The 144,179-nt window shown below is 41.1% G+C and overlaps 2 protein-coding genes across 2 annotated transcripts; one reads left to right on the top strand and one right to left on the bottom strand.

The window, feature by feature from the left end:
* Positions 1-27,757: 27,757 nt before the first annotated feature.
* adad1 (adenosine deaminase domain containing 1 (testis-specific)) lies at positions 27,758-120,742 on the top strand. The gene is made up of 12 exons (XM_087980101.1): positions 27,758-27,818; positions 35,297-35,472; positions 49,483-49,671; positions 49,762-49,914; positions 52,785-52,874; positions 58,353-58,478; positions 73,751-73,877; positions 89,890-90,057; positions 92,855-93,087; positions 99,600-99,837; positions 113,350-113,482; positions 117,257-120,742. Exons 2-12 carry the CDS (start codon positions 35,298-35,300, stop codon positions 117,371-117,373), a joined length of 1,749 nt encoding a protein of 582 aa, XP_087836227.1. The 5' UTR covers positions 27,758-27,818; position 35,297; the 3' UTR covers positions 117,374-120,742.
* A 17,080-nt stretch (positions 120,743-137,822) lies between these two features.
* LOC148139934 (uncharacterized) lies at positions 137,823-139,883 on the bottom strand. Its single transcript, XM_087979816.1, has 4 exons — positions 139,733-139,883; positions 139,594-139,632; positions 138,613-138,741; positions 137,823-138,380 (listed from the first exon to the last, which is right to left on the bottom strand). Exons 1-4 carry the CDS (start codon positions 139,865-139,867, stop codon positions 138,252-138,254), a joined length of 432 nt encoding a protein of 143 aa, XP_087835942.1. The 5' UTR covers positions 139,868-139,883; the 3' UTR covers positions 137,823-138,251.
* Between the last annotated feature and the right edge of the window lie 4,296 nt (positions 139,884-144,179).

The following is a 144,179-nucleotide window of genomic DNA, read 5'->3' as shown; positions in this document are numbered from 1 at the left end:
ACTCAAAGCATAATCCATTGTCCCACCTCATACTCTGCAGTATTAACTTTACCATCAAAATAAGCCTTGCTCTGTTCCCTTTTGCCTCCCATTTTAATAGCCGCTAACCTCTGAACTGTTTGAATATTGCCTGGTAATTGCTGTATAGTTCTGTCATGACTAAGAACAGCAATTTCAGGTTCAGAAAAAGTTCAACCTAAAAGAGATTCAATTCCTCTAAAGGGATGTCCTGTCATGAAAACATGGGGAGTATATATAATTGAACTACAGACTGTGTTTCAAACTATTATTAGAACAAACAGTAGTACTATATTCATGTAGAATTGCATTATTGAGCAGTAAAATAAGTGGCTTGATCTGATTGAGTACTACGTGGGAGTCCACAACTAGTAAATATTTGTTGTATGTACAGGCTTGTACATTATTAGCTGTTGCTTTTGCTGTGTTGCTTTCAGTAGGGAATGACTCAACCCATTTACTTCAAGTATCAATGACCACCAAGATATATTGATATCCTCCTTCACATGGTGGCAAAAGATCAACATGCTCTATCTGCAAATTAGTCCATGGGCCTTACTGGTCTTGTGTGCCTCAATTCCCCTTTACTTGCATACCCATCATGTCCACATAATGCTTCATATCCTTATTCAAATTAGGCCACCAACATGGCCGTTTAATTAAACTAGCAGTTCTTTTGCTAACTGATGCCCCTGAACATCATGACATTAATACGTGACTGGATTATAGTATTGGGTTGGCACCATCTACAATCTATTGTTGAGAACAAGCCCATCCTGTAGTTGTAAATTAACTTTCCATTTGTCATAGGAAACAGGATAGGATATGTTTTGTCTTGTAACTGTTTTAAATCATTGTCGCTGTGCTGATCCTATTTGAGATCTCCCACTTTAACCTGAATAATAGTAACAGCATCTGTCTTTTCACATAGTTCTTCCTCTCAAGTACCCTGTTTTGCCAACTCATCTGCTCAAGAATTCCAAATTGGTCAGGATCTATGATGTGATTTAATAATCCCATATTCCCTTGGGCAATTTGAAAAATATGTTTTAACAAAGACACAGACAATGGAGACTTTCCATTTTCTGAAACAAAAACTCTGGGTTTCCACAATGGCAGGAAGTCAGTTGCAGACATAAATCTGTCAGAATATACATTGTTAGTTTTGGGAATTTATAAGCCACTACATGAGCCACAGCTGCTAATTCAGCTGCTTGAGCACTCATTCCACTAGGTAATTTAAGAGCGGTGTATTTTTGTCATCCTCTTCATATATTCTACATCTCTAATGCCATCTTTCTAATACCATCTTCCACCACAGAGGATCCAGCAACAAAAATATTCAAAAGCCGTTTTATGGCTTCTCTCTGTTCAGTTATGTCAGATGTAAATTCAGATCTTGCAGACTTCATGAGTCCTCCCCACTTTTGTTTTGGAAAAAATGGCCCCTTGGGATCTCTTGTTGCCACAATTTGTTACTCGTGTGGTTCACCACTTTAATTTAAATTTTCAGCTAAAAATGCTGGCAATTTGATCCGTTTAACTGTGATATCTCAATCTTGAAATATTAACATCCAACACACAATGTGGATTTGACTGACTGAACCATCTTTAATGCGTCTATTTAAAAACAGTTGAATAGGAATCTGTTCTGTAAGGAAAGTCAAGGGATTAAGCCCAATTATGTAGGAAAAATAACATACTTCCCAGAAAGTTGCAAGAAGAAATTGCCTTTCACACATTGTAAACCCTTGCTGTACTGGGATTAAAAGTTTAGAAACATAAGACATTGGTTCCATTCTCCTTTGGTGTTCCTCCAAAAGCACTGCAACAAGTGTTTTAAGTGTGATTAATTCGTAGGAAAGATGGAGCAGATAGGCAACCACAATAACCCCCTAACTACATCAGGGACAAAGCAGCAGGTTAACATCTATAGGGATAGATTCAAATGCTTGGAAAAATAGGAAAGAAATGACAGAGAATGAGAATTCAGGGTAGGTTATTAAAGTTGAAAATGTGTTGCTGGTAAAGCACAGCATCCAAGGAACAGGAGAATCGACGTTTCGGGCATAAGCCCTTCATCAGGAGTGAAGGGCTTATGCCCGAAACGTCGATTCTCCTGTTCCTTGGATGCTGCCTGACTTGCTGTGCTTTACCAGCAACACATTTTCAGCTCTGATCTCCAGCATCTGCAGACCTCACTTTCTCCCCTAGGTTATTAAAGTCTCCAGCACAGATACAAATAGGACAGAGTGTTTGGAAAGGGTTAGCAATCAAACTTCAAACACATTGGGCAGATGAATTACAATGAAAAGAGGCAGGCTTAATACAGGACTGAAGGTGTTATATCTGAATGTACACAAGAAAAGGACAAATGAGCTTGTGGTGCAGATCAAAATTGACAGGTATGACGTGGTGGGCATCACGGAGACGTGGCTGAAGGGGATCAGGATTGGGAGCTGAATATTCAAGGATATATTGAAAAATAGGCAGGTGAGCAGAGAGGGTGGGGTTGCCTCATTAGTAAGAAATGAGATTAAATCGATAGTAAGAAACGAAGTAGGATCAGATGGTCTAGAATCTGTGTGGGTAGAATTGAGGAACTGCAAAGGTAACAAAAAAACCATAGCTAAAGTTATGTACAGGCTTCCAAACTGTAGTCAGGAGTTGGGACACAAGATACACCAGGAGATAGAAAAGATGTGTAAGAAAGGCAAAGTTACAGTGATCATGGGGGATTTCAATATGGAGGTGGATTGGGAAAATCAGGTTGGTAGTAGATTGGAAAAAAGGAATTTGTGGAATGTCTATGAAATGGCTTTTTGGAACAGCTTGTGGTGGAGCCCACTAGGGAACAGGCAATACTGGATTTAGTGTTGTGCAATGAGGCAGACTTGATAAGGGAGCTTAAGATGAAGGAATCCTAAGGAGGCAGTGGTCATAATATGATTGAATTTACTCTGCAATTTGAGAGGGGGAGAATAGAATCAGAGGTAACGGTATTACAGTTGAATAAAGGCAACTACAGAGGCATAAGGGAGGACCTGGGTGGAATTAACTGGGAGTGGAGCCCAGCAGGAAAGACAGTGGAACAGCAATGGCACGAGCTTCTGAGAGTAATTCGGGAGACACAGCAGAGACTCATCCCATGGAAAAAGAGGCAAAATACAGGGAGGATGAAGCACCCGTGGCTCACTAGGGGAGTCAGGGATAACATAAAAGCAAAAGAGAAAGTACGGAATGTGGCGAAGGGCAATGGGAAACCAGTGGATCGGGAAGCTTACAAAGACCAACAGAGGGCAATAAAAAAAGAAATATGGAGGGAGAAGATTAAATGAGATGGTAAGCTAGCAAGTAATATAAAGGAGGACAAAGAGTTTCTTATAAAGGGCAAAAATGGACATTGGACGACTGGGAAATGACGCTGGAAAGGCAGTAGTGGGGAACAAGGAAATAGCTGAGGAACTGAATAATTACTTCACATCAGTCTTCACAGTGGAAGACACAAGTAATATCCCAAAAATCCAAGATTGAGCGGGTAGAGCAGAGTATGGTGACCATCGCCAAGGAGAAGGTGCAAGAAAAACTGAATGGCTTGAAGGTGGATAAATAACCTGGACCAGATGGACTACACCCCTGACTTCTAAAGGAGATAGCTGAAGAGATAATGCTGTCGTTAGTAGTGATCTTTCGGGAATCACTAGAGTCAAGGAGGATGCTGGGTCCACTACTTTTCATCATTTATATAAATGATTTGGACATGAGCATAAGAGTAGTAAGTTTGTAAGTTTGCAGATGACACCAAAATTGGAGGTGTAGTGGACAGCGATGCAGGTTACCTTGGATTACAACGGGATCTTGATCAGATGAGCCAATGGGCTGAGGAGTGGCAGATGGAATTTAATTTAGATACAAGTGAGATGCTGCATTTTGGGAAAGCAAATCTTAGCAGGACTTATGCACTTAATGGTAAGGTCCTAGGGAGCACTGCTGAACAAAGAGACCTTGGAGTGCAGATTCATAGCTCCTTGAAAGTAGAGTCACAGGTAGATAGGATAGTGAAGGCAGCATTTAGTATACTTTCCTTTATTGATCAGAGAGAATTGAGTACAGGAGTTGGGAGGTCATGTTGCAGCTGTACAGGACATTGGTTAGGCCACTTTTGGAATATTGCGTGCAATTCTGGTTTTCTTCCTGTCGGAAGGACATTGTGAATCTTGAAAGGGTTCAGAAAAGATTTACAAGGATGTTGCCAGGGTTGGAGGATTTGAGCTATGGGGAGAGGTTGAATAGGCTAGGGCTGTTTTCTCTGCAGCGTCAAAGGCTGAGGGGTGACCTTATAGAGGTTTATAAAATCATGACAGGCATGGATAAGGTCTTTTCCCTGGGGTGGAGGACTCCTGAACTAGCGGGCATAGGTTTAGGGTGAGAGGGAAAAGATATAAAAGAGACCTAAGGGGCAACTTTTTCACGCAGAGGGTGGTGCATGCGTGGAATGAGCTGCCAGAGGAAGGGGTGGAGGCTGGTACAATTGCAACATTTAAAAGGCATTTGGATGGTTATATGAATAGGAAGGGTTTGGAGGGATATGGGCCAAGTGCTAGCAGGTGGGACTAGCTTGGATTGGGACATCTGGTTGGCATGGACGAGTTGGACCGAAAGGTCTGTTTCCGTACTGTATATCTCTAAGAATCTATGACTTCAAGAAGGCCTTTGACAAGGGGTCACACAGAAGGCTACTGAGTAAAATAAGGGCCCATGGTGTCAGAGGCAAGGCACTAGCATGGATGGAAGATTTGCTGTCTGGCAGAAAGCAGAGATTGGATAAAAGGGCCCTACTCAGATTGCAGTTGGTGAAGAGTGGTGCAAGGGTCAGTATTGGGACCGCAATTTTTCACTTTATACATTGATGATTCAGATGAAGGAACTGGCTAAGTTTGCAGACAATACAAAGATTAGGTAGAGGAACAGGTAGAATTGAGGAGGCTGCAGAACGGTTTGGACAGGTTAGGAGAGTGGGCAAAGATGTGTCAGATAGAGTACAACGTGGGAAAATGTAAGGTCATGCACTTTGTTAAGAAGAATTCGAACATGGACTATTTTCTAAATGGGGAGAAAATTCAGAATTGTGAAATAGAAAGAGACGGGAGTTCTAATCCAGGTAAACTTGCAGATTAAGTCAGTAGTTAAGAAGGCAAATGCAATATTGGCATTTATTTTGAGAGGACTTAAATATAAAAGCAGGGATGTACTTCTGAGGCTCTATAAGGCTCTGGTCAGACCACATTTGGAATATTGTGCACAGTTTTGCGTCCAATATGTCAGGAAGGGTGTACTGGCGCTGGACTGGAGTCAGAGGACGTTCACGAGATCCGCCCCAAGAATGAAAAGCTTGACATATGAGTAACATTTAAAGACTCTGGGTCTATACTCGATGGAGTTCAGAAGGATGAGGGGAGATCTAACTGAAATTTACAGAATTTCAGAATGGCCTAGACAGCGTGGATGTTGGAAAAATGTTTCCATTGGTAGAAGAGACTAGGACCTGAGGGCACAGACTTAAAGGGAAGACCTTTAGAATGGAGATAAGGAGAAACTTCTTCAGCCAGAAAGGTGAATCTATGGAATTCATTGCCACAGAAGGCTGTGGAGGCCAGGTCATTGAGTATATTTAAAATGGAGATAGACAGGTTCTTGAGTATCAAGGGGATCAAGGGTTATAGGGAGAAAGTGGGAGAATGGGGTTGAGAAACATATCAGCCATGATTGAACGGTGGAGCAGACTTGATGGGCTGAATGGCCTAAATTTTTGCTCCTATGTCTTATGGTCTTATTTTATGGCAAATGGATTGGGAGTTGTGGAACCTTTAGGCTAAACAAGTCCATGTATATTGCTGATCTTGAAACTTAAACGCAAATTAATGTTGACACTGCAATTTTAAGGGAATAAACTAAACTCTAATTTCAAGCATAGTAAAATATTTTGCTTCTGGAACTTGCTTCATTATTGTCCTAGGTATAGTTTCTACTGTTTGTGCTGTAAACAGAATCTTTTTATTTAACTCTCTATAACCAATCATCAGTCACCAAGAACCATCTGGTTTTCTAAGTGGCCAAATGGAAGAATTATTTGTAGAAGCTACAAGTTGTAAAGATCCCTATTACAGCAGGTTTGTAATGACCTCTGTTTGCTTCTCCTTCAGCTTGTTTAAGGAAATCATACCGTTTTTGAGGGTCAGAGCTTTTTGCAATACTTTCCCTGATATTTAGACACATTGCAAATTCATCTGTATGTTTAGCAATAAACTCTTGTATGATCAAAGTAATGGACATATCTGTAGGTTTGAGCTAGAATTCACCAACTGTACAGACCTTGTCTGCATAGGTTGCTGGGCATAACTGTATTGGTGCTTCATTTATATCAGCTATCAGCCAGATGTAACAAAATACAATTTACATCTATTCAGAAAATTGAAACCCAAAATACGCTCTACTGTTTGGGGAAGCTGTAGTAATATGCCTGGATGATAACAAACCACATTGCCCTACTTAAACTCAATCAGATCTATTTCATGGTAAATGTTTGGCAAATAATTGTCCCTTTCTTGCCCCAAAATAAACAAATATCTCTGGATATAAGGTCCTAGGGAGTGTTGCTGAACAAAGAGACCTTGGAGTGCAGGTTCATAGCTCCTTGAAAGTGGAGTTGCAGGTAGATAGGATAGTGAAGAAGGCGTTTGGTATGCTTTTGGTATTGAGTACAGGAGTTGGGAGGTCATGTTGTGGCTGTACAGGACATTGGTTAGGCCACTGTTGGAATATTGCATGCAATTCTGGTCTCCTTCCTATCGGAAAGATGTTGTGAAACTTGAAAGGGTTCAGAAAAGATTTACAAGGATGTTGCCAGGGTTGGAGGATTTGAGCTATAGGGAGAGGCTGAACAGGCTGGGGCTGTTTTCCCTGAAGCGTCGGAGGCTGAGGGGTGACCTTATAGAGGTTTACAAAATTATGAGGGGCATGGATAGGATGAATAGGCAAAGTCTTTTCCCTGGGGTCAGGGAGTCCAGAACTAGAGGGCATAGGTTTAAGGTGAGAGTGGAAAGATATAAAAGAGACCTGAGGGGCAACTTTTTCACACAAAGGGTGGTACGTGTATGGAATGAGCTGCCAGAGGATGTGGTGGAGGCTGGTACAATTGCAACATTTAAGAGGCATTTGGATGGTATATGAATAGGAAGAGTTTGGAGGGATATGGGCCGGGTGCTGACAGGTGGGACTAGATTGGGTTGGGATATCTGGTCGGCATGGACAGGTTAGACCGAAGGGTCAGTTTCCATGCTGTACATCTCTATGACTCTATGTGTTAAGGGTAGTGTGGGAACACCCTAAGTCTCATAGAGATTTAATGGAGTGGCTTTCTACCTTGCCTTCTACCATGGTTCTCTGACACTATCCCACCTAGCATTACACACCCACACCAGACAGGCCTGGTATTGTCAAGCCAAAGAGTGATAGAGTCATACAGCATGGAAATTGGACCCTTTGGTCCAATTTGTCCATGCTGGACAGGTTTCCAAGCTAAACTAGTCCCTAACTCTAACCCTATCATTTATCCCTCTACTCCCTTCTTATTCATAAAACTGTACAAATGTATTTTAAATCTTGCAACAATACCTGAATCTACCACTTCCTCTGGCAGTTCACTCCTCATATGAACCATGCTGTGTGTGAAAAAGTTGTTTCTCAGGTCCCTTGTAAATCTTTCTCATCTCAGCTTAATATTACACCCTCTAGTTTTGAACTTATGCCCTCTGATTGGCATCCCATAATGGTGGATAAAAAGAAGCAGCCTCCTCCACTTCCCTTACTGGAACACAATCCCCCTAATGGCAGATCTCTGTATCCCTGTCCTGACTCCTGCTCCTGTCCTGGTACTGGCAAGATTTTCTACAATCCTGAATGAAGTGAATCAGTTGGTTGCAATTATAACACTTCTCCGGAGGTCTAGCAGCTGGCCTCTATGTCCACCCACAGGCACTGTATATGGAGATGGAAAACCCCAAGGTTTAACACGACCACTTCTTCCTCTACCTCCTCCATTTCTCCACACCGGGCCAGCATTAGGACATTTTATGGGAAACATTTTCCCAAACTTACTCCTTTGCCTTTAGCTACTTCTTGAATTTCCTTTTCTCAAACTCTAACCATTTGTATCATCATGTACATCATCTGTAGGGTCAAAAATCTCACATGCCTTCTTTCTCCTGGTAAAATCTGCACTATAGAACATAGAACATAGAAGAATACAGCGCAGTACAGGCCCTTTGGCCCTCGATGTTGCGCCGATCCAAGCCCACCTAACCTATACTAACCCACTATCCTCCATATACCTATCCAATGCCCGCTTAAATGCCCATAATGAGGGAGAGTCCACCACTGCTACTGGCAGGGCATTCCATGAACTTACGACTCGCTGAGTGAAGAACCTACCCCTAACTTCAGTCCTATATCTACCCCCCCTTAATTTAAAGCTATGCCCCCTTGTAATACCCGACTCCATACGCGGGAAAAGGTTCACACTGTCAACCCTATCTAACCCCCTAATCATCTTGTACACCTCAATCAAGTCACCCCTAAACCTTCTTTTCTCCAATGAAAACAGCCCCAAGTGTCTCAGTCTTTCCTCATACGATCTTCCTTCCATACCAGGCAACATCCTGGTAAACCTCCTCTGCACCCGTTCCAGTGCCTCCACATCCTTCCTATAGTATGGCGACCAAAACTGCACACAATATTCCAGATGCGGCCGCACCAGAGTCTTATACAACTGCATCATGACCTCAGGACTCCGGAACTCAATTCCTCTACCAATAAAAGCCAGTACGCCATATGCTTTCCTCACCGCACTATTTACAAGGGTGGCAACTTTCAGCGATCTGTGTACATGGACACCAAGATCCCTCTGCTCATCCACACTACCAAGTATCCGACCATTAGCCCAGTACCCCATCTTTTTGTTATTCTTCCCAAAGTGAATCACCTCACACTTAGCTACATTGAATTCCATTTGCCACCTTTCTGCCCAGCTCTGCAGCTTCTCTATATCCTGCTGTAACCTGCCACATCCTTCCTCACTGTCAACAACTCCTCCGACTTTCGTATCATCCGCAAACTTGCTCACCCAACCTTCTAACCCCTCTTCCAGGTCATTTATAAAAATGACAAACAGCAATGGACCCAAAACAGATCCTTGCGGAACACCGCTAGTGACGGCACTCCATGAAGAAACTTTGCCATCAACTACTACCCTCTGTCTTCTTCCATCCAGCCAATTCCTAATCCAAACCTCCAACTCACCCTCAATGCCATATCTCCGTATTTTCTGCAGTAGCCTACCATGGGGAACCTTATCAAACGCCTTACTAAAATCCATATATACCACATCTACCGCTTTCCCCTCATCAACCTCCTTCGTCACCTTTTCAAAGAATTCAATAAGGTTTGTGAGGCACGACCTGCCCTTCACAAAACCATGCTGACTATCCTTGATCACATTATTCCTATCCAGATGTGCATAAATCCTATCCCTTACAATTCTCTCTAAGACTTTGCCCACAACAGAAGTGAAACTCACCGGCCTATAGTTACTAGGGTTATCCCTACTCCCCTTTTTGAACAAGGGAACCACATTTGCTATCCTCCAGTCTTCTGGCACTACTCCTGTAGACAAAGAGGACATAAAAATCAAGGCCAATGGCTCTGCAATCTCCTCCCTTGCTTCCCAGAGAATCCTAGGATAAATGCCATCAGGCCCAGGGGACTTATCTATTTTCACCTTTTCCAGGATTTCCAACACCTCTTCTCTACATACCTCAAAGCCATCCATTCTACTTATTTGTGACTCAGTATTCACATCGACGACAATGCCCTGTTCCTGAGTAAATACTGAAGAAAAGTATTCATTCAGTGTCTCCCCAATCTCTTCCGCCTCCACACGCAACTTCCCACTACTATCCTTGACTGGACCTATTCCTACCCTAGTCATTCTTTTATTCCTAACATACCTATAGAAAGCCTTAGGGTTTTCCCTAATCCTACCGACTAAGGACCTTTCATGTCCCCTCCTTGCTGCTCTTAGCTCTCTCTTCAGGTCCTTCCTGGCTACCCTATAACTCTCAATCGCCCCAATTGAACCTTCACGTCTCATCTTGAGATAGGCCGCCCTCTTCCATTTAACAAGGGATTCCAATTCCTTATTAAACCACGGCTCCCTCGCACGACCCTTTCCTCCCTGCCTGACAGGTACATAATTATCAAGGACACTCAATAGTTGCTCTTTGAACAAGCTCCACATATCATTTACACTCTTGCCTTGGAGTCTACTTTTCCAAGCCACACATCCTAAGTCATGCCTCACCGCATCATAATTTCCCTGACCCCAGCTATAACTCTTGCCCTGTAGTACACACTTATCCCTCTCCATCATGAGAGTAAAAATCACCGAATTATGGTCACTATCCCCAAAGTGCTCACCTACCTCTAATTCTAACACCTGGCCTGGTTCGTTACCCAGAACCAAATCCAGTATGGCCTCACCTCTTGTTGGCCTGTCTACATATTGTGTCAGGAAACTCTCCTGCACACATTGAACAAACACTGACCCATCTAACGAACTTGAGCTATAGCTTTCCCAATCAATATCAGGAAAGTTAAAGTCCCCCATAACAACCACCCTATTACTGTCACTCATCTCCTGAATCACCTTCCCTATCCTTTCTTCAATGATTCTAGGACTATTAGGAGGCCTGTAAAAGACTCCTAACAGGGTGACCTCACCTCTCCTATTCCTAACCTCAGCCCAAACTACCTCAGATGGCAAGTCCTCATCCATCGTCCTTTCCACCACTGTAATACTATCTTTGACAAGCAATGCCACACCTCCCCCTCTTTTACCCCCACCTCTGACCCTACTAAAACATTTAAATCCTGGAACCTGCAACAGCCAATCCTGTCCCTGTTCTAGCCATGTCTCCGTAATAGCCACAACATCGAAGTCCCAGGTACCAACCCACGCTGCAAGTTCACCTACCTTATTTCGTATACTTCTTGCATTGAAGTATACACACTTCAAGCCACTTTCCTGTTTACAGGCACCCTCCTTTGAAATTGATGCCATGTTCCTAACCTCCCTACACTCCAGGCCCTGCACCCTGAAGCTACAATCTGGGTTCCCATGCCCCTGCAGAGTTAGTTTAAACCCCCCCCAAGAGCACTAGCAAACCTCCCCCCAAGGATACTGGTGCCCCTCAGGTTCAGGTGTAGACCATCCTGTTTATAGAGGTCCCACCGTCCCCAGAAAGAACCCCAGTTATCCAAAAACCGGAATCCCTCCCTCCTGCACCATCCCCACTACTAAGATTCTTAACCAATTAGAAAGATCATGGCCAGTTAATCTGGTATGATCCCTAAAAAACTGGAGTAAAATGAATCCACAACTAACATGTATTGGCAATCGGATGCTCGCCCTTTGTTTGTATACACCTATTTCAACCTTCTATTGGATCCCCTCTGTTATAACATTTTTACATCTTCCAATTCCCCTTCCGCTTCATGCCGAGGAGTGGGTACAACAGACCAAATCACAGGTTCATACACATTAGTACTAATTTTACTTCTCTATCATCGAGCCCATGTAAAGATCTGCTATCAAATGCTTTCAAAATACACAAAGATCTGCAGTGAATTGAAAAGTGGAGATCCTTATAGTGATTTCCTCTAACTGCGCTACCATATACAAGATTGTATAGGTGACTGCCTGTGGGTTGTCACCTTCCATGCAACTAGTAGTCACAGGATTCACTGGGACTAGGTACAATCTGGGGGATTTGATGCCTTCAGAAAGGGAGGTGGGGAACCCAGTCATCACCATGTGCAGCATACTACCAAACATTCTCTTCTAGCCACCCCAGTCCACTCCGTAATCACCTCAGACTCAACTGTCCCAAATGCGCACATCATTACTCAGCTAGGAATGTAATTTATCAATCTCCCACAGAGCACTTTGAGTTATCAGCCATGGAAATTCTACTTTCTCTGCTTACTTTATACCGAACTTTAGTAACAGCTGGAAACTTGTACATTTTTCATTCAGTACAGTCCCAGCCTGTTGGGCCACATCACTTTTGCTTGCTCTACTTCTTGGTAAGCCTTCGCAAATTGAGTCTGAAACTGACCCTTGTGCAACACATTTATCTGACTCCTTTGCTCCTGTTCTACCACTTTTCAATGTAGCCTTTCCATCTCTTGAAGTAACTTCTCGTTTTCTAACTCTTTTCCCCTTAACTGCTCCAAACAACTGACTATTGCTGTAGACTTACTAAGCTAAGAAGCACACTTTCCTTGCTCTCTGTGAGCTTCTTCTCAACATTTCTGATCTACTTGTCCCAGACCTGGCATTAACTTACTGCAATGTTCAACCCACTGGGCCACTTCTAATTTAAATACTTTTTTAGTATCTCTTCCCATTCTTGGCGATCTGCCATTCTCTACTCTTAACTCTTTAGGTGCTGCCTAAAGGATATGGAAAACAACTGGGTTTAATATGCAGCTTTTGCTAATTTCCAACCCAGTCCCCTCTAAGGTGAAGATGTATCAGAAAGCACATTACACTAACTGATGCTCCAGGCAATAGATCTTAACCCTTCTCGTGGCTGGCTGTAGATTTTACCCTTTCCCCCTCGACTGACATAGATTCACTTCACAAATTCTGCTGTTTGTCACACTCAGAAAACACCCAATTTATTTTCAATTACTGGTTAATCTGCCTCTATCCTCAGACAGCCACTTGAATTCTGGTTGACAAGGGGCAGCTGCCCTCTTGATATCAGGCTCAGGTTGGATTTTTGAGAACATAAGCCTGGTGGGTTCGACTTAGGACCAACTTAAGATCACTGCTGATCGAAGTCCATCCAGAGACACTGAAAAAGTTACCGAAAGGAATACTTCAACCTTCTCCCAGATGTTCTTTCCTCGTGCTACAGAGGAGTCGATTCATAATTTAATTAAACAAAACCTTCTTTATTTAGCTTTATGGGAAAGTATATAGTTGGGGGAAGGAAACTACAATGCTATTAGGCAGGAACTGGGCGACCGAAATTGGGAACAGATGTTCTCAGAGAAATGCACAACAGAAAACGTGGAGGTTGTTTCAGGAGCGCTTGCTGGTAGTACTGGATGGGTTTGTCCCACTGAGACAAGGAAGGGATGGTAGGGTGAAGGAATCTTGGGTGACAAGGGTTGTGGAACATCTAGTCAAGAGGAAGAAGGAACATAGAAGAGTACAGCACAGCACCTGCCCTTCAGCCCTCGATGCTGTGCCGACCTTTAATCCTACTCTAAATCCAAACTAAGCTACATGCCCTTCACTGTACTATCTTCCATGTGCCTGTCCAAGAGTCGCTTAAATGGCCCTAATGTATCTAACTCTACTACCACCGCTGGTAGCGCATTCCACACACCCACCACTCTCTGTGTAAAGAACTGACCTCTGACATTGCCCCTCAACCTTCCTCCAATCACCTTAAAATTTCGCCCCCTCATGATAGTCATTTTCACCCTAGGAAAAGTCTCTGGCTATCCACTCTAACTATGCCTCTCATCATCTTGTACATCTCTATCAAGTCACCTCTCACCCTTCTTCACTCCAATGAGAAAAGCCCTAGCTCCCTCAACCTTTCTTCATAAGACATATCCTCCAGTCTAGGCAGCATCCTGGTAAGTCTCCTCTGCACCTTCTGTAAAGCTTCTATATCTTTCCTATAATTAGGCCACCAGAACTTAACACAATATTCCAAGTGTGGTCTAACCAGAGCTCCCCAGAGCTGCAGCATTACCTCACAGCTCTTAAACTCAATTCCCTCTGCGAATGAAGGCCAACACACCATGCACCTTCTTAGCAACCCTATCAACTTGGGTGGTAACTTTGAGAGATCTATGGACATGGATCCCAAGGTCCCTCTGTTCTTCCACACTGCTAATAATCTGTCTTTAACCCTTTATTCTGCTTTCAAATCTGACCTTACAAAGTGAATGACTTCACACTTTTCCAGGTTGAACTCCATCTGCCAATTACCAGCCCAGTTCTGCATCTTGTCAATGTCCCACTGCAACCTATAACAGTCCTCCACACTATCTACCACCCTTCGTATCATCAGCAAACTTACTAACCTACCCTTCCACTTCTTCATCTAAGTCATTTATAAAAATCACAAAGATTAGAGGTCCTAGAACCAATCCCTGTGGCACACCATTGGTCACTGAGCTCCAGCTAAATACTTTCCATCTACTACCACCCTCTGTCTTCTATGAGCCAGTGAATTCTGTATCCAAACAGCCAAGATTCCCTGTCTACCATGTCCCCTTACTTTCTGAATGAGCCTACCATGAGTAACCCTATCAAATCCTTGCTAAAATCCATGTACACCACATTCTCTGCCCTACCTTCAATGTGTTTTGTCACATCATCAAAGAATTCAATAAGACTTGTATGACATGACCATGGTGACTATCTCTAATCAAGCTATTGTTTTCCAAGAAATCATAAATCCTGTCTCTTAAAAGTTTCTCCAATAATTTGCTCACCAAAGATGTAAGACTGATTAGTCTATAGCTCCTAGGATTATCCCTATTCTCAACATTTGCCCCCCTCCAATCATCTGGCACTACTCCAGTGGACAGTGACGATACAAATATCCTTGCCAAAGGCACAGCAATCTCTTCCCTCATGTTCTATAATAACCTTGATTACATCCCATCTGGCCCAGGGGACTTATCTATCCTTATGTTTTTTAAAAGTTTCAGCACATCATCCATCCTCACATATCAATCTGTTTAACACTATCTTCACAAAAATCAAGGTTCCTCTCAGTAGTGAAAACCAAAACAAGGTAATCATTAAGGACCTCCCCTACCTCCTCTGACTCCAGGCACAAGTTCCCTCTACTATCCCTGAGTGGCCCTACCTTCACTTTGGCCATCCTCTTGTTTCTCACATAAGTATGAAATGCCTTAGAGTTTTCCTTAATCCTACCAGCCAGATCTTTTTCATGCCCCCTTATAGCTTTCATAAGTCCATTCTTCAGTTCCATCCTGGCTACCTTGTAACCCTCTAGAGCCCTGGCTGATCATTGCCTCCTCAACCTTGACTAGATGTTCTACATTCCTTGTCACATAGGTTCTTTCATCTTACCATCCGTTCCCTATCTCGGTGTGACAAATCTGTCCTGCACTATCAGCAAGTGCTCCCTAAACAACCTCCACATTTCTATTGTGCATTTCTTTGAGAACATCTGTTCCCAATTCAAGTGGCCCACTTACTGCCTGATAGCATTGTAAGTCCCCCTTCCCCAAGTAAATACTTTCCCATAACGTCGGCTCCTATCCCTCTCCATGACTATTGTAAAGGGCGATCACTGTCTCCAAAATGTTCTTCCATCAAGAGATCGGACACCTGGCCTGGTTCGTTGCTAAGCACCAAATCCAATATGACCTTCCCTCTAGTGAGCCTATCTACATATTGAGTCAGGAACCCTTCCTGGACACACCTGACAAAAATTGCTCCATCCAAACTATTTGAACTCAGGAGGTTCCAATCGATATTAGGAAAGTTGAAGTCATCATGACAACAACCCTGTTACTTCTGCACATTTCCAAAACCTTCCTCCCAATCTGCTCCTCTGTGTCTCTGTTGCTATTGGGGGTTCTGTAGAAAACTCCCAACAAAGTGACTGCACCTTTCCTGTTTCTGACTTCGACCCATACTGACTCTGTAGACAGACCCTCCTCGGTGACCTCCCTTTCTGCAGAGATACTATCAGTGATACTATTCCTGATTAGCAATGCCACTCCCCCACCCCCTTTGCCTCCACCCCCTATTCCTTTTGAAATATCTAAACCCTGGAAAATCCAACAACCATTCCCATTCTTGTGATATCTAAGTCTCCATAACGGCCTCAACATCATAGTTCCAAGGCAAAAGTGAGGATTACAGATATTGGAGATTAGAGTCGAGGTTTGGAAAAGCATAGCAGGTCAGGCAGCAGCTGAGGAGCAGGAAAGTCGACGTTTCAGGCAAAAGTCCTTAATTATCATAGTTCCAAGTACTGATCCATGCTCTAAGTTCATCACCCATATTCCTGACACTTCTTGCGTTAAAATAGACACACTTCAACCCATCACACTGACTGCACCTTTGCCCTGTCAATTGTCCATCCCTCCTCAGAGACTCTACATGCTGTATCTGGCTGTTCACTGATCCGTAGCTCCGGTTCTCAGCACCAACCTCCCCCCACCCCGCCAATCTAGTTTAAACCCTCCCAAAGAGCTCTAGCCAGGACATTGGTGTTCCTCCAGTGCAGGTGTACCTGGCTTTCTTGTACATGTCCCACCTTCCCCAGAAGGTATCCTTACTTTCTGAATGAGCCTACCAAGGGGAACATTATCAAAAGCCTTGCTAAAATCCATGTACAGCACATCCACTGCTCTACCTTCATCAATTTATTTTGTCACATCCTCAAAAGAATTTAATAAGGCTTGTGAGGCATTACCTGTCCCTCACCTTACTTAAGGTTGAGGAGGCAATGATCAGACAGGGCTCTAGAGAATTATAAGGTAGCCAGGAAGGAACTGAACAATGGATTTATGAGAGCTATAAGGGGGCATGAAAAAGCTTTAGCGGGTAGGATTAAGGAAAACACTAAGGCATTCTACACTTATGTGAGGAACAAAAAGATGGCCAGAGCGAGGGTAGAGCTAATAAGGGATAGTGGAGGGAATATGTTCCGCAAGTTGGAGGAGGTCCTTAATGATTACTTTGCTTCAGTATTCACTACTGAGAGGTACCTTGATATTTGTGAGGACAGTATGAAACAGGCTGATATGCTCGAACAGGTCGACGTGAGGATGGAGGATGTGCTGAAAATTTTGAAAAACATAAGGATAGGTAAGTCCCCAGACCAGATAGGATATACCCAAGATTATTACAAAAAGTGAAGAAAAGATTGCTGCGCCTTTGGCGATAATCTTTGCATCCTTACTGTCCATTGGAGTAGTGCCAGATGATTGAAGGGTTGCAAATGTTATTCCCTTACTCAAGAAAGGGAATAGGGATAATCCTAGGAATTATAGACCAGTCAGTCTTACATCTGTGGTGGACCAATTATTGGAGAGGATTCTGAGAGACACGATTTAAATCTACTTGAAAAAAAATAGCTTGATTAGAGATAGTCAACATGGCTTTGTGAGGGTCTCACAAGTCTTATTGAATTCTTTGAGGATGTGACAAAACACATTGATGAAGATACAGCAGTGGATGTGAGGATCTAAAAGATGTGGTGTACATGGATTTTAGCAAGGCGTTTGATAAAGTTACTCATGATAGGCTCATTCAGAAAGTAAGGAGACATGGTATACAGGGAAATCTGGCTGTCTGGGTACAGAATTCACTGGCTCATAGAAGACAGACGGTGGTAGTAGATGGAAAGTGTTCAGCTTGGAGCTTGGTGACCAGTGGTGTACCACAGGCACCTCTGCTCTTTGTGATTTTTCTAAATGACTTGGATGAGGAAGTGGAAGGGTAGGTTAGTAAATTTGCTAATGACTCAAAGTTTGGTGGAGTGGATAGCGTGGAGACTGTTTTAGGTTGAAACAGGACATTGACAAGATGCAGAACTGATAATTGGCAAATGGAGTTCAACCTGGAAAAGTGTCAAGTCATTCATTTTGGAAGGTCAAATTTGAATACAGAATAAATGGTTAAAGGCAGGATTATTTGCAGTGTGGAGGAACAGAGGGATCTTGGGGTCCATGTCCATAGATCCCTCAAAGTTGCCATCCAAATCGATAGGGTTGTTAAGAAGGCTTTTATTAGCAGGGGGTTTGATCTTAAGAGCCGCAAGGTTATGCTGTAGCTCTATACAACTCTGGTTAGACCACACTTGGAATATTGTGTTCAGTTTTGATTGCCTCATTATAGGAAGGATTGAAAGCTTTACAGCGAGTGCAGACGAGAGTTATCAGGATGCTGCCTAGACTGGAGGGCATGTCTTATGAAGAATGTTGAGGGAGGGACCTAGAGCTTTTATCATTGGAGCGAAGAAGGATGAGATGTGACTTGATAGAGGTGTACAAGATGATGAGAGGCATAGAGTGGATAGTTAGAGACTTTCTCCCAGGGCAGAAGTGGCTATCACAAGGGGGCATAATTTTAAGGTGGTTGGAGGAAGGCTTAGGAGAGACGTCAGAGATCGGTCCTTTACACAGAGAGTGGTGGGTACATGGAATGCACTGCCAGTGGTGGTAGTGATACATTAGGGACATTTAAGCGACTCTTGGATAGGCACATGGATGATAGTAAAATGAAGGGTATATGGGTTAGTTTGATTTTAGAGTCAGATGAAAGGTTGGTACAGCATCGAGGGCTGAAGGGTCTGTCCTGTGCTGTACTCTTCTACATTCTGTGTGTTATGTTCTATGTTTAACTCTTTAGGGATCAATATAAAACATATACTCATTGCAACATTTGCTTTATACTTCAACAAACAACTACAACTCTAACTCACATCATTTGACTTCACTTTAATTTAATTTGCATTTATCACTAACTCTATAAGTTTGGCTTGAAACAAATACCACTCTGATTCAAATGAAGCTACCAACTTTTGCTCTCAGTGTAGATCTTGCCTTGTGGTTCTTTGTCTCTCTGAAGTTAACCTCGTGGCTCATACATTGTGAATGTAATTCTCTAGAGCTCGGTCCAGAAAAATCCTGTGTTGCTGGTTGTATCCCAAAGCATGCTCATTCTTCCATAAACCTCTCTGGCGCTCAACCAATAAATTAATCAAAACCTGCTGCAAAATTATATGGGGCATGGATAGAATAAATAGACAAAGTCTTTTCCCTGGGGTCAGGGGAGTCCAGAACTAGAGGGCATAGGTTTAGGGTGAGAGGGAAAAGACATAAAAGAGACCTAAGGGGCAACTTTTTCATGCAGAGGGTGGTACGTGTATGGAATGAGCTGCCAGAGGATGTGGTGGAGGCTTGTACAATTGCAACATTTAAGAGGCATTTGGATGGGTACATGAATAGGAAGGGTTTGGAGGGATATGGGCCGGGTGCTGGCAGGTGGGACTAGATTGGATTGGGATATCTGGTCGGCATGGACAGGTTGGACCGAAGGGTCTGTTTCCATGCTGTACATCTCTATGACTCTATGATAACGATGCTTGAATCCATCAACCGGGTTTACTTGGTAAACAACTCCCACATGCTTATTCCAAATTACAAGCAGTCACATACAATGCTGCGTACAATTGTGGTGCCTGGATATCTAACAGACCACTATGACACCTCCCTTATCTAGCAACACAGGAAACTGCAGGTCACAGGTACACGACAGGTCACAACACGTTCTGACTGCAGTTTTAACATAGGTCAGAACTTAAACTTGCTTGACCAAAGTTCCCAGCATGTTTGTAGCTCTTAACCAGTTTCATCGCCATTTCTGCTGCTGACCACCTGACCACAGGTTTGATACCCACCATGGCAGTTGGTAAAATTTAAAGGGTTCTTATGGTGCAATGGCATTGACACTGCTGCTGGGCTGAAAGGTTCAGGTTCAAGTTCTACCTGTGCAGAAGATGTATCATAACATGTCCGAATAGATTGATCAAAATAACTACAAGATCCAACCACATATGGCTGCTTCATCATTGACATTCTTTCCATCATAAGATGGGAATGTTGTCTGATAAGTGCACAATGTTCAGCACTATTGCCACTCCCCAGATGCTGCAATTGGCCATAACCTTTTTCAGTAAGATCTGGACAGAATCAAGGATTGGGCTGACAAGTGGCAAGTAACATTCAAGGCACACAAGTGGCAGGTCTTGACTACCTCAACAGAATTCAACCATCTCTCTTTGACATTCAATTGTGTTACCATCTTGGAATTTCCCATGTCAACATTCTAGGGGTTACCATTCACCAGGAAGTGAACTGGATGAGACAAACAAATACTGTGGGTACCAGAGCAGGTCAGAGGCTACAATCAGTAAGTAGTTTGATATCATCTAATATAAAACAGCCCACTTAATTAGCACCTTACCCACTACTTCAACATTGACAGTGACAGCTGTGTGTACAATTCTTATTATGCATTGCAGCAATGCATGATTGTACCTTCAAATCCTCTGAGAAGACATGGGCAGCAAATGCATTCTTTTCTTTCAGGTCCATCATTTATTACCCATTCTTAATTACCCAGGAAATGAATGGCTTGATTGGCAATGTTGCCATTTGAAACACATTGCTGGAAGTCTGGAGGCACCTGTTTACCATGTGAGATGACGATATTCTTCTCCAAAGATTAGTAATGAAGCAGATGGAATTTTATGACATTCGATGATAGTTTCATGATCACTATGACTGAAATTAGTCTCCAATTTTAGATTTTACTAACTGATAAAATAGAATTTCTAGATTTTACTAATTCTGTTTTAAATTACATTAGCTGCAAAAGTGTGATGTGACTTTATATCCCCAGAAGCCTAACCTGGATCTCTAGATTGCCAGTCCTGCAACATTATCATCATCTTCAAAATAATGGGATTTACCCTCAAGGCAGTCAGTTTTCTGATTTGGAATTATAAAACAGTTCCTTCACTATTCCTAGGTAAAAGCCCCCGAACTCACTTCCTAAAAGTACTGTGGGTTATTTAACCCACAGTGAGCTGCAGTTGTTCAAAAAAACAGTTCACTGCCACTCTCTCGCAGGCTTTTAGGAATGGGCAATAAATACTGGCCGAGCCAGTGACACCTACATCCTTCGAACAAATAAAAAAACTTAGTATTTGTAGCATACTGTGTTATAACTTTACCCTCAATTTACAAAAAGAAAAGACAGGTCAAGACCAATTAGTCCAATTCACCATGGACCCAAATACCTCACCTGCACAATAATCCATCAGCCATACAACATCCTTGGAAAGATGGCAACACCAATAACAAATGTCAGAAAATAGCTCAGGAACATTTACTTCCAGTTCACAAAACTGATCAAACAAGTTCCAGAAAATGGTGACAAACAGGTCACAACAATTATATTTCTACACATAGTTAGTGACAGCTATGAACATGTTCTGTCCTCTTTGAATGCTTGCAGCAATTTATACTCAGTACATATGCTACCAACATCCATTCTTTTGCCTTCCATTGCACAATCATACATCTGCCCTAACCTCAGCTGTGAAAGTGTGGTTGATGGGAAGCTCCAAGTATGCAGACAACCATTTAATTCTTTGAGTAATAAGTACCCTCAGGAGTAGAGAGGACTACAAGGAGATGCTGTCCATAATAAATCAAAAAAATTAAGACAGGTCAGGTGAATTGGCCATGCTAAATTGCCCGTAGTGTTAGGTGCAGGGGTAAATGTAGGGGAATGCGTCTGGGTGGATTGCGCTTCGGCGGGTCGGTGTGGACTTGTTGGACCGAAGGGCCTAATTCCACACTGTAAGTAATCTAATCTAATCTAAAAAAACAACAGCATAATTGTTTGCACTTGAACTGCTAATAAATATGTACCTTTATGCTGCATTTTGATGGGATAAAATTGAGTCACTTACCTGAAAAATCATCCAATACTCTAAACATAAAACATAGTAAATAGCAGGAATAGGCCATTCAGCCTTTTGAGCATGCATCACTATTCAATATGATCACGCCTGATCAGCTATCTCAGTATCCTGTTTATGGTTTTGTCCCATACTCACTGACCCCTTTAGCTCAAAGAGCTATCCTCCTTGAAAACATTCAACGTTTTGGCCTTAAAAGCATTCTGTGGCTGAGAATTTCACATGCTCACCAGTCTCTGGGTGAAGGTATTTCTCCTCATTTCAGTTTTACACAGCCTAGCCTGTACCCTTAAACTGTGACCCCCTGATTCTGGACTCAACTGCCAATATGAATATTCTCCCTGCATTTAACCTATCTAATCCTGTCAGATTTTACAGGTTTCTATGAAATACCCCCTCATTCTTCCAAACCTCAATGAATATAGTCTTAACTGATCTAGTGTTCATTGTACAACAGTTCTATCATCCCAGGAATCAATTTGGTAAAATCTTTGCGCACTCATTCCACTGTGAGAACATCCTTCCTTAGAAGACCAAAATTGCAAACTTTGGACAAAGAAGAATACCTCCAACTGACAAAATGAATTTGAAAGCACTCACACTCCTGCAGACAGCTGATGTGTTGCTTTGCCAATCCTCCAGGCTTTTGCTTGCAGAAACCAGCAATTCCTAGCATCTTGTAGTCTGACACTTTTCAGGTACCTTTCCCTAAGAGGGTGTCAGCAACCATTGTGGTCTATGGTTATACTTGGCAAGATATTATCATGGCTTGGTATTGCCTTTGGCATGTGATGGGACGGGATCATGCTTTTCAATCATATGTCTGATCAAAATCTTTACCAATTAGCACTCTTCACGGGCATATGTTGGAAGAATTTCTAGTTGATACTCTAGAAATCCTTCCAACATATGCCAGTGGTGAGTGCTGAGTAGAAAAGATTCCAGTTTTGGCTGTTTAAGGAACATATATTCTTGGCAACAAAAACAGAAATTTCTGAAAACATTCAGCAGATATGGCAATATCTACAGACCAAAACCATAGTTAACATTTCAGTGACTTTTCCTCAGAACTGATGATAGGTAGGAAAAAGTTTTTTTTTATGCAGAAGATAAGGTGAGGGAAGGGGGTAAGGAGTGAATGATAGGTGGACGTAGAGCCCAATGAGAAAGAAGTATAGTTGGATAAAAGAGTGGGTGACAATCAGCCGAGGAGAATGAATAGCTACTAATGGGGACAGTTAGCAGCTAACAATGTGTTGTCATATGTAATAGGAGACCATGTGATAACAAGGTCTGGTGTGTGGGGGTTGGGATGAGGACTTGGGAGAAGGTGCCTCAAATCTTAAAACTGTTGAACGCGATACTGAGTCCAGAAGGCTGTACAGTTCTCAAGCAGAAAATGAGGGGCTGTTCTTCCAGCTTGCACCGAGCTTCAGTGGAGCACTGCAGCAAGCCAGAGACACAGACATCAGCCAGGGAACACAGTGGTGTGAAGTGGCCGGCAACTATAAGTTCAGGGTCTTTGTGGAAGATGTGTTTGTGCCCTTGTATACTGAGGAGGGAGGAAGTAAACAGACAGGTGTTACACCTGTGTTGGGGTTGTTGGGGTGGTGAAGTGGGTGTGAACCTGGGTGTATTGGAGGGAATGGTCCTTATGGAAGGCTGACAGGGGAGGAGAATGTATCTGGTGGTGGCATCACACTGAAGGCAGTGGAAATGGTGACTAATGATCCTCTGGATGTGGATACTGGTGGGATGATCGGTGAGGACAAAGGGGTCCATATTGCAGTTGTGGGAGTGAAGACAAGAGTGGGCTCCAATGCGGGAGATGGGTCAGACCTGACTAAGGGCCATGTCAACTATACTGCTGAGGAATCCTTGATTGAGAAAGAAGGTTGACATTTCAGAGGCCCCCTTGTCAAAGTTGGCATGATGTGGAACAGAGAATGGAGAAACTTAATGAATGGAATAGAATCTTTACAGGAAACAGGGTGTGAGAATGATGTTAACTCTGATTTCTCTACACAGATGCCATATCTGTTGAGCTTTTCCATCAATTTCTGTTTTGGTTTCTGATTTCCAGCATCTGCAGTGTTTTCGGTTTTTACATATCCCTTGGCAATTAGGTCCTGAACTGGAACTTTAACACAGAACATCTAACTTAGAGGCATAGCATCTACTCCACTGAGCCACAAAACCTTCCATCATGACAGATTAACACATTTTAAATGGCCTGAAAGTTTCCTGCCACTTCCCCTATTTAAAACAAGAGATTTGAGAGACATGGAGACTAAGAGAATTGGGAAAATAGGGGTGCTAAGTAATAAGGATCATAAGGTGGGAACTTAGTGAGAAAAGGAATTAAAAATGGGCAAACTGGAAGGAGAATGAGTTACTTAGAAAGGTTGTGTAAAACTGAGTTCAGGATCATGACTCCGTGAGAAGTACCTCAAACAGTAATCCATCTGTCTGATATCAAGGATGGAGTAACTGAACACCTCAAATTTTCAGTGTGGGGAGCCAACAAGGATTCATGAAAGGTAGGTTAAGACTGAAAAAACTAATCAAATTCTTTGAAGAGGTGACTAAGATAATGGATAAGGTATGTCTATGTTGAAGGAATTACAATGTAGATTTACAAAATTATACCTGCACTTCAAAGATATTGTATTCCTGTTTTCTCTTGAACTTAGAAGTTAAGGGGTGATCTGAGTGATTCTGGAAAAGACAAGGTACATAAATTATTTCCTCTGGGTTGGTGATTCTAGAACTAGGGTGCATTGTCTAAAAATTGGACTAGACCAATCAAGATAGATGTTAGAAAGTCCTTCTACACATAAAGGGCAGTCAGATGTTTGGAATTCTCTTCCATAAATGGCAGTGGATGCTAGATTACTTGTTAATTTTCAATCTGAGAGAAGTAAATCTTTGTTAAGCCAAGTATTAAGGGACTATAGTTAAAGACATGTATATGGTGTTAGGCCACTGACTTGCCATGACCTCACTGAATGGTGGATGTTATGGACAAGACTGAATTCCCTCAAAATATTCAGAAGGTAGGGTCTAGCCCATAACTTTTTCTTATTTTAAAGGTAAATGTAAGGTGTTGATTCCAGATATAATTTGATTAGTCAAACTACCAGTTGTAAAGCAAAACACACTTTATTCATCCACTGTAGTTAAAATACAACAAAATAAAGAAATTGGAATACCTTAACTATTGGAAAACTTAAAAGAATAATAGATACAATAACTATTACTAATTAAACTGTTCCATATAGTAATATCTCATAAACACACCCTTGGCAAAAGGCAAATTCAGAACACAAATTCTCACATTGGGAACTCCTGCAGCAGACAGAGTATGGGCAGCATGGTGGTTCAGTGGTTAGCACTGCTGCCTCACAGCACCAGGGATCCAAGTTTAGTTCCAACCTTGGGCGACTGTCTGCGTGGAGTTTGCACATTCTCCCCATTTCTGCATGGGTTTCTTCCCAGTGCTCTGATTTCCTCCCACATTCCAAAGATGTGCAGGTTAAGTGAACATGCCATGCTAAATTGCCCATACTATTCAGGGGTGTGTAGGTTAAGTGCATTAGTTAGAGAAATGTAGAGTAATTGGTCTGGGTGGGATACTCTTTGGACAGTCAATACAGACTTGTTGGGCCAAATGACCTGTTTCCACACTGTAGGGATTCTATGAACCCCTTTCTGGCTGGAACCAAGAGAAGGAAAATTAGCCTCTACTTCTTCAAGAGCCCAACAGCAACTGCTGAAAGCTAAACTTAAGATCTTGGTTGTGTGAGAACCACACCCATTCAGGCTGTTTCTATTATTCCAACATTTTTAAAAAAAACAGAGCTGTTTACTTGAGTGGCTCTGTAAAACTGCTCAGCGCCTCTGCCTTAAAACCTTTTCTAAAAAAAACTAGGACAGTACAACGTCTTAAAACCACAGCATTGACACAGTGTGGAGCTAAATGTTCCAATGGTCTTGGACAATTTCTTCTTTTTGTTCAGACTAATTTTGACATGAGGTTGTTCTGGACCAGGCCAGGCCCTAACTTTGTTAGCTGTTTTAAGCAGATGTAACACCAGGAGGGATGCAGCTGGTCTACCCACTTAGTTTTAAACAAAACAGAATTTATTTGCAAGATTACTGAATGAAACAAACAAAAGAGCACAGAATACAGAATAACCACACCTATCCAAAAACCGACAGATCATCCTAATTTAATTATGCTATTCCTAATACTTGCAACAATCCCCATAAATACACCTTGACACAAACACAGGGTCTTACAGGAGAGAAGCGAGAGAGAGGAGAATCAGCCTGGACCTGCTTCTTTGGGGTCCAGTAGCTTTTTCACCTCTCCTGTATTAAAACCTCACCAAACCACAGAAAACCTGAACTGGGAGAATTGGCCACTCCCCTTTCATGTGCAAGTTTTTTTTTAAACTTAAAATACTTTTGCCTGAGGCAGTATGTTAGCTATAATCACATTGGCTCCGAAAACCCTTCAACTTAGACTTTTCAGAGTCTGTGTCTTTTACGACCTCTTTGAAAAAAACCCGAGCACAACATAACCTTGTTAAAGGAGCAGCTCAGTAACAAAGTTCAATAACAGACCAATTCTAATTGGGAGATATTTCCATTTTGACATAAAATGTCAAAGTGCAAAGAAAGAGAAATAATGTAAATTAAATGTGGCATCTATTAGGGAGCTTGGCCAAACCTTAGCCACCGCAAGGGATTGGTTTCAGAATTAAGAGTGTACTACACATAACTTAGTGATAATGTTAAAAATCACACAACACCAGTTTATAATCCAACAGGTTTGTTTGAAAGCACTAGCTTTCAAAGTGCTGCTTCTTCATCAGGTGGTTGTGAAGAAGGATCATAAAACACAATTTATAGCAAAAGATTAGAGTCCTGCAGCTGAAATAATATTGAACAAACCTAGATTGTTAAGTCTTTCAGCTTTTAGAATGGGTTTGCTGGTTTCAGTTCTTTAATATGTAAGTTTCAGAACCTCTTTTAAGGCAATTCTCAAGATAACTTAAGGTTTTATAACAAAAAGTGACATCTTAACTCAGACAATGCCTTAAAGTGTGAGGTTCGCCTATCTGTATCCCAATCTTCCAAAGTTCTACTTCCAAAGTGAAATTTACAAAATATTACATGGATTGACTGCCTTCAGGTTCTGCATTTTTTTTGAGCAAAATAGAATGTATCTGCAAATACAAATTCACTCCACAAACTTATATGTGTGCACATGCAGGGGACAGAGACACAGGGTGAGTGTGCATGTGTGGGTGCACATGAGAGTTTGTTTGCATGTGTGCAAGTTTGGTAAAGTGTGTGGGTGTGTGTGTGTGATGGGGTATAAGCTTATGAGAGGGGGTGTGCATGGATGTGAGTGTTGTGTGTGTGTGTGAGAGAGAGAGGGAGAGAGCTTGTATACGAGAGGTCTGTGTGAGTGTGTATCTAAGTGTGTGTGAGTGTGAGAGAGTGTATAGTGCAGTGGGGGGTCATCTGTAGTGTGACATGAACCCAAGGCACCAGTTGCCTGTTTATAAGGGGGATGTAACTGAAACCTGCACTACTAACATCAGTTAATGTTAGTAAATTTCAACTCTTTCCTGATGACTTATGTTAGACTAACTGGTCTCTAACTATATCTCTCCCCATTTCTTCAATCAAAAATTCCACACCTCCAACCCGTTGGGACCTCGCCAGCATCTAGGAAATTTTGCAAAATCATACACAGAACCATCCACTAATCGTCGTTATCGCGTCTCAAACCATCATATTGAAGCGACAGATATTTGTTAGATTATAGTTCGTTGAATTTTTCCATACTTTGTCTTAAATTGCTCATTCTTATTAGAATCTGAATTACACTCCTTTTCCAGCATACAAATTCTCTCTTCTTTTCTGAAGTCAGACTAAAAATGTTCTCGTCACTCCAACAACACAGTCGCACTCCAGTTATCAGGGTTATGGAAGCGGCTACTGAAGGCGCTAGATATGAACAGAGCATGCGCGTCAATCCCTCGCGCCTTTGAGGATAACGGCCTTTTGTAACGGCGGGTGCGCGAGAGTAACGGCTAAGTGAGTGACTAATCAGCTTTTTGGAAATGATCATTGTAATGCAGCTGCTTGTGTGAGTGTGACATGTGCATTCTGAGCACGGTAGCCTTAATCGCATGTCAGGTACACTGCACCTTTGGTGCAAAACCTTTCTGTCTTTGAAACTTTGAAAGAATGTTTTGTGGAGGTACCGTTATGGTGTAGTCCAAGGTTAGGGCAGTAATTATGACCTTCTACCACGTTCTCAATCTGCAATTTACACCGCGAGGCTGGCAAGCTGTGTCTTAGGGTCGGAATCCAGGGGATCTCATGGTTAGAAATAAAATCAGTAAACTGGTCATCTAATGTCACGTTTAGAAACAGCTATGACGGACATCGCAAACCAGATTCTCGTTCTTTAAGGACATATGCTCTTCGTGAAAATAAAACATTTTTGGCACTAAATTTGGTACACTTTTGGGAAATTCGTTTGCACTCAAGTTTTCAGTATCCAAAGCAACTTATGAAGTATATAAAACCGTTTTTTCCCTAAGATGCACTACACAATTAAATCACTAAAATATGCCCTGACCAATTAAAAATATCTAATGGTTCCGACTCCTAGCTTTCTGTTCCTAAAAGTTTATTTTCACCGTCTCGCACTTTTAACTTTGTAACACGTTTTCCTTCTGGTATCAGCTTTTTGAAAATCTGCACTCTTAAAATGTTCCTCTTGAAAAGGCAAGAATTACGAATTCTTTATAAACAAATTTTGGTTGACCTAACCCACAATAGTTCTTTGTTTTAGTGGAAGAGAGAATGTACAAAATTGATGATTGAATTACATATTTATCTTTGTAGATAGCTTCAATGTTGTAAACAGTTTAGCATTCAAAGGGTCGCCATTTTGCGAATATTAATTAATTTATCAAGAAAGCTATGAAATTCCCAGCCTAACCAATGCCCCTTTAAATTCTAGTGCTTTCATTTGTAGAGTACACCTTTATTTACTGATTATGCTTTGAAAATATGTTGAAATCAGACCTGAACTTAACTTTTGTGGATTTGTATTCAAATGTAATACACTACTTACTTTTTCCACCTCTTAAATCAACTTTTGAAACATACAGGTTCTTTGAGGTTTTATTTGTTAGCTTTTGCCATTTTTTAAGGACCTGCACCTCATTAAGTCAAGAACTTTAGTTTAATCAAGTTATGTGTTTTACATTTTGACATGTTAAATTGTAATTATTTGGAGGAAAAAAATTAATTTTTCTTAATTATCTGAATGAATTACCATCTCTTTACCACCCTATTGTTAAAATATTGCGACAAAATTTAGGCCAGCATAAATTCAGCAAGTAATCATATGTAGGAATGACAGGAGCAGTCTTAATTGATTCTGCCTTTCCAGGACTTGAATGCCTTTTCTGTATCTTGATGACTAGTACTGATCTGACCAAATCACTCTGGAGATTAGGCATAGTTATGACTAGCTTGTTTTTATTGCTTTGGCTATACATTCGGCATTTGGTTTGTTTTATTTACTGACATTTAGCAATAATTGACGATCAAACTTTAGTAGCATTCATGGTGTTCTTGTTTCTGATGTTTCTTTAGCTTCTTGGTCAAGTTGCGTTGAACTCTGATTAAAAGTAAGTTCATGTAAATTGAAAGCTGTAGAGGTTCCAACCAATCTCAGGGACAAGAGTAACACACTCCAGCAGATATCAAACAAGTCTCCTTGCTTACAATAAATTATACATCAAGTATTTGTACTTCAGTGCCAACTCTTCTATACAGATTGTTGTCAAATGTTTGAATATCTGGGTATACCATACTAGCTTATTATAAAACACTTAGAATAGCTGGGGCAGCTTTTAATAAAAGGTTTGTTGAGGAAACTTTGAAATCCATGTTGAAGCTATTCATTAGCTTATTTAGTTTTGCACGTTGATTTGTCATGTTTCACTGGGTGACACTAACAAAATGTACTGAACCCATTGTAATGAGAACAATCTTAGATCTTTATCAATTTTCCTGAATTAATTGGGAGTAGTGTTATTCCTCCTTGAGGTTTTATTTGTTAGCTTTTGCCTTTTTTAGGACCTGCAGTTCATTAAGTCAAGAATTTTAGTTCTGTTTAGTTTAATCAAGTTATTGTATTTTACATTTGACGTTAAATCTTAATCACTAGGAGGAAAAAATTAATTTTTATTAATTATCTGAAAGAACCATCACCTCTTTGCCAACCTATTGTTAAAATATTGGAACAAAATTTAGGCAAGGATAAATTCAGCAAATACTTGTAAGTAGAAATACAGTCATAGAGATGTACAGCACGGAAACAGACCTTTCGGTCCAACCCGTCCATGTCAACCAAATATCCCAACCCAATCTAGTCACACCTGCCAGCGCCCGGCCCATATCCCTCCAAACCCTTCCTATTCATATACCCATCCAAATGCCTTTTAAATGTTACAATTGTACTAGCCTCCACCATTTTCTCTGGCAGCTCATTCCATACACATACCACCCTCTGTGTGAAAGAGCTGCCCCTTAGATATCTTTGATATCTTTCCCCTTTCACCCTAAGCCTATGCCCTCTAGTTCTGGACTCCCCCACCCCAGGGAAAATACTTTATTTATTTATCCTATCCATGCCCTTCATGATTTTGTAAACCTCTATAAGGTCACCCCTCAGCCTCCGACGCTCCAGGAAAATCAGCTGCAGCTTGTTCAGCGTCCCCCTATAGCTCAAATCCTCCAACACTGGCAACATGCTTGTATATCTTTTTTGAACCCTTTCAAGTCTCACAATATCTTTCCGATAGGAAGGAGACCAAAGTTGCATACAATATTCCAACAGTGGCCTAACTAATGTCCTGTACAGCTGCAACATGACCTCCCAACTCTTGTACTCAATACTCTGACCAATAAAGGAAAGCACACCAAACGCCGCCTTCACTATCCTATCTACCTGCAACTCCACTTTCAAGGAGCTATGAACCTGCACTCCAAGGTCTCTTTGTTCAGCAAAACTACCTAGGACCTTACCATTAAGTGTACAAAGTCCTGCTAAGATTTGCTTTCCCAAAATGCAGCATCTAGGAGAAAGTGAGGACTGCAAATGCTGGAGATCAGAGCTTAAAAATGTGTTGCTGGAAAAGCGCAGCAGGTCAGGCAGCATCAAAGGAGAAGGAGAGCTTCTTCAAGGAAGGCATCCTTGCAAGAGAATTCGCAGTAGGTTAAAATCAACTAGGAGAAAGTGAGGACTGCAGATGCTGGAGATCAGAGCTGGAGATCAGATCCTGAAGAAGGGCATATGCCCGAAACGTCGATTCTCCTTCTCCTTTGATGCTGCCTGTCCTGCTGCGCTTTTCCAGCAACACATTTTTAAGCCAAAATGCAGCACCTCCCATTTATCAGAATTAAACTCCATCTGCCACTTCTCAGACCATTTTCCCATCTGATCAAGATCCTGTTGTAATCTGAGGTAACCTTTTTCGCTGTCCACTACATCTCCAATTTTGGTGTCATCTGCAAACTTACTAACTATACCTGTTATGCTCACATCCAAATCTTTAATGTAAATGATGAAATGTAGTGGACCCAGCACCGATCCCTGTAGCACTCCACTGGTCACAGGCCTCCAGTCTGAAAAACAATCCCCCACCACCACCCTCTGTCTTCTACCTTTGAGCCAGTTCTGTATCCAAATGGCTAGTTCTCCCTGTATTCCATGAAATCTAACCTTGCTAACCAATCTGCCACAGGGAACCTTGTCAAACGCTTTACTGAAGTCCTTATAGATCACATCTACCACTCTGCCTTCATCAATCCTCTTTGTTACGTCTTCATAAAACTCAATGAAATTTGTGAGACATGATTACCCACACACAAAGCCATGTTGACTATCCCTAATCAGTCCTTGCCTTTCCAAATACATGTACATCCTGTCCCTCACGATTCCCTCCAACAACATGCCCACCACCGACATCAGGCTCACTGATCTATAGTTGTCTGGCTCGTCCTTACCACCTTTCTTTAACAGTGGCACCACGTTAGCCAACCTCCAGTCTTCTGACACCTCATCTGTGACTATTGATGATACAAATATTTCAGTAAGAGGGCCAACAATCACTTCCCTAGCTTCCCATAGAGTTCTAGGGTACACCTGATCAAGTCCTAGGGGTTTATCCACTTTTATGCGTTTCAAGACATCCAACACTTCCTCCTCTGTAATATGGACATTTTTCCATATGTCACTATCTATTTTCCTACATTCTCTATATCTTCCATTTCCTTTGCCACAGTAAATACTGATGCAAAATACTTGTTTAGTATCTCCCCCATTTTCTGCGGCTCCACACAAAGGCCGCCTTGCTAATCTTTGAGGGGCTGTATTCTCTCCCTGTTACCCTTTTGTCCTTAATGTATTTGTAAAAACCCTTTAGATTCTCCTTAACTCTATTTGCCAAAGCTACCTCATGTCCCCTTTTTGCCCTCCTGATTTCCCTCTTAAGTATACTCCTACTACCTTTATATTCTTCTAAGGATTCACTCAATCTATCCTACCTATACCTGACACATGCTTTCTTCTTTTTCTTAACCAAACACTCAATGTCTTTAATCATCCAGCATTGCCTGTACCTACCAGGCTCTCCTTTCCCCCTAATATACTTTCTCTGGACTCTTGTTGTCTCATTTCTTAGATTCAATGTTTGAGAAAATACGGGTGCAAATTATTACTCTTAATATACAAATATGCAGGTGCATGTATTTGTTTAACTGTAAATTTTTTAGACACTGCGTAAAAGTCAACGCTTACATGAATAATATTTTCAGTGGATTGACAAGGATGCTTAATTTGTGCCACATGGAGAAAAGTAAAGAGCAAAACAAAATCTTGAGTACAATTTTTGAAATATTTAGAAAATAAGTTATTTTAAAAACTTCAAAAAATCTCTTTTCTTCATCTATCATGCACACCAAGGATGTGGCCACAAAACTTAATGTCGTTGAAATACAGCACTGAAAATAGCTTTTAATTATCTAACAATAATTTGCAAAGACTTGATAGAAGTTGATATAATGCATCAATGCCAAATGCTACCCCAAACTGCAGATAGTGTGTTCTCTTCACAGACAGGAGAAGAATAATAACCACACATTAATTAATGTAACATAAGTGGTGGGAGAAAAATTGTTGATTATCAAGTTTAAAGTTAAGTGACATGGAGTTGCATAGGAAGTAAAAAATAGCCAAGATGTGCCTGTTATTGGTAAATGGTGATTAAACTAATTGAATTTTCTGAAGTAACTGACTTACAAAACTAATAAAGTATGGCATTTGTTATCACAAAAAAAAACTTATTTTTCTTTTTAAAATGGAAACACATGATATTAACAGTAAAGTTAGAACTGAGTTTAGTATCACATACTCACCCGGATGCAGTGATAACTTTGCAAAGTTATCATTTAAGACATCATCTTAGGTACAAAGGTACTAGGGTACAGGATCTTAGAAATAAATTAGAAAAATAAAGAAAATAAACAGCTCAGTATTATAATCCCTCAAGCAGACTGCAGTTGCACCGGGACATCAGTTCCTGGCACCAAGCTCCACCACAGCTGACAGCCCACCAAGTTCCTGAGTCCAGGCTCCGGGCCTACTGAAGTCAGGTGTCTTTGATCCCACTATTGCTGCTGCTGCTGGCAACTCTCTGACACTGTTCCAGCTGCCCCACAATGTCAGAAGATGAAATAAGCAAAAAGAGAGAAAACAATGAAAAAGTAGAGAGAAACAAGGTGTGCAGTCAGACTGGAGCATACAGGCTAAGGAGCCTCAACACTCTCTACGTTGCTGGCACCGTCATCTTCATATGATCTGTATGTGAGATTGGCTACTAGTTGATTTTATTGTTGTTACATGTACTGAGTTGCAGTGAAAAGTGTTGCTTTGCAGGCAAATTGCACTATACAAAATGCATCAGGGTAGACGAAAAGAATAATAACCAAAAGAATAGAAATGAACTTTTTTTTCCATCTGAAAAATGCAAGAATCAGTATTAGGACCATTCATTTTCCTGGAATATTTAAATAATGTAGGCCTGATTATATGAAGTACAATTTCAAAGTTTGTTGATTATGTAGAAAAGATAATGCACATGGTAAAGTGTAAAGTGATGTGCCTTAACTGATGACATATGTGAAGATGGTATAATCTACTGATGAAAGAGCAGTGCTCCAAAAGCTAGTGCTTCCAAATAAAACTGTTGGATTATAACCTGGTGTTGTGTGGTTTTTAACTTTGTACACCCTAGTCCAACACTGGCGACTCCAAATCAAAAATAAAGAAGACGTGCAAAATGTTTACACCTTAGGCTTTAACTGTCACCTGGTTTGGCCTTGACTGTTCAAAATTCTGGGAGCCACATTTCAATAAAGTTACCAAGACCCTGGAGTGGGTCAAAGGAGGTTTATAAGGATTACAGCCAGAAAAAAGCTGTTCAGTTATGAGCAGAATTGGACAAAGTGGCATTACAGTTGTTATGCAATAATACACATTTCTTCAAAGGGAATTGGCTGTTGTGGACGTTGTGTGGATAACGTGAACTTTCTACTGGATGAGTAAAGCGATTTTCTATTAGCTATCTTTTACAGCGCAATTTTCTATCGCACGAGGTTGCAGAGGAACAGAAATGTCGCTTTATAGCAGAACGACCTGAATTCTCCTTGGAGCAGAGATTAAAACAGGGTTTCTAATAACGTTATTCAAAATTGAGGGCTTTAGTAAAGAAACTACTTTCTCTGGCAAATGGTAAGATTAACAGAGGGCATTAATTTAAACCTATTGCCAAATGAATTTGAGGGGATATGAAACATTCTTCAAGATTTAGAGGCAGTACTTGAAAGCTTGGTAGAGTTAGGTGTCATCGTAACTTCCAGAAAACAGTCGAAACATGCACTTAAGAATTAATTTGCAAGGGTATTGGAAAAATCTGGGCTGCAGGATTAAATTGGACCTTACCTTGAAAGAGCAAGTACAAGAACAAAAGCTAAATTTCTTCCTCATTGCTGTAAAGTTGTGTTTTCATGATTGTACAGAATGCGCCTTCCAGCATGGAATGGGAGAGGAGCAATTTTTAAATTTTCCATTTTATCTGCTATGAAAATTGCCTGATTTCTCAACATATAATCTACTGTTACAAACCATTGCATTTGGACCTTAAAAAGTTGAGCTTATCTTTGAAATAACAGCATTCCCAATTTGGGGAATAAGCTTGCTGAGACATCGGAGAAGCTCTTGTTAAATTCTCAAACGTCGCTATTGTCAATATGCTTCCTTGGGCTAAATACACCCAGCATGCTTAAATGTTTCCAACACAGATGATAATATAAGCATGCACAAATGAAGAAAGGTTGTGTACTTTGGTTTCCTTTTCAGTAAGTTATGTGCAAACACTGTTCACAAATGTTGCTATTTATTTAATTCATGCTGTTTTCTTTTATTTCAGAATGTCCAGTGACAGCGCGTGGCGTAAGGGTTCAGGAGAACCTAGTTTTGCTCAAATTTTGAAAAAGAATATTCCTCCAAAACCATCACAGCAAACACTAAATGTAACTTTTACACCACAGGGCGGAACTGCAGAAGATTTAGACTCTGGTGTATCCAGAGTAATTCAAATTTCAGGTGTGGTAAAATAATTAGTTTTCATTTTCTTATGTTTTGAACAGTTTTGCCTTCAAATTAAAGAGAAATCATTAGCCTTTTTTGTATACCAGCATACCATCTAAAAGGTTTCTTGCTCTTGTGTTAAGGAAGTTTTGAAGGGTGTTTTTTAAAGTAACCAAAGTGAAGGTTCTAGGGCAATCCATGGGAAAGAATAGAAGAACTGTTATGCTTCAAGCCTGGAAAGTCATTCTTTATTTTCAGTGTATTGTTTTCAATTTATTTATTTTTGACTAAGCGAGGCATGGGGAATCATAATACTACATACAATTCACCTCAACACCAGCTCTTATTCTCTATCAATTAGATATTTCATCTAAGCATTTATTTTCTGGGAAAAAAAAATCATTCTTCACTATATCTGTAACCAGCAAGATTGTATTTATACCTATTCTTGCTGCCTTTAAAGGTCAGTCATCAGTTTTCCTCGAATAAGTACAGTAACCGTGGCAACGGGACACACAATGCTATTGGTTAGGGAATTCATGGATTTTATCTCGGTGATAGAATGGCAATTAAGCGTTCAAGTCATTGTGTTTGGAATGAGATCTTTCCATGTGTTTGTTGCTGTTGACCACCTATGTTGTGGAGATACTAGATTTGCAAGGTGCGGTCAATGGGTACTTGGTGACTTGTTGCAAAGAATCCTATAGATTTTTGCATCTGCGTGGGCTGACAATCCAGCCTGTCCTAGGTGGTTCAAATCTCTTGAATGTTGCAGCTGCAGGGAATTCCTAGAGGCATGGCACTCATCCACAGATTCAATCAATAAGCATGTCGACCTGGACCCAAAATACAGGCCACTGCAGCGGACAGCTGGAATTTACAACCGGAAGCGGCAGATACAAATCACTATAAATGCCGGAGGAAACATCACAGAAGCGCTTCACAGGAGGCTCCCAAGCACTGAGGATGTCACCTAGACAGGGGACGAAACGTCTGCAACACGAATTCCCAGCTCGGCGAACAGAACCACAACATTGGTGGGTGGCACGGTGGCACAGTGGTTAGCACTGCTGCCTCACAGCGCCTGAGACCCGGGTTCAATTCCCGCCTCAGGCGACTGACTGTGTGGAGTTTGCACGTTCTCCCCGTGTCTGCGTGGGTTTCCTCCGGGTGCTCCGGTTTCCTCCCACAGTCCAAAAGATGTGCAGGGTCAGGTGAATTGGCCATGCTAAATTGCCCGTAGTGTTAGGTAAGGGGTAAATGTAGGGGTATGGGTGGGTTTCGCTTCGGCGGGTCGGTGTGGACTTGTTGGGCCGAAGGGCCTGTTTCCACACTGTAATGTAATCTAATCTAATCTAATTGCTCATGCTGGAAAAGGCTTTCTAGAGTTGGAAAGAGTGCCACTCATGGTCAAATTGTGCACTCTGATCTCCTCTACCATTCATGTCATTTATATGGCTGGTCCACTTGGATTGATTGACATCAGTTATATTCAAGAATGACAGTTTGTAAAAGATTGATGGTTGGTCCAGGTTTTATTAAATATATAATCTGATTCAAGAAAAAGGAGAAAATTATGATTGGGAGATACTGTAATGCAGAAAAATTGAAATCTATTGCTATAAATTGTAATTTTTTTATAGTACAATTATGGACATTATCATCATTAAATCATAGAAATGTGCAGCATAAAAGGAGGCCAGTTGACCCATCATGCCCACATTAGCCAATAAGTTGTCATTTATCTTAATCCACTTTGAGTGTTTTGGTCTGTATCTTTGAGCATTTTTTTGTGAATATTTTACTAGATGTACAGCACAGAAACAGACCCTCGGTCCAACTCGTCCATGCCGACCAGATATCCTAACCTAATGTAGACCCATTTGCCAAAACTTGGCCCATATCCCTCTAACCTTTCCTATTCATAGACCCATTCAGATGCCTTTTAAATGCTGTGGTTGTACCAGCCACCACTACTTCCTCTGGCAGCTCATCCCACACACACACCACCCTCTGCATGAAAAAGTCGCTCTTTAGGTCCCTTTTATAGCTTTCCACTCTCACCCTAAACCTATGTCCTCTAGTTCTGGACTCCTCCACCCCAGGGAAAAGACCTTGTCTCTTTACACTATCCATGCCCTTCATGATTTTATAAACCTCTATAAGGTCACCCCTTAGCCTCCGAAGCTCCAGAGAAACCGACCCCAACCTATTCAGCCTTTCCTTACAGCTCAAATCCTCCAACCCTGGCAACATCATTGTAAACCTTTTCTGAACCCTTTCAAGTTTCACAACATCCTCCAGATAGGAATGAGACCAGAATTGCAATACTTTATTTCAAAAGTGACCTAACGAATGTCCTGTACAGCCACAATATGACCTCCCAACTCCTATACTCAATGCTCTGACCAATAATGGATAGCATATCAAACGTCGCCTTCACTATCCTGTCTACCTGCGACTGTACTTTCAAGGAACTATGAATCTGAACTCCAAGGTCTCTTTGTTCCGCAACACTCCCCAAGACCTTACCATTAAGTGTCAAATCTGCTCTGATTTGCTTTTCCAAAATGCAGTACCTTGCATTTATCTAAATTAAGCTCCATCTGTCACTCCTCAGTCCGTTGGCCTATCTGATCAAGATCCCATCGTACTCTGAGGTAACATTCTTCGCTGTCCACAATACCTCCAATTTTGGTGTCATCTGCAAACTTACTAGCTATATCTCCTATGTTCACATCTAAATCATTTTTTATAAATGACGAAAAGTAGTGGACCCAACACCGATCCATGGGGCACACCACTGGTCACAGGCCTCCAGTCTGAAAGGCAGCCCTCCACCACCACCTTTGTCTTCTACCCTCGAGCCAGTTCTGATTCTAAATGGCTAGTTCTCCCTTTGTTCCATGAGATCTGACCTTGTTAACCAGTCTCCCACAAGGACCTTTGTCAAACGCCATATTGAAGTCCATATAGATCAAGGTTGCACATTAAAACCTTATCTGTTCCTGTGCTGTGAGATCTCCTACACAGGTTCCTCCAAGGTCAGCTGTGAATTATGCTGTTTGTTAATTTTTCCTAGATGCACTCCGATGTCCAGTGATGCGTGAACTTGGACAGCAAAGGCAGTAACTGTGCAGATTCACTGCTGTGTCAGTTAGCAGTGTAGGTTTCTTTCTCTCTCTCCCTCACTGACCATATGCTCACTGCCTTTTATCTGTCTATCTTCTAGGCTAGCAGTGACTTGAACAAGAAGGACGGATTACACCTGAATTGGAAGGGGAGTAATATATTGGCAGGAAGACTTGCTAGAGCTGCTGAGGAGAATTTAAACTAGTAAAGTTGGGGGATGGGGGGGCACCAGGAAAATGGTGATGAAAGAGATCAATCTGAGACTGGTAAAGTCGGGAAAGGGAGCGAGTCAAACAGTCAGGGCAGGCAGGAATAAAGAAGAGAACAGGGTAGGACTGATAAATTAAACTGTATTGACTTCAATGCGAGGCCGAACATGGCAGGTAGATGTACTTGGTTAAGAACATGGGACTACGATATTCTAGCAATTACAAAAATGTGACTCAAGGATGGACAGGACTGGTAGCTTAATGTTCCAGGATATGGGAGGAATTGGGATGGGAGTGGGGGGAAGCGTTTTTGATAAGGGATAGCATTACTGCTGTACTTAGGGAATATATTCCTGGGAATACATCCAGGGAAATTATTTGGTGGAACTGAGAAGTAAGAAATGGATGATCACCTTATTGGCGTCGCATGCACATTCTCGATCTTCCTCTTCAGGTGCATCGCAAAACGCTAGCACAAAACTGCGCCACTCCGCGTTCCACTTCAACCTCCAGCTCATTTGCCCTGCTGACAAGAAACTTTTTTTTCTTTTCAGGAATCAAGGCCTGCAAGATGCAATAACTTGGGGATACCCATGGCCTTCTGGAACCTTCCTGTCCTCCCCTTCTGTCTGACTCTATTCTGTCTCCCAACCCCATCTCCTGTTGGGTATTCATCATTCCTCCTAACCTTCCGCTGTCAATGCAGAACTTTTTCTGTACACAATAAAGGTCTCTGCTTTATCCCCCTGCGTCCCCACCTGAATGAATTTTGGGCATGAAGTGATGTTGAACTCTTCTTCCACCATCTTTATTTCTTTGGACAAGAGTCCTGTCCCCCTCCCACAGACCCCTTCGTCCCGATCCAACACTCTCCCTCCACCTGGTCCCCTCCCTCTAGCATATTACCTGCACTCGATCTGTTCACTGAGAACTGTCAACATGACATTGGTTGCCTCAATTTCTCTGACCCCCCTCATCCAATCCAATCTGTCTCCCTCCAAACTGACTGCACTCTGGATGCTTAGATCCAACCCTGACTTTGTTATTAAGCCTGCCAATAAGGGTGGTGCTGTTTTTGTCTGGTACACTGACCTCGAATTTGCAGAGGCTGAGTGCCATATCAGATACCTCCTCCTATCTTCCCCTGGTCCATAACCCCACGATAGAATATCAGGGCATTGTATCAATAACAGTCATTGACCTCATTCATGTGGCCACCCCCAACACTCGCTTCTTCTCCCTTCCACAAATCCACAAACAGGACTGCCTGGGCAGACCCATTGTTTCTTGCCCCACAGAACTCTTCTCTTCCTACCTTGACTCAGACTTTTCTCCCCATTCCAGTCCCTGACCATGTACATCTGTGATTCCTCTGACGCTTTACCCTGGTTTCAGAATTTCCAGTTTGTAGGCTCGAACTGCCGCCTCTTTACCATGGACGTGCAATCCCTTTACATGTCCATCCCCCACCAAGATGGTCTGAGGGCCCTCTGTTTATTCCTGGAACAAGGGCCTGAACAGTCCTCACCCACCACTACCCTCCTCTGCTTGACCGAGCTTGTCCTCACTCTCAACAACTTCTTTTTCAACTCCTCTCATTTTCTTTAGGTCAGAGGGGGTGGCCATGGATATTTGCATGGGCCCGAGTTAATGATTGTCTCTTCATGTGGAACATTCCTTGTTCCAGTCCTATGCTGGCCCCCATCCACAACTCTTTCTCTGATGTATCGATGATATCATTGGTGCTGCTTCCCTCTTTCATCCGGAATTGGAAAAGTCAGTCGATTTTGCTTTGAATTTCCACCCCACTCCTCCCTTCCCTTCCTCAACATCTCTGTTACCATTTCTGGCCATTAATATATAGTGTAAACCCACCAACTCCCACAGATACCTGGACTATTACCCTTGTACCCTATTTCCTGTAAAGACTCCATTCCATTCTCCCAGTTCCTCTGTTTCTGTTGCATATGTTCCGATGAGGCCAACTTCGACAAGGGAGCCTCCAAAATGTGCACCTTCTTTCTCAACCTGAGATTCCCCAGTACCATTATCAACAGGGCCATCAACCGGGACCGGGCCATCAACCGAGTCCAAGCCATCTCCTGCGCTTCCGCCCTGACTCCCTTTCTTCCCTCCCGCAATAGTGATAGGGTTAACTTGTCCTAGGTAAAAACAATGACTGCAGATGCTGGAAACCAGATTCTGGATTAGTGATGCTGGAAGAGCACAGCAGTTCAGGCAGCATCCAAGGAGCAGCGAAATCGACGTTTCGGGCAAAAGCCCTTCATCAGGAATAAAGGCAGTGAGCCTGAAGCGTGGAGAGATAAGCTAGAGGAGGGTGGGGATGGGGAGAAAGTAGCATAGAGTACAATGGGTGAGTGGGGGAGGGGATGAAGGTGATAGGTCAGGGAGGATAGGGTGAAGTGGATAGGTGGAAAAGGAGATAGGCAGGTAGGACAAGTCCGGACAAGTCATGGGGACAGTGCTGAGCTGGAAGTTTGGAACTAAGGTGAGGTGGGGGAAGGGGAAATGAGGAAATTGTTGAAGTCCACATTGATGCCCTGGGGTTGAAGTGTTCCGAGGCGGAAGATCAGGCATTCTTCCTCCAGGCGTCTGGTGGTGAGGGAGCGGCGGTGAAGGAGGCCCAGGACCTCCATGTCCTCGGCAGAGTGGGAGGGGGAGTTGAAATGTTGGGCCACGGGGCGGTGTGGGTTGATTGGTGCGGGTGTCCCGGAGATATTCCCTAAAGCATTCTGCTAGGAGGCGCCCAGTCTCCCCAATGTAGAGGAGACCGCATCGGGAGCAACAGATACAATAAATGATATTAGTGGATGGGCAAGTAAAACTTTGACGGATGTGGAAGGCTCCTTTAGGGCCTTGGATAGAGGTGAGGGAGGAGGTGTGGGCGCAGGTTTTCCAGGCTAGGAATACAGAGGAACCTTGAAGATCCGACATTAGATTATCCAAACAAAATACTCCCCGCCCGTGTCATTCGGATAATTAAGGTTCCTCTGTTCTGCAGGAAATAATTCACCTCCAGACTCCATAAAGCCTGTCCAAGTAGCATAGAGTACAGTGGGGGAGGGGATGAAGGTCAGGGAGGAGAGGGTGGAGTGGATAGGTGGAAAAGGAGATAGGCAGGTAGGACAAGTCTTGGGGACAGTGCTGAGCTGGAAGTTCGGAACTAGGGTGAGGTGAGGGAAGGGGAAATGAGGAAACTGTTGAAGTCCACATTGATGCCCTGGGGTTGAATGATATTAGTGGATGTGCAGGTAAAATTTTGATGGATGTGGAAGGCTCCTTTAGGGCTTGGATAGAGGTGAGGGAGGAGGTGTGGGCGCAGGTTTTACAGTTCCTGCGGTGGCAGGGGAAAGTGCCAGGATGGGAGGGTGGGTTGTAGGGGGGCGTGGACCTGACCAGGTAGTCACGGAGGGAACGGTCTTTGCGGAAGGCAGAAAGGGGTGGGGAGGGAAATATATCCCTGGTAGGGTCTTTTTGGAGGTGGCGGAAATGTCGGCGGATGATTTGGTTTATGCGAAGATTGGTAGGGTGGAAGGTGAGCACCAGGGGCGTTCTGTCCTTGTTACGGTTGGAGGGGTGGGGTCTGAGGGCGGAGGTGCAAGATGTGGACGAGATACGTTGGAGGGCATCTTTAACCACGTGGGAAGGGAAATTGCGGTCTCTAAAGAAGGAGGCCATCTGGTATGTTCTGTGGTGGAACTGGTCCTCCTGGGAGTAGATACGGCGGAGGCAGAGGAATTGGGAATACGGGATGGCATTTTTGTAAGAGGTAGGGTGGGAAGAGGTGTAATCCAGGTAGCTGTGGGAGTCGGTGGGTTTGTAAAAAATGTCAGTGTCAAGTTGGTCGTCATTAATGGAGATGGAGAGGTCCAGGAAGGGGAGGGAAGTGTCAGAGATGGTCCAGGTAAATTTAAGGTCAGGGTGGTATGTGTCGGTGAAGTTGATGAATTGCTCAACCTCCTTGCGGGAGCACAAGGTGGCGCCAATGCAGTCATCAATGTAGCGGAGGAAGAGGTGGGGAGTGGTGCCGGTGCAATTACGGAAGATCAACTGTTCTACGTAGCCAACAAAGAGACAGGCATAGCTGGGGCCACTACGTGTGCCCATGGCTACCCCTTTGGTCTGGAGGAAGTGGGAGGATTCAAAGGAGAAATTGTTAAGGGTGAGGACCAGTTCGACCAAACGAATGAGAGTGTTGGTGGAAGGGTACTGTTGGGGACGTCTGGAGAGGAAAAAAACGGAGCGCTTGGAGGCCCTGGTCATGGCGGATGGAGGTGTAGAGGGATTGGATATCCATGGTGAAGATGAGACGTTGGGGGCCGGGGAAACGGAAGTCTTGGAGGAGGTGGAGGGCGTGGGTGGTGTCTCGAACGTATGTGGGGAGTTCCTGGTCTAGGGGGGATAGGACAGTGTCGAGGTAGGTAGAGATGAGTTCAGTGGGGCAGGAGCATGCTAAGAAAATGGGTCGGCCAGGGTGGTCAGGCTTGTGGATCTTGGGAAGGAGGTAGAACAGGGCAGTGCAGGGTTCCCGAACTATGAGGTTGGAAGCTGTGGGTGGGAGATCTCCTGAGGTGATGAGGTTCTGTATGGTCTGGGAGATGATGGTTTGGTGATGGGAGGTGGGGTCATGGTCGAGGGGGCAGTAGGAAGAGGTGTCCTCGAGTTGGCGTTTGGCTTCAGCACTGACTGCCACTGTGCCCCCATTATCCGTTGGCTTGATGGTGAGGTTGGGATTGGAGCAGAGGGATTGGAGGACTGCGCGTTGTGAGGGTGAGAGGTTGGAGTGGGGGAGGTAGACAGGTTGAGGCGGTTAATATCCCGGCAGCAGTTGGAAATGAAGAGGTCGAGGGCAGATAATAGACCAGCGCGGGGTGTCCAGGTGGATGCAGTGTGTTGGTGGTGGGCGAAGGGGTCCTTGGAAGGTGGGCGGGGACCCTGATTGTGAAAATAAGCTCGGAGGCAACGGAAAAATTGTTAACTTGTCCTGCCTACTATCTCTGAGCAGGAGTATCGACGGTTTGGGCATAAGCCCTTCTTCAGGAATGAGGAAGGTGTGCCAAGCAGGCTAAGGTAAAAGGTAGGGAGGAGGGACTTGGGGAGGGGCGTTGGGAATGCGATAGGTGGAAGGAGGTTAAGGTGAGGGTGATAGGCCGGAGAGGGGGTGGGGGCGGAGAGGTCGGAAAGAAGATTGCAGGTCAAGAAGGTGGTGCTGAGTCCGAGGGTTGGGACTGAGATGCGGTGGGGGGAGGGGAAATGAGGAAGCTGGAGAAATCTGCATTCATCCCTTGTGGTCGGAGGATTCCTAGGCGGAAGATGAGGGACTCTTCCTCCAGGCGTCATGTTGCCCATGGTCTGGTGATGGAGGAGGCCAAGGACCTGCATGTCCTTGGTGGAGTGGGAGGGGGGAGTTAAAGTGTTCAGCCACGGGGCGGTTGGGTTGGTTGGTGCGGGTCCCAGAAGTGTTCTCTGAAACGTTCCACAAGTAGGCGGCCTGTCTCCCCAATGTAGACGAGGCCACATTGGGTGCAGTGGATGCAGTAAATGATGTGTGTGGATGTGCAGGTGAATTTGTGACGGATATGAAAGGATCCCTTGGGGCCCTGGAGGGAAGTGAGGGGGGAGGTGTGGGCGCAAGTTTTGCATTTCTTGCGGTTGCAGGGGAAGGTGCCGGGAGTGGAGGTTGGGTTGGTGGGGGGTGTGGACCTGACGAGGGAGTCGCGAAGGGAGTGGTCTTTCCGGAACGCTGATAGGGGAGGGGAGGGAAATATATCCTTGGTGGTGGGATCTGTTTGGAGGTGGCGGAAATGACGAAGGATGATACGATGTATCTGGAGGTTGGTGGGGTGGTAGGTGAGGACCAGTGGGATTCTGTCCTGATGGCAATTGGAGGGGTGGGGTTCAAGAGCGGAGGAGCGGGAAGTGGAGAAGATGCGGTGGAGAGCATCGTCAACCACGTCTAAGAGGAAATTGTGGTCTTTGAAGAAGGAGGCCATCTGGGTTGTTCGGTATTGGAATTGGTCCTCTTGGGAGAGATGTGGCGGAGGCGATGGAATTGGGAATATGGGATGGTGTTTTTGCAGCGGACAGGATGGGAGGAGGTGTAATCTGGGTAGCTGTGGAAGTCGGTCGTTTTATAGTAAATGTCCGTGTTGAGTCAGTTGCCCGAGATAGAAATGGAGAGGTCTAGGAAGGTGAGGGAGGAGTCTGAGGCGGTCCAGGTAAATTTGAGGTCATGGTGGAAGGTGTTAGTAAAGTGGATGAACTGTTCAACCTCCTCGTGGGAGCACGAGGTAGCGACGATACAGTCATCGATGTAGCGGAGGAAAAGGTGGGGGGGGGGTGCCAGTGTAGCTGCTGAAGATGGACTGTTCCACATATCAGACGAAATGGCAGGCATAGCTGGGGCCCATGCGGGTGCCATGGCTACTCCTTTGGTTTGGAGAAAGTGGGAGAATTGGAAAGAGAAGTTGTTCAGAGTGAGGATCAGTTCAGTCAGTCGAAGGAGGGTGTCAGTGGAAGGGTACTGATTGGTTCGGCGGGAAATGAAGAAGCGGAGGGCTTTGAGGCCTTCGTGACGGGGGATGGAGGTGTATAGGGACTGGATGTCCATGGTGAAGATAAGGTGTTGGGGGCCGGGGAAGCGAAAATCATGGAGGAGGTGGAGGCATGGGTGGTGTCCCAAATGTAGGTGGGGAGTTCTTGGACTAAGGGAGACAGGACCGTGTCGAGGTATGCAGAGATGAGTTCGTTGGGGCAGGAGCAGGCTGAGACAATGGGTCGGCCGGGGCAGTCAGGTTAGTGGATTTTGGGCAGGAGGAAGAAACGGGCGGTGTGGGGTTGTGGGACTATGAGGTTGGAGGCGGTGGATGGGAGATCCCCTGAGGTGATGAGGTTATGGATGGTCTGGGAGATGATGGTTTGGTGGTGGGAGGTGGGGTCATGGTCAAGGGGGCAGTAGGAGGAGGTGTCCGCAAGTGTTAAAGTGTTCAGCCACGGGGCGATTGGGTTGGTTGGTGCGCCTAGGAACCCACAGATTTCTCCAGCTTCCTCATTTCCCCTCCCCCCACCTTATCTCAGTCCCAACCCTCGGACTCAGCACCGTCTTCTTGACCTGCAATCTTCTTCCTGACCTCTCTGCCCCCACCCCTTCTCTGGCGTATCACTCTCACCTTAACCTCCTTCCACCTATTGCATTCCCAATGCCCCTCCCCAAGTCCCTCCTCCCTACCTTTTATCTTAGCCTGCATGGCACACCTTCCTCATTCCTGAAGAAGGGCTTATGCCCGAAACGTCGATTCTCCTGCTCCTCGGATGCTGCCTGACCTGCTGCACTTTTCCAGCAACATATTTTTCAGCTCTGATCTTCAGCATCTGCAGTCCTCACTTTCTCCTGCCTACCATCCCACCAGCATCCACATCCAGAAGATCAGCAGCATCCATTTCCTCCAGTGAGATGCCATCACTAGACACATATTCCCCTCCTCTCCCTTGTCAGCTTTCCACAGGAACCATTCCCTCTGGGACACCCTGGTTCACTCTTCCTTCATTTCCAACACCCACCCGCAGCCCTATGGCACCTTTCCCTGCAACGGCCGAAGGTGTAACACCTGCCCAGTTACCTCCCTCCTCTGTATCTAAAAGCCCAAACGTACCTTCCAGGTGAAGCAGCACTTCTTTACTTCTCATGATCTAGTCTACTGCATTCGCTGTTCACAATGTGATCATCTCTACATTGGGAAAATGAAATGTAGATTGGTTGACCGCTTTGCAGAACATCTGCGTTCTGCCTGCAAAAAAGACCCTGAGCTCCCAGTTGCCAGCCACTTCAACACACCACCCAGTACCCTGGCCAACATCTCTGTCTCCGGGTTACTGCAGTGTTCCAGTAAAGCTCAGTACAAGCTAGAAGAACAACACCTCATTCTCCGCTTGGGTACCCTGCAGCCCTCTGGATTCAATATCGAGCTCAATGATTTTAGGTCCTGATCTCCCCCATGTCGCTTCCTCGCCCCCCCCCCCCCCACACACACACACAGTACACACTCCCTATTGTTAGCCACTAACGTCTCCATTAACAGCTATTCATTCTCCTAACCAGATCGTTTGCTCCTTACTCCCTTCCACCACCCTATCTTCTGCATATAAACCGATATTTTCTGAGGAAGGGTCACAGGACCCAAAACATTAACTTTGATTTCTGTTCAGAAATGCTGCAAGATGAACTAAGCTTTTCCAACAACTTCCGTTTGTGTTGTTAATCCCCTGGCTTGTTGGTAATGGTAGAGTAGGGAATGAGGTTGCAAATTGTCTTCAAGCATGATTCTTATTGGTGATGATGGCCCACGGGCACCTCAAAGATGCCCAGTCTTGAGTTGCTAAATCTGTTCAAAATCTGTCCCATTTTGCATGATAATGTAAAGCACGGTATTCTGAATGTGAGTGCAGAGTTTTGTTTCCTCAAGACTATGATGGTCACTTTTGCAAGTGCCATCATGAATAGATGCAAATGCAGATTGGTGAGGATGAGACCAAATATGATTTGCTCTCCTTTGATCCCTTGCCAACTGCTGCAGGAATGTCCTTTAGAATTCAACACTCTCAATCAGTAGTGCTGCTACCAGGCCATTTTTGGTAATTGAAATCCACCATGGAGTGTACGTTTTGCACCCTTAATACCCTCAGTGCTTGCTCCAAGTGGTATTCAACATGGAAGAATGCTGATTTATTAGTTTTGTGGAGAGAAAAATCACATGAAGTTTATTTAGCGATGTTTCACCTGATTCCATGAGATTTCAGGCGGTCTGGGCTCAGTGTTGAAGACAACTCCCTCCCAACTGTATATTACTGTGCTACAACCTCTTCTGAATCTGATCCTTGCCTTTGGACACGACATACACAAGGATGCTAATGGTGTTGGTTTCAGGGACATTGTAAGATATGTTTCTGAGAGTGTACTGACAGACTATTGTTTATTTAGTTGCAATCAATCTCTCCCAATTGTGGCAATAGCTTCCCTATGTTAGTGTGGAAGACATTGCAGAGTCAACAGGTCTGTATTTGTCGATTGTTGTCACCGATACTGCTGTCAATTCCAGGTGGTTGTTAGGTATCATTCCTTTATTGAGACTTTTTAACAATTGTTATTAGGGCATTTCAGAAAGCAGTTAGCAGTGAGTCAGTAGACCAGACCAGGGAAGGACAGCAGATTTTCCTCCCTAAATGCTATTAGTGAATGAGAGAGATTTTTCTGACAGTCAAAAATGGTTTCATGGCTATCATTCTGGATCATGATCCAGATCATTCCAGATTTTTATTGAATTCAAATTCCACTGTCTGAACTCACCATCGTTTCAAATCTGGGTTTTCAGAACATTACTTGAGTCACTGGACTAAAGGTGATAATTCCACTATGCCACTGCTCCCCATTACTCAGTGCCTTTGAATTGTGCCTTCTATTTCTTCAAGCATGCTATGCTTCACTTGTTATTCTTTTGCATGGCAAGCTCCCTACTGCAGTGGGATGAGTTCTTTACAATTAATTGGAATGGCAGGCTGGGACAACCATCCACAGGATTTTCCTTCACAGACCTCATTAGGGTGGAGGTTGGAAAATAGTAGGATGCCTATCTTCCACCAAATTAAATAACCCTGTTAATTATCTCTCCATGGGAAGGCGTAAGATCCCACCACTTGCCTGACATCTGCTGAAACCCTGAGGTACCCTGTTACCTCAGGACTTGACTATTCCCAATGCTCTCCTACCTTTTCACCCTGTATAACATGTGTTGATGCAGAACTTGCCTATATCCTAAACAAAAAACAAAGGCGGCACGGTGGCACAGTGGTTAGCACTGCTGCCTCGCAGCGCCAGAGACCCGGGTTCAATTCCCGACTTAGGCGACTGACTGTGTGGAGTTTGCACGTTCTCCCCGTGTCTGCGTGGGTTTCCTCCGGGGGCTCCGGTTTCCTCCCACAGTCCAAAGATGTGCAAGTCAGGTGAATTGGCCATGCTAAATTGCCCGTAGTGTTAGGTAAAGGGGTAAATGTAGGGGTATGGGTGGGTTACGCTTCGGCGGGTCGGTGTGGACTTGTTGGGCCGAAGGGCCTGTTTCCACACTGTAAGTAATCTAATCTAATCTAAAAACAACAGATCCTGGAAATCTTAAAAATCTTGATCCTTCTTCAGTGGCTTTGTCCCTCTCGATCTCTTTAACCTTTTCTGGCCCTATAAATGTTCAATGCTTTTGTCTTGGCTCAATTCTGGCATGCTGAGCATTTCCAATCTTATCTGATGTACCAGTGACAACAATTTCATATGCTGAGGCCCCAACCTATGGAATTTGTTCCATACTATCTGTACCAGTGTCTTCCTTTACTTCTTTAAGACACTCCATAAACCTAAACTCTTTGGGCAAGCTTTTGGGCATCCGCACTATTATATCATGATGTTGTTTGTTGTGAAAAATATTTTTGTCAATAATGTTTTTGTTGAAGCACTTTGGGATTTTTTTTCTATTTTAAATAAATGATACATAAATGCAAGTTTGTGTTTATTTACCATATTCTAGTGCACCATCTTCAATTGCCTCACCAAATGTACTCTGTTTTCACCAAGGCTTTTTTTTATAACTAATTGCATAGTATTTTGCACTTTCCTTTTTAGGTCAATACCCAAAGTCACAATTTGTTGAATATACTAAACCACTCTCAAACAGTGCACTACCACCAAAGAAAGTTTCCAGGGAATTTATTGATAAATACAGACGTGGTGAGATCAACCCAGTTTCAGCCTTGCATCAGTATGCACAAATGTTACGAATGCAACTAATTTTAAAAGAAACTGTAGCAACAGGTAAGTGGAATTTATTTTTCTACAGCAGATGCCCTATTAGCAATTATTTAGTATTCTTTTAGCTGAGAATGTTAAAATTTTGTTTTTTAGGTAATATTTTTGGACAATATTTTGCATTCTGTGCTGTGGTTGATGGGGTTGAATATAAAACAGGAATGGGTCAAAACAAGAAGGAAGCAAAAGCTAATGCTGCACAATTAGCTCTTGATGAACTTTTGGACACCGAACTGAGCAAAACTTCAAGTAAGTTTTTTTTTGAGAAAAAAATCTTTAAGCGATATCTTTTCTTGTTTTGGCCAGAAAATATGGTGATGAGAGATTTTTTATACAGAACTGAACTCTGGAGAGAGCCGATTAACTTACCTGGATAGTTACACAGGAAAGTTAACACTTTATAAAGCTCCAGTTAGGCCCCATTTAGAATTCTGTGTCCAATTTTGAGTCCCACACCTCAGGAAGGACATACTGGCACTGGAGCGAGTTCAGCGGAGATTCACACAGATGATCCCTGGAATGGTAGGCCTAACATACAATGAACGGCTGACGATCCTGGGATTGTATTCATTAGAGTTTAGAAGGTTGGGGGAGATCTAATAGAAACTTACAAGATAATGCATGGTTTAGAAAGGGTGGACGTTGGGAATTTGCTTCCGTTAGGCAAGGAGACTAGGACCCGTGGGCACAGCTTTAGAATTAGAGGGGGTCAATTTAGAACGGAAATGAGGAGACAATTCTTCAGAAAGAGAGTGATGGGCCTGTGGAATTCATTGCCACAGAGCACAGTGGAGGCCGGGGCGTTAAATGTCTTCAAGACAGAGATTGACAAATTCATGATTTCGCAAGGAATTAAGGGCTACAAGAAGAGGGCGGGTAAATGGAGTTGAAAATGCCCAGCAGCCATGATTAAATGGTGGAGTGGACTCAATGGGCTGAATAGCCTTACTTCCACTCCTATGTCTTATGGTCTTAAATGTTGGGTTAAAACAGTGTCTAATTTGTGTGCATCATATGATCACATTTGAACCCCAGACTCTTAAATTCCTCAGACATCTCTCGTCCAATTCCCGTTCCATTGGACTGCTACCTCCAACATGTTTCCCAACCCACCATCTCTTTCAAACCTGCTGAGAAGCAATTTGAAGATCCCAAAGCATTTCAGTCCATTGTTGAATAAATACATAAGATAACACAGTTACTAGTGCTGTTTGAAGAGGATATGGCTTCTACGCAGATACTCTTTACTATTACCACTGATTTGCATGCTATCACCCACCCCTTTGTTGAATAAAATAGCAAAGTATAGTGCAATGGGAGGCAATGGATGAGATTGCAGAGCCCCTGACATTAATTTTCAAAGACTCTATGGCTGCAAAAAGGTTGTCAGAGGACTGATGGAGAGCTACTATTCAAGAAAAGTGGTATATAAACCAGGAAATTACAGACAAGTGAATTTAACATCTGTGCTAGGAAAAAATTTGGAAAACCATTTTGAGGGACAGAATTAATCTGAAGAATCGAGAATTAATCAAGGATTGCCAATATGACTTTGAGAGTGGGAAATCAACCAAATTTGACAGAATTTTTTTGAGGAGGTGACTAAGTGTGTACTTGAGGGTATTGTGATTGATATAGTCTACATAGATTTCAGTAAGGCTTTTGCCAAGGTCTCACATGGCAGACTGTTAAGAAGCTAAGAGTAGAACAATTTGACAAATTGCAACTACAATTCATTTAGTGGCAGGAAGCAGATGGTGATGGTCAGCTGGTGTTTTCATACTGGAAACTCCTATCCAGTGGCATACCGCAGCATTTAGTGTTGTGTCTTTTTACTGTTGTGTATATTAATGACCAAGACATCTGGAGGTGTGATCCAGAAAATTGGTGTCATAACCATGAGGAAACCATGAGAATACAAGACAGTGTAGATGGTTTGGTCAGATGAGCTAAACAGTGGCAAATGGAATTTAATTCTGAAAAGTGCGAGGTGATGCATTTTGGGAAGAGTAACCAGGCAAGGGAGTACATGTTGAATGGTAGGACCCAAGGAAATACAGGGGATCAGCGGGACCTTTGTGTGCATTCCCATTGATCTTTGGAGACAGCAGGACAGGTAAATAACATAGTGTTTAAAAAAGCCTATGGAATACTTGCTCTTTTTAGTGAAGGGCAAGGATGTTATAATGGAGCTACATATTTTGTTAGAAAACATCTGGAGTGCTGTGTGCCATTCGAGTTGCTGCTCTATGTGAAAGTTGTGATTTCCTGTGTAGAAGAGATTAACCAGAGTATTACCTGGGCTGGAGCAAGTTAGCTATGAGGAGATGCTAGATAGGCTGGGCTGATTTCATTAGAGCAGATATTTGGTTGAGGTGTACAAAGTTATGAGAGGCATAGACAAGGTAGAGATGGAGAAACCTAACTCTTGAACAGAGGGATGAGTAACCAATGAGCACAGTTTTAAGGTAAGGAGCAAGCGGTTTAGAGAGGATTTGAAGAATTTGTTTCACCTAGAAGGCTGGGCTATTTTGAACTCACCACCAAGGGGGTCGTAGAGACAAGTACCTACAAAACAGTTGAAAAAGTATTGAAATGAGCACTTGAAATGCTATAGCATACAAGGCTATGGCCAAGTGCTAGGAAATGAGATTAGAATAGATAGAAGTTTAATGATTGGAACAGACACAATGGCCAGAAAAAAGCCTTTTTCTGTTTAAAAATATAATTCTTCAATATTTCAGAGTTTTAATATGTTACTGCACCATGGGTATTACGGCTATTGTATGAGTCTCCCACTGCACACTGTGACTATTCCTCATCTTTTGTAGTTTAATTTTAGCCACCATTACAAAACACATTTTTTGTTGCATAGAAATATATGCGGTTTGGTGGGTCAGGTCAGAATGAAAAACTTGAATAGTTTTGAGTAGAACCTTGGGGAAAAAACTAATGCCAACTTCTGTAGCATCTTCAAAGGAACACATCATTTAGGTTTGTGTTATAGCTGTACTAAGGACAAGTTGTATTTAAAAGGCCATGCTATTTTAGTTGTTATAATGCTGTTCATTCAAAGATAAATGTAATTGTTCACTCTAGTATCCTGTGTTTAATTTCAGCTACAGGTCCTGCACCAATACCTGCTGAACGAAGAGTAATATCTTCACCGTGTTTACCTTCAAGAAACCAACCATCAAAGTTAGGATATGGTGAGCAAAGATTCATTGTTTACGTTGAATATCATTTGAATAGATCTGTTTGCAAAAAAAAGGTTCTATGTTAATAACTATAGGTTTCATTTTGAAATTGAATTATGACATTTTTAAAATAAAATCCAGTAAATTTCACCCTCATGCAATCTACACTTAATACATCAGTCACTAATGAGGAACTGTTTTTCATTAAAAATTGCATTGCAAGTTGTTGCTAACATGTTTTTCACATTCTTTTTACCTCTGAAAGGGAAACTTTGATTAAATGTTCCTCTAAGAAAAATTATCACTTATTATTTGAAAATAATTTTTTATATTTTTATGCTGAAAGATCTATTGAAATAATTGTTAATATGTTAATGTATAGTATTATGGTCCATAGGTGTGCCTCCATTACATTCTGTGGAAGTAAAGATGAAGTAAAAATGCCAATTTTTGTTTTTCAGTGGTGCTACTTTTAGCAGCAGCTATTTTAACCCATTTTGGTACAAATGAGGGCAAGTTGCCAGTTTGCAGACCTGAGCTATGTCTACTGTCCATAAGCTGGCAAATAGTTCAGATTAAATAGGGGAGCTAGTTGTAAAAAAAAACTTGTGAACTAGAATTGGCAGCATTTCAAGAGAATGACGGGGAAATTATAAAAGGGCACTTTTATAATCAGGTTTGGGCCAGAATGCTAAATTGACCCAACCTATCTTGTTCAGAGAAAACCTTTTTGTCTTCTAGTGTAAGTGTAGTTACAACAACTGTGTTTACCCACAGTCAAAGAGAAACTCATCATATTTCTTAGAATGGAGCTGGGGCAAAAACCTTTTGAAAATCTTTTTATATAAATGGGATATGAATGTAGCAGACAAGACCAGCATTTATTATCATCCCACATTGCTCTTGAGAAGTTGGTTCAATGGAGTGGAGTTTCAGGATTTGACCTAATGCAAATGATTGAATGACAATATATTTCCAAGACGTGGTGATGTGTGACTGATCTTCGAGGTAATGGTATTTCCATACACTTTGTCCTTTCTAGGTGGTCAAAGTCACAGCGGTTTGGGAGATGAGCTGCTGATTTGCATCATGTGAATGGAAATTGCTGTAGTTACGCTGCAACAGCAGTAAACTGTATGATTGTTTAAGTGATGGATGAGATAGCATTCAACTGTCCTGGATGGTTTTGAGCTGCTTGAGTTATACTGGAGTTGCACTTTTCCAGGCAACCGAAGAGTATTCATAGAATCCCACAGCGCAGATAGACGCCCTTCTACCCAACAAGTTTGCATCAGCCCTCCAGAGAGCATCCACTCCACTCCCATATTTACCGTAGTTAACCCACCTAGCCTATGCACTGCAGTGAAATTTAGCATAGCCAATTCACCTACCGTGCACATCTTTGGACTGTGGGAGGAAACCAGACCACCTGGAGGAAACACATGCAGACACAGGGAAGAACTCCACAAATAGTTGCCCAAGACGGAAATCGCACCTGGGTCCTGGTGCTGGGAGGTAGCAATACTAACCACTGAGCCACCATGCCACCCTCACAATCCTGACTTGTGACAGTAAATGGTGGAATGACTTTGGAGAAAATTTGATTCACAAATGTCAGAGTGCAGAAGGAGGCCGCTCTCTGCGCAGGCTCTCCAAATGAACATTGTGAATTGGCGCCGTTTTCCTGCATTTTCCCAGTCCCTTGCACATTATTTCTATTTAAACAATCATAATGCATTCTTGCACTCAGTTAAATCTGCTTCCACCAGACTTCAGAAAGTGCATTCCAGAAATGAAATCTTTCTTGAAATTGTTTTTTCTCATTTCACATTTGCTTGATCTGAAAATCGCTTTAATTTTGTGCCCTCTCATTCATGATCTCTTTACCAACAGGACTAATTTTTCCAAACTTTATCCAGCCCCATTATGATGTTGAAAATTTCTATCAGGTTTCCTTTCAGCTACTGGTCCAAGAACAAGAGTCCCAACTTGTCCAATCTGTCCTCGTAACTAAAGTTTCTCATGCCTGGGACCATTCTTGACAATTTCTTCTGCATACTCTCCAGTGTGTTCACATTCTTCCTAAAATATAGTGCCCAGACTATACAAAATACTCCATCTGACTTGTGTCTTGTATAAGTTAAGAATAACCTGATTATTTTTGTACTCCTGTGCCTTATGTACTCCATCAGCTGCTGTCTCCACCTGCCCTGACACCACTGATGTGCACGGACATAACCAGGTCTTCTGCTCCTGCATCATTTTGAAAATTGTACCCCTTATTTTCTGTTATCCACTTGAGTTCTTTCTACCAAAATGTATTACTCACACTTCGTTGTATTGAAACTCATTTGCCACATATCCATACACTCTACAACATGTCTGTGTCATTTTTGAAGTTTTCCTCTGTCCTCAGAATTTAAAGTGCTTCCAAGATTCATATGGACTGGTAACCTGGTAATTTTTCCCTGTCCTCCAAGATCTAGACTATTATTACATTTCAGGAAAAGCAAGGGTCCCAATATTAACCCCTCGTGAAACTTCGCTGTAAGCCTTACTCCAACCTGAAGAACAGAGATTACTGTAGTTTGGTAGATGTTTTAGGCTGGTGCAGACATGATAGGCTGAAGGGCCTTTTTCAGTGCTATAGATCTTTATGACTCTGGCCATTACTGTTTGTTGTTACTCAGCAAATATTTGTGTTAATGTTGCTACTGCCCCTTATATTCCATAACTTTTTTTCACAAATCTATTGTGTGGCAAGGCAGTAGGTGCCTTCTGGAAGACCGTATACACCACTGTGCACTATCCATTTCTGTCATGGCTTTTAAAACCTCTTGCATTTCCTTTGGGAAGAACAGTACAAGAGCATAAGAAGTGCAACTGGAGTAGGCCATTCAAACCCTCAAGTCTGCCCTACCTTTCTATATATGATCATGGCTGATTTGCCCCAGGCCTCAGCTTCTTTCAACCCTGAACTCCTCTATTTCAAAAATCAGCCTTCGTTCTCTTTAAATACTTAGTGATTTAGCCTCCAGCACTGAGGTAGAGAGCTGCAGGCATTCAATACCCTTAAGGAGAAAGAAATTCCTTTGCATCTCAGTTTTAAGTGTGTGCCCCCTTTTTCTTTAGCTACGTCCCTTAGTTCATGATTCCTTCACTAATGGAAACATCTTTTCAACTTCTAGAATTGATAGTGGGTGGCACGGTGGCACAGTGGTTAGCACTGCTGCCTCGCAGCGCCAGAGACCCGGGTTCAATTCCCGCCTCAGGCGACTGACTGTGTGGAGTTTGCACATTCTCCCCGTGTCTGCGTGGGTTTCCTCCGGGTGCTCCGGTTTCCTCCCACAGTCCAAAGATGTGCAGGTTAGGTGAATTGGCTATGTTAAATTGTCCGTAGTGTTAGGTAAGGGGTAAATGTAGGGGTATGGGTGGTTTGCGCTTCGGCGGGTCGGTGTGGACTTGTTGGGCCGAAGGGCCTGTTTCCACACTGTAAAGTAATCTAAAGTAATCTAAAGTAATCTAATCTAATCTAATCTACCCTGTCAATCCTTCTCAGAATCCTATATGTTTCATTAAGATCACCCCTCGTTGTTTTAACTCTAATGAATAAAGGTTTAATCTATTCAGCCTTTCTTATTAAGTCAGCTCCTTCATCCCAGGAATTCGCCTAGTGATTCTTTCTTTGAACGACCTCCAATGCCAGTATATCTTTTCTTAAATGCTGTGACCAAAACTGTACACAGTAGTCTACATGTCCTGTCATCTACACCTTGTAACAAGACTTACCTACTTTCAAACTCCAACCCCAATAACGAAAGGCTAAAATCCCATTTGGACCCTTAATTAATTGCTGCACCTGCATACTAATGATTTGTTTCATGCATCAGAGCACTCAGATCCCCCTGTTGCATGTTTTTGGAGTCCCTCTCCATTTAAATAATAGTCTGCCATTTGATACTTCCCATCAAAGTGCACAACCTCTCACTTTGCTGCATTAAACTCTGTCAAGTATTTGCTTACTCACTAGGCCTATCTATATCCCCTGCAGGTTCTTTATCCTCATTACACTATCAGGAGAAAGTGAGGACTGCAGATGCTGGGTATCAGAGTCGAAAAATGAGGCTCTGGAAAAGCACAACAGGCCAGGCAGCATCCAAGGAGCAGGAGAGTCAACATTTCGGGCAAAAGCCCTTGATGAAGGGCCTCACTTTTCAACTCATCACTCTGTCAGTCCAGTTTTTAACCATGTGACCACTATTTCTATTCTGAATAATTGTTTCTAGAAGCTTTCCCACCACTGAAGTCAAACAGACTGATCTGAGATTGGGCTTTCCACTTTTTGAACAAGGGTGTGATTTACAATTTTCCAGCTGTTTGGCATCTTCCCTGAGTCTCAGGAATTATGGCCACTGCCCATGCAATTTCGACTTTTGATTCCTTTAATATCCTTGGATGCATCTATCCTGGTACCTTTTCAAATTTAAGTACCAGTGGTCTATCTGACACTTCCTCCTTATCAATTTTAAACCCTATTTAGCCCAACTTGTCCCTTTCCCAATTATAAACCATTACAAGACTTTGGGTCATCTCTTTATTTTGGCTACCAGTTATTTCTCATAATTCCCCTTTGTTTGTCTCATGTGATTTTTCACCTTCCTATAAACCTTATGTATTCTTTTTGGTTCTCAATTGTATATTTTACCTACACCTATCATAGACATATTTTTCTTTACCTTAATTTCTATCTTTCTATGTTATCTTTCTCATTTCATCAAAGATTTGTTTTAAGTAGTTCATGATTTAACAATCTTGATCATGTTTCCCTTTCATCTGGTTTCCGAACAGATTTATGAGAATTGAAAAATATCCAAGAAACGTCACTGTTAAGAACTAACAAAACTATTTGCCATTTTAGAATCCTTTTTAGTGCCTCAACCATTTTTTTAAGGAACAAAAGCTAAGTGGGTGGCACGGTGGCACAGTGGTTAGCACTGCTGCCTCACAGTGCCAGAGACTTGGGTTCAATGCCCGCCTCAGGCGACTGATTGTGTGGAGTTTGCACATTCTCCCCATGTCTGCGTGGGTTTCCTCCGGGTGCTCCGGTTTCCTCCCACACTCCAAAAATGTGCAGGTCAGGTGAATTGGCCATGCTAAATTGCCTATAGTGTTAGGTGTAGGGGAATGGGTCTGGGTGGGTTGTGCTTCGGTGGGTCGGTGTGGACTTGTTGGGCTGAAGGGCCTGTTTCCACACTGTAAGTAATCTAATCTACATATTTCAGCCTTGGTCTTGAGCAATTGTTTATGGAATACAATTTATTTACACTTCATTTTGCTTTGGTAATTTATATGGTGTAATGTTTTTAACCTTAGTTATTTTCCTGCTGTACCTCGTCTTGTATTTTAATGTTTCATTATAGCTTAATAACACTGATATAAAGTGCTTACCCATTGTTTATATATAAATAATTTTACTACTCTGTTTTACAGAAGGAAGGAATTCATATTATAAAGCTGTTTCTGTAGCCTGCAGAGATGTTTTCAACAAGTTGACTGCTAACCTACCTGAGCTCCAAAATTGTAGCAGCTCCTTGGCTGCTTTTGTAGTTGAAAGGTGTAAGTAGAATTTTAATAGAGCCTGTAACTCAAAAGCCCCAGAAATTGGATTACAGAAGATGTAGATGGACAAGGATAGTATAATGTTAGTGCTGGATAGCATAATATTATGATCACTTAAGTGCAAAGCGGCCTTTGTGTGGAGCCGCAGGAGATGGGGGGGATATTAAATGAGTATTTTATATCTGTGTTTACTGTAGAAAAGAACATGGAAGGCATAGAATGTAGGGAAATAGATGGTGACATCTTGAAAAACGTCCATTTTACAGAGGAGGAAGTGAATTGAATTTAATTTAATTTATTGTCACGTGTACCGAGGCACAGTGAAAAATCTTGCAAGCAATACAGGCACATCACGTGATTAAGTAGCTTGGATAATAAATAATAGGTAAACAGCGTCAAAAACATAACACAGGTACAGGCGAATGTTAAGAGTTTGTGAGTCCATTCAGTATTCTAACAACAGTAGGGTAGAAACTGTTGCAAAACCAGCTGATGCGTGTGTACAGGCTTCTGTACCATCTCCCCGATGGTAGAGATTGTGGAAAAACATTGTCAGGGTGGGATGGATCTTTAAGAATGCTGGCGGCCTTTCCTTGACAGCGGGCCTGGTAGATAAATTCTGTGAATGGGAGGTTGGCGTTTGTGATTGTCCGGGCCAAGTTCACCACTCTCTGTAACCGTCTCCGATCTTGAATGGTACAGTTGTCATACCAGGTAGTGATACATCCAGACAGAATGCTCTTGATGGCGCACCTATGAAATTTGCAAGGATATTTGTCATCATGCCAAATTTTCTCAGCTGCCTGAGGAAGAAGAGATGTTGTTAGGCATTTGTAACCAGTGCATCAACATGAAGAGTCCAAGAAATCTTGTTGTGGGTGACCACTCCCAGGAGCTTGACACTCTCCTCTCGTTCCACCTCTGTGCTGTTAATGTGTGGGGGACATGAGTAACATCCCGCTGAAAGTCAATAATGAGTTCCTTGGTTTTGCTGGCATTGCGAGCTAGGTTGTTCTCAGTGCAAGATTTTTTCAGGTCTTCCACCTCCCGTCTGTAGTCTGTTTCATTGCCATCTGAGATTTGACTGAGTATGGTGGTGTCATCATCGAACTTGTAAGTGGCATTAGACTGGTATTTGGCGACGCAATCATGGGTATACAGTGAGTACAGCAGGGGGTGAGTATGCAGCCCTGGGGAGCTCCAGTGTTGAGTGATAGTGCGGATGAAATATTGTCCCCAGTCTTCACTGATTATTGCCTGTGGGTCAGGAAATTGAGGATCAATTTGCAGAGAGCGGGGCTTATTGCTGGATGTCTTGAAACGCATAAAATTGGATAAATCCCCAGGACCTGATCAGGTATACCTTAGAACTCTATGGGAAGCTAGGGAAGTGATTGCTGGGCCCCTTGTTGGGATATTCCCACCTCAGGCAAATGTCTGTGTGGAGTTTGCACATTCCCCCTGTGTCTGAGTGGGTTTACTCAGGGAGCTCCGGTTTCCTCCCACAATCCAAAAATGTGTAGGTTATGTGAATTGGCCATGCTAAATTGCCCATAGTGTTAGGTGAAGGGGTAAATGTAGAGGAATGGGTCTGGGTGGGTTGCTCTTCGGAGGTTTGGTGTGGACTTGTTGGGCCGAAGGGCCTGTTTCCACACTGTAAGTAACCTAATCTAATTGTAATCTAATTTGTATCATTGATAGTCACAGGTGAGGTGCCAGAAGACTAAAGGTTGGCTAACGTGGTACCACTATTTAAGAAAGGTGGTCAGGAAAAACCAGGTTTCATAGACCGGTGAGCCTGATGTCGGTGGTGGGCAGGTTGTTGGAGGGAATCCTGAGGGACAGGATATACATGTATTTGGAAAAGCAAGGACTGATTAGGAATGGTCAACCTGGTTTTGTGCGTGGGGAATCATGTCTCACAAATTTGATTGAGTTTTTTGAAGAAGTAACAGAGCAGAGCAGCAGACGCGATCCATATGGACTTCAGTAAAGCGTTCGACAAGATTCCCCATGGAAGACTGTTTAGCAAGGTTAGATCTCATGGAATACAGGGTGAACTAGCCAATTGGATACAGAACTGGCTCAAGGGCAGAAGACAGAAATTATGGTGGAAGGTTGTTTTTGACCTGTGATCAGTGGAGTGCCACAAGCATCAGTTGTTGTGGTTCTGTTCACCGAGCTGGAATTCATGTTGCAGACATCCTCAGTGCTGGGAGCCTCCTGTGAAGCGCTTCTGTGATGTTTCCTCCGGCATTTATAGTGATTTGAATATGCCGCTTCCAGTTGTCAGTTCCAGCTGTCCATTGCAGTGGTCGGTATGTTGGGTCCAGGTCGATGTGCTTATTGATTGAATCTGTGGATGAGTGCCATGCCTCTAGGAATTCCCTAGCTGTTCTCTGTTTGGCTTGTCCTATAATAATAGTGTTGTCCCAGTCAAATTCATGTTGCTAGTCACCTGCGTGTGTGGCTACTAAGGATACATGTCGTTTCGTGGCTAGTTGGTGTTCATGGATGCGGATCGTTAGCTGTCTTCCTGTTTGTCCTATATAGTGTTTTGTGCATTCCTTGCATGAGAGTTTGTACACTACATTGGTTTTGCTTATGCTGGGTATCGGGTCCTTCGTTCTGGTGAGTTGTTGTCTGAGAGTGGCTGTTGGTTTGTGTGCTGTTATGAGTCCTAGTGGTCGCAGTAGTCTGGCTGTCAGTTCGGAAATGCTCTTAATGTATGGTAGTGTGGCTAGTCCTTTGGGTTGCGGCGTGTCCTTGTTCCGTTGTCTTTCCCTTAGACATCTGTTGATGAAATCGCGCGGGTATCCGTTTTTGGCGAATACATTGTATAGGTGTTCTTCTTCCTCTTTTTGCAGTTCTGGTGTACTGCAGTGTGTTGTGTCCCTTTTGAATAGTGTTTTGATGCAACTTCTTTTGTGTGTGTTGGGGTGGTTGCTTTCGTAGTTCAGGACATGGTCTGTGTGTGTGGCTTTCCTATATACCTTTGTGGTGAATTCTCCATTCTGTGTTCTCCGTACCATCACGTCTAGGAATGGGAGTTGGTTGTCTATTTCTTCCTCTCTAGTGAATCGGATTCCTGTGAATGTGACGTTGATGATCCGGTGTGTGTTCTCTATTTCTGTGTTTTTAATTATTACAAAGGTGTCATCCACATATTTGACCCAGAGTTTGAGTTGAATTTGTGGTAAGACTGTTTGTTCTAATCTTTGCATTACCACTTCTGCTATGAGTCCAGAGATGGGTGAGCCCATGAGCCGCATCCATGAACACCAACTAGCCAAGAAACGACATGACCAGCTATCCTTAGTAGCCACACACGCAGATGACAAGCAACATGAATTCGACTTGGACAACACTACTATTATAGGACAAGCCAAACAGAGAACAGCTAGGGAATTCCTAGAGGCATTGCACTCATCCACAGATTCAATCAATAAGCACATCGACCTGGACCCAATATACCGACCACTGCAACGGACAGCAGGAACTGACAACCGGAAATGGCAGATTCAAATCACTATAAATGCCTTAGGAAACATCACAGAAGCGCTTCACAGGAGGCTCCCAAGCACTGAGGATGTCACCAAGATAGGGGACGAAACGTCTGCAACACAAATTCCCAGCGCGGTGAACAGAACCACAACAACGAGCACCCGAGCTACAAATCTTCTCACAATCTTTGAACAAGCATCAGTGCTGGGTCCACTACTTTTCATCATTCATATAAATCATTTGGATATGAGCATAAGAGGTGTAGTTAGTAAGTTTGCAGATGAGACCAAAATTGGAAGTGTAGTGGACAGCGAAAAAGGTTACCTCAGATTACAACAGGATTTTGATCAGATGAGCCAATGGGCTGAGGAGGGACAGATGGAATTTAATTTAGATAAATACAAAGTGCTGCATTTTGGAATAGCAAGTCTTAGCAGGACTTATACACTTAATGGTAAGGTCCTAGGTAGTGTTGCTGAGCAAAGAGACCTTGGAGTGCAGGTTCATAGCTCCTTGAAAGCAGAGTCACAGGTGGATAGGTTAGTGAAGAAGGTATTTGGTATGCTTTTCTTTATTGGTCAGAGTATTGAGTACAGGAGTTGGGAGGTCATGTTGCGACTGTACAGGACATTGGTAAGGCCACTTTTGGAATATTGCATTCAATTCTGGTCTCCTTCCTATTGGAAAGATGTTGTGAAACTTGAAAGGGTTCAGAAAAGATTTACAAGGATATTGCCAGGGTTGGAGGATTTGAGGTATAGGGAGAGGCTGAACAGGCTGGGGCTGTTTTCCGTGGAGTGTCGGAGGCTGAGGGGTGACCTTATAGAGATTTATAAAGTCATGAGGGGCATGGATAGGACTATTAGATAAAGTCTTTTCCGGAGGTTGTGGGAGTCCAGAATTAGAGGGCATAGGTTTGGGGTGAGAGGGGAAAGATGTAAAAGAGACCTAAGGCCTTTTGCACGCAGGGGCAGTACATGTATGGAATGAGCTGCCAGAGGAAGTGGTGGAGGCTAGTACAATTGCAACATTTAAAAGGCATCTGGATGGGTAAATGAATAGGAAGGGTTTGGAGGGATATGGGCCAGGTGCTGACAGGTGGGACTAGATTGGTTTGGGATATCTGATCAACATGGACAAGTTGCACCGAAGGTTCTGTTTCTGTGCTGTACATCTCTATGACTCTAAGTGTGCAACCATAACTACCTGCAATACCTATTGCATGCACAGCATTCAATGAATATCAGCTGTCTGGCCACCTTTTAAAGATGTCATGCTGCTTTTTTAACAAAAGATAGAATTTGGTTCAACAGGAAGCAAAGGAATACTTTGAGCAAAGGAATTGTTGCTGGAAGAGCAGGTTTTACCCATGTGTTCTCAGATTCTGTTGTGGAATTGAATCGAAGAGTCAGATTCTATTACCATTCACATCCTCCCAGGCATCAACTTCCAATCACAGGATAAGTTGGCAAACAATGTGAATGTCCTCAGTTTATTTTTCATACTCCAAAAAGCTGAATAATCTAACCACAGTTGTCAAGATAATAAGACTTTTTTTTTAAAATTCACTTGCAAGACAGGTTCATTGAGAAGATATGGGCAATAAATGCTGACTCAATAAACTACTTCCACATCCCAAATGAATAAAAAATAATTGCTGACAGTTATGCTACTTCACACTCCGACTGCCTTTTTTTCTCAATCTCCAGCAAATGCTATGCCGTACTTTTGTACAGTACCTCCTGATACATTACCTTTCCCCCAATCCTCACTTCTCCATATCTCTCATCTGACACACACGCTTGTATGATCAAATATGCATCCTTTAAACTCCCTTACAAAATTGTCACTAACAAATTTCCTTCCTTCCTTCCTTATCTGCAGCAGAATCTGCCAGCAGAGAAGAAGGAGTCTGTCTGCACATCCTCATCCACTTATGCTAACCATATGGCAAGTAGAACAGAGTAATAGCTGCTTTGAATGATTCTGTGACTGGTGGCATTATACAAAGTTTCTTCTTGACTTTGTGCTTTTTGTGTTATTACTACTTCTGTCTAGCCCTAAAAATTGCATAATAAACAACAGGTGCTTTCACCAGCTACCAGTCTGTCTACCTCTCTGTACTGTCCTGTTGTAATTCAATCTGACTCTTGTTTCTTTCATTTCACTTGAATATGTTTAAACTTGTCCATTGCTCTCGATGTGGTCTCCTGACATCAGGGAGGCAGAACACCAACTCGTGGAGCATTTCAAGGAACATTTTTGAGACACATTCCCAACAAGCCCACCACCCTGTGACTGACCACTTCAACTCCCCTCCCATTCCACCAAGGATGTGCAAGTCTGGGCCGCCTCCACTGCCAAATCCAAGCCACCCGATGACAGGAGGAAGAAAGCTTCATCTTCCACCTTGGGACCTTTCAACCATGTACTATCAATGTCGACTTCACTAGTTTCCAAATCTCCCATCCCCACATCTCATCCCAAATCCAACCCTCAACTCAGCACTGCCCGTTTGACCTGTCCCACTTGACCTGTCTCACTTGTCCATCTTCCTTCTCATCTATCTGCTCTATCCTCCCCACCAACCTATCACAGTCATCCCCCCAACATACCAAACTGTCGCCTTCACCTGCTGTATGTGCATGCTTGCTTTCAATGACTGGTGTACAACAAAACCAGGACTTGTAATAATCTGCCTTCCTGTTTTGCTCCTAAAGTGAGCAACCACACATTTCTATCCATCTCTTTACATTACCACATGCACTTTAATTTTACGTGGGACTTCTTTAAAACTCTTCTGAAAGTTCTGATGCATACTCAAAAGAATTCTAGCAGAATTGTCAAAGGTAATTTCCCTTTCATAAATTCCTGCTGACGCTGCCTGATCACGCTACTGTTTTCCAAGTGCTATTAAATCTTACAGTGGACTCTTATAGTTTTCCCACTACCAATGTCAAATTCACTAGTCAATACTCCCCCCTGCTTTTTTTTTTAAGAGAGGGGGTACATCAGCTATTCTTCAAACTGTAGGAACTATACAAGAGTCTATATAATTTTGGACGATGACTACCAATGCATCCACTATTTCAAAGACTACTTCCTTAATTACTCTGGGATGTGGACTATCAGGCTGTAGAGATTTATCAATCTTTAATCCCATCAATTTCCCAGCACCATTTCCCTACTAATATTGCTTTCCTTCAGTTCCTCCCTGTGTCTAAATCCTGTGTTCCCCAAAACTACTTGTATGTTAGTGTGTACATCTTTGTGAACACAGAATCAAAGTGTGTATTTATGGGTCTATAATTTCCTTGTACCCCATTATAAAATCTCCAGTCTTTTTCTCTTTACATACTTTCAGAAACTTCTACAGTCTGTTTATATGCTCCCTCTATTTTCTCTTTCTTACCATTCAATTACTCTCCTTTGCTGATTTCTAAATTGTTCCCATTCTTTAGGTCTGTTGTTTATCTAGCCAGTTTATATATTTCTCTTGGATCTAATACTATCTCAAATTTCTTTTGTAAGCCATCGTTGGTATCTTCTCCCATTTTACTGTCTCACCAGGTACAAATGTGCAATTGCTATAGTTTACTCATGCAATCTTTGAATATTTGCCATTTTCACCATCATCCCTTTTAATAATGTTCCCTAAATCTATCATAGCTAACTTGTGCCTCTCACCATTATTGTTTCCTCTATTTAGATTGAGGACTCTTGTCTCAGAACTAAATATGTCACTTCCCATCTTAATGAAGAATTCCATCAGCTTATGATCACTCATCCCCCAAGGAGCCTCTCAACTAGATTGCCCTCACAGTTTTGGCATCTATATACCACCAGCCCCTACTGATTTTTTTGCCCTTTGTGTTTTTCACTTCTATCCATACAGATTCCACATTGTTGGAGCCAATTTCCTTTCTGATTATTGTATTAATTTTTTATTTAACTAGCAATACATCTTGCCTTTTTATGGTGTCCATCCTTCATGCTGAACACCCTAGATGTTCATTTCCAATCCCTGGTCATCCTGCTGCCATATCTCTATGATCCTGACTATATTTTAATTGTTTTCATCTAATTCATACACTTTATTATGAATGCTCCACAAATTAAGGCACACAACTTTAAGGCTGGTCTTTTTAACCTTACCTGTCTTGTTCCCATTATTTTTCACTGGCCCCTGTTTGATCCTGTCCCTTAATTCCTCTGTCTGTATCACTTTTCTCATTCGCTTTCTGTCGTCTTCTGACTTCATGCATAGGTTCCCATTCTCCTGCCATTTTAGTTTAAAGCCCATCAAATCACTCTTGCAAACACTGTCTGTAGGATGTATGCCCTGCCCAAGTGTAATCTATTCAGTCTGTACTGATTCCACCCCTCCACCCCAATGTCCAGAAATCTGAAACTCTTACCCTCTCTCAACTCTTCAGCTGCATAACCATTTGATACCTCTTGCTATTTCTACTCTGACAAGGACATGGTGCTGGTAGTAATCCTGTGATCATTACCTTTGAGGCCTTACTTCTCAACTTACTTGCTAGCTCTCTATATTCTGCTTTTAGGATCTCATCCTTTTTTAAAATCTTGTCATTTGTACTAGTGTGCACCGCGACTACTGGCTGTTGATCCATTCCTTCCATAAAATCCAGTAGCCACTGTAAAACATCCTTGAACCTAGGGAGGCAACATACCTTCTTGTTTATGGAGTCTTGTTAATGGCCACAGAAATATCTGTCTATTCTTTTGTCAGTTGAATATCCCTTAACTATTGCATTCCCACACTACCTCTTCCTCTCCTGTATAGCAGAGCTAAAGTGAAGCAACAAATTTGGATGTTGTTGCTTTCCCCGAAAGACCATTCCCCTCAACTGTATCCAAAGTGGTATATCTGTTTTATAGGAGAGTCTTGCACTGCCGACCATGTTGTTATTCCTGGTGGTCACCCATTCCCTTCTTGCTTGTGGAGCCTTATCGCACAGTATGATCATCTTTCTATCTGTCTATTCATAATACTCTCCATCTTGCCAATGCTCCACACTTCTCCATCTCCAAAATCTCGGCTGTCAGGAACTGTAGCTGGAGACACATCCTGCACACATGCTGAGCCTGGGCACTGGAAATCTTCTCAGATTTCCACAGAGAACAGAACGTACCACAGCTTTGAGCTTCTCCTGCAATGACTTACACTTTTAAATTGAACCTTTTGGAAGAAGTTTAACATCAAACTTATCAGTTACTCTAGGGCCCTCATTCCCTGGTCGTTGTTACTGTACAATACAGTCCTTACCAACTATCAAATGTAAAAAAAGAACTTCCAAACTATGAACCAAAAGAACCAATAAAAAACCTGTACACGAAATTCCCACTGTGCTCCAAAATCCCAGATAAGCATGTTCTCGGTCTGGCTGTCTCTCACTCAACATCGATTGAGGCCCTATTCAGGCTTCATATGATTGATAGTTAACTGTCACCCAGTCATCTGAGTATTACGTATTAATCTTGTAACTAGGATACTGATCTTTTATTTTAAAAAAAGACTTACCAGTTCAATTCCCATTGTCTCCAAATTCCCAAAAATGTGCACAAACTGACTTTGTCTCACTCGGATAGTGAGTTTCAATGCTCATCTTAAAGATCAAAAGCAAAGCAGAAAAATTTAGGCAGCACATTCTAAATCCTTGGACAAACAAAAACAAAGAGTCAGTGGTGAAACTGTTAAAACTTTGGTTGCTGTACAGATGTAGGATGTCTTTAAATGATGTTAACAAGCAGTCCTTCAGCTGGCTAGCATCACTTGTTGCAAATAAAGTTATGCATGTAATAGACATGCATTTGATCTGTCGATCTGGAAATGGTTCCTGGAAGAGACACAGGACAATGATATTGAATTTATAGTTTCAACCTTCAGTACAACCTTTTTGGCACTTCTCGTGCTAACAGAATTGCTTACATTATATGGCAGATAACCTAGTTTTCAGCTAATGTTTTTGCTATATGCCATAGTTAAGACTTAGGCTGTTTCGTGCTGCTTGATATAATGTCTAGGCAAAAATGTGATTAGATAATTCATTTCTTAAGGTAGTAGCATTAAACAAATAATAATCCTATTGTGTCTGCCCAGTGCTAAATAATTATAAACCTTAAGTTTTGTGTTGCATCTTGCTTAAAGTGTTAATGTATATGTTGCTTGAATAGCCTCACCACAAGCTGTATGTATTATAACTGTGGATGACAGTTAGAAAAGACATATGAGAAGAAATAGAAGAGTACAATCAAAGTAACAAATGGATTTTCTAGGCATTGGGAGTGTTGCACAAGAGAAACAATGTGACAGTTTAATGAAACAAGGTTAAGAAACCTTGTTTCATTAAACTGTCACATTTCTCTCACACCAATCTTTGAGCCATGCATTTACCTGCATAATCTTATTGGCTCTGCACTAATTAGCTTGTGGCTGAAGTATTAATCCAAAGATTATTACCTTTTCGATTCTGCTTTTTAATTTAGCTCCTAGCTGTTCATACTCCCTTATCAGGACCTCTGCCATAGTTTTACCTATGTGGAGCGCGGCCACTGGATCTTACCCTCTCTCTGCCCCCCCCCCCCCCCCCCTCCAAGTTCATCTGCGGCCTAGATGAGATATCCCAAATCCGAGAACCAGGCTGATAACACAACCTTTGGGACTTGCGATCCTGGTCACAGAGAATCATGTCTATGCCTCCAACTATACTATCCCCAATTATAACAACATTCCTCTTCGCTCCCCCTGCTTGGATGGCTCTCTGCACCATAGTTGTGCAGTCAGTCGGCTCACCCTTCCTGCGGTCCCCATTCTTATCCACACAAGGAGCAAAACTCTTTTAATGAAAAAAGAGTCACTTAATGCTTAAAACAAGTATTACGGAAACAAAGGTGCTGAACAAAAAAAAACCCTAATAACAAGAGTAAAGATGTTTGGTCAATACTTGTAGGAAAGTTGCGGGGGGTGGGGGTGGAAGTGTGCTGCTGCTTAGAACCAAAAAGCTGAAGGCTTGATTGCTTGTAGTGCAGTGGAGTGGAGAAGTTTCCAATAGCTTGAGTCACAGGAGGGAAGATTTTGCAGATTGTGTTTAGGGATACATGAGAAAATTAGAGAAGGGGGAGGTGTATGTGGCAATCAAAAATGCAAATGAGAGATGAGACATTTAAATCTATGGGATTATGGTAATGAAGCAGTACTTGATGTAGGCAGCAGATTAGGCAAGGTTTATCAAGGTTGGAGATGACTGGGTGAAAATTGAAATAGTTAAAGTACAGAAATGATAAAGAATCAAAGTGGTGGTTTCAACAACAGACTGAAAATTGACCTATAGGTGAGTGATTCTAATTCTAGAGAGGCAGCAAATTTGATGTTGAAAAGAATGCCAAAGTTGCAAATAGTAGTTTTTGCTTAGCCTCAGGATGTGGATGGTGGGGGAAATCGATGTTAAGGGTACAGAGTTATATTGGCGAGTGTTGCAGATGGGTGATTTGATTATCATAGTGTTTGATTTAGAGGATATTGAATCTCATCCAAGACTAGATGTTGGTGAAGCAAACTGATGATACTAAGGTATGCTATGCTTTGGGGTGAACAAAGTTAAAAATCACACAACACCCAGGTTATAGTCCAACAGGTTTGTTTGGGATTACTAGCTTTCAAAACACTGCTTCTTCATCAGGAATGCAGGATTATGATTGAAACATCGATTCTCCTGCTCCTCGGATGCTGCCTGAACGGCTGTGCTTTTCCAGCAACACACTCTCAACTCTGATTTCCAACATCTGCAGTCCTCACTTTCTCTCCTTTGTAGTTTTGCACCTTAACAATATAGGTGTGACATTAGAATAAGAGATCAAAATATATTAAGTCAAATATAGTGAGGATAAAGACTCTAGTCTGGATGGATTGCATTGTTGCATTTTGATAGTAGTTAGGGAAGACATGGCAGGCACCATTACATCTAAAAAATTACTAGAAATGCATATGGTGTCAAGACTACAAGACAGCTAATGGGGTTTTATTAATTTTGAAAGGGAGATTGAACAAAGTCAAGGAACCATAGGTCAATTTATTCTCTGGTGTAGGAAAGATAATGGGACATGGTATAATAAAGAATGGTGTGGATTGCAGAAAGTAAGCTTATTTTTGAGTAACCACTTGCAGTCTTGAAAAGGTTTGAAATGACAAAGGTAATATAATCAATGTAACATTTTTGGATTTTCCGAATATCTTTATTATTATGTAGACTTGTTAAAGTCAGAGCATGAGAGGTCAAGACAAGTAATTTCATTATTAATGATGGATAGGAAGGGTTTAGAGGGATATGGGCCAACACATGCAAATGGAAATAAATCAGTTTTGGAAACCATGCTGTATGGCTGTGACTCATAATGGGTTACAAAATAGGGCATGAATGAAGTCAGATGCTGTTGCTAGTTGGACGTCCTGTTCCACAGGAAGTATTGCTCGAACCACTGTTCACCATTTATTTGGTGTCTCTTCATAAGTGTGACACCAATGCCTATGAATGACACCAAATTGAATACAGTTCATACAGAAGAGGTATGTAACAAAATCCAGTGAGACATCAACAAGCTTGCAAAATGGCAATGCAGTTGTCAAATTGACTTCTGTACAGCCAGGTATAAGGGTGTGTTTTAGAAGGATGATTAGGGAAGCTACCCTTATTTTGACAATTCAGTGTGTAATTCAAATCAAATGCAATGTTATTGTTTATTGTGAGAGGAATCAAACACAAAAATAGAGAAGTTATGGTCTTGTTAAATTGGGTGTTAGTGAGACCATATCTGGAATACTATGTATAGGATTGGTCTTCCTATTCAAGGAAAATTGTAAATATGTCAGAGGCAGTTTAGAGAGGGTTTATTAGATGAATACTTGGAATGGATGCTTTGTTTTGAGTTGAGGCTAGACAGACTAGTCTTTCATTATTGAACTTTAGAAGAGTAAGAGGTGACTTGATTGAAACATTCACAATCCTGAGAAGATCTGACACAGCCAATGCGGAAAGGATACGCAATTTGGTTCTGTACAGTAGTGTATCAAGGAAACAAGCAAACATTGGTGTTTGTCTTTATGGATTTAGCTTTTTGAGGATCTATCCAAACAAACTAAAGACATCCTTTACACATACCAGACTATATTTACCTGCATTTGAGGCATTAGGTAACTGAATGGACCCCCAAGAGTCACCCAGTATTGTTAGAGCACCAGGAATGTCTGCAGTATCACTGTTTTGCAATCAAATTTCAACATCACCGACAAGTTGTGATCTGAATATCTTTCAGATGAGAAGACTCAATTTTCTTTCTTGATCCCACTAACCAAATTCAATGAGTATTGATTTAAATTTTGTCCAGTCAGACATCTACAACAGTACAGTGAAGATTCTGCTACATATTACCAATTATCAGCACTAATACTGTAACTTGCCAACCATTTGACTAGCTTGCATGTACAAATTCATGGAGGGTCTTGTGTGTTCAAGTACAGGCTGATCTGCATTTGCTCTTTTGTTGATGTTTGACTAAAAACTTCAAAATTTGATTAGTCTAGTATCATGTTCCTGCTGGTAGAGATGGACCTTCAATGCCTAATTTTCCTCCATGTTTCAGGGTGAAGATTTGGATTGATCCTCAAGAAGCTAAATCCATTCTTGCATTTTGAAACTTAACCTTCCAATTGCAGGCCAAATGCTAGGATTTTCTAAGTTTGTCTGTTTTTTCTTGAGCATCTTTCTTAAGATATTTAGAGACTTTCCTCTAAACTACAATATTCTTCTTTGATATCTTGAATTCTCTGACTACTGCACAATTATGTCTACTCTTCAGTCTTAATGATTTTTAATTTTGAACTGAGGTGTGTATCTGTCATTCCTTGGTACCATGTTGCTATATTAGAGAGTGCAAGAATGCAGTATGCTAATGAGGTGGTGGCCTTGCTGTGAGATGAAGAAGTGCATAACAACAAGGAGGTGAACAGTTGTCTTCAAGTATGTGCTGTGTTAAGATTCTGTCAATTAATGGGTTTGCACCACGGCAGTTTTAATTTCAACAGTGAGTAGATGGTAAGTGTCATAAAGTTAGATTTGTTTTTAGCCAAAACTTGTGGAGGGTTGACTTTTAAGTGCGATTGACCATTCCTTGGATACGTACAGTAATAACAAGCATTGCCCTTCAGCACATATGGCATTATGTGGTTACTAGTTTCACCATATGCTTTTTTTGTTTATTCATGCGGGGTAGGTCATGAGTCTTATCCAACACGAACATGTATCTGAGTATCACAGGAACAATTGTCATCACTGAGATACATTTCCACCAATTCCCCCTCCTCCGAAACATGATAGTTCTGATGGTGTAGCTTTTTAAATTGCCAATAAATAACTGTTTGGTTCATAGTTTGGCTATTTCTGGGAAAACATCTGACTCTTTAGTGATTTTGAACTATTCACACAGTTTCCCATGTGTAAGATCTCTTCATTCAAATCACATAGTACTTCCAAGAGTTCCTGTCATCTTTTCTAACAATACTGACTTCTGCCTGAAAGAGATTGACTTCTTGTCTTCAGGAGTTTGACAAGATCCTCTTTCCATCTCTGTTTGTTTACTCTGTGTCTGCCAGGCATATAGCATTTTTCTTAATTTCCATCCTGTTGATACTGCTTCCAGATCAGGGTCACCAGGTCATGTGTTAATGCCTTGTAAGTCACATTGTTGTGATTTATTACAATTATGGTTAAGGGTACACAGATGGTGGGTACTGATTACCTTTATGTATACAGTATATGAATATTAGACAGTTGGAACACTGAAGGTTGTGGCTTGAGAACTATAGGACTGAGCAAGTCAATAAACTCACTTCAGAATGAAAAGTTTTACAGTTGAGCTCTTTACAGTTAATGCAAACTTTTAGATTCATTTGGAAATATTCTTGAAAACCATTAGATTTACAAACCTTTTAAAGAAATTGCAAGTTTTTCTTGCTGTACTGCTTCCAGGTCAAAAATTGTCAAAGGATTCATAAATCACTCAAATCATGGATTCCTGTTAACAAAGCCATATAGGTAATTTGGGTTCATTTCTGGAGAGAGAATTGAAAAGCAGAAAATATATGTTATATTATAGAACCTAGTTTGTATATATTTAGATTTAAATGAAGCATTTTGGTGTTTACATGATTTAAAAGGACATAAAGACACTGAAGAACATATAATACCTACTTTAAAGTATGATGCTAGAACTAAGGTGTTAACTGCCAAGAAGGATTGAGCAGATTTTTACTTTCATCTAGAAGTTGTAAGGATGAGGGGTGATCTCTGGTGATCTTAAGATGATTAAAGTTTTGCTTGAAAAAATGGAGATATTTCCATTTGTGGATAAGACCAAAACTAGAAGCTGCAAATACAATATAGTTACTAATAAAAGTAGTGAGGAATTTGGGAGAAACCTCTGCTTGAAGAATGGTTAGACTATAGAATTTACTATTAGAATGAATGGATGAGGCGAATAGCATAAACGCATTAGAGGAAGCAAGATGAATACAATAAGGAGAAAGAAATATGTTATATTATTGGAATTAGATGACAATGTATACAGGATGATCTTTATGAAGCATAAACAGTGCCATATATCTGTTCGGTCTAATGGCTTGATTTGTGTGCTGCAAATTTTGTGTAATATTTTGCTGAGAATAACAATAACTTTTTAATAATTAGATGGACAACCTTATGAAGTTGTTGCAATTGGAACAGGAGAGATGAACTGCAATGATCCCTTGTATTCTGAAGGACGAATCATGCATGATTCCCATGCTGTAGTTACTGCAAGACGCTCATTATTGAGGTAAAATTTTGTCTTTCTAAATTCAGAAAATTGAATATGGACTATTTTATTGTTGGCAGAAGCACGTAAAAATTAAAATTACTGTCTTTTAGTGTCTCATGGTTGTAAGAGATTATAAAACAGTCAATCTGGTGGTCATTGACAATATCAAGAAGAGGCTTGTATTTTCATTACAACTTCCACAGCCTTGAGTCACACTCCTAAAAGAGTGCTTATACACAGTACTGAACAACTGCTATACTGTTGGAGCTATTGATTTTTGAATGAGTCCTTGAACAGTGGCCAATCACCCTGTTCAACTTGAGTTAAAAGAGCCAATGGTATGTTTTTTGAATGTGCAAAGAATTCTCCCCAGTCCATAATTTAATGTTTTTCCCTCAACTGACATTATGAAATGGATGTTCTGGTTATTAAATCATCACCATTTGTGAGGTCTTGCTATTATTAGCTACTATTTTTTCTATACGTGACTGCAGTTTAAAAAGTAGTATTTGATTGGCAGCAAATTATTTTGGAATATCTTGGGGTCATGATAGTTATACAAATGCAGTTCTTTTTTTCAATCAATTTAAGATAAAGGTTCTGATTTCCTTACCTTTACAGTGATTTGGTTACAGGCTGAGTGAAATTGGGACTTGAAAATTTAACGATTTTTAACATTTAGGAAATAAATGCAGAAGGTGGGGGGGGGGGGTGGGACCAAGGAAAATAGTGAGGAAAGAGATCAATCTGAGACTGGTACAGTTGAGAACAGAAGTGAGTCAAACAGTCAGGGCAGGCAGGGACAAGGTAGGACTAATAAATTAAACTGCATTTATTTCAATGCAAGGGGCCTAACACAGAAGGCAGATGAACTCAGGGCATGGTGAAAAATGGGAATGGGATATCATAGCAATTACAGAAACATGGCTCAGGGATGGGCAGGACTGGCAGCTTAATGTTACAGGATACAAATGCTACAGGAAGGATAGAAAGGGTGGCAAAGGAGAACGGGGAGTGACATTTTTGACAAGGGATAGCATTACAGCTGTGCTGAGGGAGGATATTCGCAGAAATACCTATTACTACCTGCAATACCTATTGCATGCGCAGCATTCAATGAATATCAGCTGTCTGGCCACCTTTTAAAGATATCATGCTGCTTTTGTAACAAAAGATAGAATTTGGTTCAACAGGAAGCAAAGGAATACTTTGAGCAAAGGAATTGTTGCTGGAAGAGCAGGTTTTACCCATGTGTTCTCAGATTCTGTTGTGGAATTGAATCGAAGAGTCAGATTTCATTACCATTCACATCCTCCCAGGCATTAACTTCCAATCACAGATAAGTTGGAAAACAATGTGAATGTCCTCAGTTTATTTTTCATACTCCAAAAAGCTGAATAATCTAACCACAGTTGTCAAGGTATAAGACTTATTTTTAAAATTCACTTGCAAGACAGGGGTCATTGAGAAGATATGGGCAATAAATGCTGACTCAATAAACTACTTCCACATCCCAAATGAATAAAAAATAATTGCTGACAGCTATGCTACTTCATACTCCGACTGCCTTTTTTTCTCAATCTCCAGCAAATGCTATGCCATACTTTTGTACAGTACCTCCTGATACATTACCTTTCCCCCAATCCTCACTTCTCCATATCTCTCATCTGACACACATGCTTGTTTGATCAAATATGCATCCTTTAAACTCCCTTACAAAATTGTCACTAACAAATTTCCTTCCTTCCTTCCTTATCTGCAGCAGAATCTGCCAGCAGAGAAGAAGGGGTCTGTCTGCACATCCTCATCCACTTATGCTAACCATATGGCAAGTAGAACAGAGTAATGGCTGCTTTGAATGATTCTGTGACTGGTGGCATTATACAAAGTTTCTTCTTGACTTTGTGTTTTGGGTTGCGATATCTGGTTGGCATGGACAGGTTGGACTGAAGGGTCTGTTTCCATGCTGTACATCTCTATGACTGTAAGGAGAAGGAAATGAGGCAGTGCTCTTAGTGAGGGACGAGATCATTACATTAGTGAGAGAGGATCTTTGTTCAAAGAATCAAGATGTTGTGTCATTTGGGTAGAGGTACAAAAACAGAAAGGGACAATAAACATTAGGGGGAGATGTTTATAGGCCATCAGCAGTAATGGTGATGTTGAGCTGGCTAAAAATCAAGCAATTAGAAGTGTATGTTGTAGTTATAGAAATAATTAATGACATCGATTTGCAGATGGACTGGATGAATCTAATTTGCACCACTGTTGTGCAGTATGAATTTTTAGAATTGAAGAACCAACTAGGGATTGGCTAGTTCAGATAGTGTTATAATATGTAATGAGAAAAGACTAATTAATAACCTTACTGTAAAGGAGGCTTTGGGAAATTGTGACCATAACAGGATAACGTTTCCCATTAATTCATTCAAAATATTATTCATTTGGAAATGTTGGTCTTGAATTGGAACGGAAGAAACTATGAAGGTCAAGTAAGCTATGATGAATTGGGAAAGTATAATTAAGTTTTTGAAAGTAGTCAGGCAATGGAACATGTATTCCATGTAAAGAGGTATTATGTGATTGACAGCAGATGTGCATTTCTCTAAGGCTGAAACACTCACTGAGAAAGGTAAACCAGCAATGGATTACACAAGTAAGAGTGCATTAAGTCAAATTAGTGGCTTAGGATGTCAGAAAAAGTATTTACCTGAGGTTTCAGAGCAATTTAAAACCCAGCAAAGATTGACCAAGAACCTGAAAAAGAAAATGAAAAGAGAACATGGATGCAAACTGAAGGCAGTGTGTAAAAGCTGCTTTAGGTATGTGAAAAATAAAAGATTAGATAAGGCAAATATGCACCCACAACAGATGGAAACTGGATAATTTATAATGGGGAAGAAAGAACTGGCAGAGAAATTGAACCATTACTTGGTTTTTATCTTCATGAAAGAAGGTACAGAAAACTTCTCAGAGATACGAGGCAATCAAGAGACTCTGCAACTGAAATATATTAGTATTAGTAAAGAGGTTGCACTTGAAAAGCTTAATGAATTCTCTGGATCAGATAAACTACATCTGAGTGAAGCTGGTGACTAGAGATATTGGATTTGTTAGTGACCTTTCTTTCAAAGTATAGGTTCGAGACAGGTTTCAGTATACTGAAAAGTAGAAAATATATTCCCACTGATCAGAAAAAGAGAGGGAATGGAGAACCCCGGGACTCTTAGTCGAGAAAATGTCAAAATATGTTATGAAGGATGTAATAAACTGGACACTTCGAAAATAATGGTGAAATTGGGCTGAGTCAACATGGATTGATGAAAGGAAAATTGTATTTGACAGATTATTTGGTGTTGGTTTACTGTTACTTTTATTGTAAATAAAGGAGAGCCAATAGGTACGGCAATAAAGTCAAACGAAAAAGAACAAAGAAAATTACAGCACTGGAACAGGCCCTTCGGGCCTCCAAGCCTACACCGATTCAGATCCTCATTCTAAACTTGTCGCCTATCTTCAAAGGATCTGTAGCCCTCTGGTCCAGCACCAGGGTCCCAGGTTCGATTCCAGCCTCAGGTGACTGTGTGGAATTTGCACATTTTCCCTGTGTCTGCGTGGGTTTCCTCCGGGTGCTCCGGTTTCCTCCCACAATCCAAAGATGTGCAGGTCAGGTGAATTGGCCATGCTAAATTGCCCATAGTGTTAGGTGCATTAGTCAGAGGGAAATGGGTCTGGGTGGGTTACTCTTTGGAGGGTCGGTGTTGGGCCGAAGGGCTTGTTTCCACACTGTAGGGAATCTAATCTAATAACGAGCGGTAATGGGGGGCCCAGCACTGACCCCTGAGGCACTCCACGCGTCACAGGTGTCCAGTCTGACAAACATCCTTCCATTGTTACCCTCTGCTTCCTACCATCAAGCCAATTTTGTATCCAATATGCCAACTCGCCCTGGATTCCATGCGGTCTAACCTTCCAGAGCAGTCTGTCATGTGGAACCTTATCAAAGGCTTTACTGAAATTCATATAGACTACATCTACCCCCCTGCTCTCATTACATATTGTAACGCTAAATCATGACCCTCCTGAAAATTCAAATACTGGCACTAAGAGATAAGGAGATAATTCCGGGAAAGGGTTTAGGTTGACAATTAGCGGCACGGTGGCACAGTGGTAAGCACTGCTGCCTCACAGCGCCAGAGACCCGGGTTCAGTTCCCGCCTCAGGCGACTGACTGTGTGGAGTTTGCACATTCTCCCCGTGTCTGCGTGGGTTTCCTCCGGGTGCTCCGGTTTCCTCCCACAATCCAAAAAATGTGCAGGTTAGGTGAATTGGCCATGCTAAATTGCCCGTAGTGTTAGATGCAGGGGTAAATGTAGGGGTAGGGGTATGGGTGGGTGCGCTTCAGCGGGTCGGTGTGGACTGGTTGGGCCGAAGGGCCTGTTTCCACACTGTAAGTAATCTAATCTAATCTAATCTAATCTAATCTAATTAGCCATGATTTGATTGAATGATTACTCAGATCTAAGTTCCTTGTTTTTGCCCATCTGAGGTTTTGAAGCCTTCTGTCTCCTGCTCCCTGATCTTCAAATTTAGCTCATTAGCTCTAGAATTATTTGGTCAAGATTATTTGTGCAACTGAGGTGTTACTTGCATAATTTTTTCTGACACTTCTCTCCAACATTTCCATTCCTTTTATAAGCAATAAGCCTTCTTGCCTGCTGAACAGGATTTGTAAGCCAATTTTGGATCCATTTACCAACATTGTGGGCCAAAGAGCCTGTTCCTATGCTGGACTGATCTAACTTGCCTTGGATTCCAGAGGGTCTTACCTTTTGGACCACCCTTCCATGTGGTACTTTCACAAAGGTCGAAACAAATTCCATGTAAACCACATCAGCTGCACTACTCACAGCAATATATTTAGTTACCTTTTCAAAAAACTAGTCAGGCAGGATCTCCCTCTAACAAATCCATGCTGACTATCCCTGATCAATCCCTGCCTTTCCAAGTATTGATTAATCCTGTCCTTCAGAATTTTTTCCAATAATTTCCCTACCACTGACATCAGACTAACTGGTTTACGATTATCTGGCCTATCCCTGCTGCCTTTCCAGAACAAAGGAACCATATTTGCTCGTCATCTGGCACTTCACATGGTTAGCAAATTATTAAATATATTCCCCAGGTCTCAGCACTCTCCCCCCCCCTTACCTCCTAAAGCAGTCTGGAATACGCCTCAGGATCAGGGTATATATGCACTTATATGCCTGCTAAACATTGAATACCTCCTCCTCATTAATCTTAACATGTACTAGAACCTCACCATCCCAGCTGAAATCCCCAGCCACAATATCTTTCTCCTTTGTGAACGCAGATGAGAAATATTCATTTAAGACCTCACCACATCCCTTGGCTCCATTCATAGGTTGCCCCTTTTGTGTGTAATATGTCCTACTATTTATTTTGCAATCCTCTTACTCTTAATATATTTATTAAAAACCTTGGACTTTTCCATGATCCCATCTGCCAAACATTTTTTGTGGTCCCTCTTTCTCCTACTAATTTCCTTTATAAATTACCTCCTGAATGCTCTGTACTTTTGAAGGGCCTCCCCTGTTTTTAATGTGCTATACCTGTTGTATGTTTTCTTCTTTTTCTTTATCAAAGTCTTGATATCTGTTGACATCCAGGCTTCGCTGGATTTGCTGCCCTTGCCCTTCAGTCTTAGAGGAAGACACTAGCCCCGAAGTCTTACCGTACTACTATTAAAAGACTTGCTGGACTGTTTTTTGACTTACCAGGCAATATGTAGCTCCCATTTGGGGTAGACCTTGACCCAATCTGATAATGTAAACAGATGATACTGCGTCAGGAATCCATTTTGTTCCGTCCCTGGATTGTTCTTACCCAAGCTAGCTATCTAGTAATATAAAAACTGATAAAAACTACGAAAAGTTAAATAAAGAATGAATAAACTAACGCTAGTGTCAATGCTCTTGAAGTAAGTCACACAAACGGTTATTGAAAAACAAATTATGGTGAATGTGTTTTATCAATTATTTTGTTTGTTCACTGTCAAAGACTTAGGAAACTTTTGAGATATCTGAAAAATGAAGAATTAAAGGAAAGGAGAAACATGAAGCAGTAAACATTATGGAAAAGGTGCTGGAAAATCATTTAGATCTAAAAAAAACAACCAGCCTCATTCGCTTTCCCTTCTGTCCTCTGCAATAAAAAATAAAAGACATCCTTCTGATGTCCACCTTGTCAGATTCCATCAGAATTTTGTATTTGCAGTAAGATGATCCCTCATTGTTATAAACAGTCAAAACCTGTTCATCCTTTCTTGATAAAAATGCTTCATCCCTGGAATGGGTCAAATGGACCTTCTCTAAACTATTTGCAATACAATTATGTCCTCCTTCAATTAAGGACACCAAAATTGTACAAAGTAGTCCTGATGTGACTTCAGCAAGTCCCTGTACAGCTTCAGTAAAATCTCTCTGCATTTATGTTTCATCACCCTTGCAATAAACATCAGAATTTGATTTGCCTTCCTAAGAGCTGAAAATGTGTTGCTGGAAAAGCGCAGCAGGTCAGGCAGCATCCAAGGAACAGGAGAATCGACGTTTCGGGCATAAGCCCTTCTTCAGGAATGAGGAAAGTGTGTCCAGCAGGCTAAGATAAAAGGTAGAGAGGAGGGACTTGGGGGAGGGGCTTTGGAAATGCGATAGGTGGAGAGAGGTCAAGGTGAGGGTGATAGGCCGGAGTGGGGTGGGGGCGGAGAGGTCAGGAAGATGATTGCAGGTTAGGAAGGTGGTGCTGAGTTCGAGTAAGACACTTGTATCTGCATTCTAATGTTTTGTGATTCATGTACCAGAACGCTCCAACGTCTCTCCATTTCTGATGAAGGACTTAAGCCCGAAACATCAATTGTCCTATTCCTCGGATGTTGCCTGACCTGCTGTGCTTTTCCAGCATCACACTTTCAACTCATCTCTCTATCACAGTCTCTGTCCATTTAAGTAGTGTACTGACTTTCTGTTCTTCTGGCCAAAAATGAGCAAGTTTCACATTTTTCCACATGAATCTGCAAGGCTTTTACCTACTTAGCCCTATCAAAATTCCTTGTATGGTCTTTACTTTCTCATTTTCCTATCTACTATATCTTGATGTGATCAGTAAATTTATCAACCATGTATGGAGTCCCTTCACCTCAGGAAATGGAGGAATTTGGAGCGCAGGTGAAAAAGTGGCTCAAGATCAACCATAAATTTGTTGAATGGCAGAGCAAGCTCAAAAGGCCATACAACATACTCCTAATATTTCTTGTGCTCTAATGCCATCTTCACCTTGTTGATCTTCACCTATTATCCAAAAACTGAGCCAAGTTGCTATTCAGATTTTTTATTTTGCTGTCACTACCTGTGCATCTCAGTGTCCCTTTCCTTATGTTAATCTCAGAATCATTTAATGTCTCTTTTTATTTATTTTATTTTGTAAGGGTGGCACAGTGGCTCAGTGGTTAACACTGCTGCCTCACAGCGCCAGGGACTGGGGTTCGATTCCAGCCTCGGGCGGCTGTCTGTGTGGAGTTTGCATGTTCTCCCCATGTCTGCATGGGTTTCCTCTGGGTGCACCGGTTTCTTCCCGCAGTCCAAAGATGTGCAGGTTAGGTGAATTGGTCATGCTAAATTGCCCATATAGTTAGGGGGAATGGGTCTGGATGGGTTACTCTTCAGAGGGTCGGTGTGCACTAGTTGGGCCGAAGGGCCTGTTTCCACACTGTAGGGAATCTAATCTAATCTAATCTATTTCTTTCGCTTTTTTGACTGCTGCTCTAACTGCATCTTTTTTTTTGCCAATCTCTGCTTTATTGCTTTTGTCGAATGAGAGGTGATTTTACTGCAACAAATTAGATCCTGAAGGTATTTGACATAGTGGATGTCATGAGGACAATTTCTTTTGGATGTGGGGAGAAGGGGGAAGAGAACAACACGAGCAAGGAGTCTAATTAGACTAGGTCTAATAATTTTTCCAGCACCTTTTCTATTTTGGTTCTTTGTTTCTCCCTATCTTCACTCTTGATTTTTCAACCATCTCCAGGAAGCTTTTCAACATTTTCTATTTCTTCATGGATCCCTTGTCTGTTTTAATTTATTTAATTTCAGTCTTATTCTTAACCATTTTTTCATGTGGCCTCTATTTTCTCATTTGTTCTTGTCTCAGCATAATATATTTTTTAACTCTTACTGCTCATCCTTCTTAAAATTTTGTGCTGCTTCATCAATTATACTTATTATGTTTTGTTTTCCAGTGTCTTTCCTAGCTCCATTATTGTCTCATAATAGATTTTTATTCAGTGTATTACCTTAGTCTTTATTTTACTTGACTTTTTCACTGTTATCCTTAACCATTTTATATTGTAGCTACTTCTCTTGTCTGTTGTCATTCCTCTCTCCTGTAACAAAGTAACATTTCCATTCTCTTTATCCTTTGTCTCCTTGTGTCTTGAAGATTTATTTGAGAACATTTACAATCTCTGATTGCTATTGACTGTTGTCTTATGTTCATTTCATAGATTTGCTTAAATATTTATCTCTTACTACCTCAGTAGATGATCTGTTGTATACATGGAAAAGCATGAGCAATCGCATCTTATTCTCTATCTAATCTATATGGATTCAGTTTCTATCTTAAGCACCATTATGTTCTAATTTTGTCCCTTATAAATGTACTGCTGTAATGTTACCTCTGATTAGTACAGCAGCTCCTACGTCTCCTCCTCCCTACCCTTCAGGGTCTAAAACAAAAGTGCTGAAAAGGGATACAGCATGATTTCCAATTCTCCAAAAAAAATGATTTTTACCTCTCTTTCTTGCCAAATTATTAACATTTTTAAGCTTGTTTTGAGTATTCCTTTTAAAGTTCATTTTGTGTCATAAAGACCATAAGACATTGGAACAGTGTTAAGCTGTCTGCTCTGCTATTTGACCATGTCTGATATGTTTCTCAATCCCATTCTCCTGCCTTCTTCCCATAACTCTTTATCCCCTTGCCAATGCAGAACCGATCTATCTCTGTCTTAATTACACTCAATGACTTGACCTCTGCAACCTTCTGCGGCAATGAGTTCCACAGAATCATCAACCTTTGCTGAAGAAATTCCTCCGTCTCAGTTCTAAAGCATCATCCTTCCACTCTGAGGCTGTGCCCTTAGATCTTAGCCTTTCTGGTAGAAACATTTTCTCCATGTCCACTATATCCAGGATTCTTAGTATTTTGTAAGTTTCAACCATATTTCCCCTCATCCTTCTAAACTCCATTGCGGAGAGACCCAGAATCCTCAACTACTTCTCATATGACAAGACCTTCAACCTGGAATCATTCTTGTAAACCACCTCTGGACCCCTTCTAAGGCTAGCACATCCTTCCTTAGATATGGAGCCCAACACTGCTCCGAATACTGCAGTCTGACCAGAGCCTTATACAGCTTCAGCAGTACGTTTCTGCTCTTGTATTCTAGCTGTATTAAAAAGACTGCTAACATTGCATTTGCCTTCCTAGCTGTGAATTGAACCTGCATGGTAACCTTAGCAGAATTCTTCACTAAGACTCCCCAAAGTCCCTTTGCACTTCAGATTTCTGAAGCTTTTCCCTGATTAGAAATAGTCTATGTCTCTTCTTCCTACCAAAGTGCATAAACTCACTCTTTCCCCACATTATATTCCATTTACCACTTCTTTGCCCATTCTCGTAGCTTGTCCAATGCCTTCAGTTGCCTCCTACCTCCTCAACATTACCTGCCCCTCTAATTATCTTTGTTTTATCTGTAAACCTAGCAGAAATGCCCGCAGTTCCTTTGCCTAGATCAATAATGGATAACGTGAATAATTGTGGTCCTAACATGGGCCCCTACGGAACACAGCTAGTCACCAGCTGCCATCCTGATAATGCTGTATTGTCTTTGTTAATATGAATCAACCTCTCCCCAATCATTTAGGGTTGGTCATTCATGTCATAATTATGTGATTTATGTGGCTGGATTTTCATCATGAAAGTGAGAGTCAAACATATTTCTGACCTTGCATTTCCTACTCCCTTCTTGGCATGAAGGGAGTGGCATGACTTTTGTTCAGTCTGGAGTCGCACCTACTGCCAGGAGGTGGAGGCGCTCTGTTACTGAAGCATCCAGGTTAGAAATCCCTTCTCTGTTGCAGATACATCTGCTTAGTTCTGCAGATCAATGTAAAGCCCTGCACCCTCATCTCTCATAATCCCCTCCTCCCCCCAGAGAACTCCATGTCAGACCCCTTAACAGTGAAGGCCATACATAAACTTGGAGGTTGAGGTGGGAATGTGAAGGGCTCCTTACATGCCACCATCCTGCATAACTAAATACCATCTCTGCCTCCAAATGCAACATCATGGAAATAGCCTTTGTGTCTGCCCTTACTGAAGACAGAACAAGTTGCATGCCAGAAATAGGAGATAACTGAGAGACTTAAAAGTTGAGAAAATTAATTGGTATAAGCAGAGAAAAAGATCAGAGAAATTTTAAAGAACTAAAATCTGACAAATCCCAGGGTCCTAATGACCTTGTCATAGAGATCTAAAAGAGATAACTGCTGAGATTGTGGATGTGCTTTTCAAGGAGGGATAGCAAACCCAGGACAACAGGCTAGTTAGCCTGACTTCAGTCATTGGGAAATGCTGGAATCTATTAATAGGGAAGTTTTAACTCTGCACTTATTTGAATTATGCAGTGTCTTTCTAAGTTAACATGGTTTTACAAAAGGAAAATCAGAGTTTTTTGAGAATGTAACCAGTAGGATAGATAAAAGAATCAGTGGAAGTATTATACCTGGATGTCCAAATATTTTTGCTGAGGGGCCACGCAAAAGATGATTTAGGCAAGATATGGAGTTAGAGGTATTATATTAAACAATCGCTTATCCATGGTGATAGTCAGGAAACAAGGAGAATGTAAAACAAGACATATTCAAGTTAATAAGCTGAGATGACTGAAGTGCTGGAGTTTCAGCTAATTATGGCTTACATAAATAACTTCGACACAATACTCTTTTTATTTCGACCCATTTTGATAACACAAAGCTAGGTGATAATGTAAACTGTGAAGAAGGCTGTGAGGAGATGTAGACAAATAAAACAAATAGACAACAAGTCATGAGATGAAGTATATTCTGGGTAAGTGAGATCAATCATTTTGTCAGTGGATTAGAAAAGCAGATTTTTTAAAAAAGTGTGATGTTCCGATGGGATTTGATTATATTTGTACAAATAATGGAAAGAATAGTAAAACAATTAGGAAGATAAAAGGCATGTTGGCCTTTACTGCAGGGACTTTAGATTACCAGAATAAAAATGTCTTGCTGCAATTGTACACAGTCTTGGTAACACCTTTGGAATATATGGCTTCTTAGTGTTACTACTAGACTATTAATCCAGAGACCCAGGTAATGTCCTGGGTTCGAATCCTGCCATGGAATATTGTGCAATTCGTATTCCACAAAGTCTGGAATTAAGAGACTAATGATGACCATGATTGTTGATTGCCAGAAAACCCATCTGGTTCCCCATTGTTCATTAGGGAAGGAAACTACCGTCCTCACCTGGTGTGGCCTGCATTGGACTCCAGTCCCACAGCAGTCTAATTTCCCACTTGTCTAATTTGGAATGGACAATAAATGGTAGCCTAGCCAGTGAAGCCCATATCCAGTGATTGAATTTTAAAAATACATATATGGAATACTGTATTCAGTTTCAATCTCCCTATTTTATTAAAGTTTTTCATGGAAGATGCCAAAACAAAGATTTGCATGATTGGTCCCTGTAGTGAGGATGTTGTCCTATGTTGAGAGGCTCGATAAAATTGGGTCTTTATTCATTGAAGCTTGATAAAATGAGGGTAGATTGTCAGAGATTATTTGCACAGGTCAGTGAATTTAAATCATAAGGACAGAATCTCAGGATAATGAATCTTTAAAGCTGAAGTGAGGAGAAATTGCCTTTTTTAAAAGGTTGTAGGTCTTTGGAATTCTTTATCCCAGAGACGTTTTCTTCCTCTCATTCTTTTGTGGGATGTGGGTGTTGCTACACAAGCCAGCACTCACTCTCCATCCACAGTTGTCCTTGAGACAGGGGTGGTGAAGTGGGGCACCAACAATGCTGTCAGGAAGTGGGTTCAAGGATTTTGATTCAGTGACATTAAAGGAATGGTGATATTGTTCCAAATCAGGATTGTGTGCAGCTTAGGGGGACAACTTGAGGAGGTAGCATTTTCAAGCACCTGTTGTTCTTGTCCTTCTAAGTGTTAAATCTCAAAGTTTAGAAGGTGTAGTTAAATGCATCTTGTTGAATTTCTGGATAATCCATTCCATTTAAGGGTCAACCAAAGAAATGTTTGGCACCTCCAGGAATTAAGTGATAAGGGGACTGGCCAGAAAAATGGAATGGAAGCCAAAGATTAACCCAGAGTCTATTTGAATGACAGAGCAGACTTGATGAGCTGTATCATCTACTCTAGCTCTTATTACTTGTGTTCTTGGGATTGGGCAGAAATGTGCAGTTAATACAGAGGTGGTCGAATACATACAATTGCCATATGGTCTATTCTTGCTCCTGTTTCTTATACTATCAGCAAATGAACATAATGTATCAGATCCATTTGCAGGGTTTCCTTAATTTTGAGCACCTATCACTCATCTTATTTCCTTAAGGGGAGTGTGAGTGATAAACTTTTTGCAATACTTTGTTGCACCAATGTCCCTAAATGGGAAGTATTCAGCAGATCTGACAGCCTCTGGGGAGAGAAACATTTTAGCTCAATGCCCTTTCAGCAGACCTGAAAAAAGTTAGAGATATAATAGTGGAGAGCACAGAGTGACAGGAAAGTCTGTGATACAGTGATAGACAGGAGAGTTTGAACACAGGAAACTCCTACAGTGCCACGTAAAATGGTGATAGTGCAGGAAAAGAAACAACAAATGTGCTGAGAGCAGGTGTGCTGCTATCTGAAAGTGAAAATAAGAGAACCAAAGCATGTGAAGAAAAGGAAACAAACTAGAGGGCTGAGTTAGAGTCTGAAATTCTTGAACACAGTGTTAAATCCAGAAGGTTGTAAATTGTGCAATTAATGAGATGTTGTTCCTCAAGCTTATATTGAGCTTTATTTGAACCATGCAGCAGGCCAAGGGCAAAGATGTCAGCAAGGTAGACAGGCCATGGAGTTTCATGCTTGTGGACTGAATGGAGCTGTTTCACAAAGTAGTAATTCATTCTGCATTTGAGCTCGGTAATATAGAGGAGACCACATTGAAGAAAACAGCAAATACAGTAAACTAAATTGGAAGTAGTATAACTCCGAAAGGAATGCTTGAAGCTTTTGGATGGGTTGAAAAGGCAGCTGTTTCACCTCCTGCTTTTATACAGAAAGGTGCTTTGGGATTTGTGTTGTTTTGGCACAACAGAAGAAATGGGTATTCTTGAAAGTGGTGGCTGTGTGGAATGCTCTGCCCCAGAGGGGCAGTCTCTGGATTCATTTAAGAAAGAGTTGGATAGAGCTCTCAAGGATTGTGGAATCATGGTGATGAGGCAGGAACAGGATACTAATTAAGGATGATCAGCCATGATCATATTGAATGGTGGTGCAGGCTCGAAGGGCAGAATGGCCTACTCCTGCACCTATTGTCTATTGTCTATTATGGGTGGAGTGGCCCCTTCAGAATGCTAGAAGAAGAGTGGAAGATCTGTTGGGAGTCGAAAAACTTGGATTTATTGTACAGTGATCAGTGAGAAGAGCAGGTGTCCTGTGTAGCTTAATGGCAGAAGACAGAGACCTGTGGTGGAAGTTGGCTTTGTGCACCGGAGGCCTGTCACCAGTAGTGTTCCACAGGGATTGATTCTGTGTCGTTTTTCGTTTGTCATTAATATCAATGATTTTGATGAGAATATAGAAATCTAGTAAGTTTTCCGATGACACCAAAGTTGGTGGCAAAGTAGACAGTGAAGAAGGTTTTCTAAGATTACACAGGGATCTTGATAAAATGGTTCAGTGGGCTGAAAAATGGCAGATGGAGTTCAATCTGGATAAATTTGAGTTATTATGTTTTATTACAACAAATAAGGGTAGGGCTTATACAATTAATGGTAGTGTTGTAGAACAGAAGGACCTAGGAATAGAGATAGATAATTCTTTGAAGTTTGCATAACATGTAGACAGGGTGGTTAAGAAGGCACTTGGCACACTTTCTTTCATTGCTGAGTCTGTTGAGTACAGAGTTGGGAAGTCATGTTGACATTGTACAGATGAGGCTTCTTCTACAATACTGTGTCTAGTTCTGATTACCCAGTTATAGGAAGGACATATTAAGCTGAAAAACATTCAAAAGAGATTTACCAGGATGTTGCCAGGTGTGGAAAGTTTGAGGTATAAAGAAAGGCTGGATAGGCTGGGACCTTTTTCACTGAAGCATTGAGGTTGAGAGGCAACCTGATAAAAGTTTATAAAATAATGAGGGTTATAGACAGGGTACTTGTAGTTGTCTTTTCCCTAGGATGGGGGATTTCAAGACTAGTAGGCACATTTTTTAAGGTGAAAGGAGAGATTTAAAAAATGCATGAAGGTTAGATTGTTCTAAACAGAGGGTGGTTTGTGCATGGAATGAACTTACTGAGGAAGTAGCGGCTGTTTGTGCAATTACAAAATGTTTAAAAACACTTTGATAAGTACATGAATAGGAAAGGTTTAGATGGATATGGGCTAGGAGCAGGCAAGTGGGACTAGTTCATTTAGGGATTATGTTTAGTATGGACTATTTGGACTGCAGGGTCTGTTTCTGTGACTTGGAGATGGGGCAGAGAGAGAGCTTAACGTTAGAAATGTGATAGTTGAGGACCCTGCCAGGCATCGGTTCAAAGAAAAATGAAGACCTCTCAGAAGCACCAATGCAATCTTTATTTCAAGTACCGTGAGAAGCACACTCCCTGCTGACCAAGCCCCAAATATATAGTGGTTTACTTACGCAACTTCCAAGGTTTTCTGCTGTATTCGCTGCTTCAAAATGTGCTGCTCTGTGCCTTGGAATATCAAATAGGCAATCACCTTTGCAGAGCTTCTGTCCACAAATGTGTCTTTGAACTTCAATCTCCTTGCTATCCATTGCTGACATCCGCTCTCCTTGGCCTATTGTACCAGTGAAACACCAATATAATATAGTACATCATCTTCCGATTGCATGTTTAACAGTTTCAGAACTGAAACTTTGCAGTTTTCCTTTATTTTTGCTTTCAGTCAGCAACACATCTATATCTTTTATTTCAACTCCATCACAAATTCCTTTGACCCTGTAACATTAACTCTTCTATCATTCAATTTCTCACATCTTCCATCCTAAAATAGAGCTTTTTTTCAGCCATCCCTTATTTAAAAACTGTTCTATCTCTAACTTGCCCTGGTCTTGTAAAAAGGTTACTCACAAGCCTGAAGTATTAATTCTGCTTCTCTCCCAACAGAAGCTACCTGACCTGAGTTTGTCCAAAATTTTCTGTTTATATTTAAAATTTCTAGTATCTACTGTGTTCTGCTTTTTGATCCCAAAGCAGGGCTCTTGCTTATGTATGATGCAGAAGTGTATTTGATCAAATGAGGAATTCTTCTGTCAGAGATGAATTTTCTTTATGTTGCTTCCTCTGGTACCCCTAAATTGGTGTATTCCAGTGTGTGAAAGATGACCCTCAGAAGAGAACCCTGGAATATGTGTCATGTTCCCCTTGATACAACACAAATTATTATAACACACGTCACTTGTTTTTGTAGCAAGTGTACTTGTACTTTTGCAGCACACTAGATTTCCCTGCAACAGATTATTTTTTCAACATTATCACATAGCTTCTAATACACATTCATTTTCATTTGTTATTTTTAGTGACCAAAGTACAGACAGATTTTATTGCATTGGAATTTTTTACAAGTGAAAAAGCTATTTATGTGCATCCATGCGCTTTCCAGGTATCTTTACAGGCATCTTCTCATGTTCTACAACAAAAATCCTGATGTGGTGAACCAGTCTATTTTTTGTATCGACACTGGAAGGAACGTTATTACTGTAAAGGATCGTATTAACTTTCACCTTTACCTGAATCAACTACCAAAAGGAGCTGCACAGATAAAACAGTTGTAAGTTAACAAGTCGGTGTTTTGAGTTAGTCTAATGTTGAGCTGGTATGAATACATGCATAAAGTAATGCATATTTTATAAGAATGGTATTCATTTTGTTGAAGTCTAGGTTCTAAACAGTGACTTGCTTGGGGGTCATTGTCCCAAAACACCATAAAAAATGTATTTGCCTACTTTTAGAGCATGTCCAATGAATGTGAAAAATGTGTGTAATATTTTGAATATTTTACATTCTTTGTATTCTCTTTCTAGTATTGAGGTGCTGATAATTCCAGTATATATAGTTTTCAAATCTGACAACAAATTAGACTGTCTTCAATACAGATTCATTAAACTTGCTTTTCATGCTTCATGTGGACCTGGTCACAATTCTGTCAGACATTCAGCGCACACTGCAATATTATTTCCATTATTAAATGAGAAGCTAAGTTATGTCATAATTCCTTAGCTATGCCTTTAGCTGCATTCTTCTACTGCTGGAATATAAATATGAGAACTTAAAAGCTCACAAGCATGTTTCCATTGACAAAAGCTTGAATTAATCAATTGATGATAGGCATTGATGTTAGAATCATTTGCCAACTTCGGATTGTGTGTAATTCCTGTTGTTAATAAAGAACTCTAAAAGTTGCCTATAGTTATACATTAGTGTTCTGTGTTACTCTACCTTAAGTTAGTGACCCCAACCAATTGTTTTTTTTTTAATTTGATAACATTATCTATCCTGACAGCAGAATATAATAAGCTACACTTTCTAATGACTAGCAATTATAGTTAAACCATCACTCCACTCCTACTTGTTTTGCTTTAAGACGGAGCTCCGCAGTTCTAGCAAAACATTCAAATCACAGCTGCTTCAGAAATATTGTGCTTCCCTTAAATCCAGTATTGTGTTTGTAGTTCAGTCCTCACTTTCTCCCAGAAGTCAAACCATGCTCAATGTTCCCACAGTAGTGGTTGCCATATTTTATGTTTTAAATGCCCAGCAGAACAGGCAGTTACTTTGGCAGCTGTTGGTGACAGGGTAAGTGTGTAAGGTGCAGGAGTAGGCCATTCTGCCCTTTGAGCCTGCATCACCATTCAATATGATCATGGCTGATCATCCTTAATCAGTATCCTGTTCCTGCCTTATCTCCATAACCCTTGATTCCACATCTGGCAGTATCTGTGGATCGTGAAACAAAGTTAATATTTGAGTCTAATATAATTCTTCATATTGGACTGACATTGTTAACCTTATTTCCAGATGTTACTAGACCTGCTGAGTTTCTCCAGATCTTGCTGTTTTGATTGCAGGTATCCAGCTTCTATGGTACTTTTATGTAGGGGTAGGGTGCCACATAAGTGTAATATTTAGGGTTGGTTTTGGATCCAGCAGTGGAGAGGGAGTGTTGAATCCAGCAAGTTGGGTAGTGGGTGAGAGAGGGAAGGAGGAAGAGAGACTTGGTGGATCCTGTAGTAGAGGGGAGAGGGTAGTTGGGCCATGGGGAAACAGGAGTGATCTGTTAGCTTTTGTACTGGCAAAATGGGGCTTTGGGTGCAGGTGGCAAAAGGGTTGTATTGAGGTGTAGTTGGGGATGTGTGGTAAGTTAGGGTCAATTTAGTAGTTACCCAGGTGTTAGACTAGATTATTACTCTTCTAACTTCTCCTTGATAATTATTATCAGGAGTGGAACTTTCTTAAATGGATATTTTCAGAAGGTTGCAGGTGCAGGGGTACTGCCCATTGAAATGTTCATTTTCCTGTGCAGTTCTCTTCCAAGTGTGCTATGTGTGGGATTTTGCAGGATTCCAATGAACAACCCTCAACTACACTACAGAAACGGCTAGCTGGTCATTTGGCCCTTTGTCATTGGAATTGAAGTGCACTGGTACCTTCTTTTTTTGTCAAATGTAGCTGCAAGGTGGAGCTGGCCTTCTAAGAAGTAAATAACTATTATCTAATTAATTACATGACACTTCAGAGCATGCAAGGCCTCTTCTTCCATTCATTGGACCATAAACCTGGCTGCACTTCATTCAATAGAATGGACAAAAAGGAAGTCAGGTGATCTTAGCTCTATACTTAAGTTTGTTCCTTGAACCTTCACTCTATAACTCCTTCAACTGAATGATTATTACTCTGATATAATGGAATGCAAAGTTAGTTTTCAGGATTAGCCAGTGATTCTGTACTCTGGTAGAAAATGTAAGATTAAAATCAAAAGTTTAACACAATATCACTAGAGCCATTAGCTCACCCTGATCCCTCATCTTGGACATAACCAGCATGTATTTATTCCAAAATGATATTTCCATGAGTCTTTTCAAAAAAAAACTCAAGGAAGTACTTAACATTGTCTACTAGTAATCTGGTACCCAAAATAAATTGTTGCAAATGAAATTAATAGATTGCTATAAACAAGCATCAAAACTTATGGAAAGTGCAGAGAAAACAGCAAGTTAACATGTTAAGGTTGTTTTCTGATATCTCATGGCTGGTAAGGAGCCTCACCACTACCGTACACATGGATACTCAGAAACATGTTAAATTATGATTTAAATTAAGTCAAACTTGTTACATCTTAATAATTTTCCAATTAGAAAATTGCAGCTATTCAAACCATTAAGTTACTTTCTGTGACTTGAGTTTTTGTAGTTTCCCCTGAACCCTTTTAAGGAATTTTTTTTAAACTTTATAAGATTAAAGTCAACATGTTAACTTAGCTATTTGCTTTAAGGTTGCTTATTGACATATTTGTTTTTCCACCTCTATTTGTAACTTGTAAGGGCAATGTGTAACCTTCCCTTATACAGGCATCTGGCTCCTCACTCAATATCTACCTTTCATACTAATAAAGAGATGGAACTTCACGTTATTTTGGATGGGAAGGTGTTCGCAATTAGTCATTGCAGTCCTGAAGTAACTGCTTCTAGAGTGTGCAGCATGTCAGCCAGTGATAAACTTACTCGTTGGGAGGTGCTTGGAGTTCAAGGTGCTCTACTTAGTCACTTCATTGAACCCATCTACATCAACAGCATTCTTATTGGTAAGTGTGATATTTCCATACCAAGAAAATTAATAATCTGCTAAAGTACACTACCTCTAGCCATCATTATTAAAATAATAATGCATTCTTTAATTATAGTGTTTTAGCATTTAGGTCCAATTAGGTATTTTGTAGCTTGTCAAAAGGTAATGAATATTTTTGATTTTTCTTAAATTACCTATGTTCAAGAAATTTATTATTCATACTTATATGCACCAATGCTGTCTGTCGTCATGTTTGTTCTACTCCAAATCACATCATTTTCATTTTCTGTCAGAATGAGTGGAAATTATTCATGGAGTATATTAATCAGACCAACAAGTTTAAATGGCTTTAATTTCATGTCTGAGAATCAGGTAAAGCTTATCATTTTACCTAGATTAAAATGAGCACTTAAAGTGCTTTGAAGGAGAAGGCATATTTGCATGCTGTACAATAATCAGATGCACAGCTTAAAGGTATTGTTTCAACAGCTCTGTCAACAAGTGCCATGAATAGAATCAAAGTTACAGATCAGTTGGAGTGTTTGAACAGTCAAAAATAATCATCCCCTTGCAGATAAAAACCAAAAACTGTGGATGTTATGTTCAGAGACAAAAATAGAAATTGCTGGAAAAGCTCAACAGGTGTTTTACAACATCTGTGAAAGAAATCAGTCAACGTTTTAGGTCGAGTGACCCTTCCTCAGAACAGTTCTAAGGGTCACTTGACCCAAAACGTTATCTCTGATTTCTCTCCACAGATGCTGCCACGTCTGCTGAGCTTTTCTAGCAATTTCTATTTTTGTCACATCCTCTTGTGGATGTTGAGAACAGATATAACTTAGAGCAACACTGAAAACAATTTGGTTTGATGGCTGTGTTTATGGGCAATGCTGTAGTTGGGTAGTCATGATTTGGAGATGCCGGTATTGGACTGGGGTGTACAAAGTTAAAAATCACGCAACACCAGGTTATAGTCCAACAGGTTTAATTGGAAGCACTATCTTTCGGAGCGCCGCTAGTTGGGTAGAGCACCAAGTGCACTTCTGTAGAAATAGTAGCACAGAGCACTACATCACAGTCAAGCCACTGAGTGGCAGGTGCCTGTTATAAAGATAGCACTGCCCAAATATTCACGGGGCATAAACATACACGTGTAAAATCACAAAGTAGCTCTGCCTGAATGAATGAGAATTGAAGTCCTGCATTAGAAATAGAAATGTCACGTGCAATAGGTTGAGAACAAATGCAAAGGCAGAGCAAAGAAAAAGAGATGGCTGTGATAGGTTGCAAAGAACAGACTATTTAGATGGTTACGGAAGGCAAAACATGGGTCATAATGAGGCAAATTTACTTTCTAATGTTTACACTGGTGCAACTAATCACCGCTTTTTCAAAACAACATACCTGATCAAATAGGTCTTTCTTTGTTGTAACTGGCTATCACTGGTTGCTTCACTCAATTGTTCTGCCATTTTATAACCCCCTCTAGTGAAATGTATGTTTTGACCTTCTTTTGAGGTCAAGACACTGAACAAATTGAGCAAGTATCATGTCATTTACAACATGAAATTTGAAGTCAAGTTGACAGAATGGTGTCAGCCCTTCACAGATTATTATCTGTAAGGAAATCAAGGGTAATAAGGAAGAGGCAGGAAAATGACATTGAGAGGCATAGGTAAGGTAAAGTTAAAAATCACACAATACCAGGTTATAATCCAACAGGTTTATTTGGAAGTACTAGCTTTCAGAGCGCTGCTCCTTCCACTAGTTACCTGATGAAGGAGCAGCGGTCTAAAAGCTAATACTTTCAAATAAACCTGTTGGACTATAACCTGATGTGTGGCTTTTAACTTTGTTCACCCCAGTCCAACACTGGCACCTCCACATCATAGATAGCTGAAAGCTTCCCCGTATGGCAGGGGAATCTAAAACTAGAGGGCATAGATTTAAGAGGATAGATACAGAAGAGTCCAGAGGGGAAAGTTTTTGACACAGAAGGTGGTGAGGATTATCATAGAACCACAATTATTATGGTGCAGAAGACAGCTATTGTCTCGTTTCCAATAAACGATGTATGCAGACCTTATGAAATTGACATGTTTGACCTCTTCCCACCATATCATGAACTAAACAAACGTGTTATTTGAACAATGGTTCAATAGGCTGACAGTATTACTTGTCTAAGAACATTTATTAGTTGAACAATTGAAACTGATCGAATACCATCCTGTCCATAGTAGTCAGTGCCTATTAATATTAAATAGTTTGGTGACATCTTGTCTGCAGGGGCATTGTTTTAGCTGGAGTTCCCATGAACAGAGACCCCTTGGGGAACTTGGCAGTGGGTGCGGAGGTACAGCAGCATTGTCAGTGAGAGAATCCAATTAGCGGGTCATTTAACGAATATGTTTCCACCAGTCAGGGAAATGGCTGTCACAGCCAATTCCTGTGTATAGCTTCAGCAATTTAGCATGTCTCCTCTAAGCAGGGAAAATGGCTTCCACAGTCAAAATGATTCCCCTTCTCCCACAGCTATTCAGCCCGTTGTGTCTGCAAAAGTTCTATCACATAGTACCAACCTTCTACCTTTTCCCTGTATTACTGCACACTAGATCTATCTAAATAATCATCTATTGCCCTCTTTCTTAGCAATGATCTCATTGAATAACAAAACAGATTTAGTCATAAAGTCATATAGCATGGAAGAAGACCCTTCTGTCCAATTTGCTCATCCAGCCACATTTCCCAAACTAAACTAGTCCCATTTCCCTGTTTTTGGCCCATATCTGTCTTGAAAGGCCAAATGGGCTACTTCAGCTCCAATCAATGCCTTATGATCTCCAGACAGTGGACACTGCACTGACCTAGATAGCTACTTCAGACCTGGCTGGCAGGATCTGATGCCATTGTTTCCTCTAGCAGTCCTGGGGGAAAAGCCCCTCCTTTCCACTACACCATCCACCAAAACATCCAGATCCCTCTTAACAAAGTGAGTGCCAATTTACTTCTTTCTGCCATCTCTATGGTAATTCTTCCCATTGTGTGTATGGTAAAGAACAATTCCTGACTTGCAGCATTTAAGCTGGTGCATGGCTGGGATTTAAATATGGCCTAGACAGTGAAAAACCTGGCAAGTAGCTCTACCAGTGTTGATTGGTAGATCATCAGTGCACGGAACCATAGAGTCATGTTGCATACAGAATGGAGTGAGAACTAGAAAATTTCATAAGATGATCCACTAGACATTACAGAAAGAAACTTTCCACAAAATTCCTGAAAAAGAAATTCGGCCTGTAGGGTTCAATTTGAGCTGTTCTAGCTGTGACCATGAGAAAAAGTATTGATGAGGAATAAGAGTGGTGAAGAAGGCTTTCAGCATGCTAGCTTTCATTGGTCAGAGCATTGAGTATAGGAGTTGGGACGTCTTATTGCAGGTGTACAAGATGTTGGTGAGGCCACATTTAGAGTCATAGAGAGTCATCAAGATGTACAACATTGAAACAGACCCTTCGGTCCAACTCGTCCATGCTGACAAGATTTCCCAACCCAATCTAGTTCCACCTGCCAGTACCTGGCCCATATCCCTCCAAACCCTTCCTATTCATATACCCATCCAGATGCCTTTTAAATGTTGCAATTGTACTAGCCTCCACCACTTCCTCTGGCAGCTCATTCCATACGTGTATCACTATCTGAGTGAAAAGGTTGCCCCTAAGGTCTCTTTTATATTTTTCCCTTCTCACCCTAAACCTATGCCCTCTAGTTCTGGACTCCTCCACCCCAGGGAAAAGACTGTCTACTAATCCTATCCATACCCCTCATGATTTTATAAACCTCTAAGGTTACCCCTCAGCCTCCGACGCTCCAGGGAAAACAGCCCTAGCCTATTCAACCTCTCCTTATAGCTCAAATCTTCCAACCCTGGCAACATCCTTGTAAATCTTTTCTGAACCCTTTCAAGTTTCACAACATCTTTCCGATAGGAAGGTGACCAGAATTACACACAATTCCTAACCAATGTCCTGTACAGTTGGAACATGACCTCCCAAATCCTGTACTCAAAACTCTGACCAATAAAGGAAAGCATATCAAACGTCTTCTTCACTATTCTATCTACCTGCGACTCCACTTTCAAGGAGCTATGAACCTGTACTCCAAGGTCTCTTTGTTCAGCAACACTCCCAGGACCTTACCATTAAGTGTATGTAAGTCCTGCTAAGATTTGCTTTCCCAAAATGCGGCAACTCCCATTTATCTGAATTAAACTCCATCTGCCACTTCTCAGCCCATTGATCCATCTGGTCCAGATCCTGTTGTAATCTGAGGTAACCTTCTTCCCTGTCCACTACACCTCCAATGTTAATGTCATCTGCAAGCTTACTAACTATACCTCTTATACTCACATCCAAATCATTTATATAAATGATGAAAAGAAGTGGACCCAGCAATGATCCTTGTGGCACTCCACTGGTCACAGCCTCCAGTCTGAAAAACCACCCTCCACCACCAGCCTACGGTCAGTTCAGTATCCAAATGGTGAATTCTCCCTGTATTCCACGAGAACTAACCTTGCGCACTAGTCTCCCATGGGCAACCGTGTTGGACACCTTATTGAAGTCCATATACATCCCACTTGCCGCTCTGCCCTCATCAATCCTCTTTGTTACTTCTTCAAAAAACTCAATTAAGTTTGTGAGACATGATTTCCCACACATAAAGCCATGTTGACTATCCCTAATCAGTCCTTGACTTTCCAAATACATGTACATCCTGTCCCTCAGGATTCCCTCCAACAACGTGCCCACCACCAATGTCAGGCTCACTAATCTATATTTCCCTGGCTTGTCCTTATCACCTTTCTTAAATAAGGGACCACGTGATCCAATCTCCAGTGTTCTGGCACCTCAACTGCGACTATCGATGATACAAATATCTTAATAAGAGGCCAGGCAATCACTTCCCTAGCTTCCCACAGAGTTCTAGGGTACATCTGATCAGGTACTAGGGATTTTAGAGTACTGCGTACAGTTCTAGATACCCTACAGAAAGGATATTATTAAGCTAGAAAGAGTGCAGAAAAGATTTACTAGGATGCTACCTGAACTGGAAGGTTTGGGCTAATAGGAGAGCGGATACGCTGTTTGTTTTTTACAGGAGCACAGAAGGCTGACGGGTGACCTTATCGAGGTATATAAAATCATGAGAGGCATAGATAAGGTAGATAGCTGACAGTTTCCCCCTATGGTAGGGCAATCTAAAACGAGGGCATAGGTTTAAAGGGAGAGATACAAAAGAGTCCAGAGGGACAGTTTTTTTCACACAGGAAGGTGTGTGTCTGGATTGGGCTGCCAGAGTTAATGGTGGAAATGAATACAATTTTATCACTTAAGAAACATTTAGATAGGTACATGGATGGGAAAGTTTTGGAGGGATATGGACCAAACACAGGCAAATGGGACTCGTTTAAATTGTGAAGACTGGGTGGCATGGGCAAGTTGGGCCATAGGAACTGTTTCCGTGCTGTAGACCTCTATCATTCTAAGAGAGCATTCCAAGGAACAATGTTAAAGGCAGTGGGGTTAATCTGTTTTACTTAATATTGGCATCCTGATTTATAACAACTTTAAAGCCCTTGAGTATCAGCAGCAAACAGTGACTGCGAGAATGAAGGAACTTGAGCAGACCATTTAGCCACTATTTTCAGTGAGATTGAGGGTATTACCTAACACTATATATCAGGCTTTAGTCCATAATCTTAGTATTAATTTTTAATTAACGTAGAATTGGGGGATAGTTCTGTTATTTTTTAATCTGCTAATTGTTTAGACAGAGTCTCCCTAACTAGCAATGCTCAACTAGCCAATCAGTTGACAAAGTTAATTTGATGCCTCACCCAATTTTAATTTCTATTCATGATTCTGAACCTATAGACAATGATAGTTAGCCCCAAAGTCCTCTGAACTCCCAGGCCACTTTTGACCTCTTCAGCTTTTAATCATGTTTAGGTAAGTGTTATGTAAGTGCAAATTATCTTTTTCAATTTTAAATGAAAATTACTTAAGAAAATATAGGATACTTGAGGCAAAAGCTTTGAAATGGTTAGGTTTGTAGTCTTCTATCCATAAAGCTGGTTGTGGTGATTAAATTGCTTGCAAAGTAAAATGTTTATTAGAAGATCCTCTGCTACTTAATAAACTTTAGAAACATAACTACTTGAATTTTTATTGTTTAAATGTAATGTTTTTTCTCTCTCCACAAATGGGAAAAGGATTCAGAAGAAAGATCACTGGACATGATACGTTAACTCTAATTTCTCTCCACTGGTGTTGCCAGACTTGCTGAGTTTTTCTAGCAATTTCTATATGTTTCACACTGTTAAAAGTCTTTCTTACTATTTGCCCTTCAATTTGTGTCAACTCTTATCTGTATTGTGCATCATGCCTCTAACTTCCTCCTTGTAAAACTAAATTAAGAATGAAACCAATCAGTTCAAATGCTTATAACATCATCTTTGATTTGGTCCTCCAGGTGACACCAACTGCACAGATACACGTGGAGTAGAGGTTGCAATTAAACAGCGTGTAGATGACTCACTGACTTCAAAGCTCCCAAATTTCTACATTGTCAGCAAACCGCAAATATGTCTTACAGAAACTGCCTTTCCCTGTCTAACAAATTCTGTTCATAAAACCCTCAGTCTGAACTGGTCTCAGGCAGATTCTTTGGTAGAAGTGGTGAATGGTACAACTGGAAGAATCGCTGAAAGGTAAAAAGCTGTTACAAGCTATGTTATTTGAGTAACTTTTAATTTCAGCATAGATTATCTAATAGTGTAATAAAAGTAGTACTGCTTGCTATTTTTTGCCTAAAACATGTAATACCATATATGTTATACTATCATACTGGATATGTTTCTTGTACAATTACTTCTTTCCCATTCGTTGGCAGCATGAATTAAGGGTGGTTATAAACTATCATTTATGATGAATGCATTTCTGTACCCTTCAATTTCTTAAATTCCAATTTCTCATTAACTGAATCACTGCATCCTGGTACCACACATCCTTTAAAAACTTAAGGTGTTGAAATTGGTTTTGATCAAGGCTACTCTTTTCTGTACCTACTGGTGCTATAAGCTTTACAAACTTCGAGTAACACCATTTGGGTTGTAAGATTTTGTTTTAGTTATATTTGAAACAGCATCAAAATCATCTCTTCTTGTAGTAGGAATAGCCCTTGGAGGACTTTTACAGATACAAAGTGTGAATTATTCCAGTTACATTTAAAGCTGGTTAGCAAGGTTAGATCTCATGGAATACAGGGAGAGCTAGCTATTTGGATACAGAACTGGCTCGAACATAGAAGACAGTGGGTGGTGATGGAGGGTTGTCTTTCAGACTGGAAGCCTGGGACAAGTGGTGTGCCACAAGGATTGGTGCTGGGTCCACTGTTTTTTGTCATTTATATAAATCTTTTAGATCTGAACATAGGAGGTACGGTTCATAAGTTTGCAAGTTACACCAAAATTGGAGGTGGACAGCAAAGAAGGTAACCTCAGTACAATGGGACCTTGATCAGATGGGCCAATGGACTGAGGAGTAGCAGATGGAGTTTAATTTAGATAAATGTGAGGTGCTGCATTTTGGAAAGCAAATCAGAGCAGGAGTTATACACTTAATGGTAAGGTCCTGGGGAGTGTGACTGAACAAAGAGACTTTGGAGTGCAGGTTCATAGTACCTTGAAAGTAGAGTCGCAGATAGCTAGGATAGTGAAGAAGGCGTTTGGTATGCTTTCCTTTATTGGTCAGAGCATTGAGTATAGGAGTTGGACTGTACAGGACATTAGCTAAGCCACTTTTGAATTATTGTGTGCAGTTCTGGCCTCCATCCAGTAGGAACAATGTTGTAAAATTTAAAAGAGTGCAAAAAAGATTTACAAGGATGTTGCTAGGGTTGGAGAATTTGGGCTATAAGGAGAGACTGAATAGGCTGGGCCGTTTTCCTGGAGCATCAGAAGCTGATGGGTGACTTTATAAAGGTTAATAAAATCATGTGGGGCATGGATATTGACTCAGTGTTCTTGTTTTTGGAGAAAGTGTACAGTCATGGCAGCGCAGGCGGTGGAATGTTCCTCCTGCAGGATGTTTGAGGTAGGGGTGACCACCGATACTCCTGCCGACTTCGTCTGCAGGAAATGCAGTCAGATCCTGATCCTCACCGAACGAGTTAGGGAACTGGAACTGGAGTTGGATGAACTGAGGATTATTCGAGAGGCTGAGAGGGTGATTGATAGAAGCTACAGGGACATAGTTACGCCGGAGAACCGAGGTAGCTGGGTAACAGTTAGAGGTGGGAAGGGGAAGAAGCAGGCAGTGCAGGGTTCCCCTGTGGTCGTTCCCCTAAAAAATAAATATACAGCTTTGGAAACTGTTGGGGGGGACAGCGTTGCAGGTGTAAGCTGCAGTGAAGGGGTCTGTGGCTCTGAGACTCAGAAGGGAAAGGGGGAGAGGAGGAGAGCGCTAGTTATAGGGGACTCTCTAGTTAGAGGGACGGACAGGCGGTTCTGTGGACATGGGCGAGACTCACGGATGGTTTGTTGCCTCCCGGTGCTAGGGTCCGAGACGTCTCAGACCGTGTCTTCAGAATCCTTAAGGGGGAGGGTGTGCAGCCAGAAGTCGTGGTGCACATTGGCACCAACGACATAGGTAGGAAGAGAGGTGGGGAGGTCATTCAAGAGCTCAAGGAGTTAGGCTGGAAGCTAAAAGCTAGGACAGACAGAGTCGTTATCTCTGGGTTGTTGCCGGTGCCACGTGACAGTGAGGCAAAGAATAGGGAGAGAGTGCAGTTGAACACGTGGCTGCAAGGCTGGTGTAGGAGGGAGGGCTTCAGATATTTGGACAATTGGACTGCATTCTGGGGAAGGTGGGACCTGTACAAACAAGACGGGTTGCACCTGAACCAGAAGGGCACCAATATCCTCGGGGGTAGGTTTGCTAGCACTCTTCGGGGGGGTTTAAACTAATTTGGCAGGGGGATGGGATCCGGACTTGTAGTCCAGCAAGTAGGTTAGCTGTTTGTCAGGATGCCCAAGACTGTAGGGAGGCTGTGGAGAAGGTAGCACTGACAGGGACTACTTGCGGACACAGAGACGGGCTCAAGTGCGTATACTTCAACGCAAGGAGTATCAGAAATAAGGTGGGTGAACTTAAGGCGTGGATCGGTACCTGGGACTACGATGTTGTGGCCATCACGGAAACGTCGATAGATGTGGGACAGGAATGGCTGTTGGAGGTTCCTGGTTACAGGTGTTTCAGTAAGATTAGGGAGGGTGGGAAAAAAGGAGGGGGGGTGGCATTGCTAATTAGAAATGGTATAACGGCTGCAGAAAGGAAGTTTGAGGGGGATCTGCCTCTGGAGGTAGTATGGGCTGAAGTCAGAAATAGGAAAGGTGCAGTCACCTTGTTGGGTGTTTACTATAGGCCCCCCAATAGCAGCAGAGATGTGGAGAAACAGATTGGGAAACAGATTTTGGAAAGGTGCAGAAGCCACAGGGTCGTAGTCATGGGCGACTTCAACTTCCCAAATATTGATTGGAAGCTCTTTAGATCAAGTAGATTGGATGGGGCGGTGTTTGTGCAGTGTGCCCAGGAAGCTTTTCTAACGCAGTATGTAGATTGTCCAACCAGAGGGGAGGCCATATTGGATTTGGTACTCGGTAATGAACCGGGACAAGTGGTGGGCTTGTTAGTGGGTGAACATTTTGGTGATGGTGACCACAATTCTGTGACTTTCACCTTGGTTATGGAGAGAGATAGGTGCACACAACAAGGTAGATTTTATAATTGGGGGAAGGGAAATTACGATGCTGTAAGGCAGGATTTGAGGAGCATACGTTGGGAGCTTAGGCTGTCAGGGAAGGATGTGGTGGAAATGTGGAACTTTTTCAAAGAGCAGATACGACGTGTCCATGATATGTATGTACCTATCAGGCAGGAAAGAAATGGTCGTGTGAGGGAGCCTTGGTTGACGAGAGAGGTTGAATGTCTGGTAAAGAGGAAGAAGGAGGCTTACATAAGGTTGAGGAAACAGGATTCAGACAGAGCAGTGGAGGGATACAGGATAGCCAGAAGGGACCTGAAGAAAGGGATTAGGAGAGCTAAGAGAGGGCATGAAAAATCGTTGGCGGATAGGATCAAGGATAACCCCAAGGCATTTTATGCGTATGTGAGAAACCTGAGAATGACGAGAACGAGGGTAGGGCCGATCAAGGACAGTAGTGGGAGACTGTGTATTGAGTCGGAAGAGATAGGAGAGGTCTTGAACAAGTACTTCTCTTCAGTATTTACGAACGAGAGGGACCGTATTGTAGAAGAGGAGAGTGTGAAATGGACTGGTAAGCTAGAAGAGATACCTGTTAGGAAGGAAGATGTGTTGGACATTTTGAACAACTTGAGCATAGACAAGTCCCCCGGGCCTGACGGGATATATCCTAGGATTATGTGGGAAGCAAGAGAGGAAATTGCAGTACCGTTGGCAATGATCTTCTCGTCTTCACTGGCAACGGGGGTGGTACCAGGGGACTGGAGAGTAGCGAATGTTGTGCCCCTGTTCAAAAAAGGGAATAGGGATAACCCCGGGAATTACAGGCCTGTTAGTCTTACTTCTGTGGTAGGCAAAGTAATGGAAAGGGTACTGAGGGATAGGATTTATGTGTATCTGGAAAGACACTGCTTGATTAGGGACAGCCAGCACGGATTTGTGAAGGGTAGGTCTTGCCTTACAAGTCTTATTGAATTCTTCGAGGAGGTGACCAAGCATGTGGATGAGGGAAGAGCAGTGGATGTAGTGTACATGGATTTTAGTAAGGCATTTGATAAGGTTCCCCATGGTAGGCTTATGCGGAAAGTCAGGAGGCATGGGATAGAGGGAAATTTGGCCAATTGGATAGAAAACTGGCTAACCGGTCGAAGGCAGAGAGTGGTGGTAGATGGTAAATATTCAGCCTGGAGCCCAGTTACAAGTGGAGTTCCGCAGGGATCAGTTCTGGGTCCTCTGCTGTTTGTAATTTTTATTAATGACTTAGATGAGGGAGTCGAAGGGTGGGTCAGTAAATTTGCAGATGATACGAAGATAGGTGGAGTTGTGGACAGTGAGGAGGGCTGTTGTCGGCTGCAGAGGGACTTAGATATGATGCAGAGCTGGGCTGAGGAGTGGCAGATGGAGTTCAACCCTGCCAAGTGTGAGGTTGTCCATTTTGGAAGAATAAATAAGAATGCGGAATACAGGGTTAATGGTAGGGTTCTTAGTCAGGTGGAGGAACAGAGGGATCTTGGGGTCTATGTACATAGATCTTTGAAGGTTGCCACTCAGGTGGATAGAGTTTGTAAGAAGGCCTATGGAGTATTATCGTTCATTAGCAGAGGGATTGAATTCAAGAGTCGTGAAGTGATGTTGCAGCTGTACAGGACTTTGGTTAGGCCACAGTTGGAGTACTGTGTGCAGTTCTGGTCGCCTCACTTTAGGAAAGATGTGGAAGCTTTGGAGAGGGTGCAGAGAAGATTTACCAGGATGTTGCCTGGAATGGAGAGGAAGTCGTACGAGGATAGGTTGAGAGTTCTCGGCCTTTTCTCGTTGGAACGGCGAAGGATGAGGGGTGACTTGATAGAGGTTTATAAGATGATCAGAGGAATAGATAGAGTAGACAGTCAGAAACTTTTTCCCCGGGTACAACAGAGTGTTACAAGGGGACATAAATTTAAGGTGAAGGGTGGAAGGTATAGGGGAGATGTCAGGGGTGGGTTCTTTACCCAGAGAGTGGTGGGGGCATGGAATGCGCTGCCCGTGGGAGTGGTAGAGTCGGAATCATTGGCGACCTTTAAGCGGCATTTGGATAGGTACATGGATGGGTACTTAATCTAGGTTAGAAGTTCGGCACAACATCGTGGGCCGAAGGGCCTGTTCTGTGCTGTATTGTTCTATGTTCTATGTTCTATGTTTCTATGGATAAGGTAAATAGACAAGGTCTTTTCCCTGAGGTGTGGGAGAACAGAACTAGAGGACATAGGTTTAGGATGAGAAAGAAAAATTTAAAAGGCAACTTTTTCATGCAGAGGGTGGTGCATGTCTGGAATTAGCTGCCAGAGGAAGTGGTGGAGGCTGGTACAATTACAACATTTAAAAGGCATGTGGATGGGTATATGAATGGGAAGACTTTATAGGGATATGGCCAAGTGCTGGCAAATGGAACTAGATTAGGTTGGTATGTCTGGTTGGCATGGACGAGTTGGACCGAAGGGTCTGTTTCTGTGCTGTACATCTCTATGACTCTAATAAACCTGCGATTAAGTTTGTCTAATAGTGTGAGTGAAGCCATTGTCTTTTGTAATTTCCTAAATGCCTAAATTTCATGAACAATTTTTTTTTAATAGTGCCAATTGTGTTTGAGTTTTGAGTTATTTTAGCAATTCAGCCAACCATTAATCCTTTAAAACATTGGAAGAGGTGGCCCTCTATTCATTCTCATGTATTCTAACATAGCTGTTCTGTCCATAGTGGATACATAGTTAGTATTTTAGGGGTTTTGGAGAAGTGATAATCATGCTAACTTCCACAGAACTAGGCTAATGTCGCAGGAAATGAAAGTGCATCTTTTAACCACCTGGCTTTGGGCCTTCTTCAGAAATGATGGAACTGACCGTTGGGTGACATTGCTAACCAAGAAGTGTGATTGCTATTTTGGGAATGCTCCTGACTCAGGATCTCTGCCAAGGAGATGAAACTCCAACCAAAGTTCTGACTGGACTTCATTTCCTGTACGTATATTGTTACGATGCAGGGTAAACCCTTCTGCTACTTAATCCAAACACACAGAAAAGCTCACTGCGCCTTGTAATCTTTTAAAGTATGAGTGATGGAGAACTACCCAAATTCCACTATTTAACGAAATAAAAACAATTTTATTATTTAACTCTGAAGGAGAACATTAAACAACAACTAGTTACAACTGTAAGCCTCCTTTCTCTTAAATTTGTTATCCCCCTCCCACTCTATAACAATATACTGATCCGATAAAGCCCCTATTAAATATACAGTAAATCAATTATCAAAACTAGCCAGTGTTGTCAATCCTCCTTTGCAAATTTCCCTGGGTCATCTTCAGTCTTCTGCTGCAAAGCTGTTTCATATGACAAGGTACCTTTCAGAGAGAAAGGTTGTGGGCAGTCTGTATGGCAGTAGGTGTTTTTTGTCTCTCTGGCTAACTGTCCAAAATGCCTGTTTTTATACCCCAATGCATCAGATCGTCTCATTGATTCAATGTTGTCAAAACAGTAAAATTCAAATTTAATTGCGTTTTTGTACCTTGTGGCATAATTTAAACTGGTTGGTTGAATTTGAATTGTTGTGAAAACATAGCAACTAAGGTCAGCTATTTGTTTCACAGCCGAATATTACATTTTTAAATTCTCCAGGACACTGTGACATGACAGGTGTTTACTTGCTTTCACTCTCTCTTAAAGGTACAATACACGCCTTCAACTTCATAATAATATGAAGGATAATACAGGAAAATACCATTGGTAGCTATTTTGATGATTTTCTAAGCAGTTTTATGCAATTTCTAGATCAATGCATTAGCAACATTTTGGTACGCTCTATAATACCAACAGGTTACAAACATAGCAATAAAAAGGACGGAGTACGTTTTTTGCCCCTTTTCAGACTGCTCTGTATGTGATCATATAAGAACTGTTTGTGGCATCGCCAGACTTTGCTGTCAACTTAATTTCTTCATCAAAAATAGATTGATCCTTGCCTTAAGCTTTGCATTAAAAATGTTGAATGACGTTGCTTACACTCTTCTGGGAAGATCATTCCACATACTAACAAACTTCTGAAAGAAAAGAATTTCTGCTGACTGCAGTCTTAAATGGGAGACCATGTCTTTAAACTTGCACCCTCTTGTTCAGAGGGGAAAACATCCTGCCAGCATCCATCCTGCCAAGTTATTTGACCATTTCACAAGATCATCTTTTGTTCTCCTGAGCTCCTTACAGTCCCAATGTGCCCCTTTCCCCATAAGATGGTTTCTGGAATCAATTGAGTGAACTTCTAATGCAAATGTATCCTTCCTTGAGTAAGGAGAACCAAACTATCCATAACCTTTCAAATATGGCCTCACTAAAATTATAAAAAAGCATTACACATACCACAGCTAGAATACTGTGAACAGTTTTGCTCCTCTTATCTAAGGAAAGATGTGCTGACATTGGAGGAATTCCAGATAAGGTTCATGAGATTGACTCCAGGAATGGAAGGATTTTATGAGCAGAGGTTGAGTCAGTTAAGGCTGTACATGGAGAGGAGAACTTCCTGAAACATATAAAAGTCTCAGGAAGCTTAACAGGGTAAATGTAGAGAGGTTGTTTCTCCTTGTGGGGAGTGTCCAGAACCAGAGAACATAGAGTAAGAAGTTGTCATTTAGTACAGAGATGATGTTTTTTTTTGGAGTTGCATTATTTACTACAAAGAGCTGTTGAGGTTGGGTTGCTAAGAATATTAAAAGCTGAGATAGATTCTTAATCAGTAAAGGAATTTAGAAGTGTAGTGAAAAGGCAGAAAAGCAGATTTGAAGCAGCAATGATCCTATTTGAATGGTGATATTGACTCGATGGGCCCAATAGGCCTATTACTGTTCGTGCATCTTTTAGTATGAGGCTCTGTACATTAATATCAAAACTTTCCTATTTTTATACTTGGTTCTCTGTAGAGCTATCAGCAACGTTCCATTTGCCTGTTTACTAACTTTTCATGATTCATGTATAAGACTGTCCAAAACCATCTGCACTACAGTAATCTGCTTTCCATTCAAATAGCATGCATATTTTATTCATCCAGCTAAAGCAGCTAAATTTATATTTTAACCACATGAAATATCACAATTTTCCCTATAACAGATTTATCATTTCCTGCTTTCTGTCTCCCTCCTTTCTTGGATAGGGGAATTGCATTCACTATTTTCCAATCTGGTGGGGCATTTCCATGACCTAGAGAATTTTAGAAAAATTACAACCAATACATCTCCCTATTATCCTACATTTACAAGCAGTGTGTTATAATACTCTTCACTTGTGTAGATTGGTGCAGCAGCATAGAGTCAACGCACGGAAACAGACCCTTCGGTCTAACTGGTCCATGCCGACCAGTATCCCAAACTTAACTAGTTCCGCTTACCTACATTTGGACCATATCCCTCAAGTTCTTTCCTATTCATGTACCTGTCCAACTATGTTTTAAATATTGCAATTGTATCCGCTTCTACCACTTCCTCTGGCAGCTCATTCTATACATGCACCATCCTCAGTGTGAAAAAGTTGTCCCTGGGGTTCCTTTTAAATTTTCCCCCTCTGATCTTAAACCTATGCTCTTTAGTTTTGGACTCCACTACACGTGGAAAAAAGATCTTAGCTATTCACTGTATCCATGCCCCTCATGATTTTATAAACCTCTATAAAGTCACCCCTCAACTTCTACACTCTAGTAAAACAAATCCCAGCCTATCCAGCCTCTCCTTATAATTCAAACCCTCCAGTCCCAGCAACATCCTTGTAATTTTTTTTCTGCACCCTTTCTGGTTTAACAATATCCTTCCTATAGTAGGCAAACCAGAATTGTATGCAGTATTCCAAAAGTGGCCTCACCAATGTCTTGTATGGCTGCAACATGACCTGCTATACTCAAAGTTATGACCAATAAAGGGAAGCATACCAAACACCTTCTTCACTATCTATCCACTTTCAAGGAAATATGAACCTGCACTCCAAGGTCTCTTTGTTCAGCAACACACCCAGGACCTTACCATTAAGTGTATAAGTCCTGCTCTAATTTGCCTTATCTAAATTAAACTCCATCTGCCACTCCTCAGTCCATTGGCCCACCTGATCAAGATCCGATTGTACTCTGAGGTAGCCACTGTCCACTACACCTCCAATTTTGGTGTCATCTGCAAACTTAATTCCTATATTGGCACCCAAAGCATTTATTTAAATGACAAAAAGCAGTGGGGCCAGCACTGATGCCTTGTGGCACACCACTGGTCACACGCTTCCAGTCAGAAAAGCAACCCTTCACCACCACCCTCTGTCTTCTACATTTGAGCCAGTTCTTTATCCAAAAGGCTATGCTTGCTCGAAGCTAGATATATTTATTCACAAGATACACATAGAGTCATAGAGATATACAGCATGGAAGCAAATCCTTCAGTCCAAATCATCCATGCTGACCACATATCCTAACCTAATCTAGTCCCATTTGCCATATTCCTCTAAACCCTTCCTATTCATGTACCCATCCAGATGCCTTTTAAAAGTTGTAATTGTACCAGCCTCCACCACTTCCTCTGGCAGCTCATTCCATACATGCACCACCCTGTGCGTGAAAACATTGCCCCTTAGGTCCCTTTTAAATTTTTCTCCTCTCACCCTAAACCTATGCCTTCCAGTTCTAGACTCCCACACCCCAGGGAAAAGACCTTGTCTATTTACCCTATCCATGCCTCTCATGATTTTACAAAACTCTATAAGGTCACCTCCTCAGCCTGTTATGCCCCAGGGAAAACAGCCCCAGCCTATTCAGCCTCTCTCTGTGGCTCAAATCCTCCAACATCCTTGTAAATCTTTTCTGAACCTTTTAAGTTCCTCCCGATAGGAGGGAGACCAGAATTACACAGAACATTCCAATATTGGTCTAACTAATGTTCCATACAGCTGCAACATGACTTCCCAACTCCTATACTCAATGCTACGACCAATAAAGGAAAGCAAAATAAATGCCTTCTTCACTATCCTATCTAACTGTGACTCCACTTTCAAGGAACTATGAACCTACACTCCAAGGTGTCTCTGTTCAACAATACTCCCCAAGACCTTACCATTAGGTGTATAAGTCCTGCTCTGATTTGCCTTTCCAAAATGCAGCACCTCACATTTATCTAAATTAAATTCCATTTGCCACTCCTTGGTCCATTGGATCAAGATCCCTTTGTACTCTGAAGTAACCTTCTCCACTATCCACTACACCTCTGATTTTGGTGTCATTTGCAAACTTACTAACTATCCTCCTATGTTCACATCCAAATCATTTATATAAATGACGATCTCTGCCATCAGGAGAAATATGTAAACATTTCATCTTTTTCAATTAAACAAAAGCTTGGAACTTTGTATTCCGTGGTGTTTTCCTCATGGCAAAACAGTGAGCAATCGGAATTGACCTGCCATTTTTCCATTTTTAAAAAAGAAACTTAGGCACTAAGTGTTTCTTGGTGCTTTCTCCAAGGCAATTCGTCAACCATTCAGAAATTGGTTGCTAAACAATTGTCATCATTTTTCACATGCAGTATGAATTGTTGCTCTTTGAAATTTGGTGTTCTTACATGTGTCCAAATAAATTCAAGGTAAAAAGGTTCAACAGCATTTTACTTTTCTTTGAAATGTATATGTGTTTATACGATTAAATGACTAATGTTTTTGCTCATGATAAGTGAAGAATAGATTATTTTGTAGGACCATGGTGTCTTATATGGTGTATTTAAGATAAAATGACAAAGGTTCTTTGAGTGCTGTTTAGAGCAGAATTTCACATCTTGGTCAAAGAGTAGACTTTAAAGAGTGCCTTAAAATAGGAAAAAGGGGCAAAGGTGGAGAGATTTAAGGAGAGAATTCCAGAGCTTGGTTCTAAGTAACCGAAGACATAATCGTCAGGTGCAATTAAAATTGCTGTAAAGGCCAAAATTAGATGAGTGCAGATATTTTGGGATTGTCAGACCCAATTAGATTACAGAAAAATGAGATGAGACCATAGAGAGAGTTGGAAACTAGAATCAGAAATGGAGTCAGTGGTAAGAGTTTGGAGTGGTGATGGAAGGCAACGGCCTTTATAATCCAAATATTTAATGGGTGAAAATTTCTGCTTGTCCACTATTAGTTATCAGGAAAGCAATTTGATATTTTCACAACACTGGAAGAATTGCAAAAGACGGAAGAGTTGTTAAGCTAGATGTCGCCATGGCATATTTTGGAGGAAAATAAGTGTTTTTGAATGAGACACAACATGTAAATGAACAATAGGATGATATCAAGCACAGATCCTGAGAGGACAACAGAGTGATGAGAGTGAGAATAGTTTATGTTTATTATGGTCATATAGAATTCTACTTAAACTGAATTAGATGGACTCAAACAAGAAGTTCCAGGGAAAATAAGCACTGATTCACGAGGCAATAACATATTCAGTGACTTTAGCATGAGGGCTATGTTGGACATGGGACAATAGTTTGCAAGGGGGTGGAGTCAAGGATTTTTTTTTGAGGAGATTGATAACCTATATGAAGTGGAATGACCCAGGCATAATCCAGTCTTTTCTGACCCATTTGTTATTTCTAACTGCATTCATATGTCTCTACTTCTTTAAAACAAAAGCAAAATGTTGCCCATGTTCGAAAACTGAATTTGAAACATGATGTTTGATAAAGACAACAAATCCAGTAGCAACTATAGAATAAGAAACCATTAACATTTCAGTCCAATGGCTCTTTGAAACTGTAGCGAGGTACAAAAGTTATGAATTTTACTGTTGAAAAGTGGGTCGTGAGAAATGACACAAGATCTGGGCAGGAAATCAGAGAATAAAGGTGTTATAGAACAAAAGACCCAGAGTGTTAATAGAGTAGATGCCAAAAGCAGAATAAAGTTTAACTCTGACAGAAAAAGACAAGACATTGACACTGAAGTGCTCGAGAAAGCAGGTGTATGCAAAAGATGAGGATGCAGCATTCGCAGCAGTCTTCAACCAGAAGTACCAAGTGGATGATCCATTTTGGCCTCCCTCAGTAGTCCCTGGCATCACAGATGCCACTTTTCAGCCAATTCATTTCACTCTGTGATATCAAGAAACAGATGCATTGCATGTTGCAAAGACTATGGTCCTGATAGCATTCTGGCAAAGTACAGAAGACTTGTGTTCCAGAACTTGCCATTCTCCTAACCAAGCTGTTGTAGTACAACTACAATGCTGGCATTTACCCAAGAATGAAGAAAATTACCCAGTTTGTCCAGCACAAAAAGCAGGACGAATCCAACCTAACCAATTACCACCCCTTTAGTCTACTCTTAATCATCAATAAAGTGATGTCAGTAATGGATGATTCAGTGGTGGAAAAGCCATTGAATGTCAAGGGATGATGGTTAGGTTCTCATTTGCTTGAACTGATCATTGTCTGGCACTTATGAGGTGTCAATGTTGCATATTGCTTACTAGCCCAAACTTAGATATTGTTATAATTTCTGGTGCCGAGGTTGATGCGTGGCTTCTCTAAGTTTCATTCAATAAAGACATTTTAGTAGTTTTGATACAACTGAAATGAGTGGCATGCTCGGCCAGTTTTGAGGGCAGTTGAGAGTCAGCCACATTGCTGTTTGGCCTGGAGGGATACTTAGGCTGACCAGGTAAAGACAGGAGCTTTGCTTCCCTAAAGTATAATAGATGGATCTTTACAATCAACAGTAGTTTTCATAATAGCATTTTATGTATTGAAAAACCCCTTTACTTCCTAACCTGTGCCATTTGTTTAATTCTCAAATCTATAACATTTGGTCAGTATCAAAAAACTGCCAATCCAAAGCCTTTAAGATTCTACATTCTAATTTGATCTTGACTCCTCAAATTATCTCAGATAACATCCCTGTTAATGTTAGGAAGGTAATCATTTTTATACATTTTAAGACGAATTTAGAAATTTCTAGACTAATCTGATTTCCGACATTGTCGTCATCTTGTTCTTATCAATTTTTAGTTTTTTTTTCTTTGTCATTTTCTCTCCATTTATTTCCCCCCTCTCCCTTTTCTCTCTTGGTTACAATTTGATTCTAATTTCATCTTTCTTCTTTCCCATTCATTTGTTTTCTTTTGTTGTTTCATTGACCATGAATCATTGGGTATAACGTTTAAGACATTCCCGATATACTGCCATAAAATTACATTTACTGCCATTTGCGGTGTCTTCTAAAAAACAAGGTTTAAAACTTCAGTTCACCTTGTTCACTGAAATTCACCATTCCAGCAGTTTGGGCCATTATTTGAAGATTTTCACTTGAGGAATTTATACAAATATGATTAATTTCTTTTGTGACGAGTTTATCTCCTGAAATAAACCTGTTTGAATACTGAATTTGGAATTGCTTCTTATTGTCCTTTTCAAAACTGATATTTGTTTTTATTTAAGCTCGCCGTTTAAAAGTGGTACCTCCATGACTAGTCGCTTGTGCAAAGCTGCCATGCTGAGTCGTTTCTATCTTGTTGCAAAAGAAGCAAATAGAGAAGATTTATCTACGGTTCCAACATATCATGCAGCAAAGGTAAAGTTACTTCCAGCTTTAAGAATCAACTCACAGTAAAATTTCTAGTAGCTATAATCTATGTTCAGAAAAATATCATTTTATTACATTGATTAAGGTCATCACTTTAGCCTTCATCTTCCTGGCAACAGTTTGTTCAAAACCTAGTGTCATATTTGACCATGAGATGAGCTTCCACCTCATTCCTGCTATGACACAGCCTATTTCCACCTCACCCCTCTTTGATACAGTTTCAATACCTGTGACTGACAGTTCACAGCCTTGGTCTGTTCAGTTCCAAAAAAAAGAGTTTTTTTTATGCTACCATCATGTTGGCTGAAGATGTGTCCGTTGCACAAAGTTTTTCCAAATCTAGTGCCATCTTGCAGTCAATGCATGCTTGACACAGTTAAACATTATCTATAAGTTCTAGTTTGTTTGGCTTCCATTTCTCTGTTTTCAGTTTAATTTTGCATCCATTAAATGCAACTTATTTGGGATGGTCAATAAGTGTCTGATTTTTACAGATTTCCTTTTTTGGGGGAGAGGAGGACTGTTCATTCATATGGATTTCATTGCAGATTTGTTAACAGTACATTTTGCTGGATCTTTAACATTATTAGAATCTTCATTTCTTTAATTTTAGAATGTTTAATTGCTTAATAAAAGCTATTATGCATTTGTCCATTTTTCATCAATAATATTAGGAATAAACAACAAGGAGGCAATGACCTAATGATAATATCACTGGACTGTTAATCCAGAAATTCGAGAAATGTTCTGGGGACCCAAGTTTGAATTCCACCATGGTAGATAGAATTAGAATTCAATAAATATCTGGAACTAAGAATCTGATAATGACCATGAATCACTGTCAATTGTTGAAAAAACCTATCAGGGGAGAAAATCTGCCATCCTCACCTAGTCTAGCCTTTATATGAGACTCCAGACCCACAGCAATGTGGTTGACTGTCATTTGCTGTCTCAAATGTTCTAGCAAGCCACTCAGTTTCATCAATCACTAGAAAGTCTCAAACCAAAAGACTGAAATTAGATGAACCATCTATCATCAACTGACACACCGGAAATTTCAAAGGTAAAAACAGCCCTGTCAAAGTCTTCCTTAATAACAGACACCACTATTACCCTGGATACGTCCTATCCCACCATCAGGACAGGCCCCACAGTTTCTATGGTATGCTTTGGGAGGGAGTTGCCCTTTAGAGACCGCAACATTGACTTTAGACGTCATGAAGTCTTACAGCAGCAGGCAAAACATGGGCGAAGAAAGGTCCTGCTGATTTCCACATTCCAGTCTTTGATTCTTATATAAAAAGCAAGCGGGTAACTAGAGAAAAGATTGGTCCACTAAAGGATAAGGAAGGAAGGCTGTGGGTCGAACCTGAGAGAATAGGTGAGATTCTGAATGATTACTTTGCATCAGTGTTCACTGAGGAGAGGGACATAATGAATATTGAGATTAGAGATAGAAGTTTGATTACTCTGGATCACATTGACATAAGTAGGGAAGATGTGTTAGGTAGGTTAGAAGTTATTAAGATGGCAAATCCCCAGGACTGGATGGGATCTATCCCAGGTTGCTGAGGGAGATGAGAGAGGAAATAGCAGGGCCCTGACAGCTATCTTTGTAGCATCCTTAAACACGTGAGGTGCCGGAGGACTGGAGGGTTGCTCATGTTTTCCCTGTGTACAGGAAGGATAGTAGGGATATTCCGGGTAACTACAGACCAGTGAGCCTTATGTCAGTGGTAGGAAAGTTGCTGGCAAATGTACTGAGAGATAAAACCTACTTATATTTAGAAAAGAATGGGCTTATCAGTGATAGGCAACATGGTTTTGTGCGGGGGAGATCATGCTTTACCAACTTAATAGGGTTCTTTGAGGAAGTGACCAAGTTGATAGATGAAGGAAGGTCGGTAGATGTCATATACATGGACTTTAGTAAGGCGTTTGATAAGGTTTCCCATGGTAAACTAATGGAGAAAGTGAAGTCACATAGTGTGCAGGGTGTTCTAGCTAGGTGGATAAAGAACTGGTTGGGCAACAGGAGATAGAGAGTAGTAGTTGAAGGAGGTTTCTTGAAATGGATAAAGGTGACCAATGGTGTTCGACAGGGATCAGTGCTAGAGCCACTGTTGTTTGTGATATACATAAATCATTTGGAAAAGGGCACTGTTGGTATGATCAGCAAGTTTGCAGATGACATAAAGATTGGTGGAGTAGCATAGAGGACTGTCAAAGAATACAGGAGAATATAGACAGACTGGAAAGTTGGGCAGAGAAATGGCAGATGGAGTTCAATCCAGGTAAATGTGAGGTGATGTGTTTGGAAAGTCTAATTCTAGAGCAAATTATACAGTAAACGGAAGAGCCTTGGGAAAAGTTGATGAGCAGAGAGATCTGGGAGTTCAGGTCCAATATACCCTGAAGGTTGCTGCACAGGTGGATAGAGTGGTCAAGAAGGCATATCGTATGCTTGCCTTCATCGGATGGGGTATTGAGTATATGAGCTGGCAGGTCATGTTAAAATTGTACAAGACGTTATTTCGACCGCATTTAGAATACATTTAGAATACAGTTAGAATACAGTGTACAGTTCTGGTCACCACATTACCAAAAGGACATGGACACTTTGGAGAGGGTGCAAAGAAGGTTTACGAGGATGTTGCCTGGTATGGAAGATGCTAGCAATGAAGAGAGGTTGAGTAGGTTAGGATTTTTTCATTAGAAAAAAGGAGATTGGGGAGGGACCTGATTGAGGTCGATAAAATCATGAAGAGTATAGACAGGGTAGATAAAGATAAGCTTTTTCTCAGGGTGAAGAACTCAGTAACAAGAGGTCACACTTCTAAAGTGAGAGGTGAAAAGTTTAAGGGGGATACATGCAGCAAATACTTTACACAGAGGGTGGTAGGTGCCTGGAATGTGTTGCCAGCAGAGGTAGTAGAGGCAGGAATGGTAGATTCATTTCAGATGCGTCTGGACAGATGCATGAGTAGGTTGGGAGCAGAGGGATACAGATACTTAGGAATTGGGCTATAGGTTTAGACAGTAGATTTGGATCAGCTCAGGCTTGGAGGGCCGAAGGGCCTGTTTCTGGGCTATAAATGTTTTGTTCTTTGTTCTATCCTCCCTCAGCTGTAGAGATTCTTTGATTTTAAGGACACTCAGTTCCTGATCTGATTAGACCCTTTGTTCTAACATGAAAAGAGATACATTCCAAAAGTGAGGTGAGAGTCACACTCCTTGACATCAAGGCCACATGTACCAACTGTAGTATCAAAGAGCCCAAGCAAAACTGGAGTCAATGGAAGTCAGGGAAAAACTGTCTCCAATGTTGGGGTCATACCTGGTTCAATTATTTCATAAATTACTTAGAAATAGGTTGCAATACTTTCATGTCCCTGGGTCAAAATCCTGGAATTCCCTCCCTAACACCATTTGAGGGTCTACCTACACCAAATGAACTAGAACTGTTCAAGAAGGCAGCCAACCACCACCATCTCAAATGCAACTAGGGGCAGGCAATAAAAGTTGACCCAGCCAAATCCCACAAGTGAATTTAAAAATACATTGTGTGTGTTAAAAAAAAACAAAGCCAAGGTAATAATTAGAATTCCACTTTTCCAATCAGTATAATGCTTAATTAATTGTGATAGAAAAAGTCTTCATATCAATTGCTAAATGATTTGCTGCACATTTTCACCATTTTGTTTTTACTACAAATTTCCAGCACTCATATTTTGTAGCTCTTCAATTTGTCATTCCTTTCAGATGATGGCAAAGTCATATCAAGAAGCAAAGATTTTGCTGAAATCATCACTGGTACATCATGGTTTTGGTTCCTGGTTGGTCAAGAATCCAAATGCTGAAGTATTCCAAATGCAATGAGGAAGAATACTGAGAAAATCTTGGTTAAAAATCACACAACTCCGGCATCTCCAAATCGAGAAAATCTTGAACTGTAAACTCAATCACATGCGCTTCGTTTCTTTATATCTAAAGGCTGCTGTATATTGGTGTGGATAATAGGCAAAGTGCAAATTAAAGTTTAGAATGTCTCTTGTTTTAATTCATTCTAGATCATCCATTCTACTAGATCATCCATTCTACCATAGAAATGTTTGTACCTCAATAAATCTCTTCAGATTCAATTTTTTTAAAAAAGAAAAGAACCCCTTGTTCACTCATCGCTCTACAAAAGCAGTGTGATGATGATTAGCAGTTTGTTACTGATGTTTGCTGTAAAGGTTCTTTGGCTGAAAAATAACAGCATACTGGATAACATTGGCTAAAATTCAAACTACTTTATTGTGAAAAAACTATTTTGCAGTGTTATATTTAGTTCTTTGGTACAGCATTGAAGTAGTTAATACTACACAGAACGCACCTAAGTATTTGGTTACCCTGTTTTTACACTGTTTGCAGTGGAAACAATTCTGTTCTTGAAAGTAAGCCTGATTGAAAATATATATGACATGAAGTAGATGGGAAACTTATGTCAGAGTTAGACATGAAGCTAATTTTTTCCATGATGTAGCACAACTATTTTGACCTCCAAACCAAGAATATAGTATCCTTCAAAAATACACAAATGATTAGATTTATCCAACTTCTTACTGTGTACACAAGAAATCTAGTGGCTAATTAGTTATGCTTTCCAGTGGGGAAGTGCCTAGATTTCACCAGATACTTCTCATGGTTATATGTTCAAGATACATTTCTCATTGTACAAATTACTGAGTACTATTACAAATTGTACTGGTATATTCAATTTAGGTAGAACACTGGAATAGGCCGTCACTTTTTAAAAAAACATTCCACCCTTTATTAACAGATCTTATTTGATCCCTAGGTAATGATAAAGATAATGGTTCCAGAAATCATCATAGGAGAATGCTAGTTCATGATTTGTTAGGCTGTTGGAACTGCTGTAACCATTATACATTGTTGAGATATTTTCAGAATTGAAAGCAATAAATCAAACTGGTTGATGTAGAGCACCTTGCGCTAATTTGATGAATCAGATTTAAACCACTACGTTATGTTGTGTACTATTAAAATGTAATGTTTAGAATATGAGACATTGTCATGCAATATGGAGGCCATTTAGCTTTTCATCATATTTGTGACCTTTAATACAGTGTCTTAAGTATTTGTTATAAGGGTCTTGATCCCTCAACTTGGCACAGAATCCTCTTACCCATCCAGTCTTCCTTGAAAAATTAATGTACAAGTCACCATTTCCCTATCTTGCGAGTGCAGCCAACTCTGCAGTCAAGCCATTTCTGTTCTTGTTCTTGGTTACTAGTGAGTACAAGTTAGCCAAGTAGTAATGCTCTTGAATTTTTTTAAAAAAGAAACATGCAGTTTCCACCATCCTTGCCTTTCTGACAGGTAGTCCAACTGGGAAATGAATTAGATCGCTTGTTGTGAAATTGAGCATCAGACTATTTCAGCTATTGAATATAGATACATAATGTGAAGGTTCTGTTGAGTCCATGATCTCAACTGTTCCACACTGAAGAAATGTCAAAATGGCAGTGAATGAATGTACCATTGCTGCTATTAGATCTTAGAGAGTAGGATATCAGTTATCACACTGAAATGGATGGCGGTAGGAAGGAGTGGAGGAAATCTGTACAGCCCATTTATCGTATCAATGAAAAGAATTCTCGGTTTAAGCAACATTCCATCTATTTCAGTTAAATGTTTTTGTAACTAAAGCCTGGTGTAAAAATTGCAAAATGTGGGCAGCAGTAGACAGGTCGATGTGCTGGCCTGATTTCTAATTGCCAGTTAAATTCTATCGCTCGCTTTGACCCCTACTGTGAAATTTTCACACAAATTGAAGATGAGGAAAATCTGAAGAAACTTCACTTTTTGGTGGCACAGAGCAATATTCGCATTGGTGTCAGACAAAAACTGACTCCTCTGGCTCTTCAGAATATCTACACAGGGCTTGTAAAAGTGAACAGTTGCCCATAAATGCATGCTTTTAATTAGCGGAGAACCTAATGCTAGGAAGAAAAAACAAGATCTTTGAATTGTAAGGGAGATGTAGCACAAAATCTTGCATGTTGCACTATTAAGCTTGAGTATAATAGAACTCTAAAACTAAACAGCAGGATTGCACAAAGGATTGTGCAGGAAAGGAATTGAGTGGTGACCTGAAGTGCAATTATGTCTTCATCCAGTACTTGCGCTTGCAAGTTTAACGCTGAAATACCACATCAAAGCTTGCACAATTGTCTTCATGATTTGGATGGTAGCTGGGAATGTATTTTCCTTCATGCAGACCACATTTTCCAAGAAATCTGATTCTGTCTGGACCAGTAATTCTTTTGGCTGTTTGCACACTTGAAAGCAAAGGCTATAACTACAAACTTAATAGATACTGTGTGTACTTGAGCTCTTTCTTTATTGTCCACTTGCTCTTTCCTACTATTTCTTTGACTTTTATTTAAATTTATTCTAATCTTGCTCCCCAGCCCTGCACCAAAACAAGAATAAGTCTTTCTCAAAACACCTTTTTCTCTTGTGTTTTCTGCCTCATAGGGCTCTGTAAGACATCTTCCAAAAAAAGGTATAATTGACTCAACACTGGCCATCAAGTTTTTTTCTAAAAGGCGATTGAAAGTCCAATGTGTAAAATATGATCACATTGATTAACCCAACCAACCAGATTTATCCTTTGCACATTGAAAAATGCATCCAATTAGGCATAGTTGCCACTGGGTCACTAAACTCAGTAGTGACTTGCAGAGCTCAGTGTTTGTATGATAAGTAGTCACTACAAGACGATATTGAAATAGCGAGTATTGAAGAGAAATAAAATGAAGGAACATTAGGATTGGGGTTTGTAAGTAGAAATTAAAATGTAAATCTTTAATATTTTTGTTACATAGATTTTCTGTTAAGCAAAAGTGTTTCTAACATTTGAATACTTCATTACTGTAAGACTATGGTTCAATTTTGTCATAGTCACTTAATTTATTCAAGGAACTTGAGGTCTAACATGAACAACTTGCAGTAACTAAGTTAAATTCACAAATACATTTGTGAGCCTCTAAAATGTGTATGCAGCACTTCTGTGAATTTATCAGTTTTGCAATCAGTGACCTAAATAATTCTGCCCTCTTATTGTCCTACCTCAGATAGAGAGAGGGATGAGATGGTAATTGGAGGAGTTTGTTTATTCTAGTAATTTGTTAGTGTTTGCTTTGTTAGTTTCAAAAATAAACAGTTGACAACATTTCATTCTGTGTCAGTTTTACATTTTTTTCTCAGCATTTATGTATTAGTCTATTTTGTAAATTAACACAGTCTAAGGGATTTGGATTCTATTTTGATTGGTGTGCAATACTGACCATGGCTGAAAATGTGTTGCTGGAAAAGCGCAGCAGGTCAGGCAGCATCCAGGGAACAGGAGAATCGACGTTTCGGACATAAGCCCTTCTTCAGGAAGGGCTTATGCCCAAAACGTCGATTCTCCTGTTCCCTGGATGCTGCCTGACCTGCTGCACTTTTCCAGCAACACATTTTCAGCTCTGATCTCCAGCATCTGCAGACCTCACTTTCTCCTCAATACTGACCATGAAACATTCTGAACTGACCACCAGGAGTTACAAAAAGACCAGATTGCCTCTTGTGTATTAAATTTCTATGAATATGTTATTTCTTGCAGAACACAAAATTAAGTTGCACATAGCTTTTTTGTATTGGCCAATTTTTTAAAGTGTTGAATAATTGCCATACAAGGAAGGTATCAAGGAGGAGTAAATGAGGACTGCAGATATAGGAGACCAGAGTCGAAGAAAAACACAGCCGGTCAGGCTGGAGAGCTAGAGAGTCAACATTTCAAGTTAGAGCTGCATTTTGTATAGTTGCAGCATGATATTGTGGCTCCGGAACTCAATCCCTCTATGAATGAAACCTAACACACACCGTATGCCTTCTTAACAGCAGTATCCACCTGGGTGGCAACTTTCAGGGATCTATGTACATGGACTCCAAGATCTCTCTGCACGCCCACACTATCAAGAATCTTTCCGTTGACCCAGTACTCTGCCTTCCTGTTATTCTTCCCAAAGTGCATCACCTCACATTTAGCTGCATTGAACTCCATTTGCCACCTGTCAGCCCAATTCTGCAGTTTATCCAAGTCCTCCTGCAACCTGTAACATTCTTCCAAACTGTCCACTATTCCACCGACTTTAGTGTCGTCTGCAAATTTACTAATCCATCCAACTATGCCTGCGTCTAAGTCATTTATAAAAATGACAAACTGCAGTGGTCCCAAAACAGATCTGTGTGGCACACCACTAGTAACCGTACTTCAGGCTGAATATTTTCCATCAACCACCATTTGCTGCCTTCTTTCAAAAAGCCAGTTTCTAATCCAAACTGCTAAATCACCCTCAATTCCATGCCTCTGCATTTTCTCCAACAGCATACCATGTGGAACCTTATCAAAGGCTTTACTGAAGTCCATGTATACCATGTCAACTGCCCTACCCTCATCTACATGCTTGGTCACCTTCTCAAAAAATTCAATGAGGTTTGTCAGACATGACCTGCTCTTGACGAAACCATGTTGACTATCGGAAATCAAATTGTTGCTTGCTGGATGATTATAAATCTTATCTCTTACAATCCTTTCCTACAACAGAAATAAGGTTCATTGGTCTATAATTACCTGGGTCATCTCTACTGCCCTTCTTGAACAAGGGCACAACATTTGCAATCGTCCAGTCCTCTGGTACTAAACCTGTAGGCAATGACGACTCAAATATCAAAGCCAAGGGCTCTCCTATCTCCTCCCTAGCTTCCCAGAGAATCCTTGGATAAATCCCATCTGGCCCAGGGGACTTGTCTACATTCACTCCTTCTAGAATTGATAACACCTGTTTGTAACTAGCCTCGATCCTTTCTAGTCTAATATCTTGTACCCCATTCTTCTCCTTTGCAATATTCTCCTTTTCCTGAGTGAAAATCGATGAGAAATGTCCATTTAGCACCTCTCCGATCTCCACAGGGTCCACACTCAACTTCCCACTTCTGTCTTTGACTGGCCTTATTCCTACCTAAATCATCCTTTTATTCCTCATATTCCTATAGAAAGCTTTAGGGTTCTCCTTTATTCTATTTGCTAAAGACTGCTTGTGTCCCCTCTTTGTTTTTCTTAACTCTCTCTTTAAATGCTTCCTAGCTGATCTGTAACTCTCCATTACCTCACCTGAACCAGCTTGCCTCATCAACACATAAGCCTCCTTCTTCTTCTTAACAAGAGATGCAATTTCTGTAGTAAACCACGTTTCCCTTACCTTATCACTTCCTCCCTGCCTGATAGGGACATACTATCAAGGACACGCAATATCTGTTCCTTAAACCAGCCCCACATTTCCATTGTCTGCATCCCCTGCATTTTGCTACCCCATTCTATACATCCTAATTCTTGCCTAATTGCATTATAATTGCCCTTGCCCCATCAATAACTCTTGACCTGTGGCATGTACCTATCCCTTTCCATTGCTAAACTAAATGTAACTGAATTATGGCCACTCTCTCCAAAGTGCTCACCTACAACTAAATCAAACACTTGGCCTGGTTCATTACCAAGCACCAGATCCAGTGTGGCTCCACTCTTGTTGGCCCTTTGACATACTGTGTCAAGGAAACCCTCCTGTACACATTGGACAAAAGAACTGATCCATCCAATGTACTAGAGTTATAGCACTTCCAGTCAATGTTATGGAAGTTAAAGTCCCCCATAATGACCACGCTGTTCCTTTCACTCCTACCCAGAATAATTTTGCTAATCCTCTCTTCCACCTCCCTGGAACACTGCAGAGGTCTATAAAAAACTCCAAGCAGTGTGATCTCTCCTCTCCTATTTCTAACCTCAGCCCACACTACCTCAGTAGATGAGTCCTCATCAAAAGTTCTCTCAGCCACCGTTATATTATCCTTGACTAACAAGGTCATGCCACCCCCTCTTTTACCACCTGGCCTGTTCTTAATGAAAGATCTAAACCCTGGAACCAGCAACATCCATTCCTCACCCTGCTCTATCCATGTCTCCGAAATGGCCACAACGTCGAAGTCCCAGGTACCTATCTATGCTGCAAGCTCACCTACCTTATTACGGATACTTCTGGCGTTGAAGTAGACACACTTCAAACCAGCTTGCTGTCTGCCAGCACATTCCTGTGACCCTGAAATCCTGTCCCTGTCCTTCCTACTCTCATCCTCCTGTGCCCTGCAACTTCACTTCCGGTTCCCATCCCCCTGCTGAGGTAGTTTAAACCCACCTGAATAGCACCAGCACATTTCACACCCAGGACATTAGTACCCTTCTGGTTCAAGTGAAGACCGCCCTGTTTGTACAAGTCCCACCTTCACCAGAATGAAGCCCAATTATCCGAGAACCTGAAACCCTCCCTCCTGCACCATCCTTGCAGCCACGTGTTCAACTGATATCTCTCCCTTTTCCTTGCCTTGCTACCAAGTGGCACGGGTAACAAACCAGAGATAACAACTCTGTTTGTCCTAGCTCTCAGCTTCCACCCTAGCTCCCTGAAATCCTGCCTTACATCCCTATCCCTCTTTCTACCTGTGTTGGTACCTACATGGACAACGGCTTGAGGCTGGGCACCCTCTCCCTTCAGGATCCCAAAGATACGATCCGAGACATTTTTTGTGAATTTTTTTTCTTTATTCTGGATTCCTTGCTGCACTGCCCTGTGCAATTATGTGGCTCCCAAATTAATATCCAATTGTATTAGCTTTGTTTTGTATGTTTCCAATCATTGAGCACAAAATTTCTCAGTTTACGAGACCAATAGTGAAGGAAGATCTGGCGAAAGATTTTAGCTTTAAGCACTCCATTCATTCTTTTTCCATGAGTAAACACTATTTGGCCTAAATTATTTTCAAGGTGAGAGAAAAAAAACTCATCAGCCTTGATTGAATGGCAGAGCAGACTTGATGGGCCAAATGGCCTAATTCTGCTTCTACATCTTATGGCATTTGAGACAGATGAATAAAGGTTTGCTTGAGTTGCTCAATATGCAGTTGTGTATGTATCCGTAGAAAGATGCAACTTGGACTGAATATGACCATTATATCTTAGTTGATGGTTCTGGTTGCTTGAGTTGCCATACACTTACCTGATACTTTGGATTTCAGACTTGAGGAATATTTCTGCTTCATTACAAGAAAAAAAATAAATCCCAAATTTAAAAAAACGGAGTTAGGGTAATTGGACTACTCACTAAGCCAGGCATTCAAAAGGATTGAAGTAAGGCTCTGAATTGTCATAGTTGAAATGTTTGGCCTGGAAAAGCTCAGCAGGTCAGGCAGCATCCAATGAGCAGGAGAGTTGATATTTAAGGCATAAGCCTTTGATCAGGAATGTAGGGCGGTGGAAAACAGCGCTGAGAGATAAATAGTGTGGGGGTGGGGCTGGGGGAAGGTAGCTGGGAAGGCGATAGGTGGATATAAGAGGAGGGATGATTGAGATGGATTGGTCAGGACAGTGGAGCAGATAGGTGGGAAGGAAGATGAATAGGTGGGACATGTCAACCTGCCGAGTTGGAGGGTTGGATCTGGGATGAGCTGGGGGGAGGGAAGATTTGGAAACTAGTGAAGTCAATGTTTATGCTATGTGGTTGAAGGGTCCTAAGGCAAAAGATGAGGCATTCTTCCTCCAGTCATTGGGTGGCTTGGATTTGGTGGTGGAGAAGGCTCAGGACTTGCATGTCTTTGGAGTGGGAGGGGAAGGAATTGTCATGTTCTATTCAGTCTGGTGGAGGTCATCATAAAGAATTAATTTAGAATAGCTATTGCAGGTATCCTTCAAAAAAAATTGTAGGACTGTGAAAGAGAGATCATACTATGACACAGTGTTCAACTTGCTAGTCTGAAAAATGGTATACGTTAGGATAGGTGTCCATTGCCTGATTCAAAATAGAATCTCAAAGATGGGGGTTTTCATAGGCACTATTTATTCGTGTTAGTATTTTGGTGATCATAATGAATGCCAATATTAGCATGACCAGTGTGGCTGGAGAGTTTATTCAGGAGAGAGAGCCAACATTTCCTGGGAGAGGTGATACCTTCCCAGTTTAGATAGGTTGCATTGCAACAGAAGTGGAACCAATGTTTTGCAGGTGGATTGCTGTTGTTCCAGGGAAGGTTTTAACTAATAAGCCCAAGGAAATGGGAACCAGAACGTAGCACTGAAGAGGTGACATAAAATGCAGAAAGAATTTGAAGAGCCAGATAGTAGCAGAGTAAGAAATAGCAAGGTATTTGGTGGGGTCAGTTGAGAGCATAGTTCAGTAAGATCTAAGTTAGGTTTACAATTAATGTATCACATTTGTAATTTAGCATCTTGTGCAGCTAGTCACATGGGAGTATGATGCAGTGATTATAGGAATCTGCAGCAAGAAAAGGGCAGGAGTGGATACTAAATGTTCTCAGATGCAATGTATTCAGGAAGGTAAGGGAGGATGAAGTAATAGGAGAATCTTACAGCACTGGAGAGAGGATGTTCTGGAGGACCAAGGACAATATCTACTTAGAAGAAGAATTAGAAGTATTTCAATTATTTTTATATCAACAGGAATTTTAATACAGGAAAGGTTAGACAGGGCCAAGAGTTAGAGAGAATTTTCTTGGTGAATAAATTGCAGGAACACATACAGAGAATAAACCTAAGATTCTTGAGTCAAGATTAGATGTTATAAAGATATAAAAAAAACCTAAATGTTCTCTGATAGTGATAGTGTCGTATCTTAGGGCATAGTTGAGGTCCATGTATCCTGGTGGCTACCTTTCTGCCTGTTTGTCCAATGTAGTGTTTGTTACAGTTCTTGCAAGGTATTTTGTCGATGACGTTTGTTTTGCTTGTTGTCTGTATAGATCTTTTAAGTTCATTAGCTGCTGTTTTAGTGTGTTGGTGGGTTTGTGGGCTACCGTGATGCCCAGAGGTGTAAGTGGTCTTGCAGTCATTTCCAAGATGTTTTTGATATAGAGGAGAGTGGCTAGGGTTTCTGGGTGCGTTTTGTCTGCTTGTTTGAGTTTGTTGCTGAGAATTCGGCGGATTGTGTTCATTGAGTATCCATTCTTTCTGAATACATTGTATAGATGGTTTACCTTTGCTCTTCATAGTTCCCCTGTGCTGCAGTGTGTGGTGACTCATTGAAATAATGTTCTAATGTGGCTTTGTTTGTGGATGTTGGGATAATTTCTTCTGTAGTTCAGTATTTGGTCCGTATGTATTGTTTTTCTGTAGATGCTGGTTTGAAGATCTCATTTATTGTTCATTCTACTGTGACACTTAGGAATGGTAGTTTGTTGTAGTTTTCCTCCTCTTTTGTGAATTTAATGCCAGTGAGGGTATTGTTGATGGTCTTGAAGGTTTCTTCTAGTTTGTTTCATTTAGTGATGACAGAGGTGTTATCCATGTAGTGGACCCAAAGTTGGGGTTGGATGGTTGGCAGAGCTGTTTGTTTGAGTCTCTGCATTACTGCCTCTGCTAAGAGCCCCAGTGTTGGAGATCCCATGGGTGTTCCATTGTTTTGTCTGTAGGTTTTGTTGTTGAAAGTGAAGTGGGCGGTAAGGCATAGGTCCAATCATTTGATAATGTTTTTGCTGATGAAATTGATGGTGTCTGGTGTATGTCTTTGGTTCTTCCAATAGTGTAGCCAATGTTTCTTTGGCCAGGTTGATGTTGGTGGATGTAAATAGGGCTGTTATGTGAAAGGAGACCATTATTTCATCCTTTTCTATCTTGGTGTCTTTGATGGTCTTCAGGAATTCTTGGGCCGAGTGACTGGAGTGCGAGTCTTCTACTAAGTGTTTTAGTTCCTTAGCTAATCTGTACATTGGTGTTCCAGATAACCAAACAGGCAGAAAGCTAGCCACAAGGATACATGAACATCAACCAGCCACAAAAAGACATGAACCACTATCACTAGTATCCTTACATACAGGTGAGAAAGGGCACCACTTTGACTGGGACAACACATCTATCCTCGGACAAGCAAAACAGAGACATGCATGAAAATTTTTAGAAGCATGGCACTCCAAGCAGAAGTCTATCAACAAACACAGTGATTTGGACTCCATTTACCACCCTCTGAGAAAAAGAACTTGAAATGATATCACCAACCCAAGGAATCCTAAGCATAAAAAGAAAGCGAAGCATAACACCAGCGCTTCACCAGAGGTTCACTGATTTTGTTACCTAGTATGGTGATGAAACTTCTGAAAATGAACCTTCCAGCCCAGCGAGCAAACGTACATCCAGAACCGAACTAAATAAACACAATATGATAGCTGCTACAGAGATGTGAGTGTCAAGGACTGGATCCTGAATAATAAGGGAAATATAATAGTCAAGATGAAAGGAAGCTTGATAAAGGTGGAGATTGTCACTTTTAACTAAGGATGACATTGACACAATAGAGGTGTCTTTGCATTAAGTGTTCAGGATGTGGAATCAGTCTGAGTGCAGATGAGGAAAAGTAGGGGAAATAAGTCATTAGAAAGTGTGGTCTACAAGTCCTGTAACCACAATGAAAGGGAAAGTATACAAGAAATTTTGGGTGCTTGTGACAGATGACAATCAGGATGATTTTAATTGATGTATAATCTGGAAAACTCGGGTTGGCAGTAGTAGGAGTTCAGAGTTAATCTTTTTATAGCACCATATTCTGCAACCAGTCAGAGAACAGGTATACTGATTTAAAAAATCTGAAAAAATTAGGGATGCTGGAAATTTGAAATAAAAACAGAGATTGCTGGAAAATCTTAGCAGGTCTAGCAGCATCTGTGGAGAGTTTCTGAAGTTCTGAAGAAAGGTCCCTGGATCTGAAGTGGTAACTCTAATTTCTCTCTACAGGTGCTGCCAAACCTGCTGGGTTTTTCCAACAATTTCCATTTTGTTCCTGATTTCCAGTATCCATAGCTCTTTTATTTTTTTGATGCTGGACTTGGTAATGTGACTGACTAATTAATTAATGACTCAGGGTAAAGACACACCTAGGAAGGAGCAGCCACAATATAGTTGACTTTTACAATCAGTTTGAAATAAGACCAGATTTTAAATTTAAGTAATAACAACCAAGTGGAAATGAAAGCTGAAATAAACTGAGAAACTAAGTGGCAGACATTTAGGGGTATAGTTCAGGACATGATAAGTTTGTTCCTTCTAAGGGGAAGATCTAACATCCATGGTTAACTGAAGAAAACATCAAACTTAAGGGAGTAATTGCACAAAAGTGAGTGGCAGGCAGATGATTGGATAGAACTTAAAGGATAACAGAGAATGACTAAAAGATTTATCAGGAGAATTTTGATGATATAAAAATGGTTGGCAAGAATTTCTACAGGTACTTCGAAATGTAAAGAGTGAATAAAATGAGTCTTGGTCCTTTAGACAGTGAGACTGGGGAATTAATAGTACAAAATATGGAAGTGGCACATGAAAGGAGCAAATATTTCACTTCTGTCTTCATTATAGATGATACAAAAAATCATTCCAGCAATTGTTATAAATCAACAGGTGGAGGGGAGAGAAGATCTTGGTGAAATTACAATCACTAGAGAGACAGTACTGAGCAAGCTGATGAGATTGCAGAATGGCAAGCTCCTCGTCCTGATGGACGCTATCCTCGGGTCTTAAAAGATGGTTCAGCAGTCAATGCATCTGTGTTAATTTTCCAAAATTTGTCACACTCTATAGAATACTCATCAGACTGGAAAATGGCAGATAACTCATCTTCTGAAGAGGGGAGTCAGCCAGAAGGGGAAACTATAACCAGTTAGCTCTTATGTTTGTTGTGGAGAAGTTGGCAGAATGTTTATAGCTGGCCACTTAGAAAACTCAAGGCACTCTGGAAAAGTTCTCATAGTTTTGCAGAATGGAGAACACACTTATCCAATTTATTTGAGTTTTTGGAATGCTGCAGCTATGCCACATTTCTTGTCCTGCCATTTTAATATGATTTTCTTAGTTTACTACTTAATTCATTCAGTTATTTGTTCTCCTTTCCTTTTTATACATTTTGTTAATCCATTCACTTGTTCCTGTCTTGCTTTAAACTTCAGGAATAGAATGGACCTTAACCACAATTGGCTTCTTCCTCTGTGGGAGAGTTTTGTCCTGATTTGTCCTACATGTGACTTTAGACCCATAGGAATGTGAGGAACACAACCATCCTCTGAAATAACCTAGCAAGCCACTTGTGTATGAAACTGCCATAAAATCTAAACAAAGGAATGGACCTGGACAAACCATCTAGCATTGACCTACACAGTGGAAATGACAAGCGCAAACAGAGCCCTGCTCAGTTCTCCTTACTAATATTTGGGGGCTCTTGGCAATTCTTGTGACAAAATTGAGATGGTTGGGCCAACATTTAGAGAGCTGTCCCACAACTGTGCAACATAGTTCTACTCACAGAATCTTACTTTACAATGTCCCAGGACCCACTCTCTCCATACTTGGTAATGTTCTGTTCCACCATCAACTTAAAACCACCACAGGTGATGGCGCTGTAGTATATAGTTAAGAAGGAACTGCCTTCAGAGTTCTCAACATTGATGGTAAATCCTATGAAGTTTCATGACGTCAGGTCAAATATGGGCAAGGAAACCTCCTCTTGACTAATTCCTTCCTCCCCGATGAATCAGAATTCCTGCACGCTGGCCACCACTTGGGGAAAGCACCAAGAGAGTCAAGGACACAAAATGTGCTTGGTTGGAGTCTTCAATGTCTGTCACCAAGAGTGGCTCAGAAATACCACCACTGAAGGGGTTAACTGAATACTAAAGGACATAGCTGCTGAACTGGCTCTGTGGCAGGTGGTGAGGGAACCAACAAGAGGAAGAAATCTACTTGACTTCATCCTCACTAATCTGCTCATTGCAAATGCCTTCATTGATGACAGTATCACTATGAGGTATCATTGCACAGTCTTTGTGGATATTTTACTTTGACGATATCCTCCATTATATTGTGTAGCACTATCACCATGCTAAATGGGGTAGACATCAAACAGACGCAGCAACTCAATACTAGGGGGGCGTTGAGTATGATCAGAAGCAGCAGAATTGCTTTCAAGCTCAATCTATCCTCTCATGAACTAGCATATCCCACACTATCCCATCAATATGAAGCCAGGAGTTCAACTCTGGCTCAATAAGAGTGCAGTAGACATGCCAAGACCAGCACCAGACAATCCTAAAACCGAATGTTAACCTTGTGAAGATGCAAGACAGGCCTACCTGTATTCTGAGCAGTGAAAGTAGCATGCAACAAACAGGGCTAGGTGAGTCCACACAAACAAATCAAATCTAAACTCTGCGCTCCTGCCCATATTTTAAAAGATATAAAATGTTTCCCCAGCAGTTCAGCATTCTTCATTTTTTCGACAGCAGTTGAAGTGGGAGAAACAGCACTGCTGGGTAAGTGAGGCTTTATATTTGGGTGTTGCTTTACCCAAAACATTACAGGTAGTGTCTCCCACCCATCCTCCTCCTCTAACCAAACAAAAATATTCTGTGTGCCGAATTGGTAAGGTGTCTAGCTCAATTTATTTTAAGTTTTTAGTGGTTTTGTTGGGAATTTAGGATAGTAGGAATGGAGGTTAGGGCAGTTGAATTTTCCTCCATCAGAATGTGGGAGGTAAGGGTCACCAGTCGTGGCCCTGCTGACTGCATCTGTAGGAACTGCACCCAACTCCAGCTCCTCAAAAACTGTGTTAGGGAACTGAAGCTGGACTGGATGAACTTTGGATCATTTGGGAGGCAGAGGGAGTTATTGGGAAGAGTTACAGGGAGGTAGTCAACAACAAGTATACTGTTTTGGATACTGTTACGGGAGACGACTTACCAGGGGTAAGCAATGGGGCACAGAGTCTATCCCTGTTGCTCAGAAGGGAAGAGGGAAAAGGAGCAGAGCAGTAGTCATTGGGGACTCCATAGTTAGGGGGACAGATAGGAGGTTCTGTGGGAACGAGAGAGACTCATGGTTGCTGTGTTGCCTCCCAGGTGCCAGGGTTTGTGTTTACAGGATTCTTGAGGAGGAGGGGGAACAGCCCCAAGTCACGGTTCACATAGGCACGAATGACATAGGTAGGAAGAGAGATGGGGAGTTAAAGCAGAAATTCAGGTGGAAGCTTAGGGCTAGAACAAACTGAGTTGTTGTCTCTGGTTTGTTGCCCGTGCCATGTGCTAGCAAGGCAAAGAAGAGGGAGAGGCAGGGATTGAACACATGGCTACAATGATGGTGCAGGAGGGAGAGTTTTGGATTCCTGGATAATTGGGGCTCATTCTGGCGTAGCTGGGACCTCTACAAACAGGATGGTCTTCACCTGAACCAGAGGAGTACCAATACCCTGGGGGAATATTTGCTAATACTCGTTGGGTAGGTTTAAACTAGCAGCAGGGGAATGGGAACCAAAATTGTAGTTCAAGTATACTGGAGGTTGAGAGTGTTGAAGTCAGAAGTAAGATTTCAAGATCGCAAGAAGGAACTGGCAAGGAAGTTGGTTTGAAGTGTGTCTACTTCAATACCAGGAGCATCCGGAATAAGGTGGGTGAACTTGCAGCATGGGTTGGTACCTGGGACTTTGATGGTGTGGCCATTTCAGAAACATGGGTAGAGCAGGGACAGGAATGGTTGTTGCAGGTTCTGAGATTTAGATGTTTCAGTAAGAACAGAGAAAATAGTAAAAGAGGGGGTGGTGTGTGGCACTGTTAGTCAAGGACAGTATTACAGTTGCAGAAAGGACCTTTGAGGACTCATCCACTGAGATAGTATGGGCTGAGATTAGAAGCAGGAAAGGAGAGATTACCCTGTTGGGAATTTTCTACAGGCCTCCAAATAGTTCCAGAGGTGTAGAGGATAGGATAGCAAAGATGATTCTTGTTAGGAGCGAGAGTGACAGGGTAGTTGTTATGAGGGACTTTAACTTTCCAAATATTGACTGGGAATACCATAGTTCAAGTGCTTTAGATGGGTCAGTTTTTGTCCAATATGTGCAGGAGGGTTTTCTGACACAGTATGTATACAAGCCAACAAGGGGCAAGGCCACATTGGATTTGGTACTGGGTAATGAACCTGGCCAGGTGTTAGATTTGGAGGTAGGTGAGCACTTTGGTGATAATGACCACAATTCAGTTATGTTTACTTTAGTGGTGGAAACAGATAGGTATATACTGCAGGGCAAAAGTTATAGCTGGGGGAAAGGCAGTAATAATGCACTTAGACAAGATTTAGGATGCATAGGATGGGGAAGGAAACTGCAGGGGATGGGCACAGTTGAAATATGGAGCATATTCAAGGACCAGCTGCTTCGTGTCTTTGATAAGTATGTACCTGTCAGGCAGGGAAGAAGTTGTCCAGTGAGGGAGCCATGGTCTACTAAGGAGGTTAAATCTCTTGTCAAGAGGAAGTAGATGGCTTATGTTAGGATGAGATTTTGAAAGTAACAAATAACAACAAGCAAAACTAATGTTATTTACAAAATACCGTGCAAGGACTGCAACAAATACTACATTGGACAAACAGACAGAAAACTAGCCACAAGGATACATGAACATCAACTAGCCACAAAACGATATGACCCTCTCTCATTAGTATCCTTATATACAGATGAGGAAGGACACCACTTCGATTGGGCCAATATATCCATCCTAGGAAAAGCCAAACAGAGACATGCACAAGAATTCCTAGACATATGGCAATCCAACCAGAACTCTATTATCAAACACATCGACTTAGACCCCATCTACTATTCCCTGAGAAAAAGAACAGGAAATGACATCACCACAGTAAATTATGTCACCACAGGAAATGATATCATCAACCCAAAGAAACCGAATCATGTAAATAGAAAGCAGGAATTATCAACAATGCTTCACCCGGAGGCTCACTGAAGATGTTACCTAGTAGGGTGACGAAACATCTGGAAATATACCTTCCAGCTCAGGCAGCAAACCTACATACAGAGGGTTATAAGACATAGGATTTATAATCATCTAGAAAGAAATAAGTGGAGTAGGGATAGTCAACATAGTTTTGTGAAGGGTAGGTCGTGCCTCATACTTATTGAGTTCTTTGAGAAGATGACCAAACAGGTGGATGAGGGTAAAGCAGTTGAGGTGGTGTATATGGATTTGAGTGAGGCATTTGATAAGGTTCCCCACTGTAGGCTATTGCATAAAATACCGAGGCATGGGATTTAGTGGTTTGGATCAGAAATTGGCTAGCTGAAAGAAGACAAAGGGTGGGGGTTGATGGGTATTGGAGCTGAAAATGTGTTGCTGGAAAAGCGCAGCAGGTCAGGCAGCATCCAGGGAACAGGAGAATTGATGTTTCGGGCATAAGCCCTTCTTCAGGAATGAGGCCTCATTCCTGAAGAAGGGCTTATGCCCGAAACGTCGATTCTCCTGTTCCCTGGATGCTGCCTGACCTGCTGCGCTTTCCAGCAACACATTTTCAGCTCTGATCTCCAGCATCTGCAGACCTCACTTTCTCCTCCTGGTTGATGGGTATTATTCATCAGGGAGTTCAGTTACTAGTGGGGTACCACAAGGATCTGTTTTGGGTCCACTGTTTTTTGTCATTTTTATAAATGACCTGGATAAGGGCATGGAAGAATAGGTTAGTAAATTTGCAGATGACAGTAAAGTCGGTAGAGTTGTGGACATTGATGAAGGATATTGTAGGTTACAGAGAGACATAGATAAGCTCCAGAGCTAAGCTGAGAGGTGGCAAATGGAGTTTAATATGTAAAGGTGTGAGGTGATTCACTTTGGAAGGAGTAACAGGAATGCAGAGTACTGGGCTAATGGTAAGATTCTTGGTAGTGTAGATGAGCAGAGAGATCTTGGTGTCCAGGTACATCGACCCTTGAAAGTTGCCATCCAGCTTGATAGGGTTGTTAAGAAGGCGTGCAGTGTGTTAGCTTTCATTGGTCAAGGGATTGAGTTTCGGAGCCATGAGATCATGCTGCAGTTGTACAAAACTCTTGTGCGGCCACATTTGGAGTATTACATACAGCTCTGGTCACTGCATTATAGGAAGGATGTGGAAGCTTTGGAAAACGTTCAGAGGAGATTTACCAGGATGTTGCCTGGTATGGAGGGAAGGTCTTATGAGGAAAGGCTGAGGGACTTGAGGCTGTTTTCATTAGAGAGGAGAAGGTTGAGAGGTGACTTAATTGCGACATAAAAGATAATCAGAGGGTTAGATCGGTTGGACAGTGAGAGCCTTTTTCCTCAAATGGCGATGGCTAGCACGAGGGAGTATAGCTTTAAATTGAGCAGATAGATATAGGACAGATGTCAGAGGTAATTTCTTTACTCAGAGAGTAGTAGGAGTGTGGAATGCACTGCTTGCAACAGTAGTAGATTTCGCAAGTTTATGGGCATTTAAATGGTCATTGGATAGGCATATGGACGAGAATGGAAGAGTGTAGGTTAGATGGGCTTCACATTAGTTCCACAGGTCAGCGCAACATCGAGGGCCGAAGGGCCCGTACTGCACTGTAATTTTCTATGTTCTATGTTTAAGTTGTGGATGGTGGTGGATAATTAAACAATTAACAGGAAGGAGGCATTCCTCAAATATCCTCATCCTCGGTGATGGGGAGTCCAGCACCACAGAGCAAAAGACAAAGCTGAAGCCAGAAGTGTTGAGTGGATGATTCATCTCAACCTCCACCTAAAGTCACCAGCATAACAGATGTCAGGTTTTAATTAATTCGATTCACTCTGCATGTTACCAAGAAATGCCCTAACGCACTGTACACTGATAATATTCCGGCAATAGCATCAAAGACTAGTGCTTTGGAACTAACTATGGCCCTAGCCAAGCTGGATCAGCAGATAAGTCACTGGCATATCCTCAACAATGCGGACAATTCTTTAGTCCGATACACTAAAGAAAGACAAATCTAATTAAGCCAATGGCCACCCTATTGATCTACTCTTGATCACCAAAAAAGTGATAGAAAGGGTCATCAACATGTGATTTCAAGTGGCACTTGATCAAGCAGCCCAAAAGGCATCAAATCCATAAGCATTCACTCCCTCCACCAGCAATACACCTGGTCCCAGGTAATAAGTCAATTAAAAACTTTACCATTGTCAATCATGGATGAGCAATTCATCCCTAGATTGACGATTGCTTTCGAAAATTCCAAAAACAAAAATCTTTTCAAACATTGTCTTACTTTTTAAAATGAAAAATCCTGTTTAAATTCAGTTTAATTAAAGGGTCAAAAACTCTTCAGTTTCCCAACTGATTCCAGATGGCTTTATATCTGATATTAGAACAAGTGAACATATGGGAGAGATTTTTAAAAAAGGATTTCCCTCTTCAGCACTTTGATTTGTTATTACTATTAAATTAAGAATTATATAAGAGGTTTCATATTTCTTAATTTTTTAACCCCATTCACCACAAAATAATGTCATGATAAAGAAATCAAAGTTCAAATTTGTTTTACTGCTCCACGCAAGTACTGTATCAATATAGGAAGTGGAAAGATTTCTGATAAGATTCATCAAAGCAGGTCTCCAGATTACTTCATGAGTTTGTAAATTGTCAGTCATTCAGCAAGTAATTAATTGCAGGACTTCACTGACTGTTAACTAGATTGAGGATGAGATTCTGAGATGTGGGAAAGATTCAGCTGTTGTTAACGATCCAGTTTACCATCAAACAAGTGAGGGCTTCTGCCAAAAAAAAGCCATTACCAGCTGCTCGATTATCAGAGCTGTGTTATATCTGTAATGTACTTTTAAAAGCTGCTTGTAAAGTAAGTTGCCTCTAAATCTACATGAATGAAATCAAATCCAGCAGATGCTGGCAATCTAAATTTAAAACAGGGAATGTTGGAGGAACTCAGCAGATCTGGCAGCATCTGTGGACAGAGGAGAGAAGCATTTTAAGAACAATATGTACTTTGCATCCCTTTATAGAAGTTCTGAACAAAAGTCATATTGGACTTGAAATGTTAATGTTATTTTTCTGTGCGCAAATGCTGCCAGGTCTGCTGAGGCTTCAGCATTTTGTGCGTTTTGAAACCTTTTAACTTAAATATGACTTTGTGTCAATTTGTATAATAATTTGGAAAGCTAGGTATATTTTCATGCAATGCAGTTGGCTTCAGAGACGTTCACAATAATGGCAGTATCAGTATTCAATGATCATGACACTTTTGATTCCCTGCCAAGCCACGGCATACTGTACATCCTCAGAAAAATGTAAAATAAGTCATTTACATCTGGGTTGCAGCCCGTCCTGGAAGGTGACGCAAGTCATGTGCTAACTCTGTAAAGGGTATAACCACAGATGAGATCTGGTACAGCAGGTCCAAGTGAAGACTTTGATGGATGGTCTACAGTTGGCGGTGGGGGCAGGGGGAAAGAGTGGGGTGGGGGGGGGGGGTGGTGAAGTTCTGATGAGCATGCACACTTAGAAGCTTGGCAAATTTTCTGGGCTCATTGTCAATGATAAGTAACACAAAGCAATCTGACTCCACTGTGGCAAAGGGAATATGAAGAACCCATCCTTTCCAGTGTGATTGATGAGGTGCCCCCTCATGGGATTGTTACTGACTCTGAAACATAAGCCTGTTGCCTTTGCTGACTGAGTTTATATTCCCATCATTGTCTTTGCTGTTGTCTGTCAGTCAGCTTGCCCAGACCGATAGAGCAGTCTGAAGCCAGGTTCTCAAGGCCAAGATCTGCTCAATGCCATCCTGTCAAGGCCATCTGCAGTCTCCCCCACTGAAAGTCAACAGATTTTCACCAACCACTCTGCAGCCCTAGGAGCACAACATGCCCGAGAAGACAGGCACTAAGCGAATGCACAAAGATAAATAGTTAAATTTTCCTTGGATAATTGAATATGTTGTTGGTTAAAATTGATATGGAAAGGTTTTCCTGATTGATTTTACTTATAGGATCTTGGTTACAGGGTTGCTTTGATAGCACGTCGCTGGTGAATATGAATTTTGGAGCTGTGATGCATTGGTGCGTGATGGCATGAGCTTCACTCAGTGCTTACTGACACTCAGTCCTGAATATCTCTCTCTGTCTCCTCCTTCCCCTTCTCCATTTCCTCCTGAAATGGCCTTTTGTCAGCCTGATGACAGTAACTGAGTGAAAAGTTACTAAAGGTTGTGAATGATGTGATACCCTTAACCAGCCCACCATTGAAACATCTTTTCAGTTGCAATGAGGCAAGTCTCAGTTCTTCCATTTCTTGTAAACCTATCAGCCTTAATGACACACAACAAAGCATTGCAAATCACTTTTACTTTTATTTGTAGCTTGAATGAGAACACTGTAAATTTTAAATACACAGCAGAAACCTCAATAACTTATAGTAAAAATACATCATACATAAATAAGACTAGTTAAATACAATGTGTTCCTAACATGACATTTTGAATAAGTTATAAATATTGACATCACAGTTATCCATATAAAAATAGCTTTGTTTACAAATCACTATTACTTAATTATGATAAACTAGGCTAAATTCAGGTACATACAAAAAAGGCTAGTGCAACAGTTTACATTCAGCACTAGTGATCAGTTAGTAATTTTATAATTTTCAGAGCAGCCTTCATAAGATTATAAAAATACAATAAATTATATAGTGAAGTATAATTTTCCAATCTTAATTTTCAAGTTACTTGGTGTCAGCTTTATTGATAGCATCCAGAGCTCGAGTGTCTTACTTTGTTGCATGAACATCAGGCAGATTTGCATTGTATTCTTTGATTCTTCTCTGTAAGAATGTAATCAGGTCAGACATGAATTCAGGGATGCTCTTCTTTTCATATCTGCATTCTGGACATTCTCTCTGGAAATAAGATCACAATTCTTACTTTCTTTTAAACCACCAGCATTGACATCATGATCAAGGTGTCTTCCAGTTCAGTATACTGCCACCTACTGTTAATTCTTGTACTTTCTCTCTTATAGGTATTGTTTTGGTTTTTGAGTTAGGCAATTGTTTTAAAAAGGTAAATATTGTTAAAGAAATACATTTTTGTTGAAATCACATTTTACATCTGACAACCACTGTTACTTACGTTTTGCCAATTTTTCATATTCCTTTTTATGACAAATAGAGACATTAAACAATCTTGTGAATCAATATTGCGACAATTCCGTTTCATTTCATTCAATCCTTTTGCGAAATAGTGGATAGAGCAATCATACTGCACATAAAAAAGAGATTATGGTTAGGATAGAGGAATATATTTTACATGATGCATCACTCATGGAGGTACAACATCCTAATACACAAGGATGGGAAAATGGAAATATTATCAATTTTAGAAACTGCCATTGGTATAAATGTATAACTTGAAAAATCATGACTAGTTTTTGAATAATTCAAGTGACTGTGTGCAAATTCATGTTTAATTTTCAGATTCTATTAGCCTGTATCATGAAGGCAACAGTTTAGCACTGTGGCTCTCAACTGACTTCAAAATAGTCACTATTTCTTTAGTCAGAGATACTATATTGCTCAAATGAATTCTGGATGTGCTTTCAAATGCTTATTGTTTGCTATTGTAACCTAGATTATGCTTAGGTACTGTACTTCAATATTTTTCTATCTCTTTTGCAAATATAATTCAAAGTGATGAAATAACAATGAAATATTCTAAACTATTAAAAAGTATTTTCAAACTCAAAAATATCTGCTGATTGAATTTAGCATCCCTGAGACACAGAATAAATGTCTACACTTACGATTCATTTAGATTATCTTATCATTAAACCTTATTGCATTTGTCACAGGTATGTTTATTTTCCTATATTACTACAGTCTTTATTCTTTCCAAAATGATGAAAGTCATCATTTCATGTACAGTGTCTTTCCAAATTAACTTGGCATTCTTCAAATAACTAGTCCAAAAGGTACACTTAACAATCAAGAAATAAATATATTAAGATCACTCATTCACATTATGTTCCATTGTATAACTTTTGCATTTTCTTTATATTTTCAAGTAAATTGATATAAATTAAAACTTGTTTACTTCTGTTTTAATCATGCTTACCTTTATGTTTACAGGTGTGAGTAAAGAGTACCCTGTGTCCTGAAATTATACAAAACAATTAATCTTTAATACGTGCAAATAAATAAATAACATTTGTAATACCAAAGGAATCATCACATACTTAAAGGCTAAAACATACCTGTTTCTTCCAAAATTCGTTGAGATGATTAGCATGCTTGATCATTTCTGACAGGACAGCATACCTGCCATTTGAGGCACCTACTAAAACGGTGTAAGTTACCACAACAAACATTGAGCACAGTAAACTCTTCATTGTCACAGCAGGCAATTGTTCTGAAGACAGGAGACTGACAAAATTTCAGAATGCAAATGTAAACCATAGTAGAAGGTATCTAAATTTATACCCTTCTTGGGGGAAATCGTGGGAGTGTTCAATAGTCATTAGTTTACTTTTCTGTACCATTTATGATTGATGAATAATATTAAATTTTCCTCTCTGATGACTCTCTGGAATTTCTTCAAGCCTAATAGTAGTAGAGGATGCTGGTAAAATCCCTTTTTTGGCTAACCTCTGACTAAAACCACTAAAACCCATAAAATTGCACACTTTCTTGTATGTGCATGAGTACAATTTTCCTGCTTTTAAAAAATTTCACACTTTTATTCGTGAACCATATTTTCTGAAAGAAAAATCCACTTATTACACTTCATAATTTAACCATGCAAGAAAGATTCTTAAAATGCACAGGTAGCAGGAGTTCACTCTGAGGTTTAAAAGCAGAATAAATGCTTTGTACTTGTTTGCCCTTTCAAACAACAGGAAGTGTTGGCTTCCTGTTACTAGGTGGTCTGCTGTTGTGAATAAAACACAACATTTCCTCAGTTTAACCTGTATGTTAAGCTGTTGACTGAATATGCAACTAAAAATATCGTCAGAACTGAATTTTTTTTTGCTGACTTGTATAAGATTTAAAGTTAAATTACTCACAACTCTTGTAGTATTGCACTGACTTGCTGATGCAGAAAGAAGCAGCAAACTCAAACTCAATGCAATAGCTTTGACCTGTCAGGCAAAAACTGTTCTCTCGGCCACCCTTTCAACACAGACTGTAATAATTATGAATTGCAGGAATACACTTATTTTGGAACACGTAAAGCATGCGTATCCCTGGAAAATTAAAATTGTGAACATGAAACAGCTTTAATCTGTTTTATTCCATTTATTCCATTCCATAGCAAATTTCCTGTGACATTGCTCATGGAGATTTCAAGGATGCATAATATCCTAATTGGGTGTTAGCAATAAAATGTAACATGAAAGTGATACCAGAAATGAATATAACAAAGTAATTTCAGATTGTCCTCATATGGTTTAATGTACTGATTCAGTTTGCTAACAAACTCATAGGTCATTACAAACATATGGTTACTCAAGGACTTGAGGACATTGTAGAGGTTTTGTTTGGTTTATGAACATGTTGGCTTCCAAAGAGGTTATCAGGATCTGATTTTGATTTTAACCAGTGGTGTGAGTGGAATGATGTAGTGAGTTTTCTGTCAGATCAAAGCGGCAAGAAGACCCTTTTCCACAGTCTATCTGCTGTGAGTTGACAGCAGCTCAGTTGATGCAGTGTTAGGCAATGCAGGGACAGTAATGTCTTCGCATTTACTTTTAGTGGATTGGGTTTGCAATCGAAAAATTATAACTTACTTTATGATAATCATCCAATGTACTCAGTATTTTATTACCATTGTGTTACAGGTAGATGGTGAATGATAGATTGTGTTGAATAATAAGATGAATTGTGTTGAATTATATCAGTTCATTGTTGACTTTATAAAGATAAAAGATGGCTTGTGAAAATAGGACTATCTAAGTAGTGATTCAAAACAACAAATACATATTAAAAACAGCAAATGCTGGAAATGCTCACTAGACCAGGTAGCATCAGTGGTGAGAGAAAAAACTTTGGAGGAATTGTAAACTGTGAGGAAGAGAGTGTAAAACTTCAAAAGCCATAGACAAGTTGGTGGAGTGGGTGGATAGCTAGTAGATGAGGTTTAATATGCAGCAGTGAGAAGTGAGACATTTTGGAAGGAAGAACATGGAGAGAGAGTATAAAATAAAGGATACAACTTTAAACAAGTGTAGGAACAGAGGGATCCGAGTGTATATGTGCATGAGTCATTAAAGGTGGAAGGACAAGTTGAGACAGCAGTTAAAACTTACCATATCCTAGGGTTTATTCATGAGGGCATACAGTCAAGAACAAGGAGGTTTTGTTGAATGAGGAGGTTGGCCTCAGCTGAACTACAATGTATAGTTTTGAGCACCACATATTGAGAGGGATGTGAAATCATGGTTTACACGGACTGCAGGGATAAGGCATTTCAGTTATGAAGATAATATTGTTGACAATGAAAAAAATCAGCTTATTGGTTTTGAAAAATATTTTCTAGACTTTCCCCTGCAGACTTAAATAGCAAGTTCAGAAACTGACATATGCAAAGCTACTATTTCCCTGCATTTACATTTCATTACAGTTGCAACTTACCTTATTTATAGACCAGTTCTCAAAAATCGCTACCAGTTCCAACTTTCCTCCCTTCCCTACAAAACTAGACAGCACAAATTGCTGCCATGTAAATCAGTGCAGGTACCTGGTGGTTGCAGCTGCTTCTTCACAATAATGTCCTCAGATGCTCCTTGACCACCATCTTCATCCACCCTTTGTCCACACAAGGCAGCCCTGTCATATCATTATACCTGCTAATTCACATGGCATTTCAACCCTTCAGGACTTTATTTATGGAGCTCAGGACAAATCGAATATACACACTCTTGCAGGGACACATATATCTGATGCATTTGCACAGAATGCCTCTTAGCTTGCTTTCTTAATGTCCACTTACTTTGTGTTTACTTAGAAGCTGTCAGCCTGTGTGCTTTACATGTCTTCGGGGAGAAAGTGAGGACTGCAGATGCTGGAGATCAGAGCTGAAAATGTGTTGCTGGAAAAGCGCAGCAGGTCAGGCAGCATCCAAGGAACAAGAGAATCGACGGCTGGAAAAGCGCAGCTTATTCCTGGATTCCTGAAGAAGGGCTTATGCCCGAAACGTCGATTCTCTTGTTCCTTGGATGCTGCCTGACCTGCTGCGCTTTTCCAGCAACACATTTTCAGCTGCCTTACATGTCTTCCTTAGCATGCACTCACTGATTTCTGCACTGATTACATGCTGCTAGCTTCTTGTGGCTCATATTGCTTTCTTGCTGCATCAGAACTTCGATACTCAGTTTTACAGACTGCCAGCCTCCTTGGCTTGCACTGTTTTTTACAGCAGAAGGAGAAGCCTGCAGCCTGTGACAATGGGATGAAATTAGCAGTCACAGTGGTGGTTATGTCCCTGTGTAGTAGCAGGCTACATCAACATCATACCTGCAACATGTGCCAACAGTTTACTCAGCAAACATGCTGCTTGTGTTTCGAACAATTGGTCATGTGTGAAAGTCAAAGGGAAGCAGAAGTTAATTGGCTTAAGGGAGACCACTGTCAGTCAGGAGGTACTGTCAAAAAACTGTTGCAAAAAGCAAAAAGAATATATTGATGAGAAGCTTGTGGAATCATAGATGGTTTGTGACACAGTGCTGTGGCTCATTTGATTAGTGAGCAAAGAGCATATTATTGAATTCTTCCAGTAATATAACTCTGTCCTGGGCACAGTGTTCCAGCTAAACACTGACTTTAGAATGTTTTCCCATTGGTGACAGAGCAGATGCCTGAAATAAATATGGTCCTTGGAAGAAGTCAATCTCCCTTCCTTCTGTCATCGCCAGCACCACCGCCTCCAAGAAACCATGAGGAAACCTCAGTACCATATCAGGAGATTGTTATAAAAGCATCTTTTGTTCAGCTTATTTCTTTCATGCCCAAAGATATGCAGGTTAGGTGGATTAGCCATGGGAAATGCAGGGTTATAGGGATAAGATAGAAGGTTAGATTTGGGTGGGATGCTCTTTGGAGGGTCGGTGTGACTCGATGGGCTAACTGGCCTGCTTCTACAATGTTGGGATTCTATGATGTGTTAATTCATGTCTGCAGTCAGAATGAACCTGGCGTTTGAGTGGTGTTAACCATGTGATGTCAGAGGTACCAGATACCTGGCCATTTCTACAGTGCTGTAGAAATGTAGTCAGTGCTGCAAGTTGTCTGTACGTCTGACTCCTGAAATGGTCAGGCACTAATATGAGTCAATTGCAGCTGATTTATAGTTTCCGAACTCTTATTCTTCATGTGATCTAGGACAAGATATTATCTATAGGGTACCAGATTTTTAAAGTATCTTACTCATTTTAGGTCTAAGGCCCAAGTTTAAGCCAGCCCAATTCTCAGAACTGAGTTGCAGTTGTAATTTTCTCCATTGAGACTGATGTGAAAATAAATACTGTTGCATTGTTTGTTAATTTGATGGCTGAAGTTGGCGATTTTAGTTGTTGCACATCAGTGTTTGATCAATGCTTTTGGAGAATTCTTAGATAGTATTTTGCAGCTTTGAAGCACATGAACCCGAGCCAGGCTTCCTTTGTTTGCATGTGTAATGTCAGCAAAATGGAAAAGGGTAGCCGT

The sequence above is a fragment of the Chiloscyllium plagiosum genome, unplaced genomic scaffold, assembly GCF_037043375.1.
Source record: "Chiloscyllium plagiosum isolate Xiang-an unplaced genomic scaffold, Cpla_swu_hap1 HiC_scaffold_36, whole genome shotgun sequence".
Taxonomy (NCBI): domain Eukaryota; kingdom Metazoa; phylum Chordata; class Chondrichthyes; order Orectolobiformes; family Hemiscylliidae; genus Chiloscyllium; species Chiloscyllium plagiosum.
The sequence above is the reverse complement of the archived record's forward strand: the minus strand, read 5'-3'. Positions and strand labels throughout refer to the sequence as shown.

Bases quoted from the DNA above. Each gene is read 5' to 3' on its own strand.
- LOC148139934 (XM_087979816.1), bottom strand. From the start codon at position 139,867: ATGAAGAGTTTACTGTGCTCAATGTTTGTTGTGGTAACTTACACCGTT. The intron at 138,742-139,593 runs GTAAGCATGATT...TTTTATGTGCAG, and splicing joins TCACACCTGTAAACATAAAG to TATGATTGCTCTATCCACTA. The intron at 138,381-138,612 runs GTAAGTAACAGT...TCTTATTTCCAG, and splicing joins ATATGAAAAATTGGCAAAAC to AGAGAATGTCCAGAATGCAG.
- adad1 (XM_087980101.1), top strand. From the start codon at position 35,298: ATGTCCAGTGACAGCGCGTGGCGTAAGGGTTCAGGAGAACCTAGTTTT. The intron at 49,672-49,761 runs GTAAGTGGAATT...TTTGTTTTTTAG, and splicing joins AAAAGAAACTGTAGCAACAG to GTAATATTTTTGGACAATAT. The intron at 49,915-52,784 runs GTAAGTTTTTTT...GTTTAATTTCAG, and splicing joins CGAACTGAGCAAAACTTCAA to CTACAGGTCCTGCACCAATA.